Below are 144,179 nucleotides of genomic sequence, written 5' to 3'. Positions count from 1 at the left end.
GTCTTATCTGCTGATAGTGTGAAAATCAAGTTCGGAAATATCAAGCAAAATATGTTGCTGAGGGAAAATTCAAATTGCAATCCTTGCTGTTGCACAAACCATGCCCGAATTTTCGACTATAGTAACCTGTGCAAACTAACCGCTTGGGGTGAATTTGAAATTCATAAGCCGTTGCTAATGGCTTTAACAACTACTATAATCACCTTTATTGTCATGTTTTATCCTAAGCAATAAAATAAAATTGTAGAAGTGTAGTTAGTCTCTTTGAATAACATAATTTTGTATAATGTGCTTTCTAGTTATGTTTGTACTAAATGTGTGCTAGTGTCATTCATGGAGATAATAGCATTAAAGTACATGAGGACCTTATCTAATGTACCTGTAACTATATTTTTGTACATCTGAACTTTTAATAGTAGCTAAAAGTGAAAGAACACAGATACACAGACATAAAAATTATTTTCTTTTTCGTTTACTATATCGTATAAGTGAAAAAAAAAATCTGGGTGAAATATAGCATAAAGTTCCAACTAGAACTAGAGGCGCCTACTTTCCCGTATCAAATACCAACATCAAGTTTCTGGCATAATATCAATATTTTCTGAATTAGCCGAGGCGACAAGCATACCTTTTTTACATTCAAAACTGATTTCAAACAGCAAGATATGCATCTATTATGCAAAAAAATGAAAAAAACATTTGGTGATATAGAGTTTTTAGCACCAAATTCAGTTTCTCAAATGGTTAAGGTTTATTTTTCTGTATATTTCAACCATTAATTTATTTTTGTTGGGAACACTTTATATAAAACTATTTTGTCTTGCATAATATTTTTAAAGGAAAATATTATACGAGAGGCAAATTGAAGAACATTATTACAAAACATATTTCTCTCAACATATAATGTCGAATCTGAATGTGTAAAAAATAATAAATATTTAAAAAACAACATCAGCAATGCAAGGGTAGCAATTTTTAAAGATTTTCTATTAAAATTGTTTTCATCATTTGAAAAATAAAAAAAGCAAGAAGTTCCATCTAGATCTAGGACTAAACGCGAGCCTACGTTCCTTTACATCCTTACACTAAGATTGATTTTCAAGCAGCAAAAGAATCTATTGTCTCAGTAATATCAGATTACAAATCATATCAAGCATACATTTTTAACATTTAAAAAAGATTTCGAAAAGAAAAATGAAATGCCTCGCTCATGTTAAAAAAAAATGATAATTGAGAATCCATCCACTATAATATTAAAATCTGTTCGCGTCCGTCTGTCTGTCTGTCTGTCTGTCTGAAGATCGATCTCCTCGAGAACCGCTGCGAATCGAGAGTCGAACGAGATACCGATCAATTCGAAATTTTCCAAAGAAAACAATAGAACCAATCTCGTAATTGTACGACTTTAATTAGCGGAGATATTAATTAAAACGTTAATTAAAATAACGTTATTCAGGAATTTTTATTTCTTTCCTGTTGCCATTTTGCGTATGAGCAAATAAAATTCTAATAATTGTTTTAAAAGAGATTTTTTTGGCTGCTGTCCAAATCTTAAAACAACGTTTCCATCCAGAATTTCATTTCAAATTAGTTTAAAATTGGTTGCTCTATTCGGATATAGCCTTTATTTTATCGTCTGTCCTTTTTTTTATTTTTTACATTCAACGTTCTTAACTCTTTTCCTCATATAAAAGTTGTTTCTTTAGCTATGTTTATTGATTGTAGTGTAAGTTTATCATTCACCGGCCTCATATTTTGATACATTTAGGATGTGCGACTAATTATGTTTATTTTGTTGAACTTTTTCCCGTTACATGGGTGAGTTTTCGAATTGCAATAACTTTCTTTTTCTTTCCTGTTTCTATTTTTGAAATACAGTTTGTATCGTTAAAAGAACATGTTAAATCAAGATTGTTTGGATTTCTTTAAGTGAAACAGAGTTGAACAAAAAAATTGTTTTTAAGGATTTTAACTAAAGCTATCTTGGAATCTGATGACTTGGTATTTAATTAATGCTTATTGGTATTTATTTAGTCTTGGTGCTTTAGTTTCACATAATCAATCAAAATGTGTGTGTCATTTTATGTAAAAAGATGATCGTAATTGTACATAAATATTTCAGATATAGTCTATCAGATTTAATTCAGTTTAAAGTGACCAGAGATTATAGTTAATAATGCATATATTTTCATCTTTTGTGCTAATTGAAAATACTCATAACTTGTATCACTGATAACTATGATTAACGTTAAAGAGAATTTTGACAAAAATATGCTCTACTGGTGTTTTACAAACCTTGCATTACGCGTATTTATTTACTCCTTAGCGCTTTAGAAACTGACGTCAGAGTAATACAAAAACATCAATTCGACATATCTTTCATTTTTTAACTAGCCCGTGCAACGCCGGGCACGCAGCTAGTATATATAAAAATCTGTTTTTCTCAAATGGCTTTGCTTGATCATCCATTAAATTTTACCCCTTAAGGACCGACCTTTCTATTTGGACCACATTAAATGTTGTTATTTTGTGCAATGTTCAAGTGTTCAATATTACAAGAAGCAAAGGGACTACAAAAAATGCTTCTCCCAACCTTCTATTTTACTAATCTGAATAGATGAAAATAAATAAATAGATAAAAAAATAAATATCAGATATACTACTGAATGATTCTTGGAGCAAAAAATTATCCACACTCCTAATAATTAGATATTATACTTGAAACTGCTATTTTTGCTCAATAATTAAAATCAGTACACTTCCAAAGCTTGTTTAAATGTCTTCTAGTGTAGCCTTTAGATGAAATAAATAAAATAAACTAATGAAAAGAGAATAATTTTTGTTAACTGTTAAAAAAAATCTCATACTTAGGGTGGATCGACCGGTGAATAAACACTTATGCAAATTTTCATTTTTCAAAAATTGATAGCATCGTTAAAAATTCTCGTATTTGCCACATAACGGTGCAATTGCATTAAATGATGAATGTAGTTTTTTTTTTTTTTTTTTTTTTTTTTTTTTTTTTTAATGTGATAATTTTTATAGTTCTGAATCAAGACTTTTTGAGGGGTTAAAATGAAAAAAGTGTTGCGACCCAGTGATTGAACACCCTAATCACTGGACAGACACAGCATTGTCTAATCGTTTTCATTCTGGAAATGGGTAAAAGGAGGTTACTACTGCCAATGGGGTTGTTGAATGCTGTCAAAAGTACTACTTTGACTCACTAAGATTGATAGAATAAGCAAAAAAATAATAATAATAATAACATGGAGCAAGAAAAAACTTTTATTTTTCCAACAGTTATTTTTTCTTTAATTTTTTCAAATATCCACTTTTGGAAATAAGGCTTGGTCTTTATGACGTCACAAGTGATGTACTTTGGCGAGCTACTCCATTGGTGAGCTAAATGTCTACTCCTTGCTGTCAACCGTGCTGCCAAGTTAGGATAATTTGCGCTGTGCGCTAATGCATCAGTGAATGGCATTTCCTCACTTGTCATATCATGTGCAGAAGCGTAAAAAATCAATTTCAATCTGCGCACCGATTGAAATAACTGTTAAAAAATATTAAACTTTTACAAATTATTTAAAATATGGTTAAATCCTATGTTTTTAAGCATGCTCTTTCAGAAAAAAAAACTTTTAAAATTTTGGAAACAACCCGATTGACAAATGCCTTTTATAGAACCTGCATTTTAAGCAGCTGGTATATTCCATTAAATATTCACTTAATTAAATTTAAATGTTGTGCATTTGAAAATTTATAATTGAAAACCGCTGAAATTTTCTTTTTGCATAAAATGATTTATTTTGTTCTGATAAAATCGTTTTGACCGTTGATAAAAAAAAATGCATTTAAAATAACTCAGAAATAGGTTTAAATGAGAAGGAATTGTAGAAAAATATAGCTGTCTATTGGAAACATTTGGAAGAATAAATTTGTTTATCCCTAGAAGAACCTTTTGTCTTCGAATGCCAGAGACGAATATGTCTCCCCCCCCCCCCGCATGTGCCCGACATCTAATTTTGTTGTCGCTAGCACAAACAGCTTACGGCTACAGCAGGTTGTTTCTTCTGCATAGACACTACTCTGGCACAAAAAGCTCATCTACGGATTTAGTATTGCTCTATTCCAAGCGTGAAGTAGACAATTTCGTAGTGAGAAAAAAGTAAATAATTTCCTGTTTATATATTTCTATGCTTACTATCTGAAGAGCTTATAACTGTTCCCGCAACACTTGAAACAAATATAGACTTTAGAATGGGGTCGTTTCAAAAATTTTAAAAGTATTTTTTTCTGAAAGAGCATGTTTAAAAACATAGGATCTGACCATTTTTTAAATAATTTATTTAAGTTTAACATTTTTAAAAAATTACTAAAATCGGTGAGTTTTCATTGTTTACACTTCTGTCATGTGACATCACAAATGATGAAATGCCATGCAATGTTGCCATTCACAGAACAAAATATTTAATTCGCATCTTTACTCACGTGTATTGGCAACGATATGGTTGGATAGCAAGCGTAGAGCGCAATTTTAATTCGCTGCTTGATTATCATAACGTGGAAACGTAGTTGAAAGATGCGCCACACAAATTGCATCATTTGTGACGTCATAAAGACAACGCCTTGTTTGAAAAATCGGACATTTTAAAAAATTAATTAAATAAAAGATGTTGGGAAAATGAAAGTATTTTCTGGTTCCATGTTTTTTTTTTTTTTTTTTTTTTGCTCATTCTATCCATTTTAATGACTAAAAGTAGTACTTTTGACTGGAGGAAACCACCCCATTAAACAAAAAATAATAGTAATAATAATAATCAAAATAATTAAGTGTGACGAAGCAAGATGTACGAAAAGCAATTATGTGTCATATTTTACATTTCTGAAATTATCAACAAAAGGAAAGAAGGTACGAGTTAGTATTTTGAGACTCATTTAAAATAATTCCATTCAAAATTTACTTTACAAGCTCTGAAAAATGAGAAATCTGTTCTCAATTGTTAAAACAAGATCTTCTATTAAGCTATAGGTTGTATTTGATAGGCAGAGCGAAATATTTTACAGAGAAATTAGGTTCCAAAAATCTGTACCTCAGAGCAGACTAGCGTAAGTCTGCAAATTGCAATTTTAAGTTTATTATTAATGCATTGTATGTAGCAATCAAGCCATGTGAACGTAATTCTAAAAAAAAAAATCCTTTGTCATTTTTGCTTGTGTTAAAAGAGCTCGCGTCCGATTCTTTGCATGCGCCAGACAAAAGTTTTCCCTCTCTCCTGTGAAATAGCGATTATGTGACTTACGTTGTTCTGGCTCTAAACTGCAAAAGCGTCTTTTTGAAAGACTTTATTGTCCCAAAAGGTTCTCACTCTATAAAAATAAATTACCCCGTCCTTGTGAAAAAAATAAATGCAGAAACAAATAAAATACACAACTTTAAATGATAGTAATGTTCTCAAAAGTTTAAGGGTTATCTGATGATATTAAGGGGATTAAAAACATTTGGTTTATGGTGCTGCCATCTAGTATCACTAGTAGACTTTAACGAAATATTGTTAACAAGTTCACTATGTCGACTCTGACAGCTGGTTCTTTTTTTTTTTAATTCCCTTTTTTTTCTTTGTTATGAAACAAACCAGGGTTTCTTTCTCCTGTTTCAAATAAAGTTTCAAATACGTTTCACAAGACTTAAAATGTAAGCCAATAACAAACACCTTGTCTTATGTGTCTGCTTCTGGCCCTCAATGATTTTTAGTCTTTGGATGCCTTTTGTTCGGCCGCTCTCAAGCTAGGGATGATCGGTTTTATGGTTTTTTTTTTTTCGCTTTGGCATTTCCTTCTGTTTTTCCTCTTCCAAAATGTGTTGGGGTGGGTTTTTGCTCTGTTCCTCATTGTGTATGTATGTGCTCACTCAGCGATAGTCTCTCTGTCAATTTCTGTGTTTAGTTGCTCGGGAGCAATGTCCTGATTAATAGAGATAAAGCCACTTTGTTAAAGTGCAGCAGATATCTAAAAGCGATAGAAGAAGAAGAACAAACACCCCAACAGAGTTCGAGTTGAAATAAACTGGCTTCCGTAACTTAGTAGATGCTATTAACTGCCAAGTTATTTGGATCAAATAGCACTTTTAAACAATAAAATGAAACAGGTGGTGTAAATTTTAGTATTAAAAAAATTGTAGGAGAACTCTCCAAATGTTTGTGTCGATAGCAAACTCAGAAACCACCGGACCAATTTCATTGAAATTTTCAGAGTTCGTGTTGGTTAGTGCATTGAATATTTATAAACCATTTCGAAGAAAAAAAAATCAAAGAACAGTTGTCTTTTTATTAAAGGCCTAAAAAGGGATCTTTCTATTCGAAAAAATTATCATATCGTCTTGATTTTAGTTTCACTAGGAAAGCGCGAAAAAGAAACCCCTTAGAACATTTTCTACCTTTGGTAAAAAAGAATGGATTTTCTTAACTATCGAGAAAAAAAAAAGATAAAAGCACTTTTGGAAAGGGAAAATCAATTTTAAATTTGACATTTGAATCGTTGCCGTTTCTCCTCAACTGTAGACAAATAAAATTCTTCAACTGTTTTTAGGTTTCTCCGATACTGGGGTATTTAAACAAATCCCCTTTTGATGATTTTTTACCATTTAATATCAATGAATTTGTTTGAAGCCTAGAGACGGTCGCTAAAACTTTTATTTTGAATTCATACATGAAATTTTTATTAGTGTTGTATTTAATCTAATCGGTCAAACTAATAATACCCTCATTCTATCAAGGGTATATAGAGACCAATTTTTTTCATTCCAGTGGGGACCTTCAGGTTTTTCCTTTTACAAAAGAAAGTTTTGGGTACTATTGTCCCCATTTTAAGTGGATTATCAGGAACTGCTGTCTTTATTCTGACGAAAGACTTTAGCGGAGCCGTTTACTTTACTTATGAGTCGTTATCTTCAATCGAATTGAGGTTTTTCAATGAAGATTAATAGGTTCGGTTGACGCTATTTCAGTTCTGTTGTTTTGTTATAATGTCACATTTTGGCTATATTTCTCCTTATATATTGAGGAGAAAATTTTCGGCATGCGTTACGCAATCTCTGTTTTTTTCTCCGTCAAGGAGCGATGTAATAATTGAAGTATTTCACGGAGCACCTATTGATAAGGATTAGGGTTTTAAAAAGCAGCGCTGACTTCATTTTACAACTGTTTTTCCATTTCTTTTAGGGACTAATGTTCTAATTAGGCGGGCAATTTTAAAGGACTGATGTCCTTACTGCAATGAGGTGTTTTAGGAACTGTTGTCATTATTATGAAGGGAAGTTTACCCCTACCCGAGGACCACTCCTCATATTAAGATGAATCTCTCGGGCAGGAACATGTATAAAATTTAAACATATTTATTTTTTTCTACATAGCATGGGAAATCCTGAACAAAGAAAGAGAAGGAAACCAAACATTTTTGTCATCGCAGTATGCTTATTTTATTGATACATCTGCTTTTTAGAAACCAATTTCTGACTATGCTACTACAAATTTGCAACAATCATTCCCAATACCAGATGAATGAACCGTTATTTTGGAAGCTTCCAGTAAGTTTGTGATTCACATCGCTGAACACAGGCTACGTAGCTAACACAGTCAACAGGCTACGTAGATTAGTTTCTCAGGTCCCATATTAGCTGTGGGCCGTTGGTTGGGACACCACTTTTAGAAACCAATTTCTGACTATGCTACTACAAATTTGCAACAATCATTCTCAATACCAGATGAATGAACCGTTATTTTAGAAGAATCCAGTAAGTTTGTGATTCACATCGGTGAACACAGGCTACCTGGCTAATACAGTCAACAGGCTACGTAGATTAGCTTCATATTACCCGTAGGCCGTTGATTGACAAACTGGTCTATGCCACTGATCTATGCTTACACACCAGGAATGATAAGACTTTGAAAGCAGATGATTGATTCACCAAGCAATTCGTTTTCCAACGATTCAAATTTTCGGCAAAGTCTCAGTTTTTCGGATAAAACATTACAATAAACGTTACTAAGGACGTAGCTAGAGTCATGAGTAGTGGTTTATGAATTTCAAACGCTCCCCAAGCACTTAATTTACATAGGTATTCCTCTTCGATTACTCTCATCCGCGCTGTTGACCAATAAGAACAGCAAATAGCATTGCCGTTCAAGATAGTGGTGTTCCTTATTCGTTTAAATTTGTTCTTTAAATTATCGACTGCTATTACGATGAAAATGGCAAACAGGCTGTGAAAAGCAATTTCTGTAATGTAACTGGAATTTTGCAAAAAACAATTCCTGCTTTTGCCCAGACAGATAGTTACGTTTGCCACACCCTTAAACAAAACTAAAAATATTATCATAAAAATCAGTAAAATAAATACTGAGCAATTTTCTTCCATTTTCACAATAATTTTCAAGGCCTCTTTTCTCAACTGATGTAATTTATGCACAGGATGCCTGTTTATTTGTAAGCAGCTTGAAATTTCAATGCAGCAAGAAAAGTACAATAGACCTATTGTGCTTGTTATGAAAACATTGCCAAATATATTTGTAAAACTATTTAAAAATAAAACGTAAACATTGGATGTAATAAACAACTTCAATCTAAAAAACCAATGCTTGCATTTATTCGTTTCGGTAGTTTTCCCATAAATTGCAAACAAGACAGTAATGCTGAAAATGGTCAACAATGTTATGAACAACCAAGACAAAGATATTATTGTTATCATGCTTTGATTCCCACTTTTTGCACATTTTTTTAAAAATACAATTTGTTTCAGTATTTCTTTTAAAGCTTTGCGTCTAAAGAAGACGACACACCATAAGATCCAATTCAGAATCTTCATGCTTAAAGAAGAAAGTTCTTCCAACGTAGGGTTGTCGATTACACACAGAACCTTTTCTGTAATAATTTTTACGTACAAGCAATGAAAAAAGACTCCTAACAAAATGTTACAAAACTTGCATCGTTGTCCTAAGATATCTATTCCATGAAAATTCATTAGACATAGCACTATACTAAACTGATTTAGTTTCATATTTGTATATTCCCTCCTAGACAAGACACGTATTTTTCTTTTCATGTGCATTATATGATGTATAATTATTTTCATTTGGTCAATGATGTACTTAAACTGCATCTAAGATTGTTGGTCTACAAAAAAAAGTCAACACATTTTCAAGAATCTTGCAAGAAAAATTGTGGATTTAATTTATATTACATTGAAGTTTAATTCAGGGTTTCACTGCCTGAAAATGTTTTGTCTCATTTCTATAGAAACGATTTTTAATGCTTTATCGAAACAGGTAAATATTATAGAATTTATCCTATAAACTTTTCTTTTATCGCGATGAAAAACACTTTCTTTGAAAATTTTAATAACGCAGAGCATAGTGGCTAAAAACTAAATTCAATTTAAACTGACGACTTGTCATTGCCAACGGCAATCAATCAAATTATTTTTTTCTTTGTTATTCATAAAAATAATGCGTTTCTATAAACTAAATTCAATAGCTCTAAAATTAATTTATTTTACAAGTCTCATGTTTCTCATACTTACATCATCTGTTCCTTTCCGTTTTGTTCTGTTTTTGGTTAACAAATCAATGTAAGAAATGGGGGAAAAAATACTTGAAATAAAATATGCTTAGTGATTTGTAATGAAGTAAGGCTGAATTTTAAAGATGGAACTAAAGTCTCATCGAAATGTTGATTTAGCTCTGCTTTTAGTTAAGAATCTTGTGTTAAAACTCGTTCAATAAAATAACTACTAAAAATAAAATAATCTGAGAGATTTCGGTCATCCTATGTAAAATCATCCGAAAAAAAAAAAACACTCATGTCAAGTAATTCTCCTCAAAATTTACAGGTTTGAATTTACTCACGTGATGGGGGGAAAAAAAGTTTTTAGATTTTTTTGGCCATTATTTTTTGTGTGAGACCCCTCCCCCCCCCCCCCCCAAGTGCTCAAAAAATAGCATAAAGTGACATTTCGGTAATTAAAAATTTCCTTTTCTTTCAGCTTCTGTAAAAGTTAGAGGGTCGTACTAGGTATCATTTTGAAGCTCTTTTATAGACTTTCACATGATATGTCACTTGGCAAGGATACATGAAAATAATATTTCAAGGTCAAACAAATCATTATTTGACCTTGAATATTTAAAAAAGCAGATTTTTTTAAATCTGCAAAAATTACACTTCTTGCTTATTAATGTGGTCGACACGCAGTAAAAATTTCAGAATGGGACACCAAGGTGATCACTGAAAATAATTTATGAAATATTTCGATGCCGCAGAATAATACAGTTTTTCCCTCTATACGGTTGCTAATCGAAAAGTTATAAACTGGAAATCAAATCCTGTCACTATTAGAAATGTGCGTAACAATTCGGAATGAGACTGCATTTGGCTCATAATGAATAACATTTTTTTTTTCCTAATTACCAAGCACTTTTCATAATGCACTCAAAAGGACAAAATAAGTTATCTGGGTCAGAAAGGACAATTTAAGTATTCCTGTAGTTTTCGAAAATTCCAAGAAAATGACATCACAGGCGAAGAAAAGTGCGGCTCAAGTCAGAAAGAGAATTTCTTATCATTATCTGGCTTTTAATCATAACTTTGAGGGTTGAAACATGAATATTTTTCTTACTGGAAAAGTTTAGTTTGAAATGACTAGAACCGCACTTTTCTTCGTTTGTGGTGTTAATGGAATTTTCAAATACTACAGGAATACTTAAATTTTTCTTTCTAATCCAGAAAAGTAATTTGGTCCTTTTGTGTGAATTATGAAAAGTGCTTGGTATTTTTTTAAAAAATTCTGTTATTTTATTCTTTTTAGTGTAAATGTATTTTAGAAATAGAATAATTTTACCATCACGAAACTTCACCTTATTTTTTCATATTAATGCTCGGTAACAAGAGGAAAAACCTATATACGAGCCAACTTTAAGCAGTTGGCGCTAAAATTTAATCCTTTTTCCTCTCTAGGATTTATTTGTTTGCTAATTTAATTAAAACCATTTAAATATTAAAGATTTCCCAAACTAATTTATGTTTTAAAACATACAAGTTTCTCGAAATACACCACCAGCTCAGTCAATTCCAGCCGAGGACTGCAGTTTCGTGCTTATTAGCACTCATCAGCCCGGCATAGGAGTGATTGAGCTGGAGGTGGAAAACCTCTTAAGGAAGCTAAGAGTGCCAAACAAACTGGTAGCTGATACAGAATCAGCACTGACCAGACGAGTGACCGAAACAATGGTTCGGTTCAACTCGAATATTGAAGGCAAGGCAGGTATATTCAGTAAGTTACCTCCCTATAGCCAGGGCTAAGGCAGAAATAGATGAAATATACCGCCAGCTCAATTAATTCCAGCCGAGGACTGCAGTTTCGTGTGTATTAGCACTCATCAGCCCGGCATAGGATCCTCGGCTGGAATTGACTGAGCATTGATGTTACAACTAACTTGATTTTTCTGTGTGTATAGGAGGGGGGCGCCAGGAAACTTTCACCCCGGGCGCCGTCTGCTCTTCGAACGGTCCTGGTTTCACACTTTTTGGGGGAAATCGTTGTTAATTTCGATGCAAACTCAAGTGGTTTTACAATTTGACGGGCACTTGGTGATATATCGCCAGTCTTTTGGTCGCCAAGTTTTGCTGCAAACTTGGCGATAAATTTGGCGATTTTTTTTTCTTTTTTTTTTGAGCAATTACATTGCTTATTGTTCTCATTTGACTGTTTTGAATTTCTATGATTTCATTTTCCCCCCGCCTCCCTCTGCAACTCCACCGTCGACCGGCCTCACGATGCTGCTCCCCTAGCGAAAACAGTCTCCAGGTTGCATCCATACCCTACACACACACGCATAAATACACGCATACATACACACCCACACACACACACGCGCATGCATACACACGTATAAATACAAACATACACACACTCATGCCTGCACACAGACACAAACACACACGCCTATATATACATACACACACACTCGTGATTGCGAAAAACATAATTTGATTCCAGATGTCAAAATTCAAATTTTTTTTTCCTATTTTTTAATTTTTTTTTTTAATCTGTTTTAAATTTGGCCACTGTTGGTGATATTTAGAGAGTTAACTATTGAATCACATTAAAATTGCCAATAATGAATAAATAACATTAAATTGGTGCAAAAGGAAATCATATGATGCACACATCTGCTCGTTTTTTTTTTTTTCTAGACTGCAACGAATTTTTTTTTTTTTTTTTGGGGGGGGGACAATCACATTGCTTATTGTTCTTATTTGACTGTTTTGAATTCCTATGATTTTATTTCCCCCCCCCCCCTCCCTCGGCGCCCTTTGCAGCATCACCGTTGACCGGCCTCTCCCGATGCTGTTTCTCTCGCGAGCAAAGTCTCTAGGTTGCGTCCATATCCAACATACACACGCATACATACGCACACACACATACACTCATGCCTGCCCACAGACACAAACACACACACATACATACACATACCTATACACACATACCCACACACTCATGCCTGCACACAGACACAAACACACACACATACATACACATACCTATACACACACAAACACTCGTGATTGTGAAAATCATAATTTGAATTCAAGAAGCCAAAATTTATCTCTCTGTCTCTCTCTCTCTCTCTTTTTTTTTTTTTTTTTTTTTTTGAGGAAAAAATGTCTTCTTTTTTTTTGGCGATTTATCTTCTTTCTTTTTTTTATACCACCAGCAAAAGATAATCAGGAAAGTTGCGTTTAATTTGTTCGGGAATCATGGATTCGAAGTTTTCTTTCTTTAAAAATGATTGTTTGGATATGAAATTTTAGTTTTTTTTTTTTTTTCCTCTAATTGAAGCCTGATTGTTGAACATGCGTCACTTGACATAACTTTTATTTTCGAGGTAGACCGTGTAAAGCCGGGCAATGCCGCTAGTTATTTAAATAAATCAGGTGAAAGGGGAGGGGATTGATATTTTCCTTTTTAAATACGTCATCCAACTTATTACCCTTGTGTACTGTTGTTTCTATAACTAATTGATATGCTCCAATACATTAACTCAAAACAAAACATGTAGTGCAATAGGGAAGTTGCAACCTATTAAATGTTCATATTTTTGCTATTGGATATTGTTAATTGACCCTCAAAACTAAAAAATTCACCATCGCCGAATTTTAAAACACCGTGATTGATTTTTAATGAATTTTTAAAAATCCACGCGTAAAAGTGCGCTCTTCTGAAACGTCACGAGCTTACGTCACAGGGCGCGAATGGGCAGCCTTTCGCGAAGATCCCTTCCTTTCGCTAGGGACATTTTGAGCGCGCTGATATTTTTATTTTTTAGAAATTCAATAATCCTTTTGAACACACTATGGAGGCCGGATTCGTTAAAGCACAATCTAAATAATCTTCCTCAAGTAACACCAATCTCATCAAAAATAACCCTGTTGTAAAAATTTCCCCGCCAAGAAAACCTTTAACTTTTCCGCACAAAAAAAGAAAACCTGCATCCTAAACCCAAAAACCCTCAGCCATAAAAAGTTATGATATCTAGTTTACCCGCCAAGTATCTGCCAAACTATCATTCTCCCTCTTCACCTTTTTCATCACAGCTACTTCCATTAGAACCTCCTCCCACGTTCAACTCCTCAGAAATATGGATAGATCTTTTAAATTGTTTATCTTGTTTGGCAGGAAGCTTTTTGCTCACCAAGCAACCACTTCACTTTGAAAAGCTTCCCGCTTTTTGCTCACCAAGCAACCACTTCACTTTGAAAAGCTTCCCGCCAAACAAGATCAACAATTTAAAAGATCTATCCATATTTCTGAGGAGTTGAACGTGGGAGGAGGTTCTAATGGAAGTAGCTGTGATGAAAAAGGTGAAGAGGGAGAATGATAGTTTGGCAGATACTTGGCGGGTAAACTAGATATCATAACTTTTTATGGCTGAGGGTTTTTGGGTTTATTATGCAGGTTTTCTTTTTTTGTGCGGAAAAGTTAAAGGTTTTCTTGGCGGGGAAATTTTTACAACAGGGTTGTTTTTGATGAGATATCGCATCTTTTTGCATTGATATTATTACTTTGTCTGTATTTTTAGAATTGAGAACTTCAAGTCAGAAAATTTTCAATTGAAACAACGCTGTTTTGTGTTTTTAAGGATCAATAATGGCTAGCCTAATTTTACGTCAAGTTATTTTCTGACTATTAAGATTCTATGTTCATTTTGCGAGAATTGGGCGGTTTAAATTTTATTGCAATCCTTGTATCCTCTCTGTTGCGAAGAAAACTTCTTGGATAATAAAATACTGCATTTTAAATTATATTGTTTTCGAGCATTTTACAACTTTGCAATAAATTCTATTACAGTTTCTTTATTTGACGGATTATTCAACATTTTCATGAAGGTTTCTTTAAATGTTTTACAGCTTGAGGGCTATATTAATCTAGCTTTTCACTTTTTGTTTAATTGCATTTTTTCTTAAATCGTGGATTATTTTACGTTTTATGGGATAATTTTAATTGTTTGGTGATTTATCTTTTTCTTGATTGAAGTCTTTGTCTTGTTTAATACCTAGTTTTGTTTAAAAGTTCATTTAAAAAACGAAATAACGCATGTTATCACCAAGCAAAAAAAAAAAGCCATTAAATATTTTAAATTTGAATGTGTCGGAAGATCTATACAACTTTACTCGATGTCAAATCGCGGATATCCCAAATTTGCCAAAGCGAATGCGCATGTTGCGCGCGGACTAAGCTCATTAAAAGTCTTGCTTAAATTAATTGCAAAAATTTTTTCAGCTAACAAATTACTGCAAAGCACGGATATCCACACACGTATTTCATATATTTTCAATTCATTATGTGTTGTTTGTGAAAAATCCATTAATTTAAAAAATAAGCAAACCAATAAAAAAGTGCTATTTTCGCTTCCAATTAAAAAGTTATATGTGCCGTATTCATATGCGTACAGTTTGATATAATTTGTCACGTAAAATATTGTAATGGTTTAACCCCAGTTTCGCGCCGACATTTAAAATTTCTTCCCTCCATAAATATATCAAAACTCAAAAACAGGGGAAGGAAATTCCGTATCGGCAAAACTTTGGGGGGGGGGAGGACAGCATTCTAATCTCATTCATTAATTTGTTTCTCTGCTTAAGTATAAACAAACAACATAGAATCTGAAAACAGGAAGCCCAATGAGCTAAGTCTGCGAGCATGCGCAGTCGCTGTGGCAAATTTGTGATATCTGCGATTTGACGTCTAGTTGCAACTGTTGGATATGTTTTAGTCTTGATTGAATTTCATTTCCTAAGACAACTTTGAAATAATTGTTAGATCTGTTTTAACCTTGCAATTGCAGTCCGAGATAAACAAACCCTATGAGCTGAGAGCAAGTACATAAGAATTTAGGGAAAATTAGTGATTTTCAAACTTTAATTACTCCGGCCCATGATGTCCCTGGGGGTTGAATTTTCGTATATGTACTCAATGGCCCCCCAAGAATATGTATACAAAAAATTATTCTCGTAGCTCTCCAGGGGGTTGTGATAGAACCCCGGGAAGGTACAATTTGGGGGGTAAAAACGAGGGGGGTCAAATGGCACAAAAGGCACATCAGTAGGGCACAAGGAATGTGTGTGCGAAATTTCAGCTTGATTCCTTTTTTTCGTCTGGGCTGTAGCCCTGTCAAAGAAAGCGAAAACGTTTTTGAACAGCGATTTTATAACTTTAATACCTCCTCCCCCTGATGGTCCAGGGGATTGTATTTTGATTTACGGCGTCAAGGGCCAATAGAGATTGAGTGTACCAAAAATCAACTCCGGGGGTCTTCATGGGGCTGAGATACAAAGGAGTGAAAAACCCAAAAAACCCCATGTTGTTCTGTCGTGTAATCTTAGTCTTGGTCGCTTTAATTTTCTTTCGTCTTTGGCGGTGAATTTGCCTCTGTTGGCTGCTGACGTTTGGTTTCCTTGGCGGGGCGGGACGCTCCCGCGTCCCGTAATGAGATATTCGAATATTTCCGAGAGGATGAGAGGTTTAATGTTCCAGAAACGCGAGGAGTTAAATGCGAGGAGAAAGCCTTTTACGTTTTGTCTTCGAAGTCGAATGCACGTCCTTCGGTTTCTCCCCTATCGGAAGAGCGCATGATGTCACTTCCTACACCATTTGACGTCACAAGCGCTTGAACTTTAAAAATTAATTTAAAAAAACTGCTTATCGTATCGCAAAAATTTTTTCACCTATGATGTTCATACATGTTACTCTATCATATAAAAATAAAATTGAAAAATCGAAAACTTCCCTATTATAAGCATTATCAACACATATTCAAAATCTGCAAGCTTTCACCTTTAAAATGAGTTATCATTTCAGATTTTACTGCAATTTCGAGCTTTAAAGACACACTTTAATTTGAGATGATTTTGCCTTGATATGTGTGCGTTATGAAAATATCTATAATAAGCATAAGATGACCATACTTTTATTTAATGTTTTGAATAAAACATGACTACAAATGTTATTATAGATGTTATTAACGCCATTAGTAGCGGCTTATGAATTTCGAATGCACCCCAGGCGGTTAGTTTACACAGGTTATCGTCTTCAAAAATTCTGACATAATTTGCGCAACAGCAAACATTGCAAGAAGAATGGCCCGTTGACAATAGATTTTGTTTCATATTTTTGAACTTGGTTGTCAGATTATCAACACTTAGCACGATTAAAAAAGCAAAAGTAATATAGAAAACTATTTCTATAGCAAAATCTGCAGCTTGGCGAGAACAAGATTCGTTGAGACAAATAGTTATCTTCGCCAAGGTTTTAAAAAGAACTAAGAAAATGGTGATAAAAACAAACAAAATACATAGTGACAAATTTTTTTCTATCTGCGTTATTACTTGTAAAGCATGACTCCTTAATATCATGATTTTCTGAAAAGAATTCTCTGCTTTTAAACAATTTGAAACTTCGACGCAGCAGCAAATATAAAATAAACCTACAATACTTGGAAAAAAGGTACTTCCAAAGAAGGATGGCAATACATTTACGTATTTTATAAAAACATTGTTTGCGACATCTTGGTTAAAACTGAAAAAATAAGGCATACATCTAGTAGCGTCCATTGTTGGGATTCTAACAGCAACTAAAAGTGATAGGACACAAATGTTGAACACAGTGAATATCGTCCATGCAAGAGACGTGAAAAACACGAAACGATTCTGTTTGGTTATATTTGTAAACTGCCTCAATCTACCAATGTCTTCTAATATTTTTTTGAAATATTTTCTTCTAAAAAATACAAGAAACCACAGAAAGTAATTGACAATTTTCCCAATAAAGGAAGAGAGACCTTCCAGAGAGAAATTTTCAACTGTGCAAGATAGCTTTCCTATTATTACCTTCAAACATAAACAATGAAAACAGATACCGATGGGTATTATGAAGAATTTAGATCGAGTTCCAGTGAGATCTATTCCACAAATATTTAGTAGATACAACGTTAGACGCATTATTTTATGAATCATATTAGCAATTATTCCTACAAAAGATCATGCATGCCTTAACCTTTAAGTACCTAACGTATTAGTTACGAAACTGCTTCAAACATGGCTGCAAATATCAAATTAATCCCAATCCACTTAAGAGAGATCTATAGCTTTCGCGATTGCGAAAAAAAAATGATTATCTTGCGAATGTTTGTTTGTTTCCATAGTAATAGTTCTCAATTTAAATTGAGCAATTAAAATAATTGCGGCATATAAGGTGTTTTTCAGTCTTTTTTCCAAATATTTGTTTAACGATGTCTTTTGAGAAAAAACACATTTCAAACTAGATTAAATTGTAGTTTGAATTGCTATCTCTTGCTTTTTTTCTTAGATTAAAAATTTTACCCTGGATTAGCTTAAAGGGTTTTGGAGAAAAGCTTTTTGATAAATTGAACATTTTCGTCTCAGAGCAACAGTAAGGCAACTTTTTGTTGTTTTCAGACTTAGAAATCATACTGTTGCTCTGAGGTGGCGATATAAAAAAAAATATTAGAAAAGAAAATCCCATTTTTTCCCTTCTTTCTCAAAGAATAATTCTGAAAGTGTGCAATATATTAACCAAGTAACCTGATGGGGGGGGGGGGGGACAACGTACACTGGTAGTACAAGTAGTAACGCTGTCACTGGGTTGCTGAAAATGTGTTAAAAACAACTATTTTGAACTGAAAATGATTAGGGCAATTATATAAGTGAAAATATCGACTGATCGAGCTATTCGTTCAGCTGCAATACTTTAAACTAGGGGGCTATCGCCCCCTGCTCGCTATCGCTCGCCAACCCCCGGAACTGCTTACGCAGTTCCCTGTGGATCGCTTCGCGATCCATGCTCGCTTCGCTCTCTCGCTGTATGCCAATACATTAGCCTAGCTAAAATTTTCCGTAAAAATTAAAGTTGGTAATTGCATTTAGGTCACCATCCATTTAACCAATATGAAAATTACGTTCATAATGTTAATTTGTCTGCTTTAGCCAGATTTTCGACAGTTTAACTTTGCTGTATGTAAGATGACTGCCTTGGCAATGTGCACAACTTTACCATTATAGATACAAAAGTGTCTGTCATTGCTTTGGAGAGATTGCACTTCTACCTGTTGGTCCGCGGAAGGTATTTTATTTCCCTTCTACCACCCATTGGAAAACCAATGAAGGCATTCCCCTATCCGCCACCTGGGGACGCGCCCTCTAGGGGTTACAGGCTCCCCCGAGGGATGTATTTACATTATTTACACTCTTATATATTTACATATTTACACTCTTATATATTCTAATCTGAGAAAACTTCCTCATATACACAATTAAAAATGTCCCGTTTGGGAGCCACAACTGACACTGCTTCAAAAGATCTTGTTCTTGATAATGCCACATAGAGCTGGCCATGACTAAAAACAGGCTCAGAGAGCACCAAACATATTTTCTCAAACGTTTGTCCTTCTTGTTGTTATTCTGAATCCTTGCCACGTCACGAACAAAAAATGGTTTAACTAAAAACGCGAAAACTCGCCAAGGCTACTTTGCTTGCACAATACTAAAACTACTATAACCCTAAACAAATTTGGCGAAACCTTTCAGCTGAGAATAAAAGGAATAAAGTAAATTCTTTCTCGGTTATTCATTTTGAACTGAACTGTCGTACTGAAGCAGAGAATAGACGACGCTCAAAGCGCCTACGCGTTCAAAACAACATTGCCGATGAACATGATTGTGGAGCAATGTGTGAAGAATGCGAATTTTGTGGTGCTCTTTATTGGCAGAAAGAGCGTAATACTGCAAATAAATATACTAAATGTTGCCATGACGGAAAGGTGCGGTTACCGGCATTGTGTGACGCACCTGATCTGTTGAAGGAACTGCTGACTGAAAATTCCCCAGCCGCTAAAAATTATCGGCAGCGAATCAGAGAATACAACTCTGGAAATGGCTCGTCTTAAATTGGATTCAAGAACGGTTTCCTGCCTTCTTTGAGCTTTTCTTTGCTGATTAAGGTTGAAATGGGCCACAGCCCGACTCAAACTCATCTCAAAAAAAAAAAAGTTCGTTGAGTATTCTGTGATTCAAGATTTCAAAACAACGTAGAAGTTTGTTTACATGATTTATCGGCGAAGTGTTGCCAACAGAGGTTTAGAAATTCACCCCTTCATTTGCCGGCACGTAAGAGAATTATATATATAGATAATCGACGGTTATTTCAACAAATTAGAAGCTAAAACAAAGATTAAAAAAACGGATTTACTAATAAACTAAACATTCTATAGCTTAGGGAAGGTTCACTTTGTTGAAGGCCCTCAACTCCCGAAAATTTCATGATTTGTCAATAAAAAATGAAAAAAAAAATTACTTGAAAAAATACATTTCCTTTTAAAGTGCTTGAAACGTTGAAAATTAGGACGTGTGGATACAAATCGTAACTTTTAACTTTATAAAAAATGAGAGGGGGTACGGAGAGAAATGCCGAAATGTGTCAAATTCAGCTCCTTGCCATGTCCTGCAGCAAAAATGTAAAAATCATGGTTCTTACGGTTTTGTAACATATTATTTGAGATAATTTTTTGTGACTCACATGTTTCATATCTTGCTGTTGTGGCGGGCCTCCGTCCAGGAGACCCCGTAGCACCTACAGCCTTGAAATTCTGTACAAAATTACTTCGAGTCCCGGTGGTTTGCAGCTGCGGTTTTGTTTTTTAAAATTCGAATAAGTTTTTTTCTTTTTGTAATTATTTTTTTAAGGTCAAATTTCGCATAAATTGCCTATTAAAGGGGTGAAGAATTACTTGCACATATATATATATATATATATATATATATATATATATATATATATATATATATATATATATATATATCGTTGGAAAGGAAGAATTTTCCGCGTTCTTCGCAATTTGTTTCAATGCTCTAACTTGAATACGGCGGGAGTTATTTGCGTTTTTAGCTCGAACTTTTTTTAGGCTTAGCTAAAATTTAGTCATTACTTTCTTCATTAAATCTATCAGTAAAAAGTGAAGAAATTGTCCCACAGTTTTCTTTTTTCTTTCTTTTTTTTCTTTTTTTTTGATACCACTGGAAAAAGCGGCTTTTTTTACTCCAGATCTAACTCGACCTATGATCAAAAAAGTTAGCTTCTACATATTTCTAAATCAAAAAAAAGTTACCAGCAGTTTTAATCAAGTTCGAAAAATCTCGTTTCGATTCAAATTATTGATGTTTTATTTGGCGTTGCCATAGTTACATATCGCTTGTTTCTTCTTTTTTATTTACAAATTTTAAGGGTTTTGATTTTAACGGAAAAGCTTAGGCTCAACTCAATTCAAGCCCCGAGCTAAAGAGCAAAATATATTACTAGAGACCACGAATATGAAAGCGACTTTTCAAACATACATAGCTGCAGTTTTGCAATTCTCAGGAACCTCTTAGCCCTTATTGCTCTGCAAGTTGGTACAAATTACTTTGAAACCCGGGGAAGAGGTGATTTTTGTTCCAAAGGGAGCTCATAATGCGTTTTAAATCTATTTCTTTTTAACTGACGATTCAAATCTTTGCGAATCAAATAAGATTGCGGAGCAATCCTCGGGGGTTGGTGAGCGCTAGCGAGCAGGGGGCTGAGTCCCCTAGTAATTGAAAAAAAAAGTTGGTGCAGTGGGAAATCCATATTTTTTTTTTTTTTTAACTTAAAATAGTTACTCTTACAAAGTTACAACAATAAAACTGTACAATCTAGTACTAAATTTCAGACTAGAAAGAGCAAATGAAGTGAATTAAATAATCTTAATTGTTCTTGGGTCCTTGAAAAGAATTAGATCAGTCTTTGAAATTATTAAGCAAAGCGTGCTTCAATTTTATTTCTTATCAAGTGTATAAACTATGAATTGTCCAAATAGGCAGCATGTTAATTACCTATTTTCGAAATCTGTACACAATTTCTTTTAAAGCATGTTTTTCTACTGATCATTTTCTATTTAATTCATTGTTGTATTTGTGGGTGGTTTGGAGGCGTTGAATTGAATTGAACTGACAGCCGATGTAAGCAAATAACAATGCATAATCATCTGTTCTCTCTTGTTCTTTTTTTTTCTCTCTGACGAACACTGCCATTGATTTGTCGACCCCAAAACAATTTTTACTGCGTATTATCGCAATTTGCAAATGAGTATGTTTGCCTATGTTTTCGCGAGGTTTTTGTAGTTCCAATTATAAGGCTTCAAAATGCAGAATTTTACATCGATTTTACAAAAATTCCTCCGGGGGGGGGGGAACCCGGACCCCCTAAAATTTAAAGAAATCTCATTTCCCCTCTTAAGATCAATTCAAAAAGACAGCAGCAAGCAACACGTTAATAAAAACAACATACACAAAAAAGTAAGGCATGACGTTATGTATCACAGGGAAAAAACAACATAGGAGAGGGGACCTTTATAGAATGGCCCTTTTCGCCACCGACAGAAAAGTTGTCCGGACTACAAAGAGACCCAAAACTTGAAATAGCTTTGTGCCATGTTCAGTCTAAATCCAGCCTTGATTACAACTAACGTTGCTCAAAAAAAAAAAAAAAAACTGCCCCCACCTCTCGGAACTTAGTCCTAAATCCGCCCATGATCGCATAGGTAGTATCTACAGCCTTGAAATTTGGTGCAAAATTATTTCGAGATGCCGGGGGTTTGCAACTGGGGTTTTTTATTTTAAATTTCGAATATTTTTTTTTTAATTATTTTACTTCCTTTTACAAACGAGCTGAGGTGTGCATCACATGACTTCCTTTTACTCCAATTTAATGTCATTTTCCCATTATTGATAATTTTAAGGTGATTCAATAGTTTACTCTCTGAATATCACCAACAGTGGCCAAAATAAAACCAGATTTAAAAAAAAAAAAGAAAAATTAATTTGAATTTTGTCATCTTGAATTCAAATTATGTTTTTCGCAATCACGAGTGTGTGTTTGTATGTGTGTGGGGGGGGGGTATGTGTATGTGTGGTAGGCATGTGTGTTTGTGTCTGTTTGCAGTCATGAGTGTGTGGGTAGTTGTGTGTATGAGTGTTTGTGTGCGTGGGGGCGGGGTATGTGTATGTGTGTGTGTGTAAGCATATGTGTTTGTGTCTGTGTGCAGGCATGAATGTGTGGGCAGTTGTGTGTATGTGTAGGTGTCTGTATGCATGCGTGTGTGTATGTGTTTGTGTATGTGTGTGTATGGTGGTGTTTGTGTATGTGTGTGTATGTGTTTGTGTGTGCGTGTATGTATGCGTGTGTGTGTAGGACATGGATGCAACCTGGAGACGGTTTTCGCTAGAGGAGCAGCATCGTGAGGCCGGCCGACGCGACGGGTGGTGCTGGCAGAGGGTGGCGCCGCGCCGGTGGGAAAAATGATAGCACGCCAAAAACAGTCAAATGAAAGCAATAAGCAATCGTGATTGCTCAAAAAAAAAATCGCCAAGTTGGCGACAAAACTTGGCGACCAAAAGACTGGCGATATATCGCCAAACTATAACACCACTTGAGTATCCATCGAAATTAACAATGATTTCCCTCCAAAAAGGGGCAAAAGACCCCTTTAGAAGCACCCGAATGCAACCAAAAGAGGAGGTGCACAACTAGACCCCACTAGGAGTCAACGTACCAAATTTCAACTTTCTAGGACATACCGTTCTTGAGTTATGCGACATACATACGCACATACGCACATACATACAAATGTACATACGGACGTCACGAGAAACGTCGCTGTTAACTCGGGGAATGTCAAAATGTATATTTCGGGTGTTTATACGTTCTTAGGCACTTATCCGCGTGTGGTCGGGTTGAAAAAAAAAATCAACATTAATTCAGGGGTGAGCAAAATGGAAATTAAGGCCGAATTTTGAGTGAATTTTTTTCGCGAATACAATACTTCCTTTTTACTTTCTTCTATATCTAATACTAGCAAAAATACCCGGCGTTGCCTGGGTGAGTAATAATTATTAGAAAAAATCGTTACTTGCTTTTGTTTTCTGTTTTAAGTGAAAGAATTTAAAACACATCTTTTTGACGTGATTAAAAATCGAGTTTCTTCCTTACCCATAAAACTAAAATAGCAATAAGTATAAAGAACAAAGTAGTATTGATTTAGAAACGAAAGCACTATATTTAAGCATATACAAATTTAAAAAACATGAAATTAATCTTCTCATATTTAAAAAGATTAATCTGTTGATACTTTTTTTTTAACATGGAGTCTAAAACCTTCTCTGTATGGCTAATGAAGTACGAAGTGATTAAAAAAAAGTAGCTGCGCTCGTAATCCCCTTATACTTGCTTTAGGGTCATTCCATGGCAATTCAACCAAAAAAATGGCATTTTGACACCCACCGACACGGATTTTGATAAAACTTAGTGAGTTTAATCCTTTAATGTAGAAAAGTATCCACATCAATTTTTTCATCTCAATCTGGTTTAGTTTTCATTTTACAGCCAGTCGAAATTTTGAATGTTTAGTATTTTCCAAACTATGACGATTCTGCTCGTTGATTGAAAATAATTTATATTTCATTTATTTTTCAGCCAATTTTTATGAAAATTTATAGTAATATTAATGAAAATATGAGGATTTCAGAAAAAAATATAAAAAAAATCTAAGTAATATTTTAAAAGTAGAAAAAAATTATTTTCATAATTTTTTTTTCTAAAAGTATGAAATACGTTAAAGTCAATATCAACCAAAGGGAATATGATAATCAAAAAAATTCTTTTTTACTGATGATCTTAGATGTGTGCTCTGCCATTAAAAAAAATAAAATTAATGGCTTTTTCAGTTCTTTATTTTTTTAGCTTAAAAATATATCTGCTTCATTTTTTTCTTTTTTTTATTTTAATTTAATTTTTTTATTTTCCCACACTATTATCAAAAAATGGAAGTATTTAAAAATACAAATATCTCAATAATTTGCACATAAAATACTCTTAATTTTTATTTTAATTAAAAAAAATGCTAAAAATTGGAAAACCCAGGCAAAAAGTAGGACGTCTTGGAAGATTCTCCAAAGGAAGGCCTTGGCCCACCCTGGGCTGTCGAGCCAACTATGATGATGATGAAAAAAAAATGCTATTTTTTTTTTACAAATTGCATTACATAGTACACTAGTGCAGCCAGAAATACCTTCTGGAGGCGGCTCGTACGAGGGGGCAAGGGGGGCAATCGCCCTCTCACTTTCAACAGTAAAGGGACTTTGCCCCTCCACTTTTCTAAGTTCAAAACTAAGGGTCAAATGGAAAATGATTGATGATCTATACACGTGTTTAAAGAAAGAATTGACTTAATAAGTGCCTTTTTTAAGCTTTTTTCATGTCATTATTCCGTCAAAATTAAAATGGAACTTTGATTTTGGTAGGAGAAAATCTTCTGTGGCCACCCGCTTTTTGAGTCCGTTTCTCGAATTTTTGGAACAGGGTCAATTCATCAATAATGACGTAAAAATTCAATTGGACTCTTTTTGAAAAAAAAATTTAGCTTTCAGGGTGTGTCGCCCACCAAACCTGCTTCCCCCCCCACACACCTCCTTTGACCCCCCACTTTTTTGGGGCACCAGCCGCCCTTGCTTCTGGAGGAGGTTTTTGGACCAAAAATACCTATTGGAAGGGTTTTTTGGATCAATAATACCTTCAGGAGAGGTTTTTTGATCAACAATACCTTCTAAAGGGGATTTCTTGATCAAAAATATCTTCTGAAAGGGGATTTTTTCACCAAAACAGTCCTTTCATATGCATAAACTATTGTATTAGAATACGCATGTATATTAAAACCAATGCCTTTGGGGGGGGGGGTCATCCCCCTTCGCTGTGCCACTGACATAGTAGCCTATTCAAACGTGTTCTCTTCTCATCTTTCTTCCAGCCTGTGAAATGTTCTCCTACTGCAAAAGTGAAACACAAATCCTTCTTCATCAACATATTTCCCAACCAGTGGTTTGCGAACCCCTAGGGGTTCCTGAGGGCTGAGTGGTAGAAAGGGGGTTCTCAAAAATACTATTGTAAAAGCTGAAGTTTATAATTCATGTGCTGTTTACTCATCATTTATTCATTTGTCTCTTGCATGGCGCGGGGTTCCATAGAGTGCTGAAGAAGTTACACTTATGGATACAGGGTATATGAAGTTGAAAGCATATAAATACTTTTGTTTTCTCAGTAGCTTTTGATCGGAAAATCCGATTAAACTTAATGGAAACACTACATAGAGCATATGCGAACGCCTGATTCACTATTAAAGTGGGACAAGGAATTCCCGTGTTTGTTAGCAAAAATTTCCTATGAGCTTTTAATGATGAAAAAGAGAAGGAATGATTGGCAACCAAAAATATAACAGGGACGGGAAAAAATATTTTTACTAAAGAAAAATTTTCTGGGTGAAACTTGCTACAGTGTGAATTACACAGTAAAAAAAATCAATGGAATAAACTATGCAACTTGCTTTGTAGTGTATGTAAAAAAGGAGTTCATGAAATTTGTTCAGATGGAGTTTCTCTTAACAAGTGGGCATACAAATATGTTTGTTGATAAAAAATGCCCTTTTTTTGATCAAGAAATCCCCTTCAGAAAGTATTGTCAATCAAAAAAACCCTGTCAGAAGGTATTTTTGGTCCAAAAACCCCCTCCAGAAGGTATTTCTGGCTGCACTAGTGTACTATGTAATGCAATTTGTAAAAAAAAAAATTGCATTTTTTTGATTAAAATAAAAATTAAGAGTATTTCATGTGCAAATTATTGAGATATTTGTATTTTTAAATACATACATTTTTTGATAATACAGTAGAGCCTCGGTATAACGACCCCACGATACAACGACCCCTTCGTTAGAACGACCATCTTAAAAAGTCCCAATTATTTTACAATAGGAATAATGTTAATTTTGAATCATTACAACGACCCCAAGCGTATCATTTTTCGTTACAGCGACCGCCAATTTTAGTCTGCAGAACTCATGAGCAAGTGGGCTTTGCTATTGTACATTGTACTGTGGGTGCAACTTCAAGAAACCTGTACTTCTCTCTTTGTGTTTGTTTAAAGGAGGGGAGGGGGCATGACGAAAAGGGAACTAAAGACCAAGGAGGAGCAGTCGCAGGCATTTCCGAGAAACGAGTTGTAAGAACGGACATTCTTCTCGTTCCCAATTGGCCGGAGACTGCATGCCCGGGAACATGACGTGTGGCGGGGTTGCAGAGGGGACGTACGTCACTCTTCTCTCTTTTCCAAGTGTCCAAGTTTGAGAAATTCCTATTGCACTTTTCACTCGTTAAAATGGCTAAGCGAAATCAAATTTCTATAGATATTAAGTGCAAGATTTTGGCCGCGATCGATGAGAATAAATGTCCAAAAGCTGAAATTGCGAGACAGTTTGGTATCCAAATAAGCACGTTATTCACGATCCTCAAAAACAGAGATAAAATTTTAGCAGCGAATGATGCAGGTGTCTCAAAATCCAGAATGCGTGCACGAGAGGGAAAATTCCCGCTTTTAGAGAAAGCCTTAGTGGAATGGCTCAAAACGATGCGGTCATGCAATACTCCAATAGATGGAAATGTCTTAAAAGAAAAAGCTAGGGTTTTTTCTGAAAAAATGGATGTTGATATAGATTTCAAAGCTTCAAATGGATGGTTTGAGAAGTTCAAGGAAAGGCACGGACTCTCTTTTAAAAAGCTATGCGGTGAGAGTGCGGAAGTCGATCAGGCGCGGATCCACGGGAGGGGAACTGGGGGAACGTTCCCCCTCCAAAACCCCAAATGTACCTAAATTTTTCAGAACAGAATACAGGAAAATTCTATCGTTTTTTAAAACTTGAACTTGAAGAAAGGTTTCAGGAAAAGCGAGGAGAGAATTAAAAAACGGTTCTCTACAGAGAAGAACCACGTAGATGTCCCCCTCCCGTCCCCGTTCACAGAAAACAAAATTCCAATTGTGCCTAAAACTGTTCAGGAAACAGAGTATAGGCAAATTTTTCCGTTTTTCAAGACGTGAACTAAGGCACCAGGAAAAGCAATTAGACAACAGCAAAAGGGGATCTACGTAGGGGAACTGGAGGGATGTTCCCCTTCCCGATTTTAAAGGGAGGGGAACATTGTCTCATGGCCTCATGTGTAGCTAAAAATTTTTAGAACAGAGAGCAGGAAAATTCGATTTTATAGAACTTGAACTTCAAGAAAGGCCCCAGGAGAAGCGACCAGACAATACCAGAGGCAGATAGATCCACGGAGGGGAACTGGGGTAATGTTCCTCTCCCCCCAAAATCCCATGTGTAGCTAAAAAATTTTAGAACAGAGAGCAGGAAAATTCTGTTTTATAGAACTTGAACTTCAAGAAAGGCCCCAGGAGAAGCAATCAGACAATACTAGAGGCAGTTAGATGCACGGAGGGGAACTGGGTGAATGTCTCTCCCCCCCCCCCCCCCCCAAATCTTATGTGTAGCCAAACAATTTTAGAAAAGAAAGCAGGAGAATTCTGTTTTATAGAACTTGAAGAAAGGCTCCATGAAAAACGATCAGATAATAGCAAAGGAGGATCCATGGAGGGGAACTGGGGGAATGTTCCCCTCCCCCAAAAATCTTATGTGTCCCTAAAAAATTTTAAAACAGAGTGCAGGAAAATTCTTCTGCTTTATAGAACTTGAAGAAAGGTGCAGGGAAAAGCGAGGAGAAAGGAAAAGCGGATTCAAAGAGGGGAACTGGGGGAATGTCCATCTCCAAAACTCAAAATCCCAAGTAAACCTAAAACTGCTTAAAAAACAGAGTAGGGTAAAACCACCAGATGTAGACACTTTAAGGATTAATTTTTTCTGTTTGTTAACATAGCTTGGAGGGAATTAATCATACCTAGATGAATTCAAGAATATTCAGGCAGCAGCAAGCCGGTACCGATGGCTTACTTTTTGTACATAGCTGATACCCTTTGCCCTCCTCCTAATTTCCCGGGTAGCAACTTTTGGAGGGAGGGGGGGGGGGGGCAAATTTACCATATTTCTGTTGATTTTTGTTGCATCTCGGTCTAATATTTAAAGGAAGATGGGTAAAGGTGGCAGGTTTTAGGTTTTGCTCCGATTCTGAAAAATTGAAGATACTGCAAGAATGTTAAGATAGGAGGTTAGGAGTTATAAAAATATACAAAAACTAAATGCATCTGTAAGGCCATTCCACCATCACGTGCGGGAGAAAAATACGCTTAAATTTCATTAACATTTCGTCATATCTCCTAATATTTTAATGAAACAGGGGTAAGCAATTTTTTTAATCTTTACATTTGATACAAAGATACTACTGACGCAATTATATTTTTATTAAACACTTTTGTTATTTAAAATAAAATTTATTTACATGCGTCACGTGCGGGACATCCAAAGTCAACCTTTGGTAACTTGCTTATGAATAAGTTAATATTTTTGCTCTATTAATACAGCAATAACGAAACAAATTTTAGATTTTGAACGCTATGGTTCCAACGTAAAGGAAACATGTCTCACAGAAATAATTATTTAAACCACTGAAAAAAAAGTATATGCCCATTCCATTGAAAATGGTTATTTTGTCCCGCACGTGACAGTTCCTATATTTCATAAAAGAGAAATAATTTTTAAAGAAAGTCTTCGCTTAAGAAGTCACACATGCGCTAGTGATTTCTTAAGCAACAAAATTTTGTTCATCATCCTTTTAAATTATTATTTTTTATGAAATATATGAAGCGTCACGTGCGGGACAAAATTACCGTTTTCCGTGAAATGGCTCTTTTTAGTTATGCTAAAAGTTATAAGGCTACAAGAAGTAAATTCGAGTTCGTGGTCTGATTAAATATTTTTCATCGTACTTAATTTTAAAGGCTCATCGCTCATCGGTATGGCACAATACAGCTTCCTAGTCTTAATTCCTTTTATCCACTTTAGAGCCATTTCTAATCTCCCTAATTGCTTTATTTGCTTTTTGTAGTACTATTTGTTTTCCAGTAATCTTTTAAAATGATTCTTTTTGATCACAAATCTGTTTAAACTGCGTTTTGTATATATTTGGTGTAGAGTTATCATAATTTATTTGGTGTAGAGTCGTTGATCATTATTTTTAAAACTTCTGCAGTTTAGTGGCGCAACCAGGGAGAACAGACACATTGCCCGTGTTTTTCATAGGAGGGGTTTCCATGTTCAAAAACATTTCTTACACTTAAAGGGAAGAGTAGAACGTACCTTGGAAATCGAAGATATATTAATAAGGGGAAAAAAAGAATGTCGCGAAAAAATCTAAATTTCTTTTGAAAAGAACTTTGAAATAAAAATTTTCAATCGTGGCGGAAAATTGATCAGAAAGTTACATAACACACCTCCTACTTCTTTTAATGCTACGCATCGGAAGTCCACTTCCCCCACTAAAACCTTTAAAGAGCGTCTCAAATCTCGTATTTAGGGCTTCAATTGCGAAAAATTTCCAGGGAAGAACTACCTAACACCTCGCATTCTAACAACATCAAAAATCGTTTAAGATTTTTTTTTTTTTTTTTGAGCTTCAATTTCGAAAAATTGCCGAACACCTGATGCTAACAAAATAATATGGTCTGCTCACGTTTTTAAGACGTCAATTACGAAAAATTTCCGGACGAGGGCCCGATTGCTCCCGTAGGAAATCAGAAAATAAAAATATTACAATTTCGATAATTTAAAGGGGAGAGCGTTTAAATCCTCCATCATTGAATATCACTTAAAAACTTCGTTTTCTAGGACTTCAGTTTCAAATTATTTTTTGGGGAGAGCCCCAGAACCCCACTGCTCGTAACATCATCAAAGTTTGTCTGTAATTGCATTTTTGGATCTTCAATTTCAAAAAAATTGGGCACAGAGGTTTGATCGATTTAGATCTATTTTACCACACAATCTATCGGGGGCTGCCCCAAAAAGTCCCATTTCTTTCTCTACCATAAACAAATATCGCCTATAATAGTGTTTTCAAAATTTCAATTCTAAAAAATTTCCGCAGAATACCCGCCGAAAATTTCCTCTCCGTAACATCAGAGACCGTCAAAACCTGAGTTCGTAAAACTACAATTTCAAAAATTTTCCGGGGGAGAACCCCCGGATCCCCCTGTCAGATGGCAGAAATTTTAAGAGTGCCCCTTCTAAAATTCTTTTCTCGTTGGACCACTGCTGCAATAAAAATATTATTTTCTTTAAGCCCTTAAAAATACAAGAATGAACAAAGCGCTTTTTAAAATTATTATCTGAGGATTGTAGTATCAGAATTTGAAATGCATAAAAAGGTTTTTGATAGAAAGCGTGAACAAGCTGAGGATAGGTTGTAAAACTAAGTTTTTATGTTGTTTTTCTTAATGAATATTTTTACATAAAACATAACTGCAAAAAAGTTCCCCTCCCAAATCCATAGTCTGGATCCGCCACTGAAGTCGATACTGCAACAGTCAACGGATGGAGGAAAGAACAATTGAAAACTTTACTTGAAAAATATGAGCCAGACGACGTATTTAATGCAGATGAAACGGCTCTCTACTACAAGCTGTTGCCTGATAAAAGTCTGGTACTAAAAAGTAAAGAAAATGCGCACGGAGGAAAACGTTCAAAGCAGCGATTGACAATTCTTCTTGCGGCAAACATGACGGGAACCGAGAAGTTGCCTCTTTTATTAATCGGAAAGTCGGCAAACCCAAGGTGTTTTAAGGGAGTGAAAACTTTACCGATTGAGTACAAAAACAACAAAAAAGCGTGGATGACTAGTGCATTATTCGAAGAATGGATTCGAAAACTTGACCGGAAGATGGCTGCAAGTAAAAGAAACATTTTGCTGATTATTGACAACTGCACTGCTCATCCCGCAATCGGCAATTTAAAAGCCATAAAATTGGAATTTCTCCCTCCTAATGTCACCGCAATACTTCAACCCTTAGATCAGGGAGTTATACATTGCTTCAAATCCAACTATCGAAAAATGTTAGTCAGAAGAATGATTGCCGCTATGGAAAACAAGAAGACGTACGACATTGATATCCTAGGTGCTATGCATCTAGCCAAATCAGCATGGAATGATGTTCCACAAAACACAATCGCACATTGTTTTCGTCATGCCGGCTTTAAAACGAAAGAAGAATTTCAGAAAGAGTTGGGAAATCAGTCAGCTGAATTTCGACCGTTGCCGGAACCCTTATCGCCCGATGCTCCTGTAGATGAAACTCCAGACACTAATGAAATGACCCAGCTCCTCAGTGTGAAATTTCCGGATCATCAATTATCTTTTGATGAGTATGTTGTGGTAGACGAAAATTTACAGTGCTGCGAGGAAAATTTGAATGAGGAGTGAGGACGATTTTATTGCCCGTATTACCGGAAACGAAGAGATCTGCGATTCCGACGACGGAGAAGAAATCGTCCAAGTTTTTGAAGAAGTGAATGAAAAAGAAGCTCTTGCGTCAATATTTTGAAGGACAATTTAATTCTGAAGATTTTCTTCAAAATCTAACGGATATGGAATCAGTCATAATGAAAAATTCCCAAATGAACTTGAAACATGCGTCAATCAAAGACTTTTTTTCAAAAATACAGTAATGGAGCAAATAAACACTAGAAGTGTTCACTAGGTATGTACTGTCGGATCATTTCTTTGCTCATTTTTTAAATTATTTTTTCAATTCGTTACAACGACCTTATGATGTTGGTCCCATAGGGGGTCGTTATACCGAGGTTCTACTGTAGTGTGGGAAAATAAATAAATAAAAAAATAAAAATTAAAAAAAAAAAAGAAAAACGATGAAGCAGATGTGTTTTTAAGCTAAAAATATAAAGAACTGAAAAAGCCATTAATTTTATTTTTTTTAATGGCAGAACACACATCTAAGATCATCAGGAAAAAAGAATTTTTTTGATTATCATATTCCCTATGGTTGATATTGACTTTAACGTATTTCATACTTTTAGAAAAAAAATTTATGAAAATAATTTTTTTCTACTTTTAAGATGTTACTTAGAATTTTTTTATATTTTTTTCTGAAATCCTCATACTTTCATTAATATTACTGTAAATTTTCATAAAAATTGGCTGAAAAATAAATGAAATACAAATTATTTTCAATCAAGGAGCAGAATCGTCATAAATTGGAAAATACGAAAAATGCAAAATTTTGACTGGCTGTAAAATGAAAAATAAAGCAGATTGAGAAGAAAAATTGATGTGGATACTTTTCTACATTAAAGGACTAAACTCACCAAGTTTCATCAAAATCCGAGTCGGTGGGTGTCATGGCTTGGTTGAATTGACGTGGAATGACCCTTTAGTTATTTCGGGAAATTTCAATCATTGTGGCTCTTGGTGCGATTTTACCGAATTTGCGAAAGTCGTTTCGGGGTACCTTCGATGATGCTCCCCCATTCTTTCCTTACTTTGTAAAACGATATGATATTAATTTTCGTTACAGAGATATCGTCGCCAGATGCTGAGATATTTTTGGTCACCATAAAATGGCGCTAAACAGTTTCATCCAAAATGTTACCAAAATAAGTAATACAATTTGGTGTTTGTTTGAAATTGTGCAAAAAGGAAAATTAATGGAAGTTTTTGTGCTGTTTATGGATTTGCCTAATTTAGTTGCTGGATTATTTAACACAGTAAAAAAAGTCTTTTGAAAATTCTTTGATTGGCGTTATTTTGTTTACATGGTGAAAGCTGAGAAATATTATGACGTAGTCTTCGGCTTCAAAAACAGCAACGTTGAAAAAACTGCCAAATGCATCAGCTACGGAAATCTTTCTGCAAAAATTTTGGCGATCTGCTGGTTGTTTGGATAATGAGTAAGTGTTCAATCAGCATAAATAATAATAAAAACCATTAATTACATTAAAGTTCCGTTTAAATGGAAAATCATCAGCCAAATCATGTATTATTTGCCAATCTTGTTCAAAAATCTTACTTCAAGATTTGACTTGAGAAAAGCCTTGAACAATCACGAAAAGCAAAGAAAGTCAACAATACAACAATTGTCGCTATCGACAGGGAGTTGAGATGATACACTAAATACTGTATTGAGTTGAGGAAAGCCTTCGAACATGGATCTAAAAAGCTCATAACTCGTTTTTTATTCTACTTAGAAATTTCGAACAGGTGCCATCTTCAGCAGAAAAATCAGAGCTTTCGATGGACATATAATGTAAATATGTGCAAGTATTTTTTCATCCCAATATTAGAGAATTTATACAAAAATTGTGTTTTATTGCCCCCCTAAGGGGGTTTTTCCCCCCATAACGGGACGAAAACTACCCTATGTGTTATTCTGATGCATAAGCTATATTATTGTAAAGTTTGATCAAAATCCGTTTAGTAGTTTTTGCGTGAAAGAGTAACAAACATCCATACAGACAAACTTTCGCATATATAATATTAGTAAGATATAGAAGAAAGTATTGGATTCGTGCAAATTTTCGAATTTCGAAGGATTCGAACGTTCTGAGGTGTGCTGAGTCCATTTCGACTATTTTTGGAAAATGTCTGTCTGTCTGTGTGTATGTGTGTGTGTGTGTATGTGTGTGTGTGTCACGTCTGTGTGTGACCAGTTTTTTGTGGCCGCTCTGCAGCAAAAACTACCGCATGAAATCGAACGAAATTTGGTACACATATGTGCCTCTATGTGAACTTGTGCCCATTTGTTTTTGGCGCGAATTCCTCTAAGGGGGGTGGAGCAATGGGACGTTTTTTGAGTTACGCGTGCTTGCTATTCCTCAGGAAGTAACTGGCGGAATCAAACAAAATTTGGTCCATATGTTGCCATCAACAGGAACAGGTGCTGATTCAATTTTGGTGTCAATAACTCAAACGGGGCTTGAGCTATAGCACGTTTTTTGTCGTCAATGGTGACTGCTGTATATATCTCAAGAAATAATGAACGGAATGAAAGAAAAATTTATCGGCAAGTAGCCCTTAGTGGATATAAGAGCTGATTTTATTTTGGTGTCAACAGCTAGAAAGGGAGTAGCGCAATCGCCCGTTCTTTTTTCCCATTGTGAGTGCCCTATCTCAAGAAGTAATACAGTAAAACCTGTAAAGTTGACCACCTTTGTAAGTTGACCACCTGTCTACGTTGACCGCTTTTGTCAGGAACGGAATTAGTCCTATGTTATATAATGAAGGAAAACCTCTGTAACTTGACCACCTCTCTATCTTGACCACCTGTCTATCTTGACCACTAATGAACACCAAATTTGGTTTGGAGCATTGTAAAAAACCCTTTGTAAGTTGACCACTTGGTTTATTTTTTACAATTTTACTTAGCAAATTGTTTTATTTTATTATTTTTTTATAGCTTTCCAAGAACATTTTTGATACCAGACCAGCGTTTTACTAACTAAATGAAACAGTTGCATAACTAAACCTCCTTTTGAGTTTAACCACATGGGAAAACTATTAAGAACCCATTTATTCCCCAAACTTGTTTTACTTTATGAAAACATGTGTCAATAGAAAAGTACAAAGTATTTTTTTCCAGTTGTAAAATTTTGTGACAACAATGGAATTGTGCTAAAGAGTAAAGTTACTTGCATTGCAGTATTTCTGGTGCAAAGGATTAAGAGATACGACATTTTCATTCTCAACTGCTTTTTTGAACTATGAGAGTCCAGCTTGTTGCTCTTTGTGTTATAGTTTTACATAAAATGGCTTCAAAAAGAAAGTTAGTTGAACTTGAGATTGATAAAAAGTATGAAATATTAAAACTAATTGAAAAGGGAGAAAGCTAGAGAAAATTAGCTGACACATATGGAATTTCTAAAACTAGTGTCTAGTAAGCGCGCCAAATTCAATAAGGAGTTATTTTGTTGAAAAGTAGATCATCATAGAGTTATAAATGTATATGAGAAAAATTTGCAATTTTTGATAAGCGATGAATTTTTAGGAACTATTAATATCAAATGAATAACTTTTCATAAACAATAAGATTTTTTTTTTTTTTTTGATCTATTTACTGAAATTTTAAATTTACATGACACATTATACGTCATTCTGGGAAAATAATCTCTAAAAATATTTGAATAACATTTTAAAATATTGTTTCAAAGTAATGCTAAACAATGAAAGTGAGTTAAACAGAAAGAGTAAGTGTCAATCAATCAAAAATGAATACATGGTGCAAGAAATGACAAAAAAAAAAAAAATCATTACCCCCTCCATAAGTTGACCACCTGTCTAAGTTGACCACCAAAGGACTGCACCGCAAGTGGTCAACTTACACAGGTTTCACTGTACTACGTTCTGGTTGAAATTTGGAATATATGTTAATCCATATGTAAACAGGCTTTGGTTCAATTTTGACGCCAATCGCTCCAAGAGGTGTTGATTTTTTTTTTTTTTTTTTTGCGAATAAAAATAGCTTTATTAATGCAACAATAAGAAAGATAAATCGTAATAGATTGTCGTCTGCGTATTTCTCGTGATTTTAATTGTATGGAAATGATCGGAAATATTATCTCAATGATTTAAAATTTTTAACTGTTGCCATCTTATGTTTGTTAACAAATAAAATATTTATAATTAATTCAAGGAAGGCTTTTAAAATAACTTTCAATTTTCGCTCTTTGCTTTGCTTTTGCAATAATTCAGACATTGGGATGGTCGTCAAGTTTCTGCATGTGTAATTTTGTTTTTGTTGGGAAGTATTGCATATTATCAAGCATGGGGAGGGATCAGAAAAAAAAAAGAAAAATATAGAAGAACGTTTCGTGATGGCCACAACATACTAGTTTGTAAAAGGAAGTAAAAAGGAAGTATTGTATTCGCAAAAAAATTATCACTCAAAAATCGACCTTAATTTCCATTTTACTCTCCCCCGAATGAATGTTGAGTTTTTTTTTTTTTTTCTCAACTCGACCACACGTGGATACCTCGCCTAAGAACCTATAGACACTCGAAATATCCATTTTTACGATTCCCGAATTAATTACAACGAGTTTTCTCGTGACGTCTGTATGTACGTATGTATGCGCGTATGTCGCATAACTCAAGAACGGTATGAAACCTAGAAAGTTGAAATTTGGTACGTAGACTCCTAGTGGGGTCTAGTTGTGCACCTCCTCTTTTGGTTGCATTCGGTTGTTTCTAAAGGAGTCTTTTATCCTTTGGGGGGGGGGGGGGAATTATTGGTAATTTCGATGTAAACTCAAATGGTGTTATAATTTGGCGGACACTTGGCGATATATCGCCAGTTTTTTGGTCGCCAAGTTTTGTCGCCTTGGCGGTTTTTTTAATAAAAATATGGTTTCAATTTGGCCACTGTTGGTGATATTTAGAGAGTAAACTTTTGAACAGGGGCGGACTGGCCATGTGGGAGATGTGGAAAATTCCACATGGGCCGCACCTAACTTGGGCCGTTTTCTTTTTTTCAACGTGTTCGTATCGTTTTCCTCAATTTTTCTTTGAAAAAAAAAATTAGCTGGGCCGGCCGTTCTAGGACCCTAGGCCGCTCTCGTGTTTCTAGAGTCAGTCATAACTGTAATTGGGGGAAGAGGATAGATGGTTTTCCTCATCCAGTGGTCACTCTTTTCTTGCCGAATTATTGCCGTATCTTGTTACGAAGGGAGGAAACAATGACTTTGTGGAGTGCAGGGGCGGACTGGCTATTTAGGCATTAGGGGAAATGCCAGACCGCGTCGGTTCCCCGAAAAGACATCAGAGCAGCAGGAGAGAAATTTTCGGACTACGGCTCCAAAGGGATACCGATAGCTCAGGGAAAGGTTTTAAAGTATTGTGGTGTACCGAAGAACTTTTCATGGGGGCCGGGGTCAGTGCTGACGCGAGGCCATGTTAGCCTAGTCGGAAACAGGGCCGCCGAGTGCCAAGGCGGGCTCCTTGTCAAACTGGTCACCGGGCCCACTCTCACAAAAAAACTTATCAAACTTATGCTACTCCAATTCCGATCCAGTCCCTTTCAAGTGCCGGGTGCCTAGTTTAAAACTACATGTAGGTTGGCTGACATGGCCTCTTGTCGATCCAAGCAGTATACATTTTACGAATTCCGCATCGACTCTCAGCGGCCGTGGCCTCCTTATAAAACACCTTCATATTTATATGTGCGTGTGTCTGTGTTTGTATGACGTATAGTACTTTTATGACTTTTTTAATGAGTGTTTTGACCCCCTCTCATTCTTTTCGCTGCGCTGCGAGTAAAGGTTGTGTATGAGGGGGTTGTATGTCATTTCCTCTGGGGCCTAGTTCAGGTATTTTTATTATTAAAGGCTATTTTTCATTTTACTTTCTTCGTCATAAACCCGACGTTTTAATTCCAGTTTTTAATTGTTGTTAAAAACATTTATCATGCTTCTGCATTTTAATTTTTTGCCAAAAAATAATGAATGAATGAAATATTAATAAATTTATCAAATTTATTTCAAAGCTGAACTTAATAAACAATATATTTGTGGATGTTTTTAAAAGCACTTTTTTTCACTACTTGTTCAAAATGCTTCTAAATTCGAGCATACAAATGAACAATATTGAAAATATAGATGAATAGTAAATATTAGCTATTCTTACTTTATGAACAATTCATTTATACTCAAACGAAAGTCAATACAGTTGTTTTCTTCCTTTTTTTTCAAAGAAGGATAGGTAACTAGTAAATAATATTTTAATTTCAAAAAGGCACACCTCAAATAAATTTCAAAACGCAAAAATGAAATAGATAAAATGTTTTTATTTCTTTAAACTATTTCTATAAGCTTGATTCGCACTAAAAAGTATGAAACAAAATGATTTCTTGATTAAAACACTAAAAAATTACAGTTGATCATAATATTTTTTGTTTAGAGAAATTCTGAAGCGGTCAATAAAGTTCCAATTGAAAATTTAAGAGAAAAAGAAGTAGGCGGTACGCAGCTTTTTATGAATAACTTTTATATAAATCCGCCTCTATTTCTTCTTCTCTGAATTTTTAATTTAAATTTTATTGGATGTGTTAGAATAACCCTAAACTAAAGATAAAAAGAACTCCAGTTTTTTAGTGTTGCAATTAAGAAACCATATACTTTTTGTGCGAACCAAGCTTTTAGATATAGTCTTTACAATTGAAAACGTTTTTTTACATTTTATCACAGGTCTCAAACTTGAACATTGTTTCGGTACTTTTGATGCATATTTATAATTAAATGCAAATATAACTTGGGAAAAAGTGCTGTTTTTTTTTTTTCAATTAGTCATTTTTTTAAAATTTAACAACGAGTTTGGATATCAAGCACATCATTGCGTGTTTTCCATATGCATACAAAAGTAAAATAATGCAAAAAAGAATGTTGTTTAAGCAGAGGCGCCTGATGAGAGGTCACGGGAGGTTGCTGTGATCGCCCAAAAAATTAATTGTTCAGCAAATTTTGTCTGAAAATTCACGAAATTTCAAGACGTAATTGCAGTTTGTAGTCTCGAAACAAGTTTTTTTTTCCTGCAAATGCTGTGGTATACTGAATACAAAAACCTTTTTTCTCATTATTATAAAAAGCAGGAATTAATATGTATAGAACTAAAAGCTTATAAGTATATCCATTTAAGTTTCTAATTAAAATTTTAAATTCATTTTATATTCGAGCCCACAAAATATAATTCTCTTACAGACCAGCAGAAATTATTGAGAGACATTTTTACTATTTAACTATACCATTTGCTTCATTACTAAAATTTGAGAGTGTTGTAGCGTAAATTAAAAAAAAAAAAAACAAGTTTAATTTTCTGTTTGTTATATTTTATTTCCATTGAAAAATTAAAATATTTATTTTGGAAAAATACGTGATGTAAAAATTCGAATTGAAAGGGTTAGAGTTGTTGAATCTTAATGGTTTATGTTGAAATTATCATTTTTGAGACCGAAAACAAAAATGATTAGACTTTTAAACAAAATGATTAGATCTCGTGGTTTTCTGACTGGATTCTAAAACTACATCACATAGAGTCTAGAGTCCTTGAAAACAACTAAATAAGTCTTTGAAGCTCCTAAGCAAAGTGTGCTTCGTTTTATTTCTCATCAAGTGTTTGAATTATTAATAGTAAAAATGGGTAATATGTAACTCTCTCGTTCCCCATTTTTTAAATCTGTACAGTACACCATTTCTTTTAAAGCATTTTTCACTATTGATCGGTTCGTATTTAATTCATTGTTGTATTTGTTGGTGGATTTGAGGGGTGACCAAACACTTATTGTACCGCAACCCGTTGGAGCTAGAGTGGAACAGTGAGTAGGCAATGGGCACCACCGGAGTCAGGTCTGTACCTGGGTCCACGGTGTCTAGAGTCGTAAGTGGTTTAGATCTCGTTCCCTTATGGGTAAGGGGGGTCCCGGCCGAAAGGTCCGTTCTCTGGAAGCCCCAGATGGCATAGCAGAGCGGGGTTCCCTATTGTGTACCCGTTGGAGCAAGTAACAGTGCATTATCTTTTCTCCTCCCTTACTCTTTCTGACTGTCGATTGCTGTTATTGAATTGTCGAACAAAAAGCAAGTTTCATTATCTTAATTAGTGAAATAATCATAAAAAAAAGTTTTGCTCTCCTCTTTTTTCCTGATCTTTTTTCGTTCCAATTACCCCTTATAAGGCTTCAAAATGCAAAATTTTACACCTTTTTTCAAAATTTAATCCGGGGGAGAAACCCCCGGACCCCCGAAAATTGGGGATATTCTATACCCAGGGGCAACACACATTGAAAACGAACAAAGAAGTAAAGCATGACTTTAAACAAACTAATATATGTCCTCTTTTACCAGCCAGAGAAAAGTTGTCCATACTACAAGACGGGGGGGACGGGGGGGAGGGGGGGAGGTGCGGGGTTAAAAGACATTTCGTCTTCGAAAACGCGTGTTCTTAATGAAAAACCCAACATGAAACTTTTTGGGTTTGGAAAAATACAACCAAGATTTTTTGGGTAGGGCCGGCAAAAATATTTTTCCACATAAAAATTTTAGGGCCAGTCCGCCCCTGCTTTTGAATCACATTAAAATTGCTAGTAATGGGGAAATGACATTAAACTAGAGTAAAGGGAAGTCATGTGATGCACACATCAGCCCGTTTTAAGATAAAATCTCATGTTTTAAAGGGATGAAAGATTTCCCACAATTCTAAACGTTCCATGTCGTTCGAAAGAGATTTTTTTTTTTTCTGTATCAAATAAGGCTTGTTAAAACTTTCTAGAACATCATATACAAGGGTTTCTATTCGAACGGAAAATCCTAGGCTCAACTCAATCCAAGCACTTAACTAAAGAGCAAAATGTTACTAGAAACTATGAAAAAGAAAGCGACTTTTCAAGCGTACAAAACTACCGTTTTGCAATGCTCAGGAGCATGGGCGTGCACAGGGGGTGGAGGGAGGGGGAAAAATACCTGTTGGTTCTAGGACTACAGATATTTAAAAGGGCTGGTCCACTCCTTAGTAAAAACGAGTCTGACTTTCGACTAGTCTCGGAAGAGGGAAACCAGTTTTTGACGTCACTGAGTTGACAAAGCGAGCAGTTGACGACAAGCAACTAGCAACTTCATTCCAATCCTACGTTCATGTAGTGTTTGCTAGAATTATTATCGGAAAACGGAGAACACTGATATTGTTTATTACGTTTTTCCAAAAGTTTTAGAATTAAAGAATATATGACTGAAAAAATGCAAAAGAAAAGATGCTATAAATGAAAGCAATGCAAGAATTAGTAGCGAACATTTTATAATAGATGATTATGAAGATGACATGAAAAATAGATTGCTTGGTTTGAAAACCAATAAAATTCTGAAATCTGGGGCCCTGCCGAGTTTTAAACTTACAGTAGGCCACAAAAATGCTGAAGAAACAACTGTGATCGAGAGAACTGTGAGAAAAAGGATAGGAACTATTATTGAAAATGAAAAAGATTAAAAATAATTAGTCCTAAAAAGCTGCTGTAGATGTACGTGAGCATTTAGCAGATAATAGTGCAGCTATTCCTCAACTTGAATATCTAACTGAAGACACCCCTCAAAATAATAATGCAAAATTTGAAGAACAATGCGAAAGAATTAAGAAAAGAATCTTTAAAACATAAAGCGAGAAAGAGACCAATTTTTAAAAATAATAAGGATTAAACGACAAAAACTACAATTACTAAATTAAGCAAAAATACTAATTTTTACTACTAAACTTTTTACACTTCAAGATGGCGAGTAATATTTTTTGGACATAATATTGCATCAAATGTTATTCCCAAACCCAGCAAAAAAGGTTCTTTTTACAGCAAAAGCCAAAAATTGGTTCTTTTCAGAACCAGCATAAAAAAAAAGGTTCTTTTCAGAACCGACATGAAAAAAAAAAAGCTTCTTTTCAGAGCAAACATTAAAAAGGAGCCCTTCTCACTTCTCTGTACCAAAACTAAAAAAAAGGATAATTGAATAGTTTATTTCAAAACCAGTCAAGCGACAAAATTGATAATTAAAAAAAAACATCTATACCGCCATATTAAATTATTCAATGATGAATACAACACTGTTTATTGAAAGAAATATACCTTAATATTCATCCCTTATAGTTAAAAACATTGTAATCCCTATAGAAAAATTTTAATGCTAAGGTAAAAAGTGCTTTTTCGAAATTTTAGAGTTGTCGCACAAATAAAAAAATAAAAGTTCTATTCACAGCTGCAAATGTAAAAAAAAAAAAGAAAAAAAAGAAGACCATTTATATAGGACATTTATTATTACGAAAACACATAAAAAACTTCTTTTCAGAGCCAGCACGTAGTAAAGGTTCTTTCCAGAACAAACATAAACGAGCTGATGTGTGCATCACATGACTTCCTTTTACTCCAATTTAATGTCATTTTCTCATTATTGGCAGTTTAATGTGATTCAATAGTTTACTTTCTAAATATCACCAACAGTGGCTAAATTGAAAAAAGATTTAAAAAAAAATAATTTAAAAACAAATCACCAAATTTGTCGCAAGTTGGCGACCAAAAGACTAGCGATATATCGCCAAGTGTTCGCCAAATTATAACACCACTTGAGTTCACATCGAAATTAACAATGACTTCAACCCAAAAGGGGCAAAAGACCCCTTTAAATCTATCCAAATGCAACCAAAAGGAGAGGTGCACAACTAGATTCCACTAGGAGTCTAAGTACCAAATTTCAACTTTCTAGGACATTCCGTTCTACAGTTATGCGACATACATACACACATGCGCACATACATACGTACATACAGACGTCACGAGGAAAACTCGCTGTAATTAACTCGGGGATCTTCAAAATGGATATTTCGGGTGTCTGTACGTTCCTAGGCATATATCCACGTGTGCTCGATTTGAAAAATCAACTCAATATTCATTCAGGGGCGAGCAAAATGCAAATTAAGGCCGATTTTTGAGTGAAATTTTTTTCGTGAAAACAATACTTCCTTTTTTGTAAAAGGAAGTAAAAAAAAATCGCTGAATTTGTCGCCAATTTGACGTCAAAACTTGGCGACCAAAAGACTGGCGATATATCGCCAAGTGTCCGACAAATTATATCACCACTTGAGTTTACATCGAAATTAACAACGATTTCCCCCCAAAAAAAGGCAAAAGACTCCCTTAGGAACATCCGAATGCAACCAAAAGAGAAGGTGCACAACTAGACCGCACTAGGAGTTACGTACCAAATTTCAACTTTCTAGGACATACCGTTTTTGAGTTATGCGAGATACATACCCACATACACACGTACACACATACGCACATACATACGTACATACGGACGTCACGAGAAAATTCGCTGTAATTAACTCGGGAATCATCATTATGGATATTTCGCGTGTCTATTCGTTCTTAGGCACTTATCAACGTGTGGTCGAGTCGAAAAAAAAGCTCAATATTCATTCGGGGGTGAGTAAAATGGACATTACGGTCGATTTTTGAGTGAAATTTTTTTCGCGAATACAATACTTCCTTTTTTGTAAAAGGAAGTAAAAAACATTCGTTCCGCTGTCTTTCGTATTCGTTTCGTTGAGAGCGAGCGATTTGTCAACTTGATGACGTCACGGAGGTTTTTCGGGGTGGGCCTGAAGGTAACCCGAGATTTTTTAAATGATGGGTATGTAGAAGGATAGGAAAAAACAATATGGAGGAGGGCCCGCAAAAGTCATTTGTGACAGGTCCCGAAGTTTCTGTGCACGTTCCTGCTCAAGAGCCCCTTAGCATCTATAGCTCTGTTTTTTTTTTACGATTTAGTTTAAAACTCGGGAAAGGGGTGCTTTTTGTTTCAAACAGGGTTTGTAACGCGTTTTTAATGATTCTTTCTAGTTGACGATTTAAATCTTTGCAAATGAAATGAGATTGCAAAGCAATCTTCGGGGTTTGGTGAGCGTCGACGAGTAGAGGGCGGAGCCTCCAGTGTCGTGAATTATTATAAAACAAACTATTCAATTAAAAAATACTGAAGTCATTAAAAAAAAATAAAGTAAATGGCTGTGAATGCTCAGTGAACTTCTCTAATAAAATTCAAGAGGTTTTTTTTTTATTTAAAGGAATTTTGATATGCTTACATTAAAAGCTTATTTTTTTTGTTTGTTTGAAATACAAAATGTGATTTTTACTATAGCAATAGCAGTTCATACTATAGCCAGCTAATCTTTGTCTCTTATTTTGCTTTTATCTGCTGTAAGGGAAAAGAAGCGAGTCCACGTGTCACATATACGAAGATCTTTCTTGAATAAATAGTAAAGCGAGATTAAAATTAAAACTGCATTAAAAGGGGGAACAGCATATTTTTTATATCATAAAAAATATCGCCCGCAATATCAAACCGCATCATAGCATCAACCGCATCATCGGTTAGCGTTTTTAAAAATTTCTATTAGAACAAGAACAGAAATCACTAAAAAATTCCATCAAATTAAAAGCAACAGTTTCTAAAACTTTCCATCTAAAAAGAACAATGCTTCTTAAAAACCATAGTTGTAAGGAAGATAACAGTTCCTAAGTAAGGACAGACAGCAATCCTTGAAAAGCACTATAACTATCTCTGGTTAAAATCAATAAGAAAATACTTTTAAAGGTTTTCTTTTTGTTTGAAGACAACAACAATACCTTAAAAATCCTACAATAATCATTCATTTATGCTCTCTTTTTCTCTTTTTTTTTTTTTTTTTTGAGCAATCACGATTGCTTATTGTTCTCACTTGACAGTCCTTGATGTTCCGGTTCCTTTTTCAGCTTGGACCAGGCCTGCAGCACCACCGTCCACCGGCGGCGGCGCGGCTGGTCCTGAGCACTATCCCCCGGAATCCACTTTTGCTGGGCGGTGGCGTCCATGTCCTACATACGCATGCGCATACACAGTCGCCTACGCGCGCACGCCTTTACACACATACACACGTAAGCCTACACACACAACTATACACACTTAACCACCCAGGAGGAGGGACATGCTTGGGCGGGGGAGCCATTTCTAGAAACAATAACTCTAACCAGTAGAGTCTTGTCGCAACTCGTGATTGCGAAAAACATAATTTGAATTCAAAGTTTCGGAATTCAAATTAGAGTTTTTTTTTTCAATTCTTCTGTAAACACTAATTACTATAAGCTAGGAAAGAAAGTATAACCCTTAGTTTCAGGGAATTTTTACTACGGTGAGTGACCAAATAAGGTCATGTCGACCAATAAGACAAACCCTTCTTCTAATCATGATTTTATAGTCACCAGAAAGCCAAAGTCATGATAAAGAGTTTTCAACAAGCAGTTTGTTATCAACAAGCAAACATGTTGTATCAGTGATAAGAAAAGCGTTATATATTGTCTAACTTGCTTTAACTTGTTTTACAGTGAATTTTATTTCTTCATGGTTAGCTGTAGTTTACCAGTGTAAGAACAGTTGTCAATTGTTCTAGAAAGCAAAAGTTATGTAGTAGACGAATTCAAAAAGAAAAAAGCCGCTGTTGTATGCCGTCATTTCGTCCTGTGTTTTTGATAATCTTAGAAAAGTAGAATGTAATCTAACAAGACCATGATTAAAAGTAGAATGTAATCTAACAAGACCCATTTTTAGGACTACGTTTGGCTTGTTAAAACTCCGGAAAGGAGCGGAATGAAGATCCCGATACCTGGGGAAGCTGGGGGGGGGGGGGGGGGGGGGCTAGAGATACCTGGAAAACTTTTTTTCAGATAAAATATACGTTAGTTCAAAAAAAAAAGGACGTGATTTACAGAATCTCCTGTGCTACAAAAATCGTTCTCAGTAAAACAAACATAAATCGTTTTACATAAAAAATCACTATCGAAAAAGAAAAATCATATTATTATTAGCTTTACTTTTGGTGATGTACTGTAAATGTAATGTAATAAAATATTGATTTTGAACGAATGTTCTCAATTTCACCGATAATTTTATGTTTTGTAAATACTTGTTCCAGTTTTCTGTGCTTTTTCTCAAAATATTACTAACCTTGTCAAAGTTAGGATCTGCCCCTGCCTCCGCTAAAAACAATTGCACCGGCAGCATTATTCTGCCGTGTGCAGGTAAAGGGCAGTAACTTCATTTTTTTTTTTTTTTTTTTTGAGCAATCACGATTGCTTATTGCTTTTATTTGACCGTCTTTGATATCTTGATATCCGGTTCCTTTTTCAGAATGAACCAGGGGCCTCGGCAGCACCGCCGTCCACCGGAGGACGGAGCTGCTCCTCTGGTCCTAGCCACCACTAGCAGCACTGTCCACCGGAATCCCCTCCTCCTAGGCGGTGGCGTCCATGTCCTGCATACACACACTCCTACATACACACACGTCTTCTTTACTAATAATAAAGCTGAAAGTCTCTCTGTCCGGAGAATGTCTGGATGTCTGTAGGATGTTTGGATGTCTTTGACGCGCATAGCGCCTAAACAGTTCGGCCGATTTTCATGAAATTTGGCACAAAGTTAGTATGTAGCATGGGGGTGTGCACCTCGAAGCGATTTTTCGAAAATTCGATGTGGTTCTTTTTTATTCCAATTTTAAGAAAAAAACTATCATAAATTATGAAATTATCATAACGTGGAACCGTAACATGGGCACAAGCCAATTGGCGAGAAAATTCACCATACATTATTTGTAAATATACAAGCGAACCAAAAGACCTTTAATTTTTCTATTACGGGCGAAGCCGTGCGGGTGCCACTAGTACATACATAAACGTCCTACATACACACACGTCTGCACACAAACAAGTCCTTACACATACACACACGTAACCGCCCAGGAGGAGGGGCAGGCTTGGGAGGACATGAGCCGTTCCTAGAAACAATAGCCTCCAATGAGTAGGGTCCTGTCGCAACTCGTGATTGCGAAAAACATAATTCGAATTCAAAGTGTCAGAATTCAAATAAGATATATATACACACACACACACACACACATATATATATATATATATATATATATATATATATATATATATATATATATATATATATATCTTTTTTTTTGCATTTTCGTCATCTATTGTACTTTATCTTTATTGTACAAGCTTGCTTATTTGGTTTAAGCTGAAAAAAAGGCGCGAAAAAAAGTCTTATGCCAACATTTCCCTATTGTTAGTATTGAATCCAACGCACATTTCTTCAAATATCTCGAAAACTCATTCCTGCAGATACTGCCGTTTACCTGGTCACGGTACTATTCCATTCAGTTTTTGTTTTACTAATTTTTTTTTTCAAATAATTGAAAGCTGAGGACTATAAAAATTAGAAGGGCTAGGTCATTCATTTGTATTTGGCGTTTTCGCCGCCGATGTGATGACAAGAAGGGGAAACCCGTTTTTGACGTCATCGGGAACACTTCGTCCAGAGATTACCGCAGCTTTGAGTATTCAAGCTGAAATCTCTTTAGAATGTTTACTCTTTACAAGGGTTATTTTAAAGGGCAGTTGAAGATCCATGTTCTTCCAAGGTTCCACCCCTGGAAACGTCACCTGTCAGATTAACAATCGAATGCACTTCCTTTGTGAAAGGAAATTAACTTCAAATGCAGGTACAAGATATCCGCCATTACTGGTAACGCAAAAAGAATTGTCAATTTGTGCGGTGGACCTGGCCAAGAGAAGGATAAAAAGCCAAACTGGTGCAATCTTTCAAAAAAAAAAGGGGGGGGGGTCCAGTTGTCCGTAAAAACTGGTTTTGACAAGACTAATAGTGTAACGAGCGCATTTCTCGTACGGGAACAAATGCCTATTTTGAGAAAATCAAAACATGTGATGCAACTAGATTTTTGTGTATAGTTACATATTGAAGCAATTACACTACACAATTTTTTTAGACGTCTACGTTTTTTAAAAAAAATTATCTTGGTCATCATACATTTAACAATAACATATTTAGATATTGTGTAGGTGTAATGAAATAAGGGAATCAAATACATTCTCGTTTATTTGGACAAATTTAGGTTGAAGATCAATCTGAATAATCAAAAAAAGGTGGATAATAAAAAACGAAATCCGTAAATAGGAAAACTTAACTATTTATTACAATTTAAAACTATGTTTTGTAACAAACTTATGCAGAATTGTGTACAAGACATTACAAAATACTTAAATTAATTTTCTCACCTGTTTTTAACGAACAATTAGTCCAATGTCTTCCGTTTTTAACGTGAGTGGCGTTTGATTGGCGCGCAAGCATGAATATGTTTCATAATCAATCTTAATATATAAAAATCAATGTCCTGAGATAACATATATATATATATATATCAGCGCACAGCCGAAACCGCTGAAGCTTCAGACTTGAAATTTGGCAGGCATGTACGCATGATTACGAAAGTAACCACTAAGAAAGGATTTTTCGAAATCTCAATTAGTTCGGGAGAAATTAATTAAAACCTCTTAATTTCTGCGAAATTAAAACCTGTCATTGAAATTCAATTCCCTTATTTTCGAAGGCTTTCCTCCATTTAAATCATTATTCAGTACTTCATCTCAACTTTTGGTCGATAGCGAAATATAAATTTGATATTGTTTTTTGTTTCTCACGTGATTCTTAGGCTTTTCTCCAGTCAAATCATAATATTTCTGTCTATTGCTTTCATTTTTTTCAAAACTAGAAACGAAGTTTTTAAGAACATCATCACAGGCGGACTATCCTTTTGAATTTAGAAGAGTGCAGTTTCCTGTTAAAGTTTGCTTCGCAATAACCATTAATAAGTCACAAGGACAGACACTAAAAGTAGCAGTGGTCGATTTAAGAGAAGACTTTTTTTCACACGGCCAATGTTATGTAGCTTGCTCCAAAGTCACCAAGCAGCTTAATAATTTTATCACCAGAAAAAAAATTTAAAAATGTTGTATACAAAGAAGTTCTTGCTTAAACATAGGTATATCAATAAAATGTGGATGGCCTGTGTTTGCAAAGATAATCAATACTTTAAAAGGATCGTTAATAACAGTTAAAGATCGGTTAAGGACAAGGGCATATATGTCCAGTTGCCCCGGGATCCTCCCCAAATTAGAAAAAGGTATATAGTAATATATTATAGGTAATAAGTAATTATTATAGGGGATTTTCGAAAATAGGTGCACCAAGCACTGTTAACCCCTGCTAATTCCATTACCCGAGCAATGCCGGGTACGGGAATGCTAGTAGATAATAAAAAAGCGAATGTTTAGTGTTCGTATAATAGGCTTCCTGCTATCATAATTTAAAAATTATTATGTATGCGGATTTAAAATTTAAGATAAGACAAGTCTTCAAATGTAATCCAGATTTTCAGGAGATCCATATAAACTTGGGCCGGATAAACGAGGCCGTTATCCGGCCCAAATTTATATTAAAGTTATCAATAACTTCAACTGTTATTGATAAATTATAACCAAAACTTAATAGAGAGACCCGGGTAATTTTAATTAAAAAAATGCCAACATCCATTTTGTGAAGAAACTATTCAAGGCAGAATTAAAAAAAAAATTTTGAATGATCCCTTCTGAGGTAAGTTCTATTACAATCTTCTTTTCCGTGAAAATTACAATTGAATTGAAAAGATATACACTTTTCAGTAAACCGACTCATGGATCGGGATTAACGAGATATAACAGTATTTTATAAATAATTCAATAGCTGAAATAAGTAAACCCAATAGCCTTATTTAAGCATATAAGATAAAATGATTTTTTTAAACAAGAAATGAACATGATCAACAACTCCAGTGATGAATAATTGCCCCACCTATAAGAGGAAACTTTTGATGTACCTCAGGACAATTAATTTTGACGTTTACAATAAATGTGGACACAATATTTTCAAAAGCCAGATTTCACTGGATAAAAAAAGATGAACACAAATACGTAATTGTATTTTAAGATAAAGAGGGGGATGTGTGGGAATATACGAGTATGTATATTTGCATATCCGTCTTCAGTGACGAACGTAGGATTTTATTGAAAAGGGGGGAGGGTCAAACTTTCTTAAACATTTGCAATCAGTTTTCGCCCCCCCCCCCTGCCACCCAAAGTAAACACAGTCGAAAATTTTATCTAATGCAGGGCAATTTCTTTGGTGGTGTAACGAAAAAAACTTGAAAAATGATTATTTTGACGGGAAATTTTACAGTATTCTTTCTTCTATAATTGAAGCCTGATATTTGAACTTTCATCACTTTTATTTTCGAGGTAGACCATGTAAAGTGGGGAAATGGAGATAGTCTTACAATATACCTTTTGTTACAAAGACAACAAGCTTGGTTACATTTTTTAGCCTAATTTCCCAGTAAAAGTCAGAGAAAGAAGAAAAAAGCATGAAGAAAGGCTTTGAACCGTCCGAAGAGCTGACGGTGACCGGGGCGAAAGTTTCTTGGCGCCCCCTTCTCCCCTATATACACAGAAAAATCAAGTTAATTATAACATAAGTGCTTAATCCATACTTGATTTTTTTTACATATTAATGAACAGAACAATCAGAAGGCTATGCAAAATACAAATTAAAACACAAGCAATGAATCTAGTAGAACGTTATCCCACTAGATGAAAAACAAACAATTAAAACTAAATTGGTTATTCATATTGATCAAACTAAGAACACGAATAAATAATTTGCTGATTATAAATAGAAACTGTATTTATCGAAGTAAATTACATTAAAATTAAATTTCGATCTGGACTCATCCGATGATTATTTCCAAGAGTTTTTTGATTTTACTTATACTAACTTAATATCAGCTTTCATATATGTTATGAACAAAGATGTTATTCTTTTACATCAAATATTTGCAGGTTTTAGGGAGAAGTCCACAAATACTAAACAACATCGAAAATCGCTCAGAATTGCGTTTTTCGAGCTCTAACTTTGAAAAATCACTGGACCTAATATTACAAAATATGCCCTTTCAAATTGCGTTTTAAGACTTGAGTTTAAGAAAATATTGGTGCATGGTCCCCCTGCCGCCTTTCTTTAACATCACAAGCAATCGGTTTTTTTTAACGACACTTACAAAAAAAATAAGTGGAATAGTCCCTGAATGTAAAACATTGCTTAAATTTTTTGAACCATAATTTTGAGCAATTTTCCTCATAAATGCTCCAGATTCTCCTCTCCATAAAATCTTCTCAAAGTTTTTGAAACTTCAATTTCGAAAACTAGTATGGGGAGAGGGAATTGATTTCAAACTAAAAAAAATAATTGAATGGAAACAGTCTTTGAGCTCCCTCTCTTACCCTAACGTCAATAAACATGGCCTATAATCGCGTTTTTAAGGCTAAAATTGCGTTTTTAAAACTAAAAGTTTCAAATTTTGACAACCAACTTTTGACCTTTTTTCCTATCCGATTAAATTTTTTTTTTCTGTTTTTTGTTTCTTCAGTGTGCCCTCTTAAAACTTTTTTCTGGTTACGTCAAATTTAGTGAGAACTAGATAAAGGAGAAGTGCCTTTTGTATGATTCTAAACAGTTATATTCTCAAAAATTGTATATGCTCCAATGATACAAAGGAAACTAATGTTTTGGAGACTGAGAGAGGAATATTTTCTTGCCTTTGGAAAAAATAGAGAATCATTGCAACGATTCTCTATTTTGTGTGTCTATCACTGTGTATCTATGATACACGAAATGAGGGGGCGCCACAAGGCACCCCTAATTTTATGCAATCGGGGCATTTTATACGATGTGGGGCGCCTTGCGGCTCTCCTTATTTCGTGTGATTGTCGTCGTGTTCCGTCGAAACGAGGGGCGTCTTGAGGCGCCCTCTCATTTTGTGGCGCCCGGGACGATTGCCCGCTCCCCCCCCCGCCCCCTCCCTATGGGACGGCCCTAAGAAGGCTTAATGCATCTTGAAAATATCGCGAAAAACAAGAAAAAAAAAAGTCAAAAATATATATAAAAAAAAAAAAAAAGAAAGAAATATCGAGAAATTGGAAAGTAATGTATTGAGACGGGGGGAAATGTCTGTCGTTCTGTCTGTCGGCTGGTCTGTCTGTCCCCCCCCCCCCCCTGCCCTTAATAACTTTTGAGTGAATTGTCCGATTCGAACGAATTTTTTTCTGTTCGAAAAATCTCGGCGAGGGCACCTCATTCCTACATTTCACTTTTTGATTTGAACTATTTTTCGTTCAATTTTGAACAGTTCAAAAAACTTAACATAAGCGCCTACAGGGAAATTCAAGGCACTTAGATGCGAATTTGCTTCAAACAAACTTTGTGGAAAAAGCTTTTGATGAAAAACATGTACATATAAAATATCTTTTCGATTTGAACAATTTTCCGTTCAATATTGAACAATTCAAATCCCTTAATATTAGCGCCTCGGGGAAACTGAAAGTCAATGTAGATTCCGCACTTGAAGCGGATTTACTTCAAACAAATTTTGTTGGAAATAGCTTTTGACGACATATTTCCGACTCTGACTCCGAGAATTTTGGGGCACCTGATTCCGACTTCTGTGCCCGACAATTAGTCGGACTCCGACTCCCCGACTTCGACTCTGACTTCGTAGTTTTGGAAAAAAATTATTCACGGGGGGAAAATAGCTGACTCCGATTCTTGGATATTCGACTCCGACTCCTTTATCACAAAATAAGTCCGATTCTGATTCCGCAAACATTGGCAGAGCTGCGACCGATCCAAAATGACCGATTCCAACTCCGAGTCTTTGAATTAAATACCTTCGGCTCCCGAATTTGACTTTTTTATCCTAAAATGAGATTGACTCCGACTCCGACTCCGCAGCCATGGTTTTAACTGTGAAATAATTATTGTTATATGACTTGTTTTTATTTTCACTCTAAAGTTTTAATTTATGTATTGAGTTTTCGGCGGATAAAGTTGAAGTCCTTTATGTTTCTGTATAAAGATATGCGCAGACGATTTTTTTTTTTTTTTTACAGTGAAAATTATTTCTTTAAGCTGACATTTTATGGTCATCTATTAGGCTAATTCTCCCACGACAATTTTCTGTTAGTTTCCTGATGCAGGACCAATATGTTTTCTTCTTTGTTTTCGAATGAAAAATAGTAAAAATAATTGTTGTGTTTTGCAATTTTCCGCTTTCTTTTGGATTGCATAAACGTTACTTCCGCCATTTTGAAGAACTCGTCACCCGCTTGCTTAAGGGTTGGTAACCCCTAAAAGAACCAAACAAATCGCCAATTCATTTTCCGTAGAACTTAATGGGAAAAACAACTTCAAAAGCAGTCTGGTATTCCCAAACCCTTTCTCCACAGGAGTAATGGCTGGAGTGCATAGGTTAACAATAAGCACTTTTGTTAGTTCCCCCTCAGTCCCTCGGGACAACCAAAACTCGGAAGAAATTGGAGTCCACCGAAGGGACCTGGGCCCCTCCCAGATAAGATTAAAATCCACTCATTATGAATAAGGATATTATTATTATTTTCAAGCTTTTATTTGGGAATGTCTCATAAAATGTGACTTGGATCCTCTCCAGAAATAAGTTCCTTTTCATGTCGTACGTTATTTTTGCTTTTCATTCTGCTTGCTGATGTAAAGGTCACATTTTTTAAAATCGAAAAAAAATGTGTAATTATATTTGTAAGTATTAAAAATGCCATCGTGTGACGAGGATTTAGTTACTGAAGAAGTTTTGGAAACTTGAGCTCACCCTCAAAATTTTCAGGGGCCCAAAACACATCAAAAAATTGGGAATACACCTTCTTTTCATTTTTTTTTTTTTTTTTTAATGGAACGCTAAATTTAAAGCTGGGCAACAAACAATTTCGGAAAGAATTTAAAAAGTGAAGACAAAGAGAAAGAAAAATTTCTTAAAATGTGGTGCACGCAAGGTATTTTTTAATGTAGGATTTCTCTCAACTTTTTTGCAACGTACTTTTATGATATTTATTTATTTTTCAGTAAGGGCACTGTGAGGCCTAAATAAATTTTATTCAGCAACTAACCGTAGAATTACAATGCATCTAGATGTAATGCACGGAATTTCTGTGTAAATATTATTCAATACGTCTAACTAAAAAATTTCTTGAACACGATATCCACTTGTGTGAAATAATTAATAATTCGCATTGATGTGACAATGACTTAAAGGTGAGGGGGGATGGAAAATGAACACAATACATTTCTAACTACCTTAAATCGTGATTATTAAAATCGGGTATCCATTTTTAATGGGGGTTTTTCGTGATTATTTAAAACTTTCTCATCGGATACATTAGTATTTTTATGATTGTACAAAAGGAAGGTCATTTAATCGTTCTTCCTAAATTGTTTTCTAGAAATTCTAAATCCAAGGGAGAAATCATAAGGCTTGGACAGAACTAGCTTTCTCTGTAATGCCGACCTGGCCGCAAGAGAAACCATTAGGGGCCCTGCATTTTTTCTAAAGTAAATAAACTTACAAGCACGGGTACATATTACTGCTGCAGGTTAATTTTATTGCGTTATTTTGTTTGAGTTAAAACTGTAACTACTTCAGAAAAAATGCATTTTTTTTTTTTTTTTTTTTTCAATATCTTGTATTTAAGTTTTTTTCTCAGGCGCTTTACTGAAAATAATTCTTTTTTGATTTTAATTTAAATCTATCGTCTATTTGTGCAACAAAACTCGCAATTTCCTCAATCAAATAAAAAACGTTTAACACTGGTATCATCTAGAATTAAGGTAAAGATTCTTAATTCAGAGATTTTCAATAATAATATTTGCGATAAAACGTACTTTTTTGGCACTCTCACAACGATGGGACAATTTTCAATTTTCAACGTGTGGGAGAAAAAATACATTATTTTAGTTCTTGACCGTGCTAATGTTGAAGCAACTCAATCACTGTGCCTAATGCGTAACATCTTTCGCACCCCCCCCCCCCCCTCTCTCTCTCTCCTTGGGCTAAGAGGAGAGGTATTATTTTAATTAAATATTTTGTTCCAACTTTCGCAAAGCACATGTAAGTCAAAATCAGGGCAACATAAGGATCACTTTCTGTTAAATGCATGCTAATAACGTTTTAAATCTTTCAATGAGAATTCGGAAGAAATCGAAGAAAATAAGATGTGGCTAGCTTCCTTCCCTTCTCATGAGAGTTACCATTTTTTCTTAGAAGTGGAAATATTGAGGGAGGTTTCTAATTTTTGGTCAGCTTAACTTTTAGCTTGCGGCACGGATGAGGCGCATTTTCTACGGGACACGGACTAATGACGTGTAGAATTTTTCCTCTCAAGTAAGTATTTCTTTTAACTAACAGAGAGCATCAGAGGGTGTTCCGGAGCTCATCATACATGAACCTCAGGAAAAACACTTAACATCTGGTTTTCCTATAAACGATTTATGCTGCTCTGAAAATACGAAGTAGCTGAATGACCATTTTATCCTTCGTCATTCATCATTGCATCCCACTCAGTGTAGTCGTACAGTGCATTGGTTCAATTAATAGATTATTTTGTTTTATCCGCTTTAATCAATCTGGATGGATGACTTCGGATCCCCAAAAGTCCGGGGTTAATGAGGTTCTACTTTAATTTTCAAAAGCAACGTTCGTTAAAATTTTTGGTTAGAGCTTTGTTACTTTCACTGTGCAATGAGTCGCACTGTATCCCGAATTCTCCTCGAGCTGCTGCTGTGGCTGCTTTTAGACTTTTAACAGGACCCGATTGTCTCAATGCCTATTTGTTCCGCTTTCAACTGAAGGATTCCCTGATCTGCACTTTATGCAACTCTGGACAAGTCATGGACGCTGCTCATCTGGACGACTGCTCTGCACTAACTAATTTTAATTGTGTTGTCAAGAAATATTGGAGAGCCCGCGGTTTTATGGCCTAATGGTCAATGTACCCGGCATTTGTAAATAAATCCTTCTTTCTCGGCGCTAAGACCCAGCCCTCCTATTTCTATAGCCCTGTTAAAATCTTAGAGAAAATATCACTGTTGCATCCTCGTAGGCTACGAAAATATTTACCTAATTTGGTACAGCTTGCCACTAGGTGGCAGCATGAATGATTATGAGCAAAATTTGTCATTATTTATATTCAAATTGCGGAAAGTTCTCTTCATTCAACTAATATTAATGTTTTTCAAAAAATCTTTCTTTTTGTGCTGGGAAAAAATTTTAGAGGGAAAAAAAAGTTTTTTTTCGTGTATTTCTGACATATTTACAACTGTTTGTAATAAATACTGTAACTGAAACTAATGTGTCAATTCAGTTACGGTTAACAGTGAAAGTGCTTGTTCTTGATTGCGGTGTATGAAAGGTTGTCGCCATTTTGTATTATGAATTCATTAATTTTAAAATGATTTCTTAAGAATTTGACTTGCTAACATCTGAGAATTACAAGCACGAAGATGGAAGTTGTTCGTGTGTTCAATAATGAGGTATTTTATTGGGTCTTTAGTCATACGTTATGTTTTGCCTACTTATCGATCGCCATTGCGATGCACTGTATGATATGTTTAATTTACTAATATTGCTTTATCAATTAACTTGCTAGTTAAGATAATCTGTAAAAAGCATATTATTTCATCATATTTACATTGATTTCGATAAATGTTTGTCTTTTTTCTTTCGGTGTGATGATGCGCTTGACAAAAAATTTTGCATGTTATTTAAATGCAAATTTTGATTTTTTTTCTTGTGCACTTAGTTATTTTATGATATTTATTTCTTGTGTTCATTGCGTTTTACTGCTTCCATTCTTAGTTAATGCTCTTAGAGCTTCTATTGTTTACACTTTTGTGAACTTGAACGTGCGTTTTTATGTTGCAATATTCAATTATTTTTTATCAGTTATATTTCTTGCTTATTAGCAATTTTCTTGCCTTTAAGTGTATTAACAGCAATTAAAAGATCTGCTATCCTTGAGGAGTGTTTGCTTTTAATTCTGGAATAAGGCCTGTCGTGTAGGGGGGGGGGTCAGGAGGGAGTTCACCCCCTCCCTCTCCCTGACTGAGATAGTGAAGCATATCCATATACGTGGGCATAGTTTTAATCGTTTTTCCGAAAATATGCATTGAGTTAATGCACTTTGACCCCCTGGAAAAATTTGAAATGATGGACCCGTGTGAAATGGGTTAGCATAGGGTACCTAGTGATCGCGATACCGGTATCAGGATCAGTGGCGGATACAAGTGGGGGGTGTTATGACCCCCCCCCCCCTTCCCAAACCCGCAACAATATTTGAATGTTTGCTCGAAAAAATAAAGAACTTGATCAAAACCGTAAGAAGTGGATACAAGGAAGGGGGGTCATGACCCCACCCCCCTTAAAATCTGCGACAATACTTTGTAATCTGTTCTAAGGTTCTTGCATTTGAGTAGTGAAACTGACTGCTTGAAAAAAAAGAATGAAAAGCCAGACCGAAACCATAATAAGAAACATTAAATAGTTCCTCGAATTCTTTTTTTTTTTTTAGTGGAGGGAGGGGGGTATTAACTCACTTTTCTATTTATGGCACATTTAAAATACGTAGACAGTAAAATAGCTTTTCTTGAGACAGTTCATCCGTGGCGCTAGGTTCAGGAGCCAGTACAATGAAAAGTAACAAAGAAGTGTCTGACGTCCCTCACTTTTTTGCAACAAATTTAATCATATGGTTATTGGAAAACCATATCCAAAGCTACAGGCATTGCTTCAATCGATAAAACGTTTGAGTGTGGGTTTTTTTAAATGTAAAGTCGTGCTGAGTTTATTTTTAAATGAGTTGTAAATAAGATAAATAAATACCTTTGTGCTGAACAGTAAAGTAAGACAAAACAACGTAAGTAGAAGCACAAATTTGTAAATTACAGCATACACGTGTTTCGGCGTTACAGGGAATTAAAAGTTAAAATCAGTGTTTTAGATTTAGTATCGTGCAAGAAATGTAAAATTGGAGGTCGTGTTAGCGCAAAACCTCATTATAGGTTCTCGTAAACTAGCCCACCGTATTAGTCTGAAACCCTGTTGAAAAACCTGCGTTTGTTAGAAAAGAACTACATATACCAGTGGGGGTTCTCAAATTTTTCCAACTCATGGCACCCTTTGACGAATTTCAATTTTTTCATGCTAGATTAATCTATTTCAATTATACATGTATATTGAAAATATGGACAGCTCGCGGAAGAAAATTTTTGTACATAAGACTACGTTCTTGAGCATGACTCTCCCTAAAATGAAATCCTGTATCCGCCCCTAATTAGGATTACCTTTGTTTCAAGTATTTTTATGTAATACCATTATTTTCGGTACTTACTGCAAAAAAATAGTTTTTAATGAGTTTTCAAGACTTATTTGAAATGCTGGTATTTTTAATGTGAACTTTTACGATGAGATACATACCGAACTGAATCGATCTCTTATAATGATGCTTCAAAAACATGAATTGATAGTTAATAAATTCAGTAAATTTGAACTAATCCGATTGCCCAATAAATTTGCACCTAAACACTTCTGGGTTAATTTGTATCAAAAAAATAGCAAAAGATCCATTTAGTCTTTGTTTAAGAAAAAATACACACTTTATTTTTTTTGTATTCATCTATGTTTTCCTTGCAAAGAAGCTTATGTCTACATTCCTTGACTATTGTAATTCTGCTAAATGCTAATGGTTAGAGGAGTGAACCTTTGAAAATCAAAGATGTCTAAAAGTGGAAAGTATCTAAGCCTTAGCTTTGGAACAAAGGTACAAATTGTTATGAATGATACATAAAAAAGGGAGGTAGAGACTGATCGAATCAAAAAGTAATATTGGGACGTATTTTTCTTTTTGGTGATAACACAACATGTGCGATCGCGTACCTCGACCGGTAGCTACCAGTCGAGGTATGAACGTAGCCAACCTGGAAATTCAGGAATTCTCAGGGCAATATTAATTTCCGGAAATAATCGGGGAATTATCAGGGTATTTTAAAAATTCCTCAAAATGTTAGGGAAAGATGTCAGGGGTCTGGCCGGAAAAAATTTGGGTCCGTTAACGGACCCTTCACAAAAATCCGACCCCACCAAATACAAACCATTCACAAAATTCAGATCAACCAAAACGGACCCCCATGTGTAAACACCAAAGCAGAATGCTACTAAATTTGTGACGTAAGTCTAGTGATGTAAAATACCCGGGTATTTATTTTTAGAGGTAAATACCTCGGGTAAATACCCAAAATGGGTATTTACCCGGGTATTTATTTCAAAAATGTATATTCAACTAAAATACTTTTTTGTATGTATTCCATTATGTATAACCAACCACATACAAAATAATAAAATTTTTGCTCAAAAATTGTATTTTGGTCACATATTTAAAGACAACAACTTAGCAATCTAATATGATATTTTCACATTAAATGTGTTGGATATGCCTGCCCAATCAATTTAGCCAAATTTCAGATATAAAAAGCCATTCTACAAAAAGTAAAAAGCTTAACTGGTTAAAAAAAAGCAAACATCAATTTAAGGTCCTGGTCTTTTATAACCCACTAATATGTCCCTGCATGACATCAAAACATAACGAAATGTCAATAAAAATAGTTTGAATAAATTTTCATCATGAAGTACCGGGGAGCAAATGCAAATGAGAGCAAGACAACAGAAAACTATTTTGATTTTTTTTTTTTTTTGCTTATTAATGTGAAAACTGTTTCTATATTTGCCACGTTATCACTTAAACAGCAATAAAATAAATAACATCTCATAGTCTTAATAACTTCTCAGTTTATTCTTCTAAACATCCCTCATGCTTCCTTTTTTTTTTTTTTTTTCATTTTGGATATGACTAACCTAGATTGTGATTTTGAAATCCTGAAGTTCATAATTCAATTGCTTACACTTCTCCAATTATGACATTGAAAAGAAGGATTCTTTGGTTCACGATATGTTTCTTTCATAATTTCATCAAGTCCTTCAATAAAAAATATTACAAACTATGTAGTACTTATGTATGTATCAGTTTTATCAATTATTTCATATTTAGATTTGAAAAAAAAAATTCCCATTCACTTTTTGTATTTTTTTTTTTTTTTTTTTGTAAAATACCCAGTTTTTGGGTATTTACCCAGACCTTGGGTAAATACCCAAAAATTTTTACCTACCCACTGGGTATTTACCCGATCCACATCACTAGGTATGTCACAAAACAGATGTCTGAGCTGCAAAATAATTCTGTAAAAATGAGAAAGGAAAACTCAGATAAATGTTCTAGAAAAATCTGTAGAATTTCTGCAGAAACTGCTGATTTTCTACAAATATCTTCCTACTAATGATATAATTTTGCAGACATCTTCAAATTTTAAGAAAATCTGAAATTCTCGCAAATTACGCTTATTTGGAAGAAAGATCGCACAAACTTTTAAAATTTTAAGCAAATTAAACAAAAAAAAAACCTTTAACTAGAACACAAAAAAATTTTTGAATTTTATCTATTTAACACTTCTTATCATTTTAACACACAAAATCCTATTCTTACCGAGTAGACTAAAATATTTTTTTACATGATTTTTCCATCGGTGGCACAAACTTGCCAACCCTGTTTCTAACTCTTGTCTAATTTCAAATCAACTGTGGTAGAAAATATTTTGTAGTGTGCAAGAGAATTGTATGTTTTATATGTTTACTTTTTCCAAATTTCAGGTTTATTTGTTTATTATATGATTTTTTAAATATAGAACTAACTTTGAATTCTGATGATAAAATTATTTTATTTCTTTAGTTATCCTCATTATATGAAGTCAAACCTCCTGTTTCAAAGGCAAAAATGACACAAATCACCAAAAGTGCAATCAAGGGTATAAAATTTTACAAGCATATTGTGCAAAGTGTAGAAAAGTTCATACAAAAGGTAAGGAATTTCTCTCTTGTAATTTCATGTTACCTCCCCCCCCCCCCCCCCCCACTCTGATTTTTTTTTTTTTTTTTTTTTTTTTGAGACATCCCTTTTCCTAAGAAGTGTTTTAAAAAGTATACTGATCTGTAATTTATAATAATAATCTATTATGGGGTTCAGCTTCCATTTAGTTTTAAAGCTTCCCCACTCTTTTGTTGATATGCAGTTATAACATTCAGGTAAGATTAAGAAAAATTTCCTTCACAGGGTGTCTACAAAAAATTTAAAATACAGTAAAACCCCTCCTAACAGACACCCCTCTTATGCGGACAATTTTTAATTCCCCGATTCCAAGGCAAATAATATTATTAAACCCCTGCCCGCAGATACCCCTCTTTTGCCGACAAAAAAATGTGTCCCGTTAGTATTCGCATTACAGGAATTTTACTGTACTTTGAACTAACTGTTCACAGTATGAAACATTCTCACTTTGTCGACTAAAATGAAATACCCCCACGGTGCTTACTAAACCGAACATAAGAATTCAAGTATATCTGAATTAATAAAATAAGTACTACTCATCTCATAAAAATTTAAACTGTTTGAAATGAGTTACTTAAAGGTACAGTCGGACCTCCATATATCAAAGTAGCAAATTGCCAGAAAAAATTCAATATATAGAAATTTCAGTGTATAGAAACAATCTTATTTAATCATAAAAATCTCCTAAAACATGTTATTATCTAATTTTCGTGCATGAAACCCAATTTCTAATTTATACGAGCATCGGATTAAATGAAAGTTAATAATTGCAAAATTAATAGAAATTACATTTTTGCGCCTTCATACATTTCCATTCTTCGGTAACTTAACGATCAAAATAATATGTAAATCTAGACCATCGTACTCTCTTAACAAAAATTATTAGTATACATACGTTTTTATTTGCTTTGTGTAATTAGCATATCAGACATGTTACGTCCGTAACACTTTTATGTTACGTCCGTAACAAATACATAAATTTCTATCATAAACTTTACAACCAATATCCATGAAAACTTTATGGTTTTAGAAAGCTTGAAATCTCTAGAACAAGTATTTCAAAGAAAATTTTAGAAATCTATGAATAATTCACAGGAATATCAGCAATTGCATGACAATGTATACATTTTGCTGTTTTCTGAGTTACGTCCGTAACAGGCAGTTTTTAATTTTTGTTATTTTTTGTAATAAAGCAATCTGCACCCAAGTTTTTGATAGCATTAATAACACCAAACTATACAACAGAAAAAAAAATTGTAGCTTTTTATGAAACCAAATTGAAGTTATGCGTGTTTAAAGTCTGTGATTGTTACGTCCGTAACGGTGGAATTGCCCTGCAATAGTGTTACAACTCAAAAAACATACATTTTGGACTAAGAACAGGTGTAAATATGAAAATACACATTCTTTTCAGCAGCAATACCAGCATTACTCATAATTCAATATTACGCCGTAAGATGGCAGAAGTAAAATGCATTTCTTATACATCTTCCTTAGCAATGAAAACTTTAAACCCACTTAACTCAAAATACGATTTTTTGAGTTGTGCCGCTATTACAGCCTATGAGCGATATATTTATTACAATTTAACTATTTTCAGAATGTTACATTTAAACTATACTATACAGATAAGTTAAAAAAGAAAGCAGAAGAAAAGTGGTACATTGAATATTATTCGAAGGGGGAAAAAAAACTGTTGAAAAAATTCAGTATGCGGAGCTTAAGTTTTTTTTTTATCCTATAAAATTTTTACAGATGGAGAAAACTAGTTTTCATACTAAATGCCTCAAATGTAAAGAGAAAGAGTTATAAATTTTATCAATAAATTGCACTCTTAAATGACATGTTTTACTTAGTTCTTCATTTTCCTTGAAATATCCACAAAAAATGCTATTTTCAAGAAATGGTGATGTTTTTTTTTGTCAGCGATTCAGTTGCTGCTTGTCCATATTAATGAGTAAGAAAGTTAGCATCTTACTGGTAATGGTCCGCTTTGTAAGAAATAGTCGTTTTGTTTTTTAATCTACAAGCTTTATATCAAACTTACGGGGTAAGAAAAAAATATTTGTTTTATCCCTAAAAATTATTTAAAAGGTAATAAAATTCATTCTTAAATGTTGGATAAGTCATTAAAACTAATAAAAATGATTTTAATCATTCGAAAAATGCTACATTTCTCTAAGAAAACACCACTTCAAATTTTCTGGTTTTGTCTATTTAAACTTGAATCTATTCCTTATTGAAACATTCTCTTCTTTTCTTTTTGTGAATAGTGTCGGCCAGAGTACAAAGTTCCAGGGTTGTATGTTGTGGACTCTATAGTAAGGCAGTCTCGTCATCAATTTGGTGCTGATAAAGATGTCTTTGGGCCACGGTTTGTTAAAAATATTTCCATTACATTTCAACACCTGTTCAAGTGTTCAGAAGATGACAGAGTATGTACATATCAAATGTTTTTATTACTGTTTTTCATTTTAGAGAAAATAGCTCTATATCTCTCTGTTTTTTTTCTGTTTGCAGCCAAAAATCATTCGAGTTTTAAATTTGTGGCAGAAAAATAATGTATTTCCCATTGATGTGATACAGCCTTTACTAGATATGGGGCATCCTAATTCTGCCACTGAATGTAAGAAATGCTTAAATATTTGTATTACACTGTCAATAGTTTTGTATTGTACTTTGTTTAATCCTAAACTTTTTAAAATGAATTTTTCAGCATTAACAACAGTCGAAGATGCTCAGAATTCCCGGCACAAAGCAAATGATTCAAGCTGGAAAGGTTGGCCCCAGAGTAACGAAGAACCTGTGCCAGAAAATAGAACATATGCTGAGGTACCTCTTTTTTCTTAACTTTTTATTACTATGACATCAGAGGTCATCTAGAAAATTTTTCAACTTTTGGGGAGATTTCAAATTTGTGCAGTCTATTCTGATAGTTTATTTATTGTTGTTGATTATATTATTTATGAAATAAAGTTTAATATATTTAATAAGTGATGAGACATATTAACAATTTATGCAAAAAAAAATCATCTCTTTACGTTTTGTACTGAAAGAATTATTTTGTTCCTTATCACAACTTATATCATCTAAATCATGTATTTGTTCAAGTTATCAATTGGTCCATTTTTTTCATGGGAATTTTAAGATCATTATATTGAGCCAGATAACTTTTTCTTTCTTTGATATACAGGGTGTTTCTGAACTCCTGGGCAAAACTTTAAGGGGGGATAGTACACATCTGGACAAACAATATAATGGCAAAAACGAAAGGGGTCCCAAACATCTTCTGGAGGAGATAGGCACCATTAAAGTTTAGGGTCCAAAATTTCAAATGATCATAAAAAACAGAAAAATGGATCGATTCCATTTGCCGTTTTGGCTAAAATTATTCCTTTTTATCAGTATTTTCTTAAAGATAAATTTTGAAGATGTAGTTTAAAAAATGCCGATAGAGGGAGCTTTGGACTATGGAGTAACGAACAACAATTTTTACCGCTATTTTTGAATCTCGTTAAATGTTTTCTAATGCTTGAACTTAAACTCAAATTTTGAGCTCAAAATCTGAATTGTTGGAAGTGATTAAGTAGCAAAAACTGAACTGTCTTCAAAGGTTGAAATACATTTTGTCGCAAAAAAATGTATGCATCAAGAATAAATTGAACTGCAGGAAAAAAACTCGGCAGGAATGTAGTTTGGTAAGAGATGATTTAAATTTCGTCGCCAGTGACGAAACCGTAAGGACATTGCAGGGTTCGGCGATATATATCAGTCAATATATATTACGATATATATCCAATATTTATTTTGAAAATATCATGATATTTTGATATTTTCAATATTTATTTTTTCAACTAAAGTATTTTCAATACAAAAAAATATATTGATCATTGTAATATTGTTCATTTCTTATTGAAAATAACCAAAAACTTATGAACTATATTTTTATGATGTATTTATACATCATTGATGTAACAAAGTAATATATTATTCCTTTTTTATTTTATATACATAAAATGATTAGTAATGTAACAATTTTAATTCGTATTATAAGTGCCTCATTAAATATTAAATGTCGGTCTGAAAACAATAAAATGTCTTATGACTGTGCACCGACTAAGGCATATTTTTTTTTTCTGAATCATATAACTGTGTAAAAGCGGCTAACAGAAGAAAAATGAGTACAACAGCTAATACTAAATGAACTCCATTAAAATTGATAAAAAATTTAAATGAAATATTAGATATAAATAATGATAGAAATGTTAATTTAAAGGCTACATATTTATTCATTTATCTTTTTGAAGATTTTAGTTTGTACTGATTGCAAATATCGGATAGATATCAAAATATCGGATATTTTTGATAGTTTTTGATATTAAATGTTTTTTAATGTTTGGATTTAAACTTAAATTTTGAGCTCAAAATCTGAATTGTTTTGAGTGATTAAGTAGCGAAAATTGAACTGTTTTCAAAGATTTAAGATCACTTTGTCACAAAAAAATGTATGCATCAAGAATAAATTGAGCTGCAATCAACAAACTCAGTAGGAATATAGTTTGGTAAGAGATGATTTAAATTTCGTTGCCAGTGATGAAAGGGCAAGCATGCTATGCGCAAACAAGATGAGCAGACAGGTATGATTGAAAGTGTGAAAGCTTGTGTCAAAGGGCACTCTTCTCACAACTCAAGAGTTTCAAACGAAACTCTTGAGTTGTAAGGAGGTTATTGTGACTAGGACGACCTTTTAGACGTATATGAACAATTGTTGGACTTTTTAAAGGGACGTACAGTAGGTCTCAGAAAAGCAGGTTGGTTGTACCTATGTATTAGCCGCTACCTTGGTCGAAGAGATATGATTGTAACTTAGTGTAGGTAAAAATAAATGAATCACTCCATTGCAGTCGGTTAAGGCATTGTAGAAACAGAAATGAGCGCGAAAATCACGCATCATCACTACCGTATCAACAAGGTCGTTAACATTAGTTCCATGCTGTTTAACACCTTAAAAGAAGAATTGGATTTTCACTGCACTTGATTATCTGGGTTGTGACACACAGGAGGTGTGTTATCTTCAACGATGAATCCCGATTTAGACCCAGTGGTTATAGGTAACCTATTTCACTCCATACCACGCCGTGTTTTGTCTTGCATAGCTGCTAGAGGAGTCTATACACAACTTACGGTTTTGTAACCTTTATTGTGTCATAACTTCTTAATAAAACAATTTATTGTTCTGAATTCATAATCAATTCCTTATCTTGTCATAGGCCACATCCATTTTAAATTTCGTGAAGATCACTCATTTCCTTCTGTTTTTTTTTTTTTTTTTTTTTTTTTTTTTTTTTTTTTTTTGTGACACTGTATTTTAACTTCTGAACACAGTTCATTTTGCGCGGCTTAATCACGCCCAATGATTCTGATTTTGAGCTGAAAATTTAAGTTTAAGCACAATCATTAGAAAATATCTAATGAGGTTCAAAAATAGCGGTAAAAATAGTTGTTCATTTCTCCAAAGTCTAAAGCACCCTCTGTCGGCATTTTTAAAATTATATCTTCAAAATTTATTTGGACCCTAAACTTTAATGCCACCTATCTCCTTTGGAAGACATTTGGGACCCTTATTTTTACCATTGTATTGTTTGTCCTTGTATGTACTATCACTCCTTAAAGTTTTGCCCAAGTGTTCAGAAACACCATGTATTGTGTTGAGACAGATGACCTACTTTATTAAAATCCTTTTTAAAATCAACAAATTATTAAGGTTGTACAGTCTGACCACTGATTGGATACAGAAGTCAAGCATCCGGTTTACAGGCGGAAATGGATGCATCTATTAGTTTTCAAGGATGTCGGCTCTTGCAGAAGACTGTTAGCCTCTTAATTAAGCGGATTCACATTCAATTGAACGGAACACATGCATCATATTTTCACTTTTCCCCCTCATTCAGATAGACTCGTCTTAACTGGACGGTTGTCAATTCTATATAATCTGGGCTGACTGTAGATTAATTTTCATATTGTTACAAATTCTGTAAATAGTAATTGTTTTTATAATTAATTTGTTATAATCTGGCTAAATATGGCCTTTGTGTCATTATCTTGTAATGAATATACAACTCCCTTACATTCGAATGAAGTATATGGTCCCTCCATTTCTGAAAGACAAGATTTGTGAATGAATAAAACGAAAATGAAATGAAACTTTATGAATCACATGGAATGTTTGAGAGCTCTCTTTCGAGAGTTATAAATAGCCGGGTGGCATTGGAAAGAGTCAGTTTGCTTTTTAACTGTGAAGTCATGTTTAAAGCTGTTGTGCTTGGAAAGTGTGTATTAGCCTTTGCACTATGTCTTTGCGTATTTTGATGTAAAAACGTGTTATCGTTAATTTTACGGTGTTAATTGATATTTACCTAATTGCTATGGTTAATTTAGCAGTTGCTAACGATATATTTCTTGTACATAGTTGTAAATAAATCTCCTGTGTTTTCTCAAAAACTGTGTCGTTCTTTTAAAAAAGTTCGAAGTTGCACCGAACACGTAACAATATTTTTAACATACTGCTTTGATGTTCTTTATGATCGCAAACATGTAAATGATTTTAAAAACTTAGTTTTCATTGAGTTTAGTCAATGAGTTTTCTTTAAGTCTAAATTTCTATAATTATTTGAAAGAGTAGGACAAACTCTATATTTTAAGGATTTAAAGCTTAAATTTATAGCATGATTATAATATGATTTACCATTCTTTTTCCTTAATAATAATAATTAAGGTAATAAAAAAATATTTTTAGTCACATTGATGATCTCTAATCTAATACATTCTTCATCCGTAGATAACAACTACAAATCTTGAAAAATTTACTAAAGCCGAAATGATTAATTCTATGGAAGAAGAAATATCTAGGTCATCAGCAAACAAAATACAAGCCAAACCTGTTGAAGAAACTGTTAAGTTTAATAAAGTAAGTAAGCTTTTTTATTGTTAATGCAGTGGTGCTCAAACTAGAAAACCAATTCCAAACAGAGTCACAAAAAGGAGTGCTACATGATGGGAGAAAAGTTGTAAATGTTGTTTAATATAAATATATTTCAGTTAAATATTTTTCTATTGAAATTTTTATTTAATGTTCTGGAGAAATTGTGTTATTTTCAAAAAAAAAACCTAAATAAGTATTAAAATGCCAGTATGAAAATACTGTAAGGAATGATGTGTGATAGTTTATTGAAATACTTTGTTCCGAGAGAGGTGGTTGTGTAGAAATCCTTCATGCTTTTTGTCAAGTTCAAATTTGTATGCCACTAGTAGTCATACATTCTTTGTTTATATATTTCTCCCAAAATATCCACTAAATGTATACATATGTTTGTGAGTATATATCATCGCCTCAGAGCAACAGTAGGATATCTTAGTGTTATTTCTAGGATTAGATGTCTTAGTGTTGCTCCGAGGCGACGATATACTATGGCGGAAAATTGAAATTGAAGGATGTCAATATTCACCAATGGGCTTTCGCCCAATGTCATTGCTTTGTGAATATTGACATTTTCTGGGTTTTGGTCTTTCATAGTTTTATGTTTTCGTTCAGAGTCTGACAAAAATAGCAAAATTTTAGATGCCAGCAAAAATTGTTAGTTTCCACACAGTTATGTTTTAGAGCTTATCACTTTATAGACGAGTTGCCCTGGATTTGTTAGGCCCATCTCTCATGTGTGTCGTTGAGCTGTTTGGGAGTTGTTTCTCCACACATTAAAAAAAAGTGCAGTCAAAGAAATTGGCTGGTTTACATCCAAGACAGCCATAGCACCTACAGCCTTTTACCTTTGGTGCAAAATTACTTCTGAACCAAAGGTGTAGCAGGAGACTTGCAACTGAGAGCTTTTCAATTTAGGATTTTATTATTATTTTAAAATTTAAAGTAAAAATTTTAGTTAATTAAATTAACTAAAATAAAATCTTTACTTAACTGTTATTTTCTACAGGAGGATCCTTCTTTAACAGAAGGTTTAAATCTTCACAAACCAAACATAATTTCAAAGCAATCTGCAGATTTTGTTAGGGTTAGCGAGCATATAGCAGAAACTCATACTAAATGTGTTTAATTTTAGTTAATGACTGTTACAGGTAAGTTACTGCATATTTTTAAACCTTAACAGAAGTAATGATACAAGTTAGTGGACTAATTAGGAATATATTTCCAAATCGACAACAAAAATGGGGATAACCAATCCAGTGTTAGTTTGGCAATGCCTACAAGATTTTCAGAGAATCTAAGTTAAGATTGTCAATACTTGTGAAATGAATCTCAAAATCTTCGTAATCGGAAAGTGACTGAGCTGGAGATGGAAAACCTCTTAAGGAAGCCAAGAGTGCGAAACAAACTGGTTGCTAATATAGAATTAGCAGACCAGATTCACTCTTGGCTTCCTTAAGAGGTTTTCCATCTCCAGCTCAGTCACTTTCCTATGCCAGATTGATGAGTGCTAATAAGCACGAAACTGCAGTCCTCGACTTTAAATGACTGAGCTGGCGGTGTATTTCATGTTTTCTGCTTTAGCCCTGGCTAATGGGCGGTAATTTACTGAATGGCTAAACTTGTTTGATTTTTAAATTCTTAATTGCTCATTTCCCTTTCCTTTTATTTTAGTTAGTGATTTTTATATATACCGTATATACTCGCGTATAAGTCGAGAAATTTTGTCCAAAAAATGAGATCAAAGGAAGGGGGGTCGACTTATACGCGGGTCAAATTTTCCGAAATTTTTTTTCCGATCAACGAGAGCTGGGAAGCTACGAGAAATGCCGATGTACCGTTACAGGTAGTTGCTGATAAGTTGATCGTGTGAAAAAGTAAACTTATTCAAAAATAATAACTAAAAAAACCTAAATAATACACATAAATAAAGATAATTTTATTCCTCTTTATTAAGAATCAAATCAGCAATTAACAAATATCGTGAAACGTATGAAAATATTTATCGTCAACTGTCACGCCATTCAAATAATTAACTGCTATACTTTTTGTTTTAAGAGTGGCAACATACTTGCTTAATCATATCTTTTCAAAGCACGTGCGTGGCCCACGGCACGTGCGCACTTCTGCCTCCTGTTTTCTTTGTGCGGACTAGTGCCGACAGCGATTCAAACTCTGATATCATTGACGATTCTGCAGCCGCCGATGTATACGATGACGCGGTGATGACGGAAGCGGACTTTAATTAACTTTTTTTGCGTCTCGACTCGGAATCCGAGTTTGAAGGCTTTTAGAAATGTTTTCCTATTTAATTCCTATTTTATTTGTAAATAAATGTATTCATTATTTTGAAATTTCTTTGAAAATAATTCGCGATGTTTTTGGAAAGTATGGGGGTCGACTTATACGCGGGTTTTAGATTTTTTCTGGATTTTTTCTCTGAAAAAGAGGGGGTCGACTTATACGCGAGATCGACCTATACGCGAGTATATACGGTAGTATTTTCAGTGTTGTGTAGTAATGACCAGTATTTAGTTCAATAATGTTTCTACCAATAAATGGTTCAAAAATAAAAAATAAAAATTGCAAATAAGTATTTGCTCAACCTTTTTCCAGTTTTGTCTTTCTTTCAATCATCATTTAATCTTTCAGTGAAATAGATTTTAAGAAACAAAAATCTTCTACACTGGTAAAAATTTAAATTGAAAAATTTAATCTGACCATAAATGTTTTGTAATAAATTTTATCACTGAATTTCAATCTAATTATATAGTGTTATTCTTAAAAAGTATGCTGCTTTTCAAAAAGTTTTTGTTTTATTTGAATTTTTTTTTCAGGATCTGCTTGCTTTCGATTATGGGGATGAAGAAGATGAAGAAGAAGTCAAAAATGATGATGGTCATTTATCTAACCAAACAAATGCGCTGGCATTTAGGTATATTAATAATTTGGAAGAGGGCTTTGTGTTGAATCGAACAATAATCTATGTCTATGTATATTTATATATATATATAGGGTGCAGGGTTGGCTTTCTGCCGGCAGAAACTAGTTTTTGCCGTGCCAGTGGCAGAAACTGGTTATAACCGGCAGAAACTGGCAAAAACTTAAAAGTGTCTTTAATGTCTTAAGTAATTAGTTAATGATATTTGTTTAAGTAAACTAAAAAATTAAACATTATTTCATCATTTAAAAAAATAAAATCCAATGCTAGTGCCCTTGATTTAGTTCAGAAAGGGAACTTTTCAATTGCAGAGGCTCGTAGTATTTGGATTAATTTAACAAAGGATAAAAAATCATATGGGGGTGCTTAGGAAAGAGGAGTGACATACAGAAGTAAACGGGCATTATTGATTATAATTTGCTCACTTATATGCTTCCTCTAAATATAAATTGTTTGTGATTGAAATTATCATGTCACGTGCTTCAAGAAGAAAGTGCCAGAATTTTACTTGCCTAGAATTTTGTACCTAATATGACAGCTTTGCAAAACAAATTGGCCCCATTTCTCGAAACTTATTTTTCTAGTCAAATTTTTACCACAAGAAAAGTTACTACATGGTGGACCAGTTATACAGTAGATGAAAGTTTCACGAACATTGCTTGCTCCTTGATGCATTGTCTGCTAGCTCTTCTGTTTCAAGAATATTCTATAGTTTCTCATTTGTGCATATTAAATTGAGAACCTGTTTAGTTTTTTGAAACCACCTTTTCTAAGAGGCAATTGCAGGGTCCCAACAATGTAACATTTGATTTTGAATTGTGATAATTCTGTAAAAAAATTACATTGCTTTGGTTAACAATTAATTATTTTTTCCATGTATTTTCTGTTGTATATCAAGAATTAATTTTTCATTTTGTGAGTTTTTGCCAGTTTCTGCCACAAATGTGGCAGAAGTGGTTTTTGCCATGCCGGTTTTAACCTGTTTCTACCAGTGGTTTTAACCGCCTCGGCAGAAACTTGCCAACCCTGATAGGGTGTCAACAATATAAATTAATTGATTTAAATCATTTTTTAAATTAAACCCTAGAAATTCTCTTGAAGATTCTTAAATTCGCTAGTACTGCCTTTTCTTAGTATGTACAAACTTTCTTGTTTATATTGATTTTGTTGCTAGGGTTTATCCTCTCTTGACTAATTTTATATGTTCAAAGTCTCTCTCCTTGCTCAACCTGAAAATGTTAAAACCCTGAAATGTTTCAAAATTAAAGAACACATAGTTACTAATTATACTCAGAAAGTTGTCAAAACTATTTTTTATTTGACTTGCGTAATTAAACTATTTAGTAAAAAAAAATCCAGGAAAAAAGTATTCCAATTTTAAAATCATAAATTTGAAAGTATCTCATTGAAGATTTTTTTCTATTTTTTAGCATATTAAAGAGTTTAAAAGCTGCACAAGGTGCATTTTACCCAAAGTTCAAGGGATAAGTGATTGGTTTTTGTTAAAAGGATCATTGGCGCCCATATGCAAAATTTTAAGAGGGTCTCAAATATTTCTCCCGTGGTTTAGCAGGATATTTTCCCCATAGAGACCAATTTCAGTACAGATTTGTGTTATTAAGATTCAACATTTTAAATGACTTTTTATTAATGGCTAGAAAAGAAATATTTACACATTTATTTCATTTTTGCTAAGAAAAACATATTGAAAGCAAGGAAGTTGTAATTTCTGGGGGGGGGGGGGCTTGAGCCCCCACTTGCCCCTTCCCCGCATATGGGTTCCAATAAAAAGGACATAAGTCACAAATTACAAATTTTTCAGGAAATAAAAAAATCTTCATATTAAAGAAATTATTAAATGCAAAAATTTCAGAAAATAAATTTGAAAAGGAAAGCTGGTGTTATATGAATGGTTAAAAGTTTATGAAGTTTTGAATAGTACTTCTTGAGTAATTGAAAAATAGCTAAAAGATCTCCTTTTAATAAAAATTTTAAAATAAATAAAGGAAACCATTTGAATGAAAATGATAAATCAAGTTAGTAAGATTCATAGTTGTTTTATTCGTAAGTGCAACACATATAGAGCATATTTAGTAAATATTTCAAAATGTTTGAAAGCAAAAACAGCAGTGTTCCGAATCGAGCATGAGAACACTTAAAATTAGGATTAATAAATCTTCAATCAGGATTTGAGATGCAACTTTCCCCAAAACATCTATTTAATTTTAAAATACTGTTTTGCAACTGCTGTGGAAAACTATAGTTGTCTCCAAATCTAATCATTAGTAAACAGAGCCTAAATGTTGCAGCAAAAATAACAATGTTAAGAGCAACTCTTTATTTTCATGAATTCAATGCAAAATAACTATTCATTCCAATATGCTTTGCTTATGTTAAAATTATTTTACAGCATGGCCCAGAATTTTCTAAGCAATCCAGACCTATTAAAACAGATTCAACAGATGCAGAAAACAATTCAACAAAATGAAGCATTAAAAGCAATGAACTCGGATCCAGCTATGCAAACTCAAGCTAAAGCTGCAGATAATGACGGAACTTTTCAGTCTGAAGTTCACAACAGCCCTCAGCAACATGTAAGTGTATTGAAAGTTCATTGTTAAGTAAGATTGACTTTAAAATCTTTCAGTATTCAAAAATACAGATGACCCTCGTTTTACACAGTTTTTTTTTTTTTTTTTTTTAATACGGTTAAAGATTTGGCGTTTTTGTTTTGTTATATGCAAATGAGAAATTTTCTCCTCTTACAAAAACTAAACCTTTTAAAATTGCAATTACCATGAAAGAAACAATTGGGCAAGCTAATAAGCAAGCTTGCGCAACTGGCGTCTTGTAATTGGTTGTGAAGCTCTTTCCTGAATTAATTTAATTCATAACTTTAATTTAAAGTTATTTAACTGCCAAAAGACTATCGTAAAGAGCTCTTTTTTACAATAAGATAATTCATGCTTTCTCTATGCACTTTGTGCATTATTTATCTCACTAGAAAGGAGCATTCTTAGATAGAGCTGTGGAACCTAAACCCTATTTTAACACTATTCAGTCTTTACTTACGTGGTTTTAATTTGCACAGTATTTTCGTGGAACCTAAAACAAGGCATAATAACTGCATAAAACAAAGGTCTACAGTATTAAATTGCTGATGTTGGCAGTGAGAGCAATTCAGGAGGGGGGCGGGGTGCAACCGCTCCACTTTTTTATGGTTCATTAAATTTATTTTATTTTCCGATTTAGGAACCAAAACAAGAAATTATTCAAAAAAAAAAAAAGCAGAAGTGTCGAGACTTTCAGATCATAATGTTTTTGTTTGTATATCTGTTTAGGAAACAAGCAGTAACTTTTAGTGTATGTATTTGTTGTTTAGATATTAATTTAACTAAAACAAGCCATACTTGCTTAATGAAATTATTACCGAGTGACAAGACATCTCACTCAGGTTATTATCTCAAAATACTTTGGTATAAATAATGTAAGTAATTCATGTCAAAGTGTTTCTTTGGGGAAAGTTATTGTGTACATAATTCATCAAAATCTTTTTAAAAAAAGGCAAGTTAAGATGTTAAATTTGCATGAATTACCAATCTTATGTTCTAAAAACAAGCCTTAGGAAAAAATTTTATTTATTTATTTTTTTATTTATTTATTTTTTGCTGCCATTAAAAATACTATGACTTTTAGTTATCTCCCCCTCCCACTTTTCAGTCTCAATCGGCGCCTCTGACTGGCGGTGAAACAAAATTGTCTTGCATCTAGTAAGTGCTACACGATGCTAGTTGATGTGTCATAAGAAACCATGACTCATAAATCGTGTATTTCATGAAAGTGTTATACAACAATGTCCAGGTACAAAATCCAATAAGTTAGTGTACTTCAGTTTTTAGGGTAGGTTTTTTTTTTTTAATACAGGATTTCTTACAATAGTTAGGTTTTTTCTGATAATAGTGCATAATATTTGAAGATTTACTAAACTGGCAATGATTTCATTTGAGGGAGGACTTGTAAAAGCATGATGGGTACAGGGTTGGCTTTCTACCGGCAGAAACTAGTTTTTGCCGTGCCAGTGGCAGAAACTGGTTATAACCGGCAAAAACTTAAAAGCATCTTTAATTACTTAAGTGATTGCCAAATGATATTCGTTTAAGTAAACTAAAAAACTAAACTTCATTTCATCATTTATGAACTTTTCAACTGCAAATGCTTGTAATGTTTGGATTAATCTAACAAAGGACGAAAAATCATATAGGAGCTCAGGAAAGAGGAGCGACATACAAAATTAAAAGGCATTTCTGATTTTAATTTGCTCACTTATGTGCTTTATCTAAATTGTTTGATCGAAATTATCACTTGCTTCAAGAAGAAAGTGCCAGAATTTTTCTTGCCAATATTAACATAGATTTTGTACCAGTCACAAAATCTAAGTTAATATTGTTATGGAAACTTATTATATTGTTAATATTGTATTGGAAACTTATTTTTCCAGTTGAATTTCGCCCACTACGCCAGTTACTATATGTGGACCAGTTAAAAAAAATATACAATAGATGATTTCAGGAACATTGCTTGTTCCTTCATGCATTGCCTGCTAGCTCTTCTGCTGCAGGAATATTCTAAAGTTTCTCATTTGTACATATTAGATAGAGAAACTGTTTAGATTTTAGAAACTACCTTTTCTAAAAAGCAACTGCAGGGTCCAAACAATGTAACATTTGATTTTCAATTGTGGTAATACTGTAATTAAAATGTACTTTGGTTAATAATTATTTTTTCCATGCACTTCCTTTTTATTCATTTTGTGAGTTTTTGCCAGTTTCTGCCGCAAATGTGGCAGAAAGTGGTTTTTGCCATGCCGGTTTAACCAGTTTCTACCAGTGGTTTTAACCGCCTCGGCAGAAACTTGCCAACCCTGTGATGGGACTAAAATGTTGCTGTAAAATGCTGAAATGATTGCAAGAGCTTCCTATGCAACTTTTTTCCACTAAAAACTGAAATCACTTTCATTCTAACTCAAAAAGATGTCTCTCCCGCTTCAACTAGCTGCTAGCAGTAAAAGAGTGAAAATGAACAATCACTGCATTGTGATTATTTTCAGTAGATCAATACAGAAGACATTCGATATACATAAAAATAAATATATATTTTGTTTGATCAAATTTGAGAGCCGTTTCAGGGCTAGACAAAAGGTTAGCAGTATTTAGGAAGACATTTGAAAGTTAGGTGTTCAGAGATGCCGGATGCTACAAATTATCTGGTTGCTACCTAAGGATTCAAAATCTTTCAGCTGACTACAAATTATCGAAAAAGCCAAATTTATTCGAGAAGATAAATAACAATTTGGACATCAACTTGAAACAATTCGCATTATTATAATTGCAGATCTTTAGCCACGGCCAAAGAAGTGATTGCTGACGATCATGTTTGGTAAAAGTTTACAGGTTTTATTCGGACCAGGACCCCACCCGCATTAGGGTTGGACAATGTATCACAAAACACGGGTATACATCCCACATCATTAAACCATTTTAGAATTTCACTGTAAACCAATGCATCAATACCAAACCAACTAAAAATCCAAGCTCCGAATCATTGGCTTTGCAAAAGCCGAGGCTACCACTCCAAGTCACATGATTCAACAATGACGAATATTTGATTCGTTTTGCATGAAACTAGCAAAAGAAACCTTATTTCTTCCATTGCTTTGCTTTAAAATCTATCACGTTAAGAAAATCTTCACTCCCTCCTTTTTGTCTCTTCTCAATGGTTTTAATATCTTAATTGTTTCAAAACGCTAGTGGAAGTAGGGGCGCCCCGATGAGAGGTCAGTGTGACCTACCAAAAATGTCCTTATTCAACATTTCTCTTTCTGGGTTTGGTAAATTTAGAGACTGTATTAAAAAATTTCCTTTTCAAAAAAGTGATGTTTAATATGTCTTCTCATTAGATTCATGTTTGTGTTCATGCTCGTATTTTATCATTTGGTAAAATTCAGAGTATTATTCAGCAAATCAGAAAATCCCCCTAACCAAAATTTTAACTTCAGGGCGTCTCTGCGTGGGAGATCAAAAGCGAACAAAGACCTTCACTTTTCCCTACACTAGCAGGAAATGCAATTTTTTAAGCTCTTAATGGAAAATATATTGATGAACAAAGTTTAACTTATTATCATTCAACAATAACAAAAAAAAAAAAAAAACTGACATCATGATATATAGCAATGTAAGGTTGGGCAATGCATCACGATGTAGAAACTCCTACATTGCCCAGCCCTACCCCCATAAAGCAATATTTGCCCCAACTCTGTCGATCGAAGAGCAGAAAAGTCTCATGTCCTCTCTGTAGCATACATAATTGGGTTTATTTGTTTGAAAGCAAATGTCCTTTGTTTAAAAATAAATTCAATTTTAGCTGTTAAAAATGGCTTTTTTTTTTTTTTTTTTTGCATTGTCATGCACCATATCGAATGCTGGATCAAAATGTGCAGTATTTTGGCTGACTTACTCAGATAGGTGTGCTTATATTAATGAAAATAAATCCTAATTTCTTCTGGGGAGAGGGGGGTGCTTGAATTTTTGTTTGATTATTCTTTATATCAAGGATGTTTGTGATCAGAAATTTCCAAAAATTTTGGGCTGACAATACATTTTAAAACTGAAATTTTTTTTTTTAATTGAAATGTTTTTTCCCCAATGATTTTTTTTATGCATATTTAAATTTTTTGTGGGGGGGGGGCGAGCTCCGTTATTTCCGAAAATTTTACTTAAGTCCACTTGCACCATTGCTTTATATGTATATGAGAAAGCATGCAAAATATTTAAGGTGGATCCCATCTCATTTAGGCTTTACAACCTGATAAAAATTTTTGGATTTCATGTTTTTTTGAGCAATCACGATTGCGTATTGCTTTCCTTTCACTGTTTTTGGTGTCCTATCATTTTATCAGGGTTCGTACGGGTCATGGAAATCCTGGAAAGACATGGAAAAAAAAATAAGCAAATTTCAGACCTGGAAAAGTCATGGAAAATTGAAATTTTCATTCAAAGTCATGGAAATTTATTTCAAGTCATGGAAAAATGTCCTGGACAAAGAGAAAGTAACAGTAACTAAAAGAGCGTTAGAAATCTTAAGTGATTTAATAGTATAGCTCATAAAAGTTATTAAAAGTCGAAAATTGAATGATCCAAAAATCAAATCTGAATTTTGAAATCTCATTGCATCCACTTCTGTCGCAACCACTCGCCTTTTTTAGTGATGTGATTTTACTACTTGAGCATCCCTCATTTTGAATTAACTATTATTTTCAACACTTCTTTCTATTCTGTAGTAGCAAACTTGCAAGTTCTTGGTTTGGCCACGCCCACTTTAAATGCGCAATTCAGTTGCATCCAAGTTGGTTTCCATCATTCGTAATAACTTTATTATAAAATTTATCAGAGTTTATCTTAATTTGAAGTTTTTAGAAAATAAAGATCTTTAGTCAGGTGATAAGATACAGAAAAAGGGGAATTCTAATACTCTAAAACAGTAGTGTCCAACATACGGCCCGCAAAACTAATCCATGAGGCTTACTGCTACGTTCAATGTCTAGAATCACACATTATATAATGAAATTTCTGAACATGTCAATTTATATGCATTTGAAAATGTGCAAATAAGTAAACAAAAACAAGTACTTTTGAATCAGAAGATTTATTCACTACTGAATGGTTTTCTTTATATAATTACCTGGTTTAGTACTTTAAAGAACGAAAATACTGTGAAGTTATGTGGATGATTAAATGCATTGTTGACACTAAAAAGCAACTTTTGAAACAAATTTATTGAAACTTAGTGATGACTCATTTACCTTTGTCCCATTGGTTATCATTCTGCCTGTTTAAAAGAAAAAGTATTAGACATTTAAGCATCATTATATTCCATTTACTGCAATTTTACTTTACTTAAACTTATATGATGAAGACAAATAAGAATAGTTTAGTTTTTTAAGTGTACACCGATATTTTTTCCTTACGAGTAAGTGCTTCAATAAAGAAGTGGCAGTCATGTAGAAGTTTTTGCTAATGCTCATTTCTAAAAATTAGCAAGTTAGATATTAAATAGTGCTATTCCTGTTAGATATTAAATAATGCTGTAACAAGGTCATGAAAATTTTTATTGAAGTCATGAAAGTCTTGGAAAAGTCATGGAAGTTTTTTCATCCAAATAGAGTATGAACCCTGTTTTATTTTCTCGCCAGCACCCTCTGCAGCATCACCGTCGACCGGCTCCTCACAATGCTGCTCCTCTAGGGAAAACCGCCTCCAGGTTGTGTCAATATCCTACACTTACATGCATGCATACATACATACACGCACATACACAATCACATACACACACATACATACGACTACTCACATACACAAACACATACGCAGACACGCATACATAGAGACATCTACACATACACACACAACTACCCACGCTCATGCCTGCACAGAGACACAAACACATATGCCTACATACACATACACATTCCCCCCCCCCCCCACACACACACTCATACACACAACTGCCCACACACTCATACCTGCACACAGACATAAACACACTTGCCCACATACACATACACCCTACACACAAACACAAATACCCCCCCACACACATAAACACATATGCCTACATACACACACACACACTCGTGATTGCGAAAAACATAATTTAAATTCAAGAGGTCAAAATTCAATTTTTTTTTTTGTAAACTATGAAATCGTCCATCAAGATATGACTGGTGTTAAATTGCTTTTACATTTGAACGAAGCAATTGCCTGATTGGTGATACTTTTATGGTTGAAATTTTAACCCTAACTCCAGTGGATTCTTTAAGTTCTGTAGATAGCATTCATTGTTGACAGTCTTACCAGTAAAACAGTAAAGTTTCTGGATCCAGTTCAGCCTTGTCACAATAAAGCCTTTCCCTGCATGTTAAATATATTTTCAAATTATCATGCCATGGCGCAGGTTTCTCTGTTGATGATGTCAGGAGCGTTACTCGATCATTGGCTCTTATATATATATACATGATGCCTCCTCTACACTCTTGGACGAGACCACGAGACAAGACGAGATCGAGAATGTGGATGGAGGTCTTCACTTGGCTCGTGGCGCCTCGCCTCGTAATTGTCTCGTCTCGTAGTGTCTCCGTTTTCTGGCGGTAAACTACACACGAGTCAAAGGAATATCCCGCGCCATGATGGCGCCGCCATCTGTTCGCGCGCGGAATATTCTCCGTTTTTGTTTTTAGCAAGCATAGCTTATTTCTTCGTTCTTCGCTACTCGTTATGGCTGGTAATATTTAATATTGTACGGGCAAGTTGATTATTATTTTCTGCTTTTTATTTAATTTTATAATTAACTATGAAATTAACTATGAAATGTTGTTTCATTTTAGTACATTTCTATGAAATATTTAAGGTTGCAAAACTCTAAAAATATTAAGAATTCTTAATCAGGCTTTATAATTATTTGTAAACTTAATTCTCAGATTTTATCTTAATTTCGCCTGTACTTTTAATAATTCACCTGCACTTGAAACAGCATTATTAAAATGAGTAAATTCAGTTCAACTGCTTGAAAAAAAAAATGTTTTTGACAGTACTTTTGACAGAAGCATTTCGAAGGGTTTTTTTTTTTTTTTTGCCGCACAGTGTAATTCAATGCTATGAAAATCATGAGTACAGATCTTTATATTTTATTTTTATAACTAAATTGTATAATATTGTGGCCATTTTTGGTTGTAATCTTAATTTTTAAATTCACATTTGTTGTCATAAAACAGTTTCATAAAAATAGCGGATAAACATATTTGTCAACCACCATCTCTTCTTCCTCGACTTCTTTTTTGCCTTCTTGGTGTTGTAAATGTGTAGGTAGTTGTATGTAAAAAGAATACAGGCACCCTCGCAAAATCTGCATCTACTTCATGGTCCATTTTGTAAACAAACAAGCGGATTGACAGTTGAAACGCGCGCGAATGCTCGTGACATCACCGCTTCTGCGTGCGCAAACACCTCGCCCGAGAGTGTGAACGGCTCTCTCGTTCAACGCTTCCCTCGCCATGACGTCACAGATCTCTCGGCAAAAAAAACCTCTCGTGCTTTTCAGGGAGAGTGTGGAGCAGGCATGAGGATGAGGGCAACTGCACATTGTTATTTTAATCCTGACATGTATTATTTCAAGAAAAAATTAGCAAGTATTCCATTCCACACTAAGTGGATTATCAATGAAAGGGAAAAGTATAACCTGTAATTCATTTATTTATTTTCAATTTTCGCTATAAAAGGTATGCTGTTGTTCCACAAACCTAATTTTAAAAGTTATGTTTTCATTCTCAATACCATACAATCAAATATTTTTAATTAAATAACATGTTTTTCTCTTAAAATATGAAAAATTTGTATGGTTGAGTGATGAAACAAAGATTGATCTTAGGGGATTATAGAATGAGAAATTACTGTTTTCTTGCCAAATTTAAATTTCAATTTATATAGAAATTAACAAACATTGCAGTGCAAGAAATAGTGGAATGCAACAAATTTGTACAAAGTGGAAAGTTAAAAACAAATGAGCAGCAATGATAACAAAGAAAAAAAATAGTTAAATATCTTTATGAAAACAGATTTAAGTTTTTATCCTTCAATATGCCTCCAATAATGTGTGCTAAAAATAATTGCCAGAATGCTTTAATATACAGGTAATTTTCTAACTACAGTTATTCCCAAATCGTGTATAATGAAAGCTGTGGAATTTCCCAAAGTTACTATTTTTCACAAAATAAAAAAGTTTGCAGTCAAATTTGAGAGACTGAATAAAAAAGGCATGACCCAGAGGGGAAGGGGAGAGTTGAGTACGATGCTTCAAGAACAATATGTGCCACAATGTCTACCGGAATATAATTTTTATGAGAAAATATTAATTTTGCCTTAAGATTGATAGCTTTAGGGGGAGGATTTCTGACCTTCCAGGGACTTTGATGCATTTTGGATATCAGCCCTTTCCCATATAATTTTACAAAAAAAAATTCAGATTTCCTTCTTTTTGCTCTGTGACCACTCTCATCCCTGATTAAAGCAATGCTTGATTTAAAAAAAAAAAAAAAAAGAATAAATTTTTTTTTTTTCGAAAAAACCATCGCATTCTAAGTTTATTTTTCACCAAAAGCAATAAATAACCTTTACCTATCAAGTTTATGAAAAATATATATGTATGAGTAAACAATGCTTTGTATGCTAGCTAAGATGTAGATTTTTTTTTCCTTTAATAAAAATTAAAGTTTACTACCCTAAGTAAAAACTCTGTTACCGTTTAAATCTGAATTTTTATTTTATTATTATTTTTTTTTTTTTTTCAACTCTAGAAAACTATTTCAAGCAAATTTCTCAAATATTCAAACTTTTAATTATTTCCATTGCGCAAACAGGAGGAAAAGTTACTGAGTTTTTTTCTTAGTACTGAGAGACATGAGAGGGGGGAGGTAGATGTAAGTTGTTATTTTTCGCCTAAAGCAATAAATAAAATCTTTAAAATTATGCTTTACCTATCAAGTTTTTGAAAAATATATATACGAGGGTAAATCAAGTATAAACGGTGCTTTTTTATATATGTTTATTGAATAACCTTATACATAAATCATTTCTTTAATATTTTTCAATATAGTCTCCTGCATGATCCAAACACTTTTGCCACCGATTTGGCAGTTGTTTTATTCCCTAATCATAGAAAGTTTGAGGACGGGTGTTAAGCCAATTTCACACGTGTTCTTTGACTTCTTCATTGCTTCCAAATCACTGTCCTCCCAGCGATTCTTTCATAGGCGAAATAAAAAGTAGTCACAGGGTGATAAGTCAGGGCTATAAGGAGGGTGCTTTAGGGTTTCCCAGCCCATTTTTTCCGGAGTATCCCTTGGCAAAGCCGCAGTGTGAACCCTGGCGTTGTCATGAAGGAGTTTGACATTTCTGATAGGTATGTCCCGTCTTTTCTTTCAATAGGCGGCTTTTGCTGTCTGAAAGGACTGGCAGTAGTAAGCTGCCTTCACCGTTTTTAGATCGTGCCTAGCTATGTTGGCAACGCTGGGCAACCTTTGTTCTTTTTTCTCCACTCCTTATTGGCCATTTTAGACTTGGGGGGGGGGGGTATAGTGATGTACCTCCGTCTCATCACATGTCACTATGCGCTTTAAAAAGGCCTCCCCTTCTTGCTCAAATCGATTCAGAAGCTTTTCAGCGATCTCCGACCTGACCTGTTTTTGGTTTGCAGTCAACAACCTTGGAACCCATCGAGTACTAATTTTTCTGAAACCGAGTTGATCAAAGATTATGGATTCAACACTTCCATACCTTATACCCACTTCTGACGAAATTTCTTCAACAGGCAATCGGCGATCACCTTCGATAAGGTGTCTAATCTTACGGTTGTTCTTCATCTGTGAGGCTTGATCTTGGGCGTCGATTATGGCGTTCGTTTTCAATTCATTCTCGTCCTCCTTTAAATTATCTCGCCCACGTATACACACCATTCTGAGATAGTGCACTGTCCCCAAACTGTGCCTTCAAACGGGTAAAATATTCTGACTGTTTAACGCCTTCATTGGTTAAAAACTTAATGAGAGTCCATGGCGCAACAGACGAAGGTACCTCTTGCTCAGTCGTGGGTGTACTAACTGTTAAATACGAGTCAGCACGCGCGTGCACCTGCCGGTTCCCCTTCTTCCTAAACCAAACTTCCCCTCTACACAACATCACCTGGCTAGAACGTGCATTCTAAGAAGAATAAATTACCGTTTATGTTTGATTTACCCTCGTATATAAGTGAACCCTGCTTTGTATGCTAGCTAAAATGTAGATTTTTGTCATAACTGTTTTTATCCTTTAATAAAAATTAAAGTTAACTACCCCAAGTAAAAACCTTGTAACCGTTTAAATCTGAAATTGTTTTAATGAAATTCACAAAAGGAACTCTTGCACAAATGGCTGAAATAAACTTTTTTCTTTCAATTACATTTATAGAAATCATTAATTTGTTTCACAGGAAGTTACTTTAAAATCTGTTTTAGTACAGATAAATCTCAAAGTGCTAAAGGTAGGAATTTTTAACTTGATGTGTGTAAAACAGTCTTGTTTCCTGTACACAGGTAAGTTACAGCTAGCTACTTGAGAATTTTATGTACAGCATGATTTTGTCCCAGAATTTTGTTGAGCTGTCGTTTGCTAGTGTTATGTACAGAATTTCAAATAGGAAGTGAGTAATCTTCTTCCTCTTTCCAGTTGTTGCCATCAGCTCCTACGTATCAGCAACCTATAATGCCTCATAACCTGCAACTATCGCAGAGTGAGGCCGACAGAGATGACCGAGTATTACCTGAACCGCAAATGCCACCACGGGATTTAGATGAGAGATCACTTGCTTCAGTTTTGGCATCACATGATAGAGTAATTTGGTTTCCTTCTTTGAATAGCTTTAAGTTCAAATTTGTTTAGTATGTGCTTTTTATAAAATACTTAAAGCGATTAAGTCTTAAATACACGCTGTTGTTTCTAATTCCCTACTGTTCAAATGAATTTAAATTTATTCATGGATTTCCGTCCTTCAAATACGACTTTTTTCGGGAAATTTTTTTTAAAAATGACATTTTTGCAAAAAATATTTATGTAGAGAAAAAAAACTTTTGGATTGCTTTGGATTTTCCGATTTTGTGCGCATTTCGCGCAATACTGTACTCTATTTTAAACCCTGCGTAGCATGAATAAATGAATGCATAATATATTGCCCTTGGATTTGGGTGTGCTACTTTGAGAATCCTATGGACCTCCCAAGTCTATTTTCACTGTCCACTTGAAGTCGATTGAAACTGCCCATTTTTTGTCTACTCTATTTTCTCTAAAGCAATAACAGATTTTGGTATTAAAATTAAACCAATGGATATTACAATTAGATGCAACTTGATTTATCTCTCTACCCAGTCACTCAGATATGCCTATTGAAAACTGCCTTTTCATTCCTGGAGTTAGTCATAAAGTGATTCTTAACCTCAAAAAATGTCCATCTTGTTTTCTTTTTTCTTTTTTTTTGTATGGGTTACCAGCCAATCATCATAACACAGCTTAAACACAAGCTTTTATGATACTTTGATTGTGTCATTCCTACGTTTTAAGTCAAAGAGATCAACATTAAAAAAGAATCCAATGGAATTTTTTTTTAAAAGAAATATTTTAGCCGTGTAATTTTTTCAAAATTAGGTATAGGCCATAGGTATGGAATTTCAATATTTTTCATATGAAGTAGGTTTTAATTTATGTCTGGAAAATTAAAAAAAAAAAACATTAAATTTGGTTTAGTTACATAACTGGAAAAAGATCGTTTTAAGTCCAGTATTTTGTAACTAATTTTTAAGGAGATGTGGTCAAAGTAATTTTTTTTAAGCAGTGAATTCTATTTAAAAAAAACTGCATTTCCAATTGAGAAATCTGAATTGTAAAATAGGATCCCCTTTATAATGAAAAAATGTCAAATTTTTTTTTATATACTCATACAAGACACATTTATTTTGAAGAAAGAAAAAAAAAAACAGTAACCAAGTTAAAATAATTGAAAGAAAAATTAATTAGAATATTTTGTATTATGTCCCAGCTCATTAATTTATATTACAATATTATATGTTAGGTTTTTTAATGCTAGCATTTTTTAACTGAAGTAAAATAAATAAAATAAGTTGAAAAAAAAATACTTTACTTGTATATACTTTAATAAAGAGTGCAAGTCAAAAATACACTTAGATCATTTAATTTTTAATAAGAAAGGTAAAGCATGCTCTATCTAACTAAATTTTGTTTAAAATCATTATTATTATGGTTATTATTATTTTCCGTCAAAAAAAAAAAAAAAGAAATAGAATTATGCATTTCTTAGCAACTTCATCATTTTATCCCCATGTCTTGATTGGACCACATTTTCATTCCTTTTCCAGCTGTTACCTACCATGTGCCTTGCAGCTTTTCAGCAAACAGGTCTAGCAACAAATCTACCTGTTGCTCATTGTGAAGCTGACAAGGATGACAGAAAAATACCTGAACCTGCCAGGCCACCACAAGATTTAGATGAACGATCTCTTGCTTCAATAATTGCACCACTTGATAGAGTAAATACTTTCATATCTAGAAATAGAAATGTGGTGGTTCCCAACTAAGGCAAATTGTGACGAATCACAACTAGTTTTTAAATTTTCTTTTTGATTTAACAATTATGAGCATTTATTTCGTTCTTTGATTCTTTGATCCAATTTGTTTCTCCCATGGGTGCACGTGCTCAAAAATTAAAGCCTTACACTTGGCAATCAATAAATATGGACGATGAATATCATTATATACTAAACCCTTACTTGTGTAATAAGTTTTTTGTCAACAAATTTTTTTTTGGCAATAAAAACCTATTTTGTCATGAGAATAAAACTTCTATCTTAAGTTCCTTATTCTTCAGAGGGAAAAACTTCTCCATATTGACAAAGGTTTTTATTGATTGATTTATTTAAATTTTACTTTACTCTCCATATTGTGGATTGCATTAAGATGTTGAAGTATATATGTTTCATTATCCCTTGGTGAACAAATTACCCATTCTTTTTCTGTTTCCCCCCTCTTATGCATGATTAAGTTCTAAAAATGCATATCCTTAGTTAAAATTCCTAAAATTAAAGCGAAATAAAATTTATTTTATTTTTTTTTTTGTCGCTAGAAGTTAAGTACTTTCTGTAGTACATTTGCAAAAGCAATTAGTTCAAATGGAATTAAATATTAAGTTATTCATAATAATTTCAAGGTTTTACCCTGCACTGTCCTTGTAACAGTCTCTTGTTTAAATTCCCTGTGGCTTAGAGTTAAAATCTTGGTTTCAGTGTAAAATTTAAAGAAAGTTATCATTAATTATTCTGGAAATGCAGTAGTAAATCATTTTAAACTCATTAAAATCTGTCAGTGACCAACATTGATAAAAATAGTGATTAAAAAATCGTCCACTTTTTGTTTGTTTAAAATTTTAAAAATATACATGGCCTTACTCCTTCCAGTTTCTTACAGTGACTTTACTTCAATATGATAACACATAGTTTCTAGTTCTTTTTGTTAGTATTTATTTTGCTTTAGCAGCAATTTAGTTGTCTTACTTGAATACATTAAGTCTTTTAAATTTAAAAAAAAAGGAAAATTAATGTACTACGAGTAAATATTTAATTATTTTTATGCATTTTTTTTCCAAAAATCATTAATTTTATGTTAGCAGACTTATGCATGCAAAAACTTCAGTAATGCTTGCTAAGATTAAAACCAAAAAAAAAAAAGTTATTTGAACAGTATTTAGCTCTGAATAATAATTTAAAACAAATAATTTAAACGGGGTTTATATGGTTCAATCAGTTTTAACTTCTTTTGTTTCTAAAGTGTAAATTAAAGAAAAGCGTGAGAAATAAACCTAAACAATGGTTTGTTAAAGGTGAGTCATATTCTGTTTTTAAACTAATAGTCAAGATTGGCTGATTAAGTGATGAACTCCCCCTAAAAAGCTAAGTTTTTTTCTTGGATAATAAGTGCAAATAAATTGTTTCATTCCAAGTTTTACTTTTTTGAAGTTTCAAAGCAAAAGCATGCTAGTTGTCTTCTTTTAAACATGGTTAATGTTTTTTTGATGCAAAATTTGTTTTGTTTAAACTTGTGTTGGGAACCATTGCTTTTTGTTGAATATTCATTTAAAATATTGCTTTTTGACTTGTTTACCTGCATCCTTTTACTTTTTGTTCCTGTTTTGAAATTATGTTGCATTTTTTAAGTTTAAAATTTCGTCGTACATATTTATTTTTTTAAATTTCATTTCATGTGTCAATTCCTTTTCATTTTAAAACTGAATATTTGTTTAGTGTTTTCGTTTATGTATCTTTTTGTTATTAATCTAGTAGTGCCTAGTTAATAGCTATGAGTGTTTTTCTTTTATATACAGTATATATAACCCCGATTTAAATATTGTCAAGGGACTGAAAAAAGTTATAGTTAAATCAAGGATATTGTTAAATAGAGGAGCATATACATTCAATGCAGTTTAATCCGGACCAGTGAAATGTATCATTCATTAAATTGAGGAAGTCTTTAAATCGAAGTAATCATGTGTATCTTAATATATAAAAATCTTCTGTGCGGATGTTTGTCACCATAAGGCTTTTAAACCGCTAGACCGATTTTGATCAAATTTTTTTTTGTGTAATTAAGTTGTGGCAAGCATGGTTTCGAAGCGCGATGTATCGAATCGGAAACGTTTTTGCTAATTAATTAGTTAATTTAAACATTGGATGGTTATATCTCCCAAATGATTAATATTTATTTTAACCTATTGTTGAGCGAGAATTGAAATAAATATTTAACCCGTTGCCAAAGGACAATAAGAAAGCCAGCTCTGCTTTTTGTAAAGAAATTTCCTACTGTGACATGTCAATTGAGAATAGTTAAAACGTAGAGAGAGTGAGTGAAGCCTTCATTTCTTGAAAGCAACGATTTTAGGTCCAGTGATATAAGTATTTTTCGTCGTAGTTAAACCATGTGACCGGGTCGGTGCTTTAGGTTTTCCGAACTAAATGATCGGATCGTACCGTACTTAACATTTGTTTCTCGGTTCAAATCCATCCGAGTTTTGGCACCAATGGCAAAAATACTTTAAGGATTATCAAACTAATCAGTACATTATTAAAAGAAAAGATAGTGGAATTTGAAGAGGAAATAAATTTTATTTTCGTCCAGATAAATTACAACAGGGTAGTTCTGTACACACAAGATCAGTGCAGAGGAAGATTTTTTATCTGTGGTGGAAAAAATAAATTAGGCAAATATATGAACTTTTCGTTTCAAAGATGGGATTGCTAATCGGTCGGAGTTCGCTTCGCTCACTGATCGGCTGGATTACAGGAACTTGGTAGTTTGGCGAACTTGGCCATAACAATACGGTTGCGTGATTATTTGTTTACTACTTTTAATATAATTTATTGTATCTTTTGTTCATTTGGTGAAATATTTTAAATTGCAAAGAATTGTTTTTGGTTTTTAAAGAGTGTTTATTCTATTTAATTGAAGAAAGTGTTTATTTTACATCGGAAGGGGGGGGGGGGAGTGATTTTCGCCTATTCAGGGAACTGTTTTTGCATTTATCATTTTTTTTTAAACGATATCCATTCGATTGTTTTATTCTTTTTCATATGGAGGACGTTGCAGAGGGATTTCCCGTTTTTTCTAGATGCGTAGTTAGTTTTTATACTTAATATCTGAGGTTGATTTTTATCCCTTGAGTATGGCTGAAGGAACAAACTATGCAATCTCTGAAGATCTTTGAAGTACGCGAGAAAAAATAGTTGATAAAACAACTGCTCAGTGGGCACTAGATAAATCAAGTTGTAATAAATATGTGCATTCTGACACCAAGCAGCTTAAAACATTTTCTATTTACTTATTTTTTTCAACAAAATGGTTGAAACACTTGATAGTTTATTGAAATTTTTTAAACTTTTCAATTGAGAAAGTTTGAACAGAACAACGTCTGTCAGGTCCTCTAGTATACATATATATTACGGTTCAATATTAAGTGTTAAGCCAATTTCCTCAAAAAATACGTAATTATGGGTAATTATCATTAAGGAAAATGTTACAAATCATGTTTCCTGGAAAAGCAGTGACAGGGAATAGTAATGAAGGGCCTGTTTTGAACCCTCTAGAGCATTTTAGGAAATCTTAAAACCTTTAAAACCAGTAGCCTTGTTTTATAACAATTTTCAATTGTTGAAAATCCTTTATCAGCTTCATACTGAATTAATATTTTTATGGTTTCATGACAGTTCTTTTTTTCTATCATTAATATGATTCTGCATTGCTTAACAGGGTTTAAGCTGGGTTCAAAAGTTCTTTAGCAAAAAAGCTAAAATTGGGAGAAAAGTTTTAGCAAAATATTAAAATGTTACACATTGTTCTAAATGTCTCAGTGTGTTTCATCTCAAGTTGAAAATATAATTCAAATTTCTTTTATGACATCTTTTAAAAAATATTTTCAGCAGATTTCTTTTTAAAGGTAAAATAAAGAAAAATCTTGAATTTTGCTTACCATTACGAAGACACTTGTTTGGTTTTTAGAATGTTGTAGTACCCTCCTTGTAACACAAGTAATGGGGAGACATAATGCTGGAGAAGACTAAGTACTGCCTGACCTTAATAGTAATTTTAACGTCCTAGCTATGATTTTAAAAAGATTAAGTTGATAAATCGCCATGCTTGCTTCCTCTCTTGGATCAAATAGTTTCTTTTTTTTTTTCAATTTATTTTTTACTTGAGCAAAAATACGAAAGTACTTAGCTTTATTTTTACAATTGAGGTGGTGTTTTCGCATTTTGCGAAAAATGCGACCGTAGCGGAAACCCTGTTGCTTAATGTGTTATGATAACTCCCAAGTACAGTGAAACCTGTGTAAGTTTATCACTTGTGGTGCGCTACTTTAGTGGTCAACTTATAGAGGTTGAATTATATGATATAGATATAATTCTGTGCCTAGAAATAGCAGTTAACTTTACAGGTTTTACTGTATTAATAACTTATATAGAATTATATAAGCAGTAAGCTAGTTCTATGCATTCTTTAAGTATGCTCTTAAAAGAAAGATAGAAATTAAATACGGAAGAATCTTGTCGATAAAATATATAGTATTGGGGTGTCCAAAGGAAAAATGAAGGCTGCCCAAAGTATGGGCAAAACCTTTTTAAAAATCATATAAAAAGAATAACTTGGTAGGATCCAAATTTAGAAATTATTAAGAAGGAGAGTTTGTGGGCAAACTTATTTTTTATTAGTTTGTCTCTCACAACTTAGCATGCATAAACATAGGGTTTTTTTTTTTAAATAACATTTCTTTCTTTTCTTTTCTTTTATTCCTAATTCAACAAAATTGTCATTTTATCGTACTAGAGCTACGTTTAATTACCTAAAATTTTAATTTTTAAAAAGTGTGTCTATAATTATTACTTTGGTTTTGATGAAATTAATTTCTGAATATAGTTGAATGAACCCATACAACCATATAATATTGCGGTTTTTCTAGAGTTTAACCTCCTTAAACCTTTTTTTTTTCTCAAGGAAAATGGGCTTTTCTCCTGCAACGAACTTTCTTCCAAAACTCTTAATCAATCCTTCCATTAAGCCCTTTACTCCTAAATGTAATACCATGTATCTTAAAGCCTTGAAAATTAAAAAAAAATTAAATGGATTTTTTTGAAATTCCATCTTATTTGTTGCAGCTCTTTCTACTCACTCAAGTTTTTATCAAATTTCAACAATGCTTCGGTATGAAATCAGAATTCAGTAATTGTACAGTCCTGAATTTGTCTACCCTTCATTTTTGTTGTATAAATTTGACTTTACCTCCTGCTCGCTTAAACTCTCCAACCCCTGAAGATTGCTTTGACACCTTATTTGGTTCACAAAGAAATTAATTCTCTGCTAAAGAAAACATTTAAATCCCATTCCCTCTTCCACTCAGAAGAACAAAGAAGTTTGATTAAAGTATGCATTACAATAAGAACAAAATGAAAATATCCTTATATAAATGCATGAAAAAACATTTAATAAAAATATGCAATCTAATTAATGCAAACTCAAAATTTTCTGCCTTCAACCCAAAGAAAGATTGATTAGAATATGCATAACAATTTAAACAAAATAAAAAAGTCATTAAAAATTTTTTAAGCAAGTATACGTTCCTTGGATTTCAACTTATTTTGTACCAAATCGCAAGCTTGAAGTTGCTTGGGTATAGCAAATGGCCAAAAACAATGTTTACTTATTTGTTTTAAATTCAGTCTCTAGTGATATTTTGTTCTGTAGCTCAGTGCTTTAATTGAGTTTTAGTCTGGGATTTTCAGATTAAGAGGCGCTTATATCTCCTGTTCTTAATTGACAAAATTGGAATGTACAAAATTTCAAAGCAACAGATGCTAGTCTTCTGGACATGAGACTTCCAGAGACGGTTTCTTCGACAAGAACTTTTACTTTAACTCTCTTTGGCCCAGTGGTCACAAAAAAGGGCTCCAATTTAAAAAATCAAAAAGTCTTTTTTTTTTATCTTTAAACCACAAAAATTGCTCCAGAGGTAGTATTTTGTTCTCTTTAACGATCATGGGTGGCAACAATACAAAAATGGCTTTTTCTTTGTTCAAATCTCCCCAATTTTTATACAGTCAACTAATTTTCTTCATGTTTCCCCTGAGGTGTTCAATCATATTTTTGTAAAAGATTTAAATTCATTTTAAAATGTATAGACACGTTTCATCCCTACCCTAAGTGGGCTGTTTCAACAAATAGGAACACAACCCGCTGCAAAACAATCTTTAAAAAAGTTTTCCTGACTGTAAAAGCTACATCTAGATGATCAACTGCACCCAATCACAGTGTTTTTTTGTTTTTTTTTGCTATATTTCAAAAATTTTAATTACTTGCGCTGAAAGGGTTAATATATGGAGATATTTCTTCTGTTTTGGGTGTGTGCCGTCATGAGATGTGAATATGTTATTGGAATACCATGTCTCTCCACGTATACTCTAAAGTGCATATATAACCCCCCCCCCCCTCTCAAGAGAACTTCCAGAGAAAACCCAAATTCTCCTCTTTATCAAGAAATCTAATTTTTTACTTAAATCAGTAAAAAATTTTCAAATCGGTGCTCTTCCCTTATCTTGTCATTCTCTTTCTTTCTTATACCATGATAAATTGACTAAAAGAGTTTTAAAACTTCAATTCCGATAAACAATTCCGGGGATTTCCACAGATGTCACCATCTGTGTCCTTTCTCTGACGTAAAGAAAGACATCTTGAATTGTTTTTTAAGACTTGTAATATTTGTATCTATCTTTTCTTTAAAGCAATAAATAGCACATAAAGAATTTCTGAGTACAAAACTTATCTTATGCTTTATAAATTGCCCTTTCTGCGCACTTTTTTTTTTACAAATTTAATACTTGATATACAAATTGAAGGAAGATGAAAAGATGGTACTTTCAAGTCTTTAAATTTAACATGATAGAGAATTTAAAGATTTTTCTCTACGCCTTCTCCTTCCAGTAATTTCGGATCACCGTAACAAGTGTTCGGGTGAGGGTGCTTTAGCTTGGGCAGGCTTGCCCTACTAAAATTAAAACATATATTCGCTTCTGCTTCTTAAAAAAATTAATATGCAAAATCTTTGAATTAGTTTATATTGTATTGATTTGGAGATTTAAATATTGTAGTGCAGCATTGGGAAGGAGAGGGGGGGGGGGGTAAATTTTGTTCCGTACACTCAGAATTTCATAGTAATTAAGAGGGACGGGCTGAGAACTGGGTTTTTTCTCAGCATTAATTTGTTCTGCTAAACTATATCAAGATTTTAGTTAATGAGTTATTTAATGAAAATTTACATATATTCTACTTTTTCCTTTGCTTCTTCTGTAAATCAAATTTTTCTCTAACTTTCAACAGAAAGCTTAATTTATCATCATTCTCCTTCCCCCTGCATATAATTGGTTTTGAAGTACACATGCATCTCTTTTTCTTAGGCATAAAACTTTCTTAACCTCTTTCGTATACAATGTACAACATAGGGTTTCTTTTTTGCTGTGTATTTTCTTTGAATAGAAGCTTATCAAAAAAAAAAAAAAAATGATTCTGAAAAATGCAATAAAGAATATTCTGTCAGTTTAGTAAAGGACTTCTTTCTACAAAATTTAGATAACATTCCTACCTGTTTAAAGAGATTTAATTCTGATGCAGATCATGTAAAAACTTTCTCTTTCGGATAAGAACTTTTTATATGAAAATGTTGCTCTTTGACAAAATTAATTCATTTCATGGCCAAGAAAAAAATCGTCTGCCATAGAATTTGTTTACTTTACTTGCAGCAGATGGGAAAACATAAAAGAAGTTGTTATTCTAAAAGTATTTCACTGAAAGCATAATAAAATGCTCAAATATACAGAAGAAAAATATTTTAAATAAAAATATATCAATAGATGTATATTAGTTTTCCAAGAAGCAGGGGCAGCTAATTTGTTTCTCTCCCCCCCCCCCCCCCCCCCCCCCCCCCCCCCCCCCCCCCCCCACATTCTTTTCCTATTCTGATCAACATTAAAACTTTTCATGGCATCAGATGATTTTCCAATTATTTTTGAAGCCATTCTATGTTCTAACTCTTTTTGTAGTGGATGTGAAATAGAGGTTTTTATTAGTATTATTATTATTCTTTTTAATTTGATAGTACAATTTTGATGGAGAAGTTTTCTTACATACCTTGTGTAATAGTGAGTTTGTTTAAATATTTGGTATAATGCGTGTTTACTTTCTTTCAACAGGTTCTACTTAACCATTTTAAACTTGCTGAATCTTAAATAAGTTTTTTTTTTCCTTATGTTCACAAAAGGTAATTTGAAAAAGTGGCCAATTTGCCTTAAATGTTTTTTCATGTATTTACTTTTAAGAAAAGAATTGGAAAAAATAGTGTAGTCATTTCCCAATTTGTTTTTAGTGTTCTTTGAATGATTTACTTTTTTCACTTTTAAAATTAAATGTTAATTTTATTGAAAAAAAAATTAAATTGGTCATTTTAGTTAATCAAGGTTTTACTCTACTTTATTTTTGTATCTTAGTATTCAATTTTTGTTTCTGTAAAAGCACTTATTTTTTTGCACTTAAGTTTTCGCAGAATTATATGAATAGAACCAAGAGTTCAGAAATCTGCCATGAGAATATATTTTTGCAAGACTTAAATTTTCACATCTGCAAAGACGTTGCAAAAATTAAAGCATCTGTAAAAAGAGTGCTTTTACAATATTTGATGTGCTTTGCATATCAATGCCAATGGCAAACCTTTGTGTTACTCTACATGTTTTCAGTTCTCGAGCAATCTTAGTTACAAAAGAAATTTAATTGGTTTTTGCATCTTTCTTTCCAGGTTGTGCCAACTATGCAGTACGCAGATGGTACAAATATGTTATATTCATACGACAAAAGCCAAATGCAATTTCCTCCGCCTCAACCAGGAATGAACGTTTTAGACTCCCTATCAATGGAACGATCCTTTTCTCAGGCTTTACCTCCTGAGCAGCACCTTCTGCCAAACAGTGGAATTGATGAAGATGATAGGGTGATGTATAGTCTTCCTGGAGAACCACCATTACCTCCACAAGATTTCGACGAGCGTTCATTAATGATGCCTACGGATGAACGAGGGCGAAAAGAAAAATCACGATCTCGATCAGGATCCAGGTCAAGAGGACGGTAATACTTTTATATTACTTCTGTTAAAAGTAAAATGGTATTTTCCGATAAGTGTGGCATAAAATTAATCACATCACCAAATTTTACTTTTCTTGTCCCAAAAATATACTTAAAATGAATATGTTGGATTGAAAGACTGCAGCAAAATGTTTTTTTTCTCTTGATTCAGAATCAACGTATGCATTAATGACTTGAATTGGTTTAGTGCAGTGGTGCCCAACTTATGACTCATGCACCTGATGTGACCCTCAAAGCAGATTCATGTGGATCATTGTGTTCAATTTTAAGAAACAAAAAACATATTCTGAAACCCTCCAAAACTATTACCAAAGTTTGCTAATATATATCATGATATATATTCACTATTTATTTTTTCAAAGTACGACATTTGCAATATAAAAATTAAATATATTAAATATTCTTTTATTTTTAAAAATAGCAAAAGTAATATGCTATATTTATATAACATGATAGTGTATCATTAAAATAATGTAAATGATATTATATTCCTTTTTTATTTTCTATTCATAAAAGTATTAGTAATGTAACACTTTTAATTGGCCCAAGGAAGAAAAATGTCTTATGGATGTGTACTGACTATAATGCATATTTTTTATTTCTGAAATATATAAAATTCGGAAAAGTAGTTATCCAGAGAAAAATGAAGAGCAGCTAATGCTTAACGTTTTCAGATAAAATTAATAGAAATGTATCAGTTATGCTATATTTTATTTCGATAGATTAAATTATCACATTTTACAAGCACTGATTGAAAATATTGGATATATATCAAAATATCTGATATATATCAAAATGTTGGATATTTTCGATATTTTCAAAAATATCATGATATTTTCAAACCCTGACTATTACTCATCTGCATTCTGTGTTATGAATAATTATTGCAAATTTGAAGCCACTTAGTCTTAAATTGGTTTCTAAAAAACAGATGCAAACTTTGTATTGATAAAGTAAGCATGTAATCATGATGACAGCAATTTTTGCTTTAATCGCCATTTATTTTCCTTGTTTTCCTTAGTTTCCTTGTTGTCCTTTAGAATCAAGAACCATCTTTAAAAAGATGGTTCTTGATTTTAAAGGACAACAAGGAGGTATGCATTGAAAGAGCCTTCCCTGTCTCGTTGTTCTGGTTGATAGTGGTTATCAGCAAAATGATCACCATTTTTGTATAAGCATGAATTGTGATTCTCTTTCAAGGCTCCCAGCACAATCAGTGATTGGATCGGTTTAAATTGAGGTAGTCTTTCACTAATGACTAGTCAATAAAGTTGAGTTTATGAGTTAATCCTTTTGCCGAGTCATAGATAGAGCTGCCAACTGCTACAAAAAATCATAGTTTCTATGAACTACAAGGTTCGTACGCCCTTGAAAAACCTTGAAAAGTGCTTGAAAGAAAAAAGTTCATTTTCAAGTGCTTGAAAACCTTGAAAAAGTTTTAAAACCTTGAAAAAGTTTCTTAGTGCTTATATCCTCTCAAAAATCAACGAATTGTGCTTAGAAGTTTAAAAAAGTATTTCACCACTGCAATTTTCTGAACATGTGCTCAGTATGCAACATCGCGAAAAATTGCTTCCGTGTTTGGGATTTCGATCCTTTTGCATCTTGTAAATATTTTGATGTTTTTTACAACCGAAAGATATTTTGACATATGGTACCTTAGATTAGTTTATTTTTTGTTTAATTTCATTAATTAACAAAGAAATTAATTTGGAAACCATGACAACATTGAACTTACTCGGGTTTCGCGGAAAATTGCTCTTCTGTTTGAAATTTCAATCTTTTTGCATCCTGCAAATATTTAAATATTTTGGCTAATCAAATGTTAGTTTCGCATATGCTACCTTAGATTAGTATATTTTTTGTTTAATTTTAATAAAAAACAAATAAATTTATTTCATGGGAAACATGCCACGTCGAACAAACTCAGACTTTGCGAAAAATTGCTTCTCGTGTTTGAAATTTCAATCTTTTTGCATCTTGCAAATATTTAAATAAATTCACTAATCGGATGTTATTTTCATATTTGCTACCGTAGATTAGCATATTTTATGTTTAATTTCAGTAAAATATAAGTTTATTTTATGGGAAACATGACAACATTAAACTTAATTCGCGAAAATTTGCTTCCCTTGTTTGAGATTTCAATCCTTTTGCATTTTGTAAATATTTTATATTTTTGGCAATTAGTAGTTATTTTGACACTGCTACATCAGATTAGCTTATTTTATTTTAATAACTAAAGAGTTAAAGAATTTATTACCTTGGTCTTGTTTAATTATTTGCTTATTTATTTTTGCAATTTTGAATGATTATCTTTGCCTAATTTTTGGTCATAACAGATTTTTTTAAAAAAAATTTAAATTTCAGCAGTTGAGCACCTAACAAATTAACTTAAAGTTTGTATTTTAAATATAAAGTTGATTTATACAATTTTATTTATAAGTACATCATTTTTTATGTCTGCTAAAATAAATAAGGTGTATAACAGGGGTGGTTGTGTTATAATTATTCACTTGAAATCCAGTAGTGTTCGTTTTTATGCTTTTACCTCCCTATATCTCCAATTTTCCCCTTTTCCTCAAATGTTCAAAATTACTACTTTATTAAGGTTGTGGGTACTTGGAGCTTACTGAAAGAGACTTTAATCAGCAAAGGGGTAGATAGCTTAAGGAGGGTCATTCATCTTCATTTGGATCTAATAAATTGACCAGTACCAGCCTAGCTAGGCCCAGTACCTGTTGCTGGTTATCAACAGGCACTGGGCATTGTATTTCTATGCAGAATATTTTGACTTAATAAACTATTTTATTAATTGTATGCATAGCAAAACTTATTGTTGTACATATGTATATTCAAGTAATAGGGGTCTTAGTTTTAAAAATTATTCCCCCCCCCCCTCGCCCCATTTTGCTCTTTGAAACTTTCTGGTAATTTTTTATGAACTCACAAATCACAATTACACCTGAATATTATTGCCTTTCTAAATTTAAATTCTAATTTCAACAATAACCCATTTTTTCCCAAAATAAAACTACTTTTGTCATAATATATGTCAACTTATTGTGAACCTTTTCAATTTCGAAATATGGCTCTATAAATCTGAACTTGCACATTTAATGTCTATTGCAAGTTAATCAATGAAAGCTGAATAGGCTCAAGTTTGCATTCAGAGTATTTATCACTGCTTAAGCTGCTTTTGTATATTTTGAGGTGTAGAGACTGGACTGTGGACTTTCATAAACTTTTCTTACTTCCTAATTTTTAAATTTACTCGAGGACAGTTGAAATGCCTTATTGGCTGAACAGCTAATAAATACATACGAATAATTGATTTGCATACTTATAAATGATTTGCAAACCTAATATTTTTAGAACTTAATAGTGCAAACTGAAATAACTTTCTGGGTAGTATTTTTGTCCTAACCGCCCTTATATTGTAATAAACCACTGTATAGATATTGGAAATAAATGTTGAAACCAGGGGGGGGGGGGAGTGACTTCAAAAACTCCTCTCTGGCAATGCCATTGAACATGGGTATTTTAGTTTCTTCCCATAAAAGTTAAAAGCACTTATGAAAGGTTTTTTTTTTAAAGTATTAATTTGCTGACTCTAGAAAATATACAAACCTCTGACTGCTGCAACCTTTGAAAAACCTCAAAATCAAACCTCTTGGTATCTGCTTCTCTTTATGACCAAACTTTTCAAACATTTTCAGAAAAACTTTCAACGCAGTAGATCTTTCATCAAAGTGTCTCTCGTTGTAGAAAAAGCAATTTTGTTTTCCTATACTTTTTTGTATTATTGCCTTATTTCTATGTGTTTGTAGTAAATGAAATCTGCATACAATATTTTTAGTACAAATTTATGATATTGCCTTGAAAACGAATTTTTTAACCTTGAAAAGTACTTGAAAAGTGCTTGAATTTTTTTCTGCCTAAAGGGTATGAACCCTGGAACTAGTCCTGAACTACGATGCCACAAAAACATGTCCAAAGCTTAAAATATTTTTGAAAAATATACTTGTACTATTTTTAAATGTAAACGTTGATTATTCATTGTGTCTGTTATATTTGTTATTAAATGTATGGATTACCCCACCCCCGCGCAAAACTCTGCTGCTAATTAATATTTTCAAAAATTAGCACATCTAGTCGTACAAACAGAAGGTGCAGTTTGCACTGTGATGTTTATGACAATTTTATTATGTTCTGATCTTTTGTATCTTAAATTTACATGTTTTTTTCTGTTGGTTGGCTTAATAATTAAACAACTCATCTCTCTCTTTAAAGTGGAAAGCACAGAAGTCGCTCCCGATCACCACGTAGGAAAAGATCAGGATCACGATCCAGGACGCGTAAACGTTCTCGATCAAGAGAAAGGGAAAGAATACGAGAAAAGGAAAGAGAGCGAGAAAGGGAACGTGAAAGGAGGCGGAAGGGAATACCACCTATTAAGAAGGGCTTTATTAGTGGTGAGCAAGCTATTAATTTCTTTTTTCTTTAAATTGCATATGTTTTTTGCTGGAGTGTAAATATGTTTCACCATAATAGCATTCATTTTTAGCATTTTTGTTGTATTATAGACAGTAATTTTGCTCTTGTATACTATTTTGATGGTACAGAATTTTACTTAGTGCAGAAAAAACATTTTATTCTTATTTCATTATTGCCTACTAGTGTAGTCTGATATTTCCATACAATGTAAGAATTCCTTTAGTTATTGTATGGCTCTAAGAAAGCTGCTCAATTTGTATGTATTTTTGAATATTTTCTGATAAACGATTTATGTAAAAATAATAAATGATGCTTTAAGCTTGTTACGAAAGAAGAAAGGATTTAATCGAGCAACAGTATCTGATTTCACTAGCTCCGCATGCGCTTTATGTTCGAAATCTATATAATGGCCAAGAAACATGAATGTTCATACTATTACAGTAAAAAGGAAAAAATGGCTAAAAACAACTTGAAGTGATATTTATCATTCTTTAATAAATTTGAGAGTAGAAATTAAAGCTTTTAATGAAGTAAAGATTGCATTCCTATCTTAGTCCGAAGTTTAAGACATCGAACACAATGAAACAACAAACACATCGTACAACAAGGCACCCACCAACAATTTCTACTCGGTAGCCACCTGCGCACTCGATATCCTTCCAATCAGCGAGAGGCGCAAGTCAAGAGGCAAACGTCATCGTTCTGTTGCATTGTTAAAAGAATACTCACGTATTGTGAGTGTATTTGTGCCAAAAGTTACAAGAATCGATTATGTAATACAACAAAAGCCTTTATTGAGGCAAAAATGTTATGTAAATAAAACATTAAAAACATTTGTTAGAATAAACAATGAACTGGGCCATTGGGTATTTAAACTATTGCACTAACTGAAATAGCAGGAAAAATATTGCACTATATCATACCCTACGTCTGCTGCCTAATACTAACCATGAGTAAAAACTTTCAAGTAGTGAGCAAAAATGACTAGATGAAATTCAAATCTTATATTACCAACGTGGAGAAATTCAACTAAGCATCTTATAACTTGGAGGTATGCTGAACATTCTACTATCCTTCCTTGCCTTGCTCACGTTGATACAATCTCCCGAACTGGCTGTAAACAAGCCTTCACATGGCTCCGATGGCTAACAGATCACATACTTGGACAGAGAAAAATTGCCCGAACGTAACGGCGATTCCCCCTTAAGAACAGAAGTTCAAAACGACGTGCTCAACGCTCATTGGTCCACGTGTACCAAGTATGATCGATGTAACAGCTTCTGGAACATTCTACAACTTTCCCGCTCTTGAGAGATCGTGACGAGGGCGCCACCAAGTGGCGAAAACATGGAAGTACGTATTCGAACTTTAACTTTGATGGATGGTGTTTACAGGATGTCTACTGATATAACATGCGGCCGAATGCCGTAAGTAAACACTCAATTCTTATACAAATCTTTAAGTAGTAAGCAACGAGATAAAAAATAATATAGGGTGACTATACTATTAAAAGATAACACGTTCCTCGGATCCGATGCTAATGCGCGTGTGCGCACCTCATTCTGCTTGGAGTCACTGGATGGTCGGAGGATAAAACAACTTTCAGTGACTGCTAATCTGGGAGTTTTAATGAAATGTCCACTTTTGAGGGTTCAGAATTTTGTGAAGGGTCCGTTTTTAGGGGTCTGAATTTTGTAAACAGACCTAATTTTTATCTACATTGACGTTTGAATGTAGATATTTTTTTTCTATGGAAATTTCAGAGAATTTCTGTTCACCAATAAATTTGCCAAATTCGAATTTTTTTCGCCGAATTTACGATTTTATCCCATTTGGCGCATTGGCGAATGCTTAACGCGGTCCCTGATATTGCTCTTTGATTTAAAGATAACTCTTTCCACTCCCTTGACAATCGTTAAATAGGGGTTGTACTGTATACACTAGCTGCTAGGACTGCTAGATTCGCCAATTTATACTAGTTGGGGATGCCTTCAGCCCGTGCAATCTATATTTATAAATATATCCCAGTTTATTTATGTATAAATATAGATTGCACAAGTGCTCAATGTTCCAAGCTGGCAATTATGATATTTTGCCTGAAAAATTTTTTGATTTTTCATATGTTCAGTTATTTACATTCATTACTGTACTACAAATAATAAGGTTTTCTGGTATTAAATTACTCTTGAAGTTTTATGTAGTAGTATATTATAATTTTCTTTGCAGTGTGTAGTACAACAATTTGGCTTGGACATGTACCAAAATCCTGTTCTGAAATTGATATAAGCAGTTTATTCTCACCTTATGGAAGTATTTCATGCATAGATGTAAGTTTTTTAAATATTTTTATTCATTTTATTTTTAATTCAATCCTGAGAACTCATTATTTTGTTTCATTCTAATGCATATTTTATTTACAGATGATTCCACCTAGAGGATGTGCTTATGTAGTAATGGAGAGGCGACAAGATGGTCATCGAGCTTTGCAAAAATTAAAAAATGCAAAATTGCAGGGAAGCACTATAAAGGTATTCATTTTCACTTTCTTGATTGTTCGTTTGTATCTTCAATTTTGTGTGAAGATGAGCTAAATATTGATTTATTCATGATTACCATATGGTTTTTGTTTCAAAACTCCAGCCAGGCACTTGCTTTTTTTTTTTTTTCTTGTTCTGGCCTGTCAAGACTCCTTAATTTATCTACTGATTTCTCTATTTTTAAAATACAGTAGTACCTCCAAATAATGCATAATAACAAGACAAAGTTTTTTTCTCTGTTCTACTGTGCTAAAGTCGTAACTTATTTTCAGCGTGCTCCAAGCTTTCAGGGATCACCCAAATTGGGTCTGCTTTGCAGCCCCATTCACAAAATTCCACATCGCGAGAGCAGCTCATTCACAAACTTTCACATCATATATAATAGGGTTGATTGGGGAAGAATTTTTTTTCTTTTTACCGGAAAGCTTCTTAGACACATCAACATTTCCGAACAGAATTGAAATTTTATTGCTATGCAAAATATTGAAAATACTGCAAAATGTGCTGGATTTTTTTTTTTTTTTTTTTTGATAACTCTTAATATCTTGAAAAATCCAAATTAATAATTTATTTTTTAATTATTTATAATTATTTTTATGCAGCAAATTCAAAAATCTATTATCTTAAAATTTTTGCTTAGTTGCCAAGCTTGGTCATTCAAAAGATCAAAGTAGATAAGACTATTAACTGCCCAAGTTTCCAAAATCAGAATTAGATGCGTATTTTAATGCAAACTGTTAGAAATAACATAAAATGTGTCATAAGTCATGTGTTCTTTTAATTAATTAGTTTTTCAAAAGTGAAATTTCATCTGCGCAATTACCCTTGTTGCTTTTTAGGCTTTGTTGTGAGCTAAAAAAAACTATTGCATCTAAAATGCAGTTTCTTGCAAACTTCTCATTTATTTATTTTGAAACGATTCGAAAATCTATTTTAACTTAAATTTTCCAATGCATGTTTTTGTAAACAAATAGGTATTAAATAATATTCTTTCAGAATGTGCTGAGTATTTATTTATTTATTTACTTATTTTTTTTATGAAAGTAGTAAAAACTAACGTCCCCCTCCCCTTTCTTGTACTTCAAAACTTGGTGACAGTGGTATCCACTACACTAAGTTTTTTAAGTCTAATTTATTTTGAACCAAGGCCGAATTTGTCGCTAATATTTCAGCTGGTTTATTTTATTGACTAAATATTTCTAAATTATATATGTTTTTACTAGGTTTCTTTGAAAGTCATGGGAAATCATGGGTTTCAAGTATGATCAAATTTGGTACTGAAAAGGAGGATTTTCAGCAAAAAATGCACAAAATATCATTTATATGAGAGATTTTTCTGAGAAAAAAGCTTTGTATATGTTTGAATTTTAAAGTGTCACATATATTTTAATTTTAACCTGATAAAACTTTTTTCAAGGAAAAAAAGGAAATCACAAAAAATGTTTTCCTTTTTCACAAAATGGGGACCCGAAAAATAAAACCGGGATCAACCCCTAGCGTTGAAACATTCGAAGGACTAGAAGTTGAATTGGCACCATAATCTGTAAGCAGCATTTTAAAAACTAGTCCAGCCCACTAGCTTTCAAATGATTTGCAGCAATTTATACATAATTATGATGAGATGAATGCTTGTTCAGTGATGTTTGTCAAAATATAACTGAAAATAGAGAGAACTCATGCCGCTATCTTTGATTCTATATGTGATTATTCTGTTTTTCAGTTTTCGTTTTTTTTCTCTCGATTTTTTACCTGCGGGTAAAACTTCCTTGATGAATTAAAGAGAATAAAATTACCTTGTAAAAGAAATTTTTTACTTTTTCTGTGAGAGGTGTGCAGATAGATTAAATGTAAGTCCATAAATTTTTGGGAAAAGTGACTACTTCCCCCGCTTTTTTTTATTTTCTGGTGTCTGCAAAAGGTCAACGCAAAGCTTTTCGTTTTAGCACTGACTCTGGATCAACATTCATGAACTTCGAAATTAAATATCTTTCAGGGGTCGAAGTAGTCCTATATTTCCTATATTTTCAAAAAAAGCATCAAAACCGTCCTATATTTCCTATATTTTTCAAAAATGTCCTATATGTCCTATATTCCCGTTTTATACCATATATATCTTTTGAAAATAACGGTAAATAAACTTTCTGACATCGGATTTTTCGCTGAAAGTACGTGCCCAAACGAATTTCAAATTAAAAAACTCAACTGACTAAATTCTGCAACAGGCATCTTCTCATTGGCTACAGCAATGTGACATCACTCTATAGTGGGTGGAGTTTCGAGAACTAATGTTGAAGTTGTTTTAGAATTTTGCATTTGAGGCCGGGGGGGGGGGGGCAACAGCCGTTTGTTTTGTTTTCCATCATGGTTTTCGTTTTTGTTGGTATATTTTTGCATTCAGTGCATTTTCTGATCGGAATGTTCTAATTTTCTTTTTGCAATCTTTTCTTTTTGTGGAATTTTGGGATCGTGGAATGGTTAGTTACTTATGATGTTAAAACGTAGTTTGTTGTAATAAGTGGAATTATAATGGCGAAATCGCATCGCTTAACAACATTTTGTTTGGAGTTGTTGAACCAGGAGGACATTAATTCTACAAATTTTGGTGCATGGTGCACTAAAGAAAAAGATGATTTTACCGCTTTTTGCCATTTTCGCAATTGTTCAGTGCCTATAAGCAATAGTGGATTTTCGCAATTGAGGCAGCATGCTAAAACATTCAAGCATAAAGAAAACTCTGAAAAACGTCTAAAGGATCCTTCTCAAGCTCTGTTTGTTCTTAATACAAGTGGTAAAGGGTTCAGTTTAGATATAAAATCTAAAAGCAGTGGAATTAGTTCTTGAGTCATGAGTGAGGAAGAAAAAATAAAAATTATCTTAGTTCAAATTTTGTTTAGTTATTTAGTCTATAAAGTACACTTTTTTCAAAAATTATTCTTTCGACTACAGGAAAGTCATTATAGATGTAAGGTTAAAATTTGTTTGAGGTTTTTTTAAACAAAATCATTGATAAGAATAACTGAATAATATATGATATGTATTATGTTTGAGGTTTGTTTGAGGTTTTTTTAAACAAAATCATTGATAAGAATAACTGAATAATATATGATATGTATTATTTCTTTTTTCATAGCAAAATTATTCATATAATGTGTCCTATATTTGTCCTCTATTTGTTGTGGAAAATGTCCTATATGTGACAAGTCGGTCACTTCTACCCCTGATATTTACATCTCTTACAACCACAATAAAAATAACACTTTTTCAAATATGTAAAGTGCTTTTTTAAAGGGCTCCTTTATTGCCTCCTTTCGTTTGGCAAATTTGGTCAATTTCACCCTGTAGATTTGGGACTTTAGAGAACTTCAATTTTTGTAGATTTATTCATTTTTTCAACTCCAAAATATGATTTAACCTGTTCCAAAACTGCTCCAGAAATTCATTCTTGATTCGTAATGTAAAATGTATTTCCTCTTCTCTCGCAATTCTTATGTTTTTTTGTCTGGACAGTGTTTTAGTAAATCAGTTCAGCCAAGGAGAAATATATAATTTATGTATTTTGTTGCTCTTGTTGAAAATTAACTTAAAGGGGAAGGCAAAGCATAAGAACCGTAGTGTAATATTTGTATATCATGATTAAAGTTGTTTTCACATATTTAAAGAGAGCAAGAATCTTTCAAAGTAATAGAATTATTTTAAAACATATATTATGTCTGTGTGCCATGAAGTTCTGCTTTAAAAAATGTTCATAATAATTTTACTGTTTCAGATGGCATGGGCTCCTGGAAAAGGAGTGAAGGGCAAAGAGTATAAAGATTATTGGGAGGTAGACTTGGGTGTAAGCTATGTGCCATTTGAAAAAGTGTCTGATGACAGTGAAGCTTTAGATCTGTTAGAAGAAGGTGGATTTATAGATGAAGATTCCTTACCTGACCACTTAAGAGGTAAAATACGTATACATATTTAATAATTAGCTGACGAGATGATGCAATTGTAGAGAAATTATTCTTGATTTTTTTTTTTTTTTTTTTTTTGTATTGGAAAAAGGGGTTCCTTGTAATTCGAGAGGCAAAAATTACGAACTCGTCAGTAGTAGCGATATTTACATTAAAAAGAAACTTCACTTTTAGCATGTGCCATAACTTTCAGCACAATGTCAGTTTTACAGGAATTACATAATAATTTAAATTTTTAATTGATTTGAAATTACTACAAGACCTTATGCTTCCTATGTATAATGGATGGCATTCTCAAAACTTTCCCGACCTTCACAAAAATGGGCCATTCATTTTCCCTATGATTTGTTGAACACAGTCTTCTTGATATAATGCTAACAACTTACAATAATTATCCGCTAGTTAACTCGTATTGGACCATTGTCCTATAAACAGGATAGCTGGAATAAACAAGCATAAACAACAAATAAAGAGATGAATTTATCCAAACTTTGTCACAAACCTTTTTTGACAAACATGTATAATATACAAGCAAAAGTCTGATGATTAAATTTAATTAAAATTGGGAAATAACCAATAAAATTAACACTTCAAAAACCTTAATTACTCATGATTAATTAAAATGTATACATTTCATTAAAAATAAATGTAAGGATTTATTTTTGAAATAGAAGGACAGTGCTATTGTTATGAATAAAAATATTTGTCATGTTGCGCGCGATTAATTTTGTGAAATCATACGAAAACCAAAGAGAAAGCGATTTTAGGCCGTGGAAGTGGAAGCATCGCTGCCGCGCATAACCTCAGACCAACGACTGCCTTGAATGCCCAAGAACAAAAATTTAAAAGAGACTTACCCGGGGGGTGGTGTTTGTTGACGATAGAAAACACAAAATTAATTACCACACATTCTTTATTCTACGTTCTTTCCATGAAGACAGGCACTAGGCATGGTGATCACCAGAACATTTCACTTAGTATAAAAAAAAAAACAAATGCGAGGAATACAGTCTTAAGAGTTCATGAATGGAGCTGGGTTTTGTTGCTAAGTTCGTTAACGATCAAAAAAAGGTAGAGTTCTCGCGGAGGGTGGTAGAATATTTAAATTGAAATGGACGAAGGACGTACAGTTCGCTATGAATATGGTGGGATGTTATCGAGGGATGGCTTTTGATAAAAAAAAAAATGTCCGTTGCAGGCCGATGTACGTTGAGACGAAAATGGTGCAGGCTGTAATCACCATGGTGACAACGTTGAGCTCGTCACACGCTTAAAAAGGAATCAGGATACATTCAAGGTAAATGCGGATCCATGCCGTCACCTCATGGTATGTAGATCATCGAAGAAGTAGTTACATTAAGGGGACGATTCAGGTGCACTCTGCGTGCCGCCATCGGACGCCATCATTCAAACAGGTGATGGATCATCAATGCACTCATCTTCAGCTGCGACGAAGTACGGTCTTGATTAATATATTTCAAACATATATGAAAAAATGAAACGTTCACCTCATGTTGAGGTTATTAACGATTTTGCGGCGAGCAACGGCCGTCCCCAGACGCCGTGCACCGATGCTTCATTATCGCCATCGTAGAACAAAAACCGGAGCCGCAGAAAATGCGACCGAGCGGACAGAGAGCAGCAAGTAGAGTGAAGTGGGGTGGAAAAATGAATCGGCAAATGAGCGATCAGATCAGGGTACGCGGTGATGCGCGGGAACCAATGAGTGCGTTTGGCGCCCAAACAACGAAGGGAAGGGGACGCTACGCCATTTTAATGGCCGACAAGAAGATGCAAAAAATCGGATCGACGCTTGAAAAATTGACAAAAAGCTAAACGACGGGAAAAGTGAATAAGTCATATTTTGATATCGTAAAGTGTGCGAAATTTAACGGGGGAACGCGGGGAAAACGTGGAATGCACAAGAAAATAAAAAAACAACAAAATGGGGGAAGAAAACGATTAAAATGACCGAAAACATGGGAAAAATGTAAATGGGTAAAAAATGTGATATGCATTATCACATACACTGGCAAAGCAAAAGAAAAAAAAAGAGAAAAAAAAGAAAATTTTAAGTCCAGCTCCAATTTACCGAAACTTTACACAACAAATTCATACATCATATATATTCAAATGCATAAAGAGTTGTAACATCCAAAAAAAACATGGGATACAGTTTTATACTATCGTCAAGGTAGAAAATGGGTAAGTCAAAGAAAATGAACTGTTTGCATTTTCTTTTTGCATGTCATGATTGCACCCTGCTCACAAAACAATTTGCCACACACGACCAACCAAAAGGACAAAAAAGTACACACAGTTGTGATTACATGAACAACACATAGCATACCAAGAGTTAAAAATATAAACATTCAAAAAAAGTTCACAACAACCCAACACATGTAGAAGGTATGAATACAAAAAAAATGCAATAACCCTCAAATATGACCATTCTCGATATGCATTAAATTATACAGGAACATATTAATGCACAAAAAACATTAGAATCATTATCTTGACTATCTATGTCAAGTGTTACACATTAGGGTAACATGAGTAAAAAATTTCAAGTAGAAATTTTTTTTTTTTTTTTTTGTAAACAGTTCATATTGTTAAAGAGTTCAACAGCGTAGTGCACCAAATTACCAGGAGCACACTGAGTACTAAATTTGTATTTGAAAAAAAATTGAATGTTGAAGACACACTAAGATTGAGACGGACAAATTCATAAGCATGAAGAGTAAGACATAATAAGGAAAACCGGTTGTAGATATTAGGACATAATCGAGAGATTGACATTATTATGTGGAGGAAAAATTGTTACGCACATGTTGACATACATATGTTGGTACCAACAGCAAAAAATATGACAGCGTCCTGTCATACGTAAAAATTAAAAAAACACATAAGAATACATTTCAAAAAATAGAAAAAATGAGATCGACTTGCCGTGTATTAACAATACATTCTCATCACAGTGCCCCTCAATGAAAACAAACATAGGGGAGAAAAAAATTACGTTCGTAAAAGACATAGAGAGAGTCACAAGCAAAATGATACGGATTCCGGAATTACAATCACGACCAGCACGACTGCCCGTACATAACAGCAAGTGGCACACCCTATGATTAAATTACTTACAACTACGGAGAAAGTAACGGGTTTGTTGACTGGGATGCTGAGGTTGGTGGGACACATTGTTATCTGTGTTAACAGACATTAAATTGCTTTTGCGAGGTGGGGCTAAACGTAAACGATTGACATGAATTACAAAAGGTTGCGCGGAGTCATCACCTAAGAGTTTAATATTACAATTTACCTCCCCTACTTTGCTTACTACAGTATAAGGACCATCAAATCTAGGTTTAAAAGTGTCAGCCGACTTCATGTATACAATATCATTTTGTTTAAAATTTCGACTGTGAGAAGCAGGCAATTGCCTATTGTTTTGATTGATCTGTTTGAGTTGTAAAGAAGAGTACGCCTCCTCATAGATTAGGCGAAGATCCTGCAGAACATTTTGTATATAATGTGAGGTGTTAAGAAATCGAGGTTGCACGTCATTATCAAAAGTGTCAAAAAACAAGGATAGTTCCCTTCCCAAGTGCAACATGTTAGGAGTGAAACCAGTAGATGAATGAGTTGTCCCATTATATATAGACATGTGAACCATAACAGCAACTTCTAAAGACACATTCTGCTCGAGTAAAGACAGTAAACTAGACTTGATTTGACTATTAATTCTCTCAGAAATCGAATTGGACTGGGGATGAGCACGAGAAGAATGCTGAATTGTAACACCTAAGGCCTTGTTCAGAGAGTGAAATACATCACTGTCAAACTGACGGCCTAAATCTGACAGAAGATACGACATTCTACCATATAGAGAAATGTAATTCAACATGTGCTTAACTATTGTGTTGGCAGTAATATTTTTACAAGGATAAAGGACAACGTGACGAGAAAAATGATCAGTAACCGTCAAAATATATCCATATTGGCGAATTGGACCTACCAGGTCGATTGAACAGAACTCACCAGGTCTCCTCGGAATCCAAATATTTTGCAATGGGGCGGGTTTAATGGAATAGGGCTTCAGTCGAATACAAAAATCACATGATAAAACAAAATTCGACACATCCCGATACATTCCTAACCAAAAATATTTACTAACAACTACCTCATACGTTTTCTTTATTCCGGTGTGAGAAATGTGACAAATTTGCAAAACTTTAGCTTTCAATGTGTCGGGAACAACAATAGTAGGTAAACAAGTTTTGTTGCGAACATGCATTAATAGGTTTGTAGTTGGACAAATGAAAAAATCCTTAAGCTTGTGAGCATGATGCAGATTAGGCTTTTGCAAAAAGGAAACAGCTTCTTTAATGTACGGATCATTAAGTTGCTCACGTAAAAAGGTTTTAATAGATATTTCATTATGTGCATCAGTTTGGGCACACACAAATGAATGAGAGCTTAAATTATGACCAGACTGAGGTTCACATAGGGAAGTAGGGTGCGGTCTCAAATAATTAACCACATTAGTGGATTCAACACAAGGAGTATTAGAGGGTATATCACACTGCATATTGTCAGGGGTGGAAATATCAGTGAAGGGAAGGATCAACTCCTTATCCGCATTGGGTTGAAGAGCTGATTCATGTAAATTGGGGTCAGGGCTCCGAGAACAGAAATCTGCTAAAATATTCTGAGGGCCAGGGATATATGAAAAAGTATAGGAATATTGACCAATTTCTAACAACCAACGAGTAACAACATCGGCTGGCGAGGTTACATTGCTGTAACGCTCTAAGGGCTTACTGTCAGACATGAGAATAAATCTTCTATTAAAGAGGTATGTCTTGAATGCTGTCATTCCTTTATATATAGCATACAACTCGAGTTTAATTGGAGGATAATTACGTTCAGACTTTGACAAAGCTTTACTAAAATAAGACACGGGTTTTAGAATACCATCTCTCTTTTGCATCAATACAGCAGCAATTCCCTGAAGTGAAGCATCTGTATTTAAATAGAAATCATCATTCCAATTTGGAAGAACCACAAAAGGCTGCTTAAAAAAGGTAGACTGGAGATCATCAAAAGCTTTTTGGTGAACATCATTCCATTCAAAAGGTTTATTTTTTGCGGTTAATTGTGTCAAAACATGGGTGCGTTCAGCATACTTGTGAATTAAATGCCTATAAAATCCACATAACCCCAAGAATTTCTTGACCTGTCGCACAGTGCGAGGTGGGGCAAATTTGGTAATTTTGGCAATATTAGAAGTAATAGGTTGAATACAGTTGTGTGATATATGAAATCCCAAATAATCAATTTCGGTCTGGAAAAAAACACATTTAGATGGCGATAAAGTTAGATTATGTTTGGAGAGAACAGAAAAGACAGCCTCGAGCTTAGATACCATCTGGTCAAAGTTTTCGGCACAAACCAAAAAGTCGTCTTGAAATGCATGAATTCCGTGCATTCCTAGCAATTTTAACTCATCAATTAACTGATCCACGGCAGATTGGAAAATGTTGCTACTTACCTTAAGGCCAAAGGGCAAACGGTTATGAGCAAAAGAGCCAAATTCGGTCGAGAAAGTCACAATATCTTGGAGATGATTGGGAAGGAGAATTTGCCAATAGGCCGAATGCAGATCTAAAACGGTATAGTACTTATAGGATGAGACGGCATTGATTAACGTAGAAATTTTGGGAAGTGGGTATGTGGAACTTTCGATGACGGAATTTAATAATCTTAAATCTAATGCCATACGGTACTTAGGTGGTTCATTAGGCCCAGATTTCTTACGTACCATTATCATCGGACTCGCATAGTGGCTCACATTTCTAGAAATAATTCCAGCCTCAATTAATTCATCCAATTCTTCCTGAACCTGTCCTTTTAACGCCTGAGGAATTTCAAAAGGTAAGGCCTTAATTGGATTATTGTTACGCAAAATGACTGAAGGAGTGACAATGTCAGAACACCCTAAAGCTTTGACAGATTTACTAAACACAGAAAAATTTTTCATCAAAATGTTTAATAAAATATCTTGTTGTGAAGTATTTAAGTGATCTAATTTAAAATCTGAAGGACTAAGTTCCTCTTTCCTGATTTTTAATACTTCGTCAGATGCAATAATTTGGTGACAAAATTGGGATTGATTGCTTGAGCATGTAGTTTCATTCAAAGAATCATTTAAAATTTCAAACTGTTCAGTGACATGACCCATTACCATACCTTTATTTAAATGAAGAGGATTGTTACCAATATTTCTGATAATAGAGGAGAAATTATGTTTCTCGACTAAGTGCACAGCGGGATGAATTTCACAAGTTATGTCATTAACGGTAGGAATAAAATAAATTTCAGATGATTTGACCGGTATGTCAGATAACGAAAAATTAGCAATGGCAGTTTCCCCCGGTTGGATAATTAATTTGTTTTTAAGAGCAACAGAAAAAGCCTTGTCACTATGCAGAGAATTAATTTTGGCCAAATGTTGTGAGATGTCAGTTTGAGGCATTAAAGGAGCTTTAAAATTATCAAAAGTGGCACTGCCGGTCTTAGTGTCAATTAACACATTGAAACGGGTTAAAAAATCATAACCTAATATCCCATAAAAAGAGGAAGGTGCAAAATCAGCAACAAAAAATGGGTGCTTAAAGAAATTTTTACCAATTTTAAATGAAACCTCAGCGCACGCAGAAAATGATAAATTAGAATTTACAGTCCTGATTGTGACAGTGCGTGAGAGAAATCTGCATTTTGTCAAAGATTTTATCTGTTCGAAAACAGCTTTTGAAAATAAGCTGACCGAAGATCCTGAATCCAAAAGCATTGGGAATATCTCATGACCAATTGAAATATTAAGTATAGGTAAGTCGCTAACCTTGTTATCAGAATGAACATTAAAAATGGATTCGGATTGTTTGCATTGAGACTCATCAGGCTTTGAAAATTTCGACAAAAATTCCCCAATAGTATCTTTACCAATGGAGCTATTTAAAAAGGTATGTAAATCTGGATATGTATTATGTTTCTTACATTGAACAGATTCAGTCTCCTGTACACTAATATTTTGAGGGACCAGAGATGAGAAATCAGTTACCGAGGCCAAGCCGTCCCTCATGGATGACCCCCTCGCCAGTTTAAATTGTCTCCATTTTGTGTTGGAGTATTAAGTCTTACTTCCGGCGATGAAAATCTGTTTTGCGACAGAAAATGTTGGGGTGGAACAAACTGGTTGGGGAAATTAAAGTTACCTCGTGGCCTAAATGGAATACGAGGGGCAAAAAAATTTTGAGTTTGAGGCCTATTTTGACCTTGATTTGAGAAATTGTTAAGGGGTTGACCCCCATTGTAAATCCGACAATTAATCATTAAGTGGTTTGTTCTACCACAAAATACACAAAAAGTGTTATTAGAATTTTGAGAGACTTTTTGCTGGGGTTTGGGCAAAACAGTTTTCTCATTAACGGAAGAGACGCGAATGTACAAAGGACATTCAACAAGTGGGTGTGGACTTTCCCCACAAAGACGACAATTTGACATTAATTTAGTGACACATGTTGTTAAAGATCGTAAATTTTCGGCCAAGGCATCTATTTGCACTTGAGCACTAGTCATAGCATTTGTCAATTTTGGTTGGCCTGTTACATGTAAACAGTGTAACTTATTAGCCTTGTCGACTAAATCGGTAAACTTTGACGTGTCGACATCAAGTAGTTTGTCCTTGATATTCAATGGTAAAGCCGCCAAAAATTGGTAAGATTTTATTTGGGTGAGGGCAGCACTATCCGTAATAAAAGGATATGCTGAGTGAGCAGCACGTTCAACACGATGTGCTAAACTCTGAATACTCTCATGAGTTTCAAATTTGATATTTTGAAATTCTGAAAGGGACACAGAAGAAGGGGTATGCATTTTGAAAAATGCACGCAATTTGTCACAAGCCTGGTTAAAAGTCATAGACTCCAAGCAACTGGGATTGGTCGCAAAAAAATACAAGGCAGAGCCAGAAAGTTTTGACTTTAAAAACATAAGAGTCGTGGGATCATCCCAACCGTTTAAATTCTGCAAGTCCTTAATTTGTGATATAAAAAATTCAACAGTTTCTGGCTCGCCTGAATATGAGGGAATGGGGAAGTTAAAATTCCTACTCGCCACAGCACCTTGAGGTGACTCATTGGTCATATTCACACCTTGGGGTGGGTCGGTTTGAGTACTATCAGTTGACATGGCAACAAATGTGCCGTCTTTTACTTTAGCACAAAAATCAATGAGCATCTAATATAATTTTCACTTAATTCACACGGTGCAATCATGAGAAACAAAAATTTTTAAATGCAAATATTGTTGAAAGCACATGCACACATGAGAATAAATGCAACTAATAAAATAAAAAAATGACATCAAATTTTTGAACTAAATTAAAAATATAAAATTAATATATCCCCCCATTAACATCACAGAAATACAAAAAGCCATATGAAAAAAACAACAAAAGTGCATATGCATTCAACTTCAGAAAAAAAAAGGCATTCAAGACCTGGTCAAAAACGGCGCCATTTTGTCATGTTGCGCGCGATTAATTTTGTGAAATCATACGAAAACCAAAGAGAAAGCGATTTTAGGCCGTGGAAGTGGAAGCATCGCTGCCGCGCATAACCTCAGACCAACGACTGCCTTGAATGCCCAAGAACAAAAATTTAAAAGAGACTTACCCGGGGGGTGGTGTTTGTTGACGATAGAAAACACAAAATTAATTACCACACATTCTTTATTCTACGTTCTTTCCATGAAGACAGGCACTAGGCATGGTGATCACCAGAACATTTCACTTAGTATAAAAAAAAAAACAAATGCGAGGAATACAGTCTTAAGAGTTCATGAATGGAGCTGGGTTTTGTTGCTAAGTTCGTTAACGATCAAAAAAAGGTAGAGTTCTCGCGGAGGGTGGTAGAATATTTAAATTGAAATGGACGAAGGACGTACAGTTCGCTATGAATATGGTGGGATGTTATCGAGGGATGGCTTTTGATAAAAAAAAAAATGTCCGTTGCAGGCCGATGTACGTTGAGACGAAAATGGTGCAGGCTGTAATCACCATGGTGACAACGTTGAGCTCGTCACACGCTTAAAAAGGAATCAGGATACATTCAAGGTAAATGCGGATCCATGCCGTCACCTCATGGTATGTAGATCATCGAAGAAGTAGTTACATTAAGGGGACGATTCAGGTGCACTCTGCGTGCCGCCATCGGACGCCATCATTCAAACAGGTGATGGATCATCAATGCACTCATCTTCAGCTGCGACGAAGTACGGTCTTGATTAATATATTTCAAACATATATGAAAAAATGAAACGTTCACCTCATGTTGAGGTTATTAACGATTTTGCGGCGAGCAACGGCCGTCCCCAGACGCCGTGCACCGATGCTTCATTATCGCCATCGTAGAACAAAAACCGGAGCCGCAGAAAATGCGACCGAGCGGACAGAGAGCAGCAAGTAGAGTGAAGTGGGGTGGAAAAATGAATCGGCAAATGAGCGATCAGATCAGGGTACGCGGTGATGCGCGGGAACCAATGAGTGCGTTTGGCGCCCAAACAACGAAGGGAAGGGGACGCTACGCCATTTTAATGGCCGACAAGAAGATGCAAAAAATCGGATCGACGCTTGAAAAATTGACAAAAAGCTAAACGACGGGAAAAGTGAATAAGTCATATTTTGATATCGTAAAGTGTGCGAAATTTAACGGGGGAACGCGGGGAAAACGTGGAATGCACAAGAAAATAAAAAAACAACAAAATGGGGGAAGAAAACGATTAAAATGACCGAAAACATGGGAAAAATGTAAATGGGTAAAAAATGTGATATGCATTATCACAATATTCAAGAAAACAATAATATCTTGTAGGTATATATAGTGAAATATCCGGGTGTCCTAAAAACAGGACGACTAATATGGATTTTTTTTTCTACTGATTCACATTCCTACAAAAAAAAAAAATCATGAAACAAGCTGCATTTATGCAATAACAAAACAAGGTCAAGTGGTTGGAGTTTTAAGTTTAAAGGGTTGCTGTTTGATTGACAGGAGGGCCCCCCCCCCTCCCCGCAGGAATTCTTCTGCATATACAAGGCATGTAAAGATTGGCATTTCTCAAAAATAGTCTATTGTATATGTACGCCAGTTCTCTTTAGAGAATTCATTCTGAATCTTAAGATTCCTTTTAGAGTATCATTTGCCGTTTGGTATGCTTTATAATGATTCTTACACAATTTGCAAAATAATGACTAAGTTTCTATACGCTAAATTTCTATAAATTAATGATTAAAAAGAATTCTCTCAGATGAGGAAGCTATTGAGTAGGTTCAGGTGGGATAAAATAGCCTACTTTTGGATTTTGACTCTAATATTTTTTGTCAACATATTTTTTTTTTTTTTTATGTATGTATACATTACATACGTTTTGAGTAGAATTAAATGATTTTCACACATAATTTGATACAAATTTATTTTTGAGAGGAGTGTTTATGACTATATGTTTTCTATACCCATTTTACCCTATGCAGGTGAAAATGGGTAGCCTATGGGGTAAAATGGGTATTGAAGTCTTAAGAAGTGATTTTAAAAAACCCATACTATTTGTTCATTGCAGTGTGATAACATAGACTTAGGAGTCAGTTAACAAAATTTAACTATTTAATTTTTAAAAAATAGTGCAAACAGTAAATTTGACAAAATATTAGTTTCTTTCAATGCATGATATCCATACTTGTCATTCTTTAAAAAAAGTAATGGCCTCTATTGTTAAATTGTGGCTCATTAAATTTTTTTATTATTTGATGTTTTTCAATGAAATCCATGTCGTCTATATCAGGAAAAATAAAAAAAAATCCCCCATCTCGGATTTTTTAAAAATATTTCATTTCATAATATTTCCCTCAACAGCGATACATTTGCCAATAAATTCTTGCTTCCTTTTTTCCTCTAAGTGTAATATTTAAACCCAGGCACCTATGGTTAAACTTTGCTTCATAAGCATATTTTAGCAGTTTCTATTCCAGATACTTCCTCTAATCTTTCTTTTTCCACTATTTTTTTTATTTTCTTGTTTTTTAATTCATTATTTTTTTCACTTTCAACTCTTAGCCTTTCTAAAACAACATCTTTGTCAATACTTCCTGTATTTGCCAGCATACATTTAAGTTTTAAATAACTCATGCAGGTAGTTGTCAAATCTGAAGCTCTTGTTGAAATTGCAGACAATATTGCACTTTTCAAATGTTTATAAGGTGATGAAATCGTTCTTTGTGACGTATATTTTTCGGATTGAAACGAGGATGTGTTCTGAGAATTTAAAGGTACATTAGAGAAATTGGTAGCATCTGATTGCTATCAAATACAAATGTGACGACCAGCAACAGGCTGGGCCCAGCATATTCTGAGGAAATTGTTATTTTGTGCGCAAGTGCACACAAACTCTAGAATATGTATACCGCTGGAATCTTATTATTTATTATGATGGAGCGAAGTTTATTTTATAAAGTCATGGCATTGCATACTTTTATGTTTCAATCATTTGAAATTAACCACAAATGAATTAATATTCATTTAAAGGAAAATATGCAGTATCTTTTAAAACAACTTGTGGGAATGATAAGCCTAAATATATACCCATTTTACCCCATTTTCAAAATATGAGATTAAAAATAGAAAATATTTTTTCTTTCTTCCCTGTAAGTTGAAGCAGCAACAAAAATGTCCAACTAAAGATGTTATGACACAGTAATAAAAATTTCTCAAAAATCAGGAGCTGGAGATAGAAGTTTAAGCAGACAACATGTAGCTTGAATTTATCTACTTCAATTTAAAGTGTTACCTCTCATTAAAAAATAATCTATTGAAAAAATATACTTTGTGAAATAGAATTCAGAACAGCCAAGTATAATGTCCCACTCAAAAAAAAGGCAAATTTAATTTAAAATAATTTGTTTTTAAAACCATATATTTTGACTACCCATTTTACCCCCTACCCATTTTACCCCACCTGACCCTACAAGGATTATTTCATCATTTATTATTATCATTCCTCCTGAACCTGATTTAGTTAGTGACAAAATAAATAGATGACTCTCTAACAAAATGTCTTGCACCAACATGAAGTGACAAATTTTCTGTACAAGATGCTGCTGGAAGTGTAGAAATTTTTACTAAGAACAAATGTGATAAGTCTAGTTTTGAAATGAAGGATGCCAAGTGGAAGACATATAAACCAAAATGTATCTGCACGCAAAGTAGATTCCTTTGCAAGTACACTAAAGCAGGGCTTCGCAACCGGTGTGCCGCGGCACACTGGTGCGCCGCGACAAGGAACCCGGTGTGCCGCGGTATTTTCGTAGTTATATAAAAGGGAAGAGCCTTGACGTATTTCATTTTAAAGTTACGACCGAATAATGTTTGTATCGTTCTGTAACTTCTCAACTCCCCCTTTCGATCATGTGCAATAAGACATACCCGAGAAGGGGAGAGAGGCGGGTGCCCCATTTCTTTTAAACTTCTTGTGATCCTATTACTTTCAGTTTTTGAAAAATGATTTAAATTTCCACGAAATCGACTAATTATACAGAATTTTTCTAAATCTTTCGCAAACGGGAGTATCGTTCCCTCCCCCAGGAATTTTAGCCCCAGCTTTAGCTTTGGTTTTCCTCTTTTCGAGTTCCGATTCTAATTTCCTTTTGTCGTAGTTCCTCAAAGCTCGGTTTTGACACTTAGTAAAATAGAAATTAAAACCATACACTGTTTCCTCCATCTTGAAACTCTCATGGCAAAACTTACCAGATGAGCTGAAGTCAGCTTTGGCTGTAGTCGTGAAAATCGTGAATTAGATAAAAATCGAGGTCGCGTAATTCTCGCTTTTTCTCCATACTTTGTGAAGGAATGGGGGCAGATCAACTTCTTCATGTAGAGATTTGATGGCTTTCAAGTGGTGAGGTACTATCAAGAATTTTTGAATTGAGGGAAGAGGTACGACAGTTTTTGATTTTAAAAAATGAAATGCAGTACGCCAGTTTGTTGCAAGACAAATATTGGCTGTCAAAACTAGCGTACATGGCTGACATTTTTGAAAACCTTAAAAAATTGAATCGGAAAATGCTAAGACAAGGAGAGAATTGGGGTTACATGTATGGACAAGTCTTACGGGTTCAAATCAAAAATTCAGCTGTGGAGCGAAGAAGTTGTTCGTGGCTCATTGGACATGTTCAAACGGACCGTCAACATGGTATGTGAAGAAAATGGCATGGAAGAAAAGCTGCTGAATGTGGTGGCAGAATATTTAGTCATACTTCAGGACAAGTTTATGCACTATTTCAAGAATATTAACATGGAACAGTATGACTGGATTCGTGATCCATTCTCTTTATCTGCGGAGGCATCAGTTAAAGACCTTTCTCCGAAGGCCCGAGAAGAATTTATGGACCTCAAGAGCGACCGTACTCTTAAACTTAAGTTGAGCGAAGTGCCTCTGGACGAATTTTGGTTGCTGGTTAAAAATGAATATCCCAATATCTCTTGTCTTGCTATTGATGTGCTGCTACCATTTTCAACTACATATATTTGCGAACACAGCCTCTCAGCCCTCGCACTTATTAAAAAAACAGTAAGAGATCATCTCTAAAGAGTCTGGATCGAGAATTTCGTAAGCTCTTTCCAGCATAGAGCCGAACATCAAACGTCAAAAATTAGTGTCAAACGGAAGTTAGGTGCTTGGTTTTAATTTCTTGCTTGCTTCTTTCTTAAAACATTATTTGATAAATCGTTTAACTGCAGTGTGCACTTTAATGACATGTTTTATAGAAATTCTTTGAAACATATGAAGCATAATTTTCTGTAAATAGCTATAGTTTTGTTGTTCATTATCAACCTCAATACATTCGAAATATTTCTGCTTTCTAAATAAATTTAAATACACTACGTTTGTTATAATTGTTTTATTCATATGAAAAAAGTCCACCTCCCCTCATTCCCCGCCTTTTTACCAGTGAATGATAAAAACATTTCTATATCACCATTGCGAAATTAAGTTCAGTGTGCCCCGTTGATCTAGAAATTTCTTAAGTGCACCGCAAAGTAAAAAAGGTTGAGAAGCACTGCACTAAAGTATAACTGACATTATCGCAGGTAAAAGTCCTATTGAACATTTTTATGTGATAGCTGAAGACATGATATCCCATACCATTCGAGAGACAAACCATTATACTTCCCAAAAGAATGATCATTCTTTTAGTATCTTTGAGAATTGAGAGTGAATTATAGCTGTTCCTAGGTTCATTACACACTAGTTAATTCAAAATTTTAAAGTACTGAGTAGTAGATGTTTCACGATTTCCTTGATACTTGACTCGAATACTTCTCTTTCGACTTTATGGAACAGAGAAAATACTGTGTCAAATATTACAGCCTGCTGAATGAGATATGTGTTTGCAGTTTCCATGCCATGTAAAGCATTTGAAAAAGTAAGTTTCAATGGGAGTTTCATTATTGCTTTCTGCATCAGAATCGCTATTCATTGGTTCCCTCCTTGCCCGTTAAAAATGGCTGATTCCAAGAAAAGTCTTTCTGTTTCGGACAAGTTAGATGTATCATTTGGAAAACAATCCAATATTTCCTAACTCAAATTAACAAAAAAGGCTCTTAAAATGATTTATTTATTTGGAGTTTATTATTCAGTTAATAGGTTTTTTGCCTTCATTTTTGTCGGAAGGGAAAAGAAAAATTCACTAAATCACGAAATTCAATAAACCGGGGTCCGACAATAACACTTCACCGCACATCAGTCGTCAAACCTTTCTATGTAAGCGCCATAATGTACTCAGATGCAGTGCTGTTTCAATTAGGACAGAACACACAATTGTCTGCTTTTCTATCATGTAAAGGGCACCTACCAATGCACACAACATTTGCTTTCTTTATGTCCCTCTTTAAAAATGGTACATTCAAATTTCAACCACTTTGGCTTTTAAAATGTTTGGTACCCTTTTATTAAATGCCTCATATAAACATGTTTCCATTTTTGCTTTTGATTTAACAGGGTTCATATGCATATCTGCCAATTTGTACGGTTTGGGTACTAATTGTACGGTTGTAAGGTTCTGTACTAAGATTGTACGGTTTTGCGTAAAATTTCCCCCAAAACCTCAAACTGCTTTCGTTCAAAATCCCCGAAAAATCGAACGCGCTCAATGCCCATCGTATCTACAATTGACCGGAGCCACCGCACAATCCTTTTACGCATGGTGATCACTGATCATCCAAACCCTAACCTTTACGCGAAGAAGAAATGCGAATTCCAACACCATCCAACACTTTTCTCCTTGCCTCTACGCATGCGCTATTTGTTCATAAGCGAGGGAAGTGGTGAAGCCCACCTCCATGCGTCGATCGTGCTTTCTAGCAACTCGCTGAGCATCGACTCCTGCCGGCTAGAAAGACGTGCGGCAATAGAGTAATAGGCGTTGCTCGCCTTGTGTGAATTTATTTTTGCTTTTTGCTTCATTAACAGTGTTCCTTCTAACTTTCTGAATTGAATGCATGCTGAAGTTGCGGATATTGACAAAATTTCGCAGTTTTTCATGGATGTGCATTATTTTTTTAGATAAATTCCCAGCTATTAGTTTCAAAAATTCTAACAAAACTGAAGATGAGGCCAAAGATCAACTCCAAGCAGAATTTTGTGCTCTACAAATTGATGACTTACCTTTTGAGGTAATAAATAAAGAAGCAGTTGGTTAAAAGTGGTTTGTTTTGGGAAAACTTAAAGCAGCAGATGGATCACTTAAATATAGTAGAATAGCTAGATTGATGATGTGCATCTTAACAATACGACACAGTAACTGAATGTGAAAGATTATTTATTCAGCTGTGTTCGGAAAACAAGAGCTGAAACCCGAACTTCTTTATCAAACGAGAACTTAGAAAATGTTTTAATAGCCAAAAACATGTAGAAACAATACTGCTATCAACAGAATTTTAATAAGGAGGTTTTGGCTAAGGCTAAATCTGCTACGTAGAAACATTTAAAAAGTAAGGAGGCAAAATAATTTTTTTTTTTTTTTTTAATTTGCAATATGAGTTGGACCAAAATTAGGTACTACAGTACCTCAGCAAGATATTGTAATTTTTTGGACATTTCTATTTTTAGTTTTCAATGGGCATCTATGTTTTCTAGTACAGTTATGTGTCTTGTAATGTAAATAAAATTACTTCATTAAAAATGTAAAGGAAATTGGAGTGCTATTGTAATTGAATCGTAAGGTTTTGTACGGGAGATTGTAAGGTTTTCCTAGTAGACATATAGTCCAGTCAATAGATACATTTTACCTTGCAAAAAATGGGGTCAAAGATTTTATTTTTTTAATTTGTACATATTGGTGCCGACATGGAAAAACCAAGTTATCCAACACGAAAGACCCCGGGAGAATTTTTGGGGGCCGAAAAAACCACAAAAATTTATGACTTTTTTTGTTTTTTCCAAAATATCTCCGAAATGGTTCAACTTAGAAAAAAGTTTTAAATGTAAGGTTTAAAGAACATAAAATTTCCTACAACTTTTGTATTTACAACTTTTTTGTAGCACAAATAACAAGCTTGCTATAGCTCTTTGAAAATAGGCAGTTTTCCTCCACTCCGAAAAAAAAAAGTTTTCACACCAAAAGCAAGGCGTCATAATTATTAGAACTTGAATAGAAACTTTAGTTTCAGAGAGTTTATCGACAGTTAGAGTAGTTTGAGTTTCTTGCTCCACCCCCCCCCCCCCCTCACCGCTAGACACAGAGTAGCATTTCTGGCTGACAGATTAGTTCCCACTAGACTCCAAAAACAAACGATGTATTATGAAACTGAAATACATATATACACATTCATTTAAAGCACATACGACAATGCAATAATTAAAAAAAAAACCTTCCCCACTGCTCACGAACTAACTTTTCTGATCTGACAGAGGTAGTCTTCATCAGACTCCAATAATAGATGATAAATTGCTATTTATAACTGGATTACACAATATATACATTCATTTGAGGGATGTAATTCGTACATACTAGTCTAATTATTGCAAATAAAGATGCGATTTTTAAGTATTAATGTGAAGGAAAGAATATTAGGCAGCTAATAAACAAACAATCAACACAGTCATGCATCCTATGCTCTGATACAATAATAATAATAAACCCTCCCCCACCGCTCACGAACTAATATTTCTAGTCTGACAGAGGTAGTCTTCAGTCAGACTCCAATAACATATGATTTATATTGCAGTTTGTAATTGAATCACAAAATCTTCTCATTCATTTAAAGCACTTAATTCGTACCATCTATTCTATTACAAGCGAAAATGCAATATTCGAATATAAATGTGAATGAATAAATATTAGGGTGATAATAAGCAAACAATAGATATAATAATGCGTAAATAAAGGTACAATAGTAATACGTAATGAACACTTTGAAAAAATTCTGCAGAAACTGACTTTTTGAGGCATGAAAAACCCAAAAGAATTACCTTTCAAAATGAAAATCAAGATGTAGAAGCTTAATACAGATTAATTACCGACAGAATAATACAGATCTAAATTACAGAGAGATTCTTTCGACCTTAAAGCAAATAGAAGAAAGGACAACAGAATACGCTGTGTATCTTCTTCGAAGCCGTTTTGAAGGTCCAAGTTCTCCCGGTTCAGAATCTGTAGGGGGTAGAAAGAAGCTGTGGTCCTTTAATTGTTCATCTCCTTGTTGCAGTAATTCCAAAAGCTCTTGGAACAAATCATCTTCTTCAGCAGTCTCATCCAAAGATGAAATTTCTGCAATATTTTCACAATTTGTGCCACTGCAGTGTTTGCACGTACTGGAGCATTTTAAACCTGCCTTGTGACAAGAACAGGCTCCAGTACAATTTTTCTTGCAGGTACAAGGCACAATCTTCAAAAGATTCTGAGTAACTGAATCTCTTTTCGTGTCAACATGCATTAGACCTTGCTTTCTGCGTTCCCAACCCCATTTCTCTGGTTCAATTATGTTGCCCAACCAACTTTGAATTTGTTGGTAGAACCATTATGAGTGATAACGTCCAGCATCCTCCCCCCCCCCCTCCCCGCACATTAGAGGTAGCCCTGCAAGATTTATCTTCGCCCTGTATACTAGTTTCATAAAAAGATTAAATTGCAAAGTATCCAAAGATAGGTTCAAATACTTTGCGTCACCTGTGTATAATATTTGCAAAATGTTTTCTCCGGCTGCAGCTAAGGCATCACGATGACAGATTGGGTCCCTAAATTCTTCAATAGCTTCCTTAATTTCAGGAGTTTTTTTTTCTTTTTTGACTATTTTGTACAACTTAATTTTGCCTTGGCCAAAGATTGCCGAAGTCGTATCATACCCACTAAACGCATGGATGAAAAGAATATTGCTGGGGTCAAAAAGATTTAGTGGGGAAAAAAACAAATCACAAGTACTCCCTCTTCCAGGTTTTAAAAGGAACAAGTTGCTGAAAGGCTGTCCTAAAGCTGTCATCAGCACCAACAGATCTATATCCTCTAGCCCACTATAACAAACTTTTCAATTTATTTTGCCTTTGAAAGAGCAGTAAGTAAGTCGGCATCATCTTGAGTCTGCCTGACTTCAATGCCACACTCTTCGAAATATGTCTCAAGAAGTTGAATAAGACGATTCTTGTTGTTATAATTTGTCAGAAATCTTTCTTGAGGAATTTAGTTGACATGTTAGGTTCAACTTCAAGGGAAGAGATTGATTGCTCATTGATATAGCATTTTTGACAGGCAGTGTGAATTGTCACTTCTTTTAAGAACTTCAAAAAAACGCTGATGTTCTTCATTTTGCCGTTTTGCGCTGCATCTTTGAAGATTTTATATTCCCTTTTCCTTCACAATCTTTATTTCGCATTCACGCAAACTGATTTTGCAAATAATAATAATAATAATAATAATAATAATAATAATAATAATAAAACACCTTGGTCGGGCGTATTCAGTTCTAGGGAAAAAAATTGTAATACAGAACACACAAATTGATAAAACATATCTGGCTCAAACGCTGAAGTGACCAACATAAGTAGCCATTGAGTCGCTTCATCTCATATGGAGAAAAAAAAGGGGGGATGGAATGGGGGTGTTTTGTTTAAGTTAAAGGGAACGGAGGCATTTACCCTCAGTTGTGAAAGATAAATGATTTCCAAGGTCAGACAGCCGGCGTTTCTCCTTTTTTCCTCCGTTATCCGATGCGCTTTCACGCACTTCGCTGAGGGGGTTCAGAAAAAGTGTGACTTTCAAGAAGCTGTAACTCGCTTGCTTTTCATGCTACAAAAATGTTGTAATGACAAAAGTTGAAGGAAATTTAATCCTCTTTAACATTTGCATTGGAAGTTTTTTGTAATTTTAACCATTTTTGAGATATTTTGAAAATATTACAAAAAGTCACAATTTTTGGGGGGTTTTCGGCCCCCAAAACTTCTCCCGAGGTCTTTCGTGTTGGATAACTTGGTTTTTTCATATTGGCACTAGTATACACAAATTTAAAAAATAAAATCTTTGACCCCATTTTTTGTGAGGCAAGCCCGTTTTTTTCTACCTATTGACTGGACTAATATTGGCAAGTATGCGTATGAGGCAGTGAGAAGCAAAGAGATGTAAGTGGCAAAATTAAAACTTTGGAGATCTAACTAAAACTAGTTCTCTACAAATGAGCAAAAAATGGAGATACTGCTTTCTTAGGTTAGGACAGCAGTATTATTCCTTTTGCTTCAGAAACCCTGTTTCAATGATGCATCATCTTCCTTTTTATCATGTTCTTCTCAATTGAAACCATTAGCCATTTAGCATGATTTTGGAGTTACCTGAAGATAAAAAAAAACTATAATTATGAAATACTATCATTATTTGGAGTAATTTTAAAAGTTAAAAATTTGTAGTTTGTTGTTATAATTGACTTTTATTTAGCATGCAATTTTATGTGTTTTGAAACTTCATAACATTCATTTTAGCTTTGAAGAAAACTCCAAGTGAGGAAAAGCAAAGTGTTAACCTAAGTAAGGTGAATAATGAAACATCAAAACCATTTAATGAGATGACAACTGCGCCAAACATGGTACCACCTCCCGTCATTCCACCTACATCAGTTGCTTTGCCAATGGTTATGCCTCATCTGATGCAACCTCAATTTGGGTTGCATTTGCCAGGTAATTTATTTTTTTATTATGTTATCATTTGGTTTATTTATTTATTTATTTTTTCTAGTGCTAAAAAGCAATGGACCAAATTTTCCTTCTTAAAAAAATATAATTTTCCATGGATCAGCTCCTTTTAGTGTAGAGCAGTGGTGCCCAACCTACAGCCCGTGGGCAATATGTGGCTCGAAAAGCTGATCCATAAGGCTCGTTTTGTTTTGTTTGATGTTAAAAATCAGAAACTGTTCTTGAAATTTCCAAAACAACCGATCATTTGGATGGAATCTTGTATTGCTAAAATAAGCATGGATTAATACTGACAATTATTCTTAGTTTGTAATTTTCTTTCCTTTTCCGTGTTTACCACTTGGTATCTAGGGAAAAACTTCAAATACAGTAGAACCTCCATAAACCGTATTAATAGGGGATCCCAGTTGTTTGAATTAATTGGAAGTACATTTTTAGCAAAATTACCTATAAATTGAGCCTAGGTACTTAAACTCTTGTAAACTGTAAAAATAGTGATGTGAGTTCAAGAGAATGAAATATAAAACTGCTGAGAAGAAAATTATAGATATCCATCACAAAAATACATTATTTTGCTATTTCGCCTTTTATTTATGTAGTATGCACATCTAAATAGTGTGATTTAATTGGGTCCTGGTTAATGAGGATTTACTGCATATTTAAATTTTATATGTGTTCTGGCACACACAAGATTCATCTTAATATGAGGCGTTGCTCTCGGATAAAAAAAAGTTGAGCCCCACTGCTGTGTAGAATAAATTTACATATTTTGTTGGGAAGTTTATTTTTTCAATCATATTTCAGTAAGTATTATATGATGCAAGTAAAAGTGGCCATTTCAAAATTATCTATATTTTAGTTCAAAAAGAAAAGAAACACTCATTTTTTCAATCAAGCCTCGACTTGAGCCAGATTTGTTCTGAGACCCTTTGCGTTAGTCAAAATTTTGCATTGTGGAAACTGGTATGAACAAATTTTTTATAAACATACCCAGTTATTTTAGACATTTGTAAACGCCAATCAAACTGTTTTACGCTATTTCTCATATTACCGTTTCTAACATAAAGAATGTAATTTTTTCTGCATTTAAAGAAAAAGCTGTGTTACTCTACTTAAAATACTGTTGTGATGCACAAAACCAATGGTCTATGGAAGAAAGAGATTAAATAAAACAGTATGGTATGCACAGTAAGGTAAATGCACCAGTAGTGGCCACTGCTTCAGCGCCCTGGCCTAGGGGCACATATCACAGGGAGGGGGGAATTATTAAATAGCTTGTTGGTAAAAAAAAAGGAATTTGGCACGCTAGTACAAAAAGAGGAGAAACATTCTACTAGAACCGAAAAAGAGATTGCAACCTGCTTGCTGAGAAGGTAAAAAAATGAAGGGGGAAAGGCATAATGCTTGATCGAAGTTATCCCTTTTCTAAGCATAGCAGATAATTTTTAATTTCTTAGATTTAAGCAATCATTTCTTGAAAATACAGATTTTTTTAAGGTAAAACACTTATTAGAAGTAAGCGGCACACAGTAAAATTAGAAAAGTCATGATATAATAAAATTCCCAGTTATAACACTTGTTTATGGAAAAAATTTTCTCTTTGGTAGTCTAAATCATGTCAGTAAGTATGAGTTTTGCAATTTATAATCTATTGATTCATATTTATTTATGACTGCTAATAGGCACTGGCTTTGGGCGCCCCGCCCAAAATTCAAATTTTTGGGAAGAGGGAAATTATTAGTTTACCGGATAAAACTTCGAAGTTTACCGAATAAAAAATAGAAGCATGGTACTACTAGTAGTTTTCTAAATTATCTGTGACTAGCAATAATTTAGTAGTTACTAAAATTATGTTTACAATAAATAGCATAAATAATCAGAAAAAAATAAAATATTAAAGTACTTAAAAAATAATATACCAGACAATACCAGATATTTACCGTCAAAGTTACAAATGTCGTAAAAATTCCGAATTTGTGAAAGATGTAACCTTTACGGACTTTTTAAAAAATTTTACCTTCGCAAATTTCCTGATTTCTGTATTTTATCGATGTACAAAACATCCATAATTAATTTTTCAGTTTAATTTTATTTTCCAAAGATCTTCATTAACTTAAGACATGCTGTGAATTAATGATAATTTTTATGAGTCTCTTGAATCAACACGGATGGCTTAAAGTTTTTGCATCGAATGCGATCGGCAAAATTAGAAGTCTAAAAGGCCTCAACTACACACTAAGACATATAAAGAGGGTTAAAAATAATGCTAAATACATAATTATAAATGTCCAAAAGGTAAAATCACAAGGAAAAGAAAAATGAGCGAGTATTAAAGAAGCGGATGCAATCGGATTTAGAAATGTGTGAAAATTTGGGATTAACACATAATAGCATAAAAAAATGGCCAAGATGCGTAAGTTTAAGCTAATGTGTAGAATTCGATAAATATGCATGTTCTTGAACTCAAAATCCATGACCAATTGTCAATTTCCATGATTTTTGAGCATTTTTTGCCGAAAATCATGACTTTCCATGACCATTTTTGATCATAGCCGAAATCCATGATTTCTAGGTGCATGGACACCCTGCCTTTAGTAGTATTGAAAACTTATGCTACCAATTTCCTATAACCATTGATACCTTGGTAAGTTGTAGGAAACAAATTGTCCTAGAATTACATTGAATTGTGTACTTACTATTTTCTTATGAACTAGTGGTACATGGCTTTGCCCGTAGTAGAAGAATTAAAAGATGTTTTGGTTCGCCTATGTATTTACAAATAATGTATGGTGAGTTTCTCGCCAATTGGCTTGCCCATGTTACGGTTCCACGTTATGATAACTTGGTAATTTACTTGTCCATCTTAAAATTTTGCTACAGAAAATGTTCTTAAAATAGGAATAGAAAACAAACAAAATCGAATTTTGGAAAAATCGCTTCGAGGTGCACACCCCCATGCTACAAACTAACTTTGCCAAATTTCATGAAAATCGGCCGAATGGTCTAGGAGCTATGCGCGTCACATTCATCCAGACAGACAGAGATCCAGATATACAGACACACTTTCCGCTTTTTTATTAGTAAAGATGATTTCGTTGTGATAATAATTATTCACTTCATACTTACCAAAATTCATATGTAGAATACTTATATAAGTACATTCATTTTCTTTTACTTTGTTTTTTACATTAGCGTACAAAAAAATACAAATTTTCTACTAAAAACTTTTTATTTTATCCTAAGTACATATGCTCTTTGAAGAAAGAAATGTACAATAAAAATGTGATTAATATATTGGTACTTAATGTAACTATCATATTGAATCAATTTTATCCATCAGTTATTTGAATTTAAAGTGAGTAATGTGAATTCTAAGGAAAGGATGTCAGATGGCCACTACTGAAAATCTCCGATTTCGGAGTGGCCACTATTGGATCAAATTTGAAGTTTGGGAAAAAATTGATAAAAAATTGAAAAAATTTAAATTCTGACGTTTTTAAAAAATGGGATGATTCAGGAATAGTTGGGCTATAATACGTTCATTGAGCTAAAAAATTGGAATTAATATTGTAGACCCACAGTTTAAAAAAGACATAAAATATACTTAACTGTAGCTACTACTCGTGCGTTACCTTATGTAGTACAGTAAACTCCCGATTATCCGTGGAATCAGGTGGCACATGTTGGGGATAATAAAAATCACATGTAAACTGCAAAAAGGCTAAAATAAGAGGCAAATAAGGTAAAAATTGTACTTCCTTAAAAAACTTGCTGTATTGATGCATAATACTTTCTTGAAACTGAAAATATTCTATAAAGTACGGCAAAAATGTTTTGCATTTTTTGCACAACAGAACTTAACATTAATTAAGAACAAGTGTATGTACAATGAAGAAAGCACAATAAATATGTAAAAAACAAAAACAGCCTATGGTATTTGTTTTTTACTTAAAAAATACATGTTCCTGATTTTTAAATGACTTGCGGATAGCCAGGAGTACTGTAATAAAAAAATCTTGCATTGTAATAGAGCTATGCAGAAAATACCGTAATTATACTTTAAAGATGATCATTTTAGCTGAAATATTAGATTGCTATTCTAATACCAAAAAGTCGCCTGTCAAGGTATGACGGGTGAAAATTACTTCTACATTTGAACGAAGCCATTGCCTGTTTGGTTGAAATTGAAACCCTCACTCCAGTTGATTAACCCTAAACTCCAGTAGGTAGCATTCATTGTTGACCTTTTTTTGTTTCTTCATTCCCCTGAAGTGACACAGTCTTACAGTCTGCCCACGGATTGTATGGAATTGACAAACGTCCAGTTAAGAGAAGTCTATCTGAATAAGGGGGAAAAGTAAGAATTTTATGCTCTCATTCCTCTTGTTTGAATGTGACTCAGCTTAATTTAGAGGCTAACATACATCTGCAAAAGCTGGCATCCCTGAAAACTTACAGATGTGTCCATTTCTGCCTGTAAACCAGTTGTTTGCCTTTCCATCTAATCGATAGTCACACTGTACCAGTAAAGCAGTTAAGTTATTAGATCGAGGTCAGCCTTGTCACAATAAAGCCTTTCCCTTCATGTTAAACATTCTCAAAAGATATCAAATTATCATGCCGTGGCACGAGTTTCACTGTTGAAACACGTGAGTTACTCGATCATTGGCTATTATTTATGTGAGGATATTTATGATTACAGTTGCCTTCTCTTTTATCTTGTTTCAATCTATGGTAACACCCCTATTCCTGGTCTCTTCAATCCACAGTACGAGAGCAACTTCCATTTTCTTAATGTTTGCATTTTGCATAGAGTAAAGGTTACTCTGCAATATTAAAACTAAATTATGTATACACCCAAACCTGTTTTTATGCGTTTTTTTTTTTTTTTTGTACCAACTTTTTTTTGCGCAGTATATTAAAATTTCAATCAGATTTGGATTTAATTGACGAAATTATTTGTAAAACAAGTGCAAGGTAGTATCTTCAAGTGACGACATAGGCACCCCAATGGGAAGTCACTATGACCTCCCGAAATGTTCCTTATACGGGAAATTTTGTCCAAGTACTCGGCAAAAATTATCCACTTGGTTTATTTTGGTTTTGTTTAAATATTACAATTTTGTAAGTTTTTTGATTATTTTCTATGTGAAACTTTTTTTATGCGGTTCCTATCCATCACACAAAAAATATTTTTTAACTGTGTTGCAAAAGCAACTTTTTAAAGCTACTCGTGAAATTTCAAACAATTTTTTTTATGCGGTCCCTATCCACCGCATAAAAACAGGTTTGGGTGCATGCTTTTAAAAATGTTTTTTACTTCCTTTTACAAAAAAGGAAGTATTGTATTCGCGAAAAAAATTTTACTCAAAATCATGGTTGGCAAAAACCCGGGTTTTTTTTAAAAAGCCCATGGACCCAGGGTTTTTTGGATTTTTTTAAATAAAACCCAACTAAAGCTGGGTTTTTTAAGAGAAATAGGGGGGGTTGTCTTTTTTTAGGGAAAATGTGGGTACATGTAGCATATTGTAGCGTAAGTATATGGACAAAGCACAAAAATTGTCTTAGGGTAAAAAAAAGCTGGAAAATTCAGCATTTTCTGAAGAAAAGTATAAAAGACGATGAAACCCAAGAACGGTGAAGTTTCAGATTTTTTAGTTTCCATGATTATCAACAGTTAAGGCAAAGTTACTTCTTGATTGATAAAATCTATTGTTCGTTTGTTTGTTTTTAATTACTACTTTTTTTTTTTTTTTTGAATTTTACTTTATTGCATTTCATTTTGTTATGCAAAACTACTGTAGAACCTCAAGTAGTTTAAATCCCTTTTTACTGAATTCCAGCTTAATCAAGACATTTCTTTGAATTTTATGTTGCCTGTTTTTCTGTTTCTGTGTACTAAGAAATATTAAACTTTTTCGTAAGGAAATGAAAGTACTCTACATCCTATTCTGTTTTCTGTCCGACCGTTTGTAACACCTGTTAATTTCTAAAAAATATACCTTGTTTATTCGAGAATTGTGACCTGTTGGTTTGCAGAAAATAATTCAAATGAAAGCCTTTTAGCTAGAGTAGTTTCCTCTGTACAATCTACAAATATTGAGAAAATCAGACGTGACAGGACTTAGTCAAGATAATTTGAGTTATTTATTGACCAGTTAAAGAAAAAAGTTAAATATATTTATTTAAAGTCTTTGAAGTACCTGAAATATTTTTTAATGCCGTTAAGAGTTAAATACTATTAAGGTTCAAAATTCATTTTTTATGTCCATTGTCTGTGGTGAAGAACAAATAAAAAAGTTTAAATTGTGAAAGTATTTAAATGAATTTTTTTAAAAACTTCTGAGAAAATTTTAAAAAACCCAAAAGTGGGCTAAATAATGGGTTTTTTCAAAAAAAAAAAAACCATTGGGTCCAATCCGGCCAACCCTGTTCAAAATTCGGCCTTAATTTTCATTTTGCTCATCCCCAAATTAATGTTGAGTTTTTTTTTCAACCCGATCACACCCGGATAAGTGCCTAAGAACGTATAAACACTCAAAATATCCATTTTGACATCTCCCGAGTTAATTACAACGACTTTTCTCGTGACGTCTGTATGTATGTGCATATGTATGTCGCATAACTCAAGAACGGTATGCCCTAGAAAGTTGAAATTTGGTACATAGACTCCTAGTGGGGTCTAGTTTTGCACCTCCCCTTTTGTTTGCTTTCGGGTGTTTTTAAGGGGGTCTTTTGCCCCTTTTTGGGGGGAAATCATTGTTAATTTCGATGTATACTCAAGTGGTGTTGAAATTTGGCGGACACTTGGCGATATATCGCTAGTCTTTTAGTCGCCAACTTGGCGACAAATTTGGCGAATTTTTTTTGAGCAATCACGATTGCTTATTGTTCTCACTTGACCGTTTTTGGCGTCCGTGCCTTTTTCATCTTGGACCAGGCCTGCAGCACCACCGTCCACCGGCGGCGGCGCGGCTGGTCCTGAGCACTGTCCCCCGAAATCCACTTTTGCTGGGCGGTGGCGTCCATGTCCCACACACACGAACGCCTACACACACACACACACACGAACGCCTACACACACATACGAACGCCTACACAGAGACACACGAACGCCTACACACACACGAACACCTACACGCACACGCACGTACACAACACTCACTCACACACATGCATAAATACACTTACGCACCCACGTACCCACACACATGCGCATACACAAACACACACGCTCGTGATTGCGAAAAACATAATTTGAATTCAAGATGCCAAAAATTCAAATTAATTTTTTAATTTTTTTTTTTTTTTTTTTTAAATCTGGTTTTAATTTGGCCACTGGTGGTGATATTTAGAGAGTAAACTATGGAATTACATTAAAATTGCCAATAATGGGAAAAATGACATTAAAACTGAAGTAAGAGGAAGTCATGTGATGCATACATCAGCTCGTTTGAAATTATAACTGTATGTATTGAAAAATTTACTCAAACCTAATTTTTGTACTACCTTCGATGCGCTGTGTAGTTGTTCAAACATACCGAGAATCTTTACTTTTTCTTTAATTATCAGAAACTTTTTTTTTCTTATATTAAAAAACTTTAGATGAAACAGCATGCTTAGTTGCCATTATATTTCATCACCTTTAGAATGAAAAATTCAGATTGGTTATTAAGATTCACAAAAAAAAGCGACCAGTACGGTATGGGAACTTCCGCTGTCAGTGATAGATGACTGGAGAATCAGCACAATGGTTGAAAGTCATTAAAAAAATATTATAAAGTAAGCTGTTTCGTTGCATGTTTATTCTTCCACAACCTTTCCGGATTTTGGATTCTGACTCAAAAACATATTCTATAAATTTTTTTTTTCCTTTTCTCAGACGATAGCTTTTCTGTAGTTAAATTTTTCATACGGGGTACGAGATTTCCTTTTTGTCCTAGATGTACCGAGTTTTTTAATTGTTTTGTTTTTCTGCTAAGGAGTTGAATCCTTTTTCGTACGGGATACGGGATTTCCTTTTTGTCCTAGATGTACCGTGATTTCTGAAAATAGGTATAGAAAATACGAAAAAGATAGAAATTGATTAGTTAATACCGCTGCCAAATGTATTTAAAGAGCCGCCGTAGGCATCAAACTTGGCGTAAAAACAGGCGGGAGGGAAGTGGATTTTTTTATTCAATGGACTTCCTTTAAATTCTTAGCACGGGCATCGCCGTGCGGGTACAGCTAGTATTCTATAAAATATACTTCTTTGAATGTGAAGATTTCAAAATTAAACCTCATGGGACCTGCTCCTCTTTATGACCGAGCTTTTCAGACATTTGCAGGAAAGCTTTCGACACAGTAGATCTTTTTTTTAATCAGAGTCTCTTGTTGTAGAAAAGGCAATTTGGTTTTCCTTTACTTTTTTATATTATTTCCTATTATATGTTTGCATTAAATAAAATCTGCTTACAATATTTTTAGTACAAATTTATGATATTGCCTTGAAAAAGAAATTTTTGCCTTGAAAAGTGCTTGAATTTTTTTTCTCCCTAAAGGATATGAACCCTGATTTTTCTATGCTTGATTTTTTAAAAGAAATGCACGCTGAGCCTGCAATAAGTGATTACTCTTAAATTATATGAAAGTAAACTTAGTTCCTGTCACAAAAAAAGCTCCTGAAAGTAAAAAATGTAACTTTCAAGCTGGACAAGAAGGAAAGTCATTTGAAGATCCAAAAAAAAAAAAAAAAAATTTAAAGAAAAGTAGCTGAAGAAAATCTTTTTTTTTAATGCTCTTATTTGTTTAACTTTTTAGAAATTTGTTTCTTGAACCGGGAAAAGAAAAGAGGAAATTGTTAAACCCAAGTTTTCCTATCAACTTCTTGAACAAATAAGAGAGTAAAGGCAAAATAATTGCTGCTGTTAACTTGAAATATGCATAAATGATTTCATTTCAGCTACAATAAGAGCTAAAAGGTTTACTGTGTGCTCAAAAAGGGGAATGATAGTAATTAAATTGGTGCATCCTCACAAAATTCTGTATCGTTAAAGCGGTCTTGACATTGCACAATGAAAAAAATCATTGATGTTGACTGCGTTTACCATTTCAGGAGGAAGTAATTATAAGAATGTTTGCATTTATGAACTTGTATATGCTTATTTTTTTTTTCCTCTCATTTAGGATTGTTGCCTCCTCAAGCAATGGTAATGCAAGTTCCCATGGGAATACCACCGCCAAACCCAATGCTAATGGTTCAGCCGCAAGCTCAAAATATTTTGAATAATCAACCTCTTCAAATGGTCGGTGGAGTTCCACAGATGGTTTCTCGATCTGTTCCTCCACCTGTTACTTCTACCTTACCAAGTTTGAAAAATATCCCACGAGCAGATCACATTTTAGGATCACCTATGGTTGCAGCAACGACTACTACTGGTGATGCAACTCCAACAGAAGAGGATGGAACAAGTGTTTCTTCTCCAAATGTTCTTCCAACATCATCAGCTGCATCTACTTCACTTTCTATTTCATCTACACTTGCAGGATCTACTCTCAGCCAGTTCAATGCGCAGTTAAGTGTCCATAATGTTACCAGATCTATGCTGTCTGTTCCTCCTCCAGTATCTACTGCAATTGCACCAATACCATATCCTCCACCTAATGTGAATTTTACCATCCCTCCTCCTGGTGTAAGGCCTCCAGGTCAAGGTCACATTATTCCAAATTCTCAGTTTCCATGGATGCCAAAGCTTTCTAATACTTCCTTTGATGCCGAATCTGGTCAACCTAACTCATCTGCTCCTCGATCTATAGTGCCCCCTCAATCAGGAACACATTTACATATGTTTGGAAACCGGCCACCTTTTCACGAATCATCTCCAACTCAACCTAATACCCCTATAAAAGATCGAAGTGATAGAAATTCTGCAAACGTTGATTCATTAGGAAATCGAAGCATTTCTCCTCGTCATGACAAATCAGTTGAAATGGTTATCAGTACAGATGATGAGTCTTCTATGGATCAGGAATATCCTAGAGCTGAAATCCCTCCTGGAGGACCTGGACCTAGATTTCCAATCACAGAATTTCCAAGAATTCCTTTAAATATGCCCCGAATGCTGGGACCACCACCACCGGGTCCAATGCAAGGTCCCAGATTTTCACGGGGCATGCATATGGGTTCACCATATCCAATGAGGATGGGTGGACCAAGAGGAATTGGAGGGCATGGTATGCATCCCAGAATGGAGATGGAATTTGCAATGCATGCAGCAGGTTCCCTGGGTCCTAGAATTCCTACACCGCACAGAAATGAAATGCACCCTCATGAAGGTAGAAATTGGTATAATCGTGATAATCCTCCTTTCGAAAGAGACGGAGATCGTCACTTTCGCAATGATTGGAATCGCGACAGTTGGGTAACATCTGATGATGTTGAAACAAATTCAGCTCATTTGCCTAGAACTAATGATGGCAATAGGCAGGATGATAGCATGGATCAGTGGAATCGTGGTGGACGTTTGTCCGAAATGGAAAAGGGAAATAATAACGAAACCAGTTTTAGTTCAGACAAAAACAACTCTCCTGTGAAAGGTGATAAGTTTAGTTCTGATAAAGGTGATAAGAAAACTGATAAACCTAAATTAAGTAAGAGTTTGATGCATGATATGTTTAAATTGCAATTTTATCAAAGGGACCAAAAACCTAGTATTTCACTAAGTAAAAAGCTAGAAAAAAGTAGATTAGAAAAGCTAGAAGAAAGTAGATTACAAAAGCTAAAAGCTCAAAATGCTGAGAAAGAAAATTCTACCACCCTCAAACCTGAAGATGTTAAGACTGAAAATACTATTGCGCTGTCTGGAGTGGAAAGTGAAGAGAAGAAATCTTCAAATGATTCAATGCAATTGCTACACTCTTCAGGTACGACAAAAAGGGATAGAGATGCTCGGAAAAGATCTCGATGGGGCCGCACGCTTTCAGAGGAGCGTGAATTCCAAGAGCAAAAACGTTTCGAAATAGAATTGAAATTCCAAAGCTACGAACAATCTCATGCTGCTCAGCAACCTCCAGTAAACCCTAATTCAGAAACAGAGAATCCGATTCCGACAGAAAATTCCAGTGATGTGGAAGTACAAAATGCTCCTATGAATACAAATTGTGATATTGTAAATACTCCGGTGTCTCAAGATAATGAAGTTGCTACACATGTGCAAGCTAGTGAAGTTGCATCTGATTTACTAGATAGTACTCTATCGCATTCAATCAAAGATGAAACTAATATTAATAGTATGAAGTCTTCAGATGATAAATCAGACTTTGAAAGTACAATAACCTCTTCCTCACAAGACAATATGGCTAACAATAATAATACAATAGCACCAGCAATAATGGACAGTACAGTTATTGATAGTAGTACAGTATCTACAATGATAGACAATACTGACATTGTTAGCCCAACAGTTGCACCTACGAGGCTAGATGATATAGCTATGGTTAATTCTGAAAGTCTTTCAAACACCCCATTGTTGAAAGATGATGTAGCCATGATAGATAACGAAAGTGTTTCAAACACACCTATGGTGATAGATAACTCGGTTAATAATGAAAATGTTTCAGACATACCCGAGATGACGCATCCCAAAGATGATGTTGCTCTAGTTACTTTGGAAAGTGTTACAAATACACCTGCATCAAAACAGATAGTCACGGTCAATCTTGAAAATATAACGTCAAATCAGTCAGACAGTCTAAATACTCCAACTGTTTTAAATGAAAAAATTAATTTAGACAATATGAAGTCTCCAATACTACCAAATCATTTAACAGAAAGTACTATAGAAAGTGGAGAAAATACTAGTGATCTCACTGCAAATACACAAGATGGTGTGAGAACTATACCAGATGATAATGAAAGGATAGAAAATGCTAATATAACAAATTCTCCACTATTATCTGCTGAAAATTAATATAAAATTAAAATAATGCTTGTCTTCACTTGTGTATATCATCAAAACTCCCAGCTCAGAATAACTTATGTGCTTTAAAGTTATGCTTAAGGCATTTTAAACTTCATACATCTGCCATTTAAAAGCCAAATATTATTGGCTGTTGTTATATAAGACTTCTTACAAGTTGTTTAAAGTTGTACAAATGCATATAGATATAAATTATCTATTCTTCTATTTTTATTTTTTAGGTAAATAAATTAAAATTATATTGTTATGTTTTAATCCTGCAGTTTTTCTCAGTTCATCACTGATATATCTGGTAATTTCTGTAACATCTATGCACAAATACTGAAATCCTTGTTTACTTTGAACTTATTATTTGACTGATAACTTTACACAGCAGAAAATGGTAAGTTTTATTGTCAAATGCAAATGACAAAGATTATCAAGAAGTGCACATTAAGCAACATGTGGAAAACAGCTTTGCTGTGGACTTCGCTCACTTACATTCAATTGGATGTAAGTTCCAAGGTACTGTTGATTTTTCTTTTTGAATTCCTTTGAATTTGAAAATTTAGAGTTGCCAACTACAGATGCTGAAAATTTTGAAATGTTTGCATGTTTGTTACAGCTCTAGTCTACTCCAACAAAAGCAATCTTGAAATCAAGTTCTTTTTCCCATAAATGTGATTGCCAAAAATGAAAAGGTTAAGTTTTTATTTAGCTTTGATCTGTTGGTTATTCTCTGAACTCATCAAAGAAATGACTATTGAATCCAATTGAATTTTTCAATTCCTTACAGAAATGATTCGCTGTGAGAAGAAAACAACACTAAGAACCTTGGAAGTTGATACTAAAACAAAGTAAAGGGAAATGCTCTTACATTTAAAGAACCTTTTATTTTATGTTGTGGATTGTGTTGCAGTTTAAGGAGGACAATTGCATTGAAATAGTTTTAATTCTTTGGGTTTAAAGTAACAAATTGAATACTTTCTGACATATTTTGATGTATTGTTGGCAACTCTATACCTATGCCACAGATTTTAAAGTGTGCCAAAAAAAAAAAATGTGAATAAAAATGGAGTTTTTCACAGCAATTTTTCTCAACATCCTTCTACATTACAAACAATCAACGAATGTAAAGTTTGTTCATTTGGATGCTGCTTTTGTAGAAGTGATACAGTAATTGTAAAATTATTTTGAAGTAATAATTGGATTTGTGCATGTTTACCAATTAGTAAATTTTACTAACTCTCTGCAAAACAGACTTCTGTTCTCTCTCTTGTTTAGAAAACAATTCCTGATGTTCATTCAAGTAGTTTTGTACCTTTGTATTATTAAATAGTTCATTAACTGTGCTTTAACACTTTTGAAACTGTGGCATCAGGTATTTAAAAATAATGTCTATTATTGTGCCATTTAACTTTCAATTTGTAAAATAATACTTTCCTTTAAATTGGCAGTGAGATGTCTTTTTTATTATTATTAAATAAACCCTTATTATCCATTAAGATATGGATTTTAGGTAACAATGCAACTATTTTATTGAGGTTTTCTTACTACCGAATTTCTAATTTTTTTAGCCTCATGGTAGAAAAGGAAGGGGGTCGGCTAGAGTAATTTAAAGTATAATTCAAGCAAAAGTATGCTGGGAGTGTCAAAGTAACTGATATGAAAATTACAGTAATTGTAGAAGCACTTTTTATGATATCACTCAAAATAGTTTTTGTATTAAAAAGGCGATTTCGGAAGAGAATGTTGATCCAGAAAGAAATAACTGTTGTTCCAATAAATGAATTTTTTTGTTAAAGCCTATTATAATTTGTTTATTACCTTCAATAACACGTTAAAATAAACTGTAAGCGTTACATCATTGATGCATAAAAGTATGAATTTATATAATACTAAAATATGCCTTGAATTTTACTTAAGAATTGCTTTAAGATTATCTCTATTTTGAATTGGGAGTTTAAAAAAAAAAATCAGTATCAAGTGGCCCATAGACACTTCTAATTAAGTAGCCACATTTCTCTATATATTAAAAAAAAGTAACTTCAAAGAAATTGAAAGGAAGCCCGTGGTGGACCCGCATCCAGGAGACCCCATACCACCTACAGCCTTGAAATTTGGTACAAAATTACTTCAAGCCCTGGGGGTTTATGCTTGGAGTTTTTTATTTTGAATTTTGTATTAGTTTTCTTATAATTTTTTAAAATAAAACTTCATGTAAATTGCCTCTTACTGGGATAAAAGATTTACCAAAAGCCCTTAGAATTATATGTTGTTCCAAAAAAATTTTTTTTCCCACATCAAATGAAGCTTGTTCCAACTTTCCTCAATTAATTAGAACAGCATATATAAGGGTTTCTATTTTAACGGAAAATCCTGGGTTCAACTCATTTCAAGCCCTTTTCTAAAGAGCAAAATATGTTACTAAAGTTGGGGCAAAACTAACCTGGCAGCATTCTGAAGGCAAAACAGATCCTAATGAGAGCATTAAGACGCTGCCAAGTTAAGTTTGCTCCAACTATAGAGACCATGAATTTGAAAGCAATATTTCAAACATACAGAACTGCCATTTTGCAATGCTCAGGAGCCACTTAGCACCTATAGCTCTGCAAGTTAGCTAAAACCTTTTTTAAAGGGTGCTTTTTGTTCCTAATGGAGCTCGTAACTTGTTTTTAATTTGATTCTTTTTGAATGATGATTTAAATCTATGCGGACCATTTAAGATTGCCAAGCAATCTTGGGGGTTGGTGACCATAAGAGAGCAGGGGAGAGCCCCCTAGTTAAAAAAAAAAAAAAAATTGAATGGACTGTATTCATGACTTTTTTTTTAACAATAAGGCAAATAAGTTGATAATAAAGGGGGAAATGAAACATGAAATAGTGACTTTCCTTACAGTTGACCCTTATCAGGAGTGAAATGGATTACAACCTGTCAGAAAAATAAGTTATTGGCAACATAAAAAAATTCCAGGGCCGGTGAAATACTTCAAAATGGTAAAACTTAGGGAAGTATATTTTAACTCAAGTGTGCACAATTTTAAGTGCCAGGTGGCTTATGGTTATTTTCAGGTCTGTCTTGATTATTCCCCAAATTTTTCCAAGAGAATATTCTCGATGTGCATCTGGAGTTCAAAACTTTCAATGCAGACCTTTCAATCAAAATAATATTCAAATTCAGTATGTTGAGTATTTGAAAAATATATTCGGTAAATTTTTTTAATTCATAAATGCTTCTTAAATAAAAAATAAATAACTTTAGAATCTAAGTGAATCAGCCCAAAATTATTCAATTTGAAATTACTTAAATTAGACACAAGTACTATTGTTTAACTTTTGACATTTTTTCCCTCCCACAAAAAAAAGTATTTTGCGGCCATCACAAAATTTTCTCATATCTATCTGGTGACTTCTTGGATCTAACAAGCAATCGCTACTACAAAATTATGCTTTTCGCAAAAGCTGTAAGATTTTGATAATTGGGTTGTTCCCAAAATTTTGAAAGTATTTTTTTCTGAAAGTGCATGCCTAAAACATATGTTTTAACCATTTTTTTTAAAAATAATTTGACTTAGTTTAGAGTTTCAAAAAATTTATTTTTATCAGTGCGCAGATTCAAGTTCATTTTTTACACTTCTGCTCATGACATCACAAGTGATGAAATACTTATCACTGATGCCATCAGCGCAATAGTTAGGCATTAGATAAAGATAAAATATTATATCGCTAACTATAATACTATTGAATTTCATGTTTGCTGTAAAAAAGCCTTCACTTGAAATTCTCGTTATGATTGCTATTAACATTATTGTTTAATGACAACCTTCATTTTTTAGCAATGCATAAACATTCAGCGCGCCAAAGTACATCTCTTATAACGTCATAAAGACCACGCCTTATTTCCAAAATCAGACATTAAAAAAATTAAATAAAAACTTGAGAAAATAAAAGGTTTTTCTAGCTCCATGTTTTTTTTTTTTCTTTTTTAGCTTATTCTATCCATTTCAGCTACTAAAAGTCGTACTTTTGACTGAAGGAAACAACCCCGTTGAGAAGTCTGATCTTAATTCATTGGCCTTAAATATTTTGCACTAATGCCTGCACAAGAAATGTTTTTCCTTTGCATGTGCAAACAAAGATAAGGGAAATATTTGCATAGGGTTACCAAAATAAAATTACCCACCCAAAAATTCACCCACCGCCCCATTTCCCAATTATCGAAACATCCCCGCATAATCAAAGAGCAAAAATTGAAAATCATTTGAGGTGGTGAGAAGTAAAAGGATGTAAGTGGACATTTTCCAGTTTTAAGTAAAACGCGTTTGAAGATAAGGTCCCAGGTAGGCTTTCATTAAATTTGTTTTCTAAATCATGCTGTATAACAGAACATACCAGGGCTACTGGTACCATCTCTTGCCCCTAGACAGAGGAGAGGTTCACCTGCCATGTGATCTGGTTATCTCCAAATTTTCAATTTTGCCCCTTACATCCCTTTGCTTTCTCATTGCCTCGTTTGACAACAAATCTCGCGACAACCTTTATCCTTCAGACTATTTTTAAAAATCAGTCATTTGGGGCGATAGGCGGCCAAAATTGAATCAAAGCCTGTTACCGTGTAGTTTACATTTATTCCAGATATCATCTAGAACGTGGTATTGCTTCTTGAGAGATAAAAAGTTCAAAAGGTGTCACCCACGGTTCGCTCGCCCCTCCAGTCAAGCGGAAACTTGACCAGTGGGCATCGCCCACAGAGGGAATTAGTGTCAATCAAACTGAGGGAGAGCAAGAAGAGGGTAGAATAGGGATTTTTCTTTTCCCTCTGAACAACACGTGTAGGGAATCTCTCTCTTGGTTGACAAGACCACCATTACCCAAGCAATTACAGGACATAATACTCAAAGATGAATGGGTAAAGACGAAAAATGGGAAAGAATTTCTTCTGCTGGATGAAGGACACGACAAAAATAGGATATTGGTATGAGTTCATTTTTTTTTAAATTGTAATTCACAAACGCAAACCATTATTTTACACTCAAATATTTACATTGGAAACATTTTAGCTCCTCTTTCATTGTATAATTACTTATAAACATGGTTTTAAATTTTTTAATGTATTTTTTAATTATTTGAATAGTTTTTGATAATTTTGCAAAAGACTAAAGAAATTTTATAAATATAACTTACATTTTAACATTAATTTATTATTCTTCCATCTATGATTTAAAAGAATTTCCATTAAAGCATCTCATGTAAAACTTCATTATCCAGAAACCTTTAGAAAACATTAAGCTTTTATTCTTCTAAATATTACGCATTTAATAGCATTACTTTTAGTCACAAATGGAACTGAAATTAATTACTTGGGTAGTGTTACAAATGTATCTGATCCAGGGCTGCCGCTGCCAGGAATGGGGCCCAGCTGGTACCAATTTAAATCCTACCCCCCCCCCCCCCCTCCCCATGCTTAATTTCATAGCCCGTCACTTAATTACCTCTCACTCACACACTTAAGAACTTCAAAATGAATAATTTACAATTGCATTCATTTGCGACGTGGCATTGTTTAGTTGCTCATATCTAAACATGAAAATTGTAATGAAAATTTTAAAGTCATAATTTGAAGTTAGCATAGAAATATATTTACAAATACAGTACCTTTATCGAGTCTCTTCTTCCCTCAGAAAACGGTAGTTCTGAGGGACATCACCCCCGAAGGACGATAGATAAAATATGAACTTTAGAAGTATTACTTCCATTGCGCGTATGAGTGCATGCATCTAAGTTAAATTATTGAAAAGTCATTGAATACTCAACACGGCTGAAGTGATGTAGTGCACTCGTTAGTTTTTTTTTTTTTATTTAATAGATAGATCAGCATTTAGATTTAATCATGTT

The 144,179-nt window shown here is 33.9% G+C and overlaps 2 protein-coding genes across 3 annotated transcripts; both read left to right on the top strand.

The window, feature by feature from the left end:
* Positions 1-31,182: 31,182 nt before the first annotated feature.
* Positions 31,183-31,884, top strand: LOC129226677 (tigger transposable element-derived protein 4-like). Its single transcript, XM_054861307.1, has one exon. It carries the CDS (start codon positions 31,183-31,185, stop codon positions 31,882-31,884), a length of 702 nt encoding a protein of 233 aa, XP_054717282.1.
* A 24,299-nt stretch (positions 31,885-56,183) lies between these two features.
* Positions 56,184-140,061, top strand: LOC129225712 (SR-related and CTD-associated factor 4-like). Of its 2 annotated transcripts, XM_054860199.1 has the most exons (17): positions 56,184-56,318; positions 60,623-60,751; positions 63,052-63,213; positions 63,299-63,404; positions 63,495-63,610; positions 67,617-67,745; positions 70,592-70,689; positions 73,106-73,289; positions 84,006-84,170; positions 85,706-85,876; positions 94,729-95,054; positions 99,366-99,547; positions 101,796-101,896; positions 101,990-102,097; positions 105,873-106,047; positions 126,136-126,330; positions 135,514-140,061. In XM_054860199.1, the coding sequence occupies exons 1-17, from the start codon at positions 56,289-56,291 to the stop codon at positions 138,294-138,296; spliced, it is 5,160 nt and encodes a 1,719-aa protein (XP_054716174.1). In that variant the 5' UTR covers positions 56,184-56,288; the 3' UTR covers positions 138,297-140,061. The 2 variants fall into 2 exon arrangements, with proteins under 2 accessions (XP_054716174.1, XP_054716175.1); XM_054860200.1 differs by lacking the exon at positions 85,706-85,876.
* The last annotated feature ends 4,118 nt before the right edge of the window (positions 140,062-144,179 follow it).

This window comes from Uloborus diversus, chromosome 7 (genome assembly GCF_026930045.1).
Source record: "Uloborus diversus isolate 005 chromosome 7, Udiv.v.3.1, whole genome shotgun sequence".
Lineage (NCBI taxonomy): Eukaryota > Metazoa > Arthropoda > Arachnida > Araneae > Uloboridae > Uloborus > Uloborus diversus.
The sequence above is the reverse complement of the archived record's forward strand: the minus strand, read 5'-3'. Positions and strand labels throughout refer to the sequence as shown.

Bases quoted from the DNA above. Each gene is read 5' to 3' on its own strand.
- LOC129226677 (XM_054861307.1), top strand. From the start codon at position 31,183: ATGACGGGAACCGAGAAGTTGCCTCTTTTATTAATCGGAAAGTCGGCA.
- LOC129225712 (XM_054860199.1), top strand. From the start codon at position 56,289: ATGGAAGTTGTTCGTGTGTTCAATAATGAG. The intron at 63,405-63,494 runs GTAAGAAATGCT...TGAATTTTTCAG, and splicing joins TCCTAATTCTGCCACTGAAT to CATTAACAACAGTCGAAGAT. The intron at 73,290-84,005 runs GTAAGTGTATTG...TCCTCTTTCCAG, and splicing joins ACAACAGCCCTCAGCAACAT to TTGTTGCCATCAGCTCCTAC.